The 124,055-nt window shown below is 37.7% G+C and overlaps 2 protein-coding genes and 1 long non-coding RNA gene across 5 annotated transcripts in view; all 3 read right to left on the bottom strand.

Annotated features, from left to right (window-relative positions):
* Positions 1 to 51,373: 51,373 nt before the first annotated feature.
* LOC140135822 (NPC intracellular cholesterol transporter 1-like) lies at positions 51,374 to 100,683 on the bottom strand. 2 transcript variants are annotated; one of them, XM_072157447.1, is made up of 22 exons: positions 100,510 to 100,683; positions 80,754 to 81,144; positions 75,102 to 76,028; positions 73,771 to 74,115; positions 72,031 to 72,257; positions 70,790 to 70,896; positions 69,813 to 69,982; positions 68,540 to 68,668; positions 66,833 to 67,015; positions 65,681 to 65,795; positions 64,086 to 64,213; positions 61,891 to 62,028; positions 61,586 to 61,675; positions 60,918 to 61,108; positions 59,844 to 60,016; positions 59,316 to 59,448; positions 58,610 to 58,668; positions 57,641 to 57,794; positions 55,745 to 55,976; positions 55,278 to 55,391; positions 54,560 to 54,722; positions 51,374 to 53,997 (listed from the first exon to the last, which is right to left on the bottom strand). In XM_072157447.1, exons 2-22 carry the CDS (start codon positions 80,805 to 80,807, stop codon positions 53,690 to 53,692), a joined length of 4,140 nt encoding a protein of 1,379 aa, XP_072013548.1. In that variant the 5' UTR covers positions 80,808 to 81,144; positions 100,510 to 100,683; the 3' UTR covers positions 51,374 to 53,689. The 2 variants fall into 2 exon arrangements, with proteins under 2 accessions (XP_072013548.1, XP_072013549.1); XM_072157448.1 differs by lacking the exon at positions 100,510 to 100,683 and adding an exon at positions 81,537 to 81,790.
* Positions 100,684 to 106,637: 5,954 nt separating this feature from the next.
* On the bottom strand, positions 106,638 to 116,853 carry LOC140135821 (uncharacterized). Of its 2 annotated transcripts, none has more exons than XM_072157444.1 (6): positions 116,768 to 116,853; positions 110,447 to 111,410; positions 109,938 to 110,225; positions 108,261 to 108,362; positions 107,415 to 107,624; positions 106,638 to 107,065 (listed from the first exon to the last, which is right to left on the bottom strand). In XM_072157444.1, the coding sequence occupies exons 2-6, from the start codon at positions 111,387 to 111,389 to the stop codon at positions 106,761 to 106,763; spliced, it is 1,848 nt and encodes a 615-aa protein (XP_072013545.1). In that variant the 5' UTR covers positions 111,390 to 111,410; positions 116,768 to 116,853; the 3' UTR covers positions 106,638 to 106,760. The 2 variants fall into 2 exon arrangements, with proteins under 2 accessions (XP_072013545.1, XP_072013546.1); XM_072157445.1 differs by having other exon boundaries at positions 108,261 to 108,359.
* A 5,766-nt stretch (positions 116,854 to 122,619) lies between these two features.
* Positions 122,620 to 124,055, bottom strand: part of LOC140135820 (uncharacterized) — a 3,809-nt gene continuing 2,373 nt past the window's right edge. The window contains exon 4 of the long non-coding RNA XR_011856574.1: positions 122,620 to 123,804. This is a non-coding gene — a long non-coding RNA (uncharacterized lncRNA). The remainder of the gene's footprint in view (positions 123,805 to 124,055) is intronic.

The raw sequence follows: 124,055 nt of genomic DNA, 5'->3' as shown, positions 1-124,055 counted from the left end.
AATTTGGAGTAATGAACCTTTGGAATAGCGGTCCTTCAGAATAACCATCTGTTCCCATTTTTAAGGCCATCTGGTTATGAAATTGATAGGCATGTTGTGTAGTGTTGAGGGCCTTGCAGCAAATCCAGGAGCCTTTGTGTACATTACAGAGCACTTGATTGTCCCAAGGGCTTGCGATATTGCGAGGCCTGTGTGTCATGTAAAGGCAGGAGTTTCACAAAACAACTTTTTAAGTTGTTTAAAAAGTAGATCTTCATGCCAGTTGTGTTTTGATTGTGAAATCATCCTTGTAAGTTCTTTTGATAAATCAAAGGACCATTTTATTTATTATAATTGGGGTTAAGTTACGAGAAAATTACAATGAAATGTGTGTCATAACATTTTATAATGTATTCTTAAATGTTTTTTCTAGCGATTTCTGTACTGCTTCTTGGGAAGGTTATTTCCTATCTTTGTAAAGTACTGTCATCTATTAAGAGGGCACTCTTGTAATATATTGTATAATAAAAATACGACATTTATCTAAAAGATTGATATCACTTGTAATTATGTTCATTGCAAATAAAAATATTGGTAATGGAGAACAGTAACAACTGATTCACTGCTTTGTTTCCTTGCAGTCAAAATGAGTAATGATGATTTTCCCCATCAATTTTTGGCCCCACACATGTGATGCGATCAAGCAAAATCAGTCGGAACTCGGAAATATTGATTTTGAGATATAGCCAAACAGGAACTATTTCCTTTTGTTTCCTCTTGTTTTGGAAACTTAATTGCTCATATCTTTGGAACTGGTTGTTCAATTTCAATGGGGTTTTCTGCAAAATCCAGCTTTGTAAATGCTTTTTACTATTCTATAAGAAACTGAAAATTTAATATTTCCGAGTTCCAACTGATTTTGCTTGATCGCATCACACATGTGGGGCTTATGTTATCATCCAAATGGTTGCTGTCTGGTTGTTTGGCTCTCCAGTTCTTTCTTTGTTTGGCACTCTGGCACTTTTCAATTGAAAATTTTGACCTTTCATATTGAAGATATGGATTTTTTTTTCCCAAAACACCAAAAACAAGATATTCCTGAAAAAAATTGGTGTCAGTTCCAATTTACAATGTAATTATTATTTGAATGTAATGTTAAAGATGGAATTGCATGAGAAGTTTTGCACTGCAACACTGACAGGAACATTTAGTGGTAGTTCATTTATCATTAAATAATTATACACTTACATACATGTTTTGGTGCAGCGTCAGCCTTCTAGCTAAAAACGTTTTTTAAATAAAAAATATGCAAATGAGGTAGCTAATTTGCATATTTTTGCGACAAAAATCACATGGGATCTTAATTAAGACTGCCCCTTACCACCATCCCACCAAGTTAAATCTCTATACGCCTCACCAGTTCCAAAAAATGGCAAAAAGCCTTTTTTTAAATAAACAAATATATGCAAATGAGGTGGCTAATTTGAATATTTTGCGACAAAAATCATGTGGGATCTTAAAAGACTGCCCCTGTACCACCACCCTACCAAGTTACATCTATATACCCACTACCAGTTCCGAAAAATGACAAAAAGCGTTTTTAAAAATAGAAAAAAGGAAATGAGGTGGCTGATTTGCATATTTTGTGACAAAAATAGCATCTGATCTTAAGACTACTCTTAACCATCACCCCACCAAATTACATTTCTATATGCCTCACCAGTTCGAAAAAATGGCCAAAAGCATTTCGACAAATAACAAAATAGGCAAATGTGGTGACTAATTTGCATATCTTGCGACAAAAATCGCATCGGATCTTACGACTGCCGCTTACCACAACCTCATCAAGTTACATCCCTATACGCCTCACCAGTTCTTTGAAATGGCAAAAAAAAAAAAAAAAAAAAAAATTTTAAGTTAAATATGCAAATTAGCTACCTAATTTGCATATTTTCTTGTCAAAAATTGCATCAAGTCTTAGGGCAGCCACTTACCACCAGTCCACCACCCTACCAAGTTACACCCCAATACACTTCACCAGCTATGATGTGTGACGTATAAAATTTGTCTATAACACAGGGAGATATAAAAAGTGTAGGGATTTGGGTACTTTTTAGTTTAAAAACAATAGTAACATCCCTGTTGTGTACAAAAAATAACTCTATACGACAATGCAAATAAGGATCAATTCATGGACTAAGTGCACAGGGAAATGTTGATTTCTCAGCGGATGGAACAGCCATTATTTTTCAGAGGGAGTATGTAAATTAAATGGAACAGCTAAAATGCCCAAAATGCCAATGGGTATGTAATTTAACTAGAACAGCCTTAAATTGATATCGATATCAATATTGACGTCACAGATTCGATTTGTCACGTGATCGTCAAACCTGTAGTAACTGACACAAAAATTAGGCTTTTTGGGGAAAAAATCCATATCTTCAATATGAAAGGTCAAAATTTTCAATTGATCGTCGGCTTTTCCTCCCAGCTACATTAAATTTATAAAAATTTACTTCGAGGACTGTTATATCTCCAAAATGTGAAAAAATATTAAATTTTAATAATTTGTCATAAAATTTGTATTATATCGTGAATTTCATAAAATGAAAATTATTTGATATCAGAAAGACATTTTTCGTATTCAGAATGCAATTCGATAGGTCTGATGTGCTCTCATGTCCCACAAAAAATGCTGTCGAAATGGTCAAAACGCTCATTCCAGTTCCCTTAAGGTTATTTTGGCACCAATTTAAAACTGTTGCGATTTGGTAGTTCACAGCATCTTGCGAATGGTAGTGAGCTTTGGCAAAAATTGCATTGATCATTTCATAGCGAGCGTGTTGAAGAATTCAAATATCACAGGTATGCTGGTATACTTTTGTTGGTCCTGTGGTTCCTGAGTCGTGTTGTATAAACAACAACACTTTTGTAAAACGTACACAACTCATTATAAATAAAGTTTTCAAAGTATATGATTTGTAGAATGAACTTTTACAAAATAAATATCAAATTGTTTTCAATAATATATTGATTTAGATAATGAAAATTGATACCTTAAGGGTATTTTACACCCCTCGATAAATTTGTGTCTATTTTTGCATTTTTCTCAAAACTAATAACACACTGGTAACAAAAACATTATAATATAGGGCAAGAATCCAATTACTACACTGGAATTTCAGTGACCCAAGACAAGCGGTTCGTTATTTATGATAAGAAATAGGGTACCGCTAGGATGTACCTCATTTCCTATCATATATATTGAACCGCTTGTCTTAGGTCACTGAAATTCCAGTGTAGTAATTGGATTTCTTGCCCCAATAATATACATAACTTTTGTTACCAGGGTGTTATTAGTTTTTGAGAAAATGCAAAAATAGCCACAAATTTACCACAGGGGTGTAGTACCCCCTTAAGTCTACCCTTAAATGAAAGTAAATAGATCAATCATGAACAACTTCAGGTATACAATGTGTACGGTGGCGTTAGATCATCTTGTGCTAAAGCAGAATCAACCCATCGTGGGATATTTTTCCAACAAATCCAGGCTGCCGGTCAATCATCTGGTAGATGATCAATCATCTACCAGTGGTAGATGATTGACTGACAGCCTAGATTTGTTGGAAAAACACCCCCGATAAACCAGTCATACATAGCGTGAAATGCATGATTGCCCGGTAGCCTGAATTTGTTTGAAAAATGTCCTATGATGGCTTGAATCTGATTTAGTAAATTTAGAAAATTAAGGTGAAATACTGAAATTGGCTTTCCTAAAATGTAGTGAAAACATTATTTTGACCTGCTTGTACGGTTACTTTAGTGACAGCGGTTGTGGAAGCAAAGCAAGGCCAAATGAGTTCATTTTTTTTTCCTCAGTTGTATGGGAAAGGGGATTATATTGCATACAATCGATACTGTTGTGTTCCTTTGGTCTCCTTCGAAGATGTAATGCAAATCTAAATTGACTTTTTCTCTTTACAAATAATAATTGTTGTACACACACAAATATTAAATTGAAATTTATCAAACTTGGGGACAGTTATATTTATTACATTTTGATGAACTTATAACAACTTACAAGTCACATACAATTTGATATATTTGTTAACGTTTATTTTGTCACATGATTGCGGCCATGATTTCTTTATTATTTTTGGTGGGGGTATAAATTAACTAAACTTTGGTGAAAGATACCAAACAAATGGACTTTTCCATGTGACTACAGGGTCAGAAATATGACGAAAATCAATTCTCGCAAAAATTCTTGTCAACAAAATTGCAAGAAGCTAAATGGATTCTCGTAAAATATAGAAATTTATATGGCGAGAATCCATGGATTCTTGCAAAATTCCACAGGGAGAATCCTAAAGCTCGCACTTGGTTGGACTACACTGGAGATGTGGACTTCCTCCATCCAAGAAAATTGGGGCCATTTTGATCAAAAGTGCACAGGTTAGGTAGACCTAGATATAATTCTTGGCTTTTTGTGTTATTGTGGATATGGATATGATGCTGAAAATAATTTTATCACAATAATAATTTGTAATAAATGAATTTTAAAATTCAAACCTCAATTTGACAGGGACGTAGCGAGAGCCATGCGGCCATTCGACATACAAGGAGCAGTGCGGGCCCTTTCAACATCTCCTTTATCAGCTCTACCGCCTTATTTCATTTTCAATTTTGCTCAGGGCCCCTGAACCATCAGGGCCCATGGACTTTGTCCACCCTGTCCATCCGCTTGCTACGCCCTTGCAATTTGATCATTTGAAATGCACAATGACAGAGGCAGACTGGGCCTAGCCATTTTTGTCTTTTGCACTTTGTGGAATGACTGACCTCAAAAGAAGAACTCTGCCAACTTGTGATTTTACTGATTTCTTAAATTGTAATATTTTAAAGTCAACATTATTTGGTGTGTATCAGGAATGTTTCTGTCCATAAATTTAAGGTGCCATATTCTCCAATCAGACGTTGAACTTCTCACTTTTGATTCCCATCTCTGCAACAAGTACATTCTTGTAGACTTGCAATGTGAATCCATCAAATCAAACGGTACTAAAAATTGCTAGCAGGGCCAAGGGCAGTTCCAATGTTTATTTACATATGTGTATATACATTTGTGCAGCAAATCAGTTATGACCAGTTGGGTCAAGATATCACATTGTCATCCATATTGATGAATGTCCGTCCCACAAATCTCACTACCGCTACAGGTAATGTTGTGCTTTGGAATGTTGACCTCTTGTGTTCGTTGACATCGAATCATGATTAGTACTGTGGTTTGGGCTGTTGTGTAGGAAGTAGACCAAATCGTTTCTTGATGGTGACTCTCTGCCTTGAGTATTTGTCGTCTGGTGAAAATCTCGCTGCAACAAAACAGAAAACAATTCATTTAAATCTAGATAGTTAATAAAAGTTCTTTGTCAAGACCAAAGGAAAAACTTACATTTTTCTGCTGACAGTTTCGCCAGAAACCTTCTGGCTTTCTCAAAGCGATTGATGTTGTAATTGATCCATCTGCTTGGAGCGGGAATCCCGGCTGGATGTTTTACCGGAAGTACTCCTGTCTCCAACATTGGTCTTCAACAACAACATCAATAGCTTTGAGAAAGCCAGAAGGTTTTTGGCGAAACTGTCTGCAGAAAAACATAAGTTTTTCCTTTGGTCTTGACAAAGATCTTTTATTAGCTGTTTAATCAACAGACCTGATGAACCTCTTCAGTCATTTAAATCTAGACAGAACAGACCCAAATCAAGGTGTGTGCTCCACAAAAAATATCCTACAGCCAGTGGCGGTGCCACGGTGGGGGGCAATGCCCCAGTCAGAACTGTTTCCCCAGAAAAACTCAAAATTACAGTGCGATAATGCCCCTGAAATTTAATTTTCCCCTGAAATTTAATTTTCCCCTAATACACCCCCAAAAAAAATAATAATCCGGCGCCGCCACTGCCAAAAAGCATGTCATTTTGAATTCCCCTTTTTAATGACTAATCATTATTATTACAAATTAGTTAATTAGTTAATTAATATGTGACCATGCATCCACCACAAATGGGCTGTAATGTTGGCATATTGTTTCGAGATCTGGTCAACTGAACCTCTCAAAAAACAATTTAGTAAAAGGGTTTCCAAACTATTTTACTGATTTTTAATACCTTGCAAACTATTATTATTTGCATGGATGTAATATTTCATTCAACATGAAGCTTATTTTGAGTAAAAGTTGCCTGTCTATTTTTCAATATCATATAAAAGTGAAAATGCCAACATTCTAGCCAATTTGTTGTGGTAAATTATCTACCTGGATGAGCTGACATTGTAGGTTTGCCTTGTGGATCCACTTTCTGTAAATCAAAAAATAAAATATTTCAAAAAATGTTAAACAAAATTACAGTTTTCATAACAAATTAGAAACACACGGTTGCATTGAAATATAACATTAATTAATATTTATTAGTTCACAATTGATTCCGAGTTTACTGTTCAAGATTTTAAAAATAGGACGAGGTGACTTTTAATTATTAATTACCGGTATCTATTATTTTCTTTATTTAGTATTAGTTATCACAACTAATTATCGACCCGTTTTGACTGGAGCCGGCATTTAATTATTTTATTACTATGCTTACTTTTACACATATAGTACATTATAAGGTGCAGTTATGCTGTTTGTTTATTCATCATTATTGTTGATGATTCATGTTTAGAAAGTAGCAAGTAAAAGTCATTAAAAGCAATTTTAAAGGACAAAATGCAAAATATAAATAAAATAATCAAATATTTTGCAATTTTCAATTTTGGACCCGGGCGGTTAACAGTAAACTAAGAATTGATTGTGAAGAGCCTGAAACTGAAAATGTAAACAATGTCTCTTTAGAAGTCTAAAACGTGATTAACACACGAAATGCATTGTTAGCAAAAGATTGTAGTGGTCCCCATTCCCCAGTGACTTTTTCCCGCACAGCATGCTCAAGACAGGTATGCAAGTGGCCTGAAGTGATTTTGCAGGAAAAGCCTAAAAAAGTACGTAAATTAGGGCTATAATGCCACAAAACGGGCTGAAAATAAATAAAAGTGCGTAAATTTTGAGTAACAAAGAGCAGGAATTCCTGCAAAAGCAGGAAAACTTGCATCCCTGTCAAGAGATTGGGGCCGACCCCCCCCCCCCCCCCCCCCATGACTGAAACGTAGGCTTCGGAAAGTTGATCTTGAGTTTACCGTCACATCATTTTTGAAAACAAGTGAGGCAACCGTTTCATTTTCATTTTTCAATTTCATTATTCTTTTTTTTATCATTTGCCACAAAAATGTGTATTATATCAGCAGGGACAGGGTTCGAATTCGGCCATGCGTTTTGAGTTGGGCCGGTAATGCGTTACATGTTTTCGCGAGATGAAAATCGCATGTTTTTTAGTTTAGATATGAATATCTTTCACATATTATACCCAACATATATAAAAGTATACATTTTCTGGCTGCAAATGAAACCAAGGAATCAAAAAATGCACTTTAAAATGACACAGGGTGTAACACTAAGGAGTTATGAAACTGAAAATACCAAATATTTTGGGGAAAAAATGTAAAATTTGACAAATTTAAAAAAAAAGTTAGCTTCACCCCACATATTTAAAAGTTCCATATTTGAATTCCTCTCATTCAGAGCTTTAAATACATATATAACATCATAGGGTTCAATAAAATTAAAATGATTTTCGCCAGCCTCTTTCAAGGCATATTTTCCCATTGACTTCAATGTGTAACCAGAACGGAAAATAAAATATGCAAAATTGCTTCTCAAAGCAAATTAAATTACCTGGAATATGATTGTATGGTGTTATAGTATGCAGTTTAAAGTGAATTGTAAAAATGTGAAAAAAGAAATGGACCTCTTGCATCCTATGACCCCTGGGGTCACTTTTATTAAATTTGCTCCTCCTGATCCTCCTCCTCCTGATCCTCCTCCACCCCGCACATTATGCTAATTAGATGCAAATTATTCAAATGTTAATAACTTTTTACAACTTTTTTAAGGTTTACTGTAATGGTCTCATCACAAGCTTTAATTTGACACCAAATTTAACTACATAGGCTGCATATTAACTGAGAAAATTAAAAAGATGAACCCTAAAATGTCGCGCGCATGTAACATCTCCACCTATTTACTGGCCCAACTCAAAACGCATGGCCATTCGTTAAAAAAAATTTGCGTAGCAGTTTTTGGCTAATTCATCATAATCAGGATACTTCTATATACTAAAGCACTATAAAAATTGCTATACAAATGCAAAATTGGGTAGCAGTTGCTTCAAAATAAGGAGCAAACTGCTATGCGATACAGCCGAATTCGAACCCTGTATACATGTATCAGGAATTTTAAAAAATCAAATATCCCAGGATCAAAATTATTTGATATCAGAAGGGCATTCCTCATTTTTGATATGTCCGACATGCTCCCAGGTCCCACAAAAAATATGTGAAAACATAGAGCTATCCAAGTTCCAAGCTCTTAAGGGGGTACTACACCCCTGTGGTAAATTTGTGACTATTTTTGCATTTTTCTCAAAAAATAATATAAGGTCGCATGTCATAAGTTGGGTATGCAAAAAGGGTGGAGGGATTACACTTTTCTGAAAATTGTGATACAAATTTGATTGGTTTTCCGTAACCCCATATCCTACAGCAGTGGTTGATACCTCATTTTAAGCCTAATTTTATACTCTTTCAGTCTACCAAAGCATATAATTATATATTATTCAGTAAAAAAATCACATCAGTTGAAATGAAAAATGCCAGGGGTGGAGGAGCAGGCGGATGTGGAGCAGGCGGATGCGGGAGTGTGCAATAGGGCCTATGTGAAAATTCACATGTCAGCATGTCAAAACTACTGGTTACTTTTTCAAATCTAGTGAGAGTATGATGTATTGAAAGCTTTGAATGTTGAATTTGTACACCTAAAACAATTACTAACTATTTAAGGTGGTACTACACCCTGTGATAAATTTTGTGACTAATTTTGCATTTTTCTCAAATAAGTAACTACACACTGGTAACAAAAGTTATATGTATTATAGGGGCACAGAATCAATTACTTCACTGAAATTTCAGTGATTCAAGACAAGGGTTCATTATTATGTTAAGAAATGAGGTACATTCTAGCGGTACCTCTTTTCTTATCATAAATAACGTACCGCTTGTCTTGAGTCACTGACATTCCAGTGTAGTAACTGGATTCCTTACCCCTATAATATACATAAACTTTTGTTACCAGTGTGATATTATTTTTTGAGAAAAATGCAAAAATTTTCACAAATTTATCAAGGGGTGTAGTACCACCTTAAAGGGTTATATGTTCCTTTTTTTTCATTTTTAATGAAACCCTAGTTGAATTTCAGTATTTTTAGCAATATGCTAATTAATGTACATTTCTCTTCTTGATATTCATTTCCTCAACAATAGAATAACCATCTCGCGAATTACTCGTAAAAAGGTCATTGACCTCCACAATGTAATTAACATACATACAATTATTTTAAATAGTTCATTTCAAGCATTAATGTATTGAGAACATATCCTCCAAATCTGATGACATTCTTGCATAAAATAAAATTTTACAGTCATTTTTGTAATTGAGGTCCGATTTGAGAAAAATGCATTTGAAAATTGAGATTTACATAGACGCCTGTGTATTAATTAATTAGTAATTAAGCATTATCTCAAAAATTAAGCATGTGCTAAGGTTAAAAGTGGTGTTAATTGTTAGAGGTTGTCAATATATACAACATATCCAACTTATGACATGCGACCATAAGGCACTTGACACTTGATTCTGAGTTTAGCGTCCACCGCCCGCATTATGAATTTTGTGCCGCGTTTGAGATGTAAAATCTGAAAATAATTCATTATTTTGCAAATTACTACTAGTACTAAACCAGAGAGAAAATTTTTAAACCCCTTTTTTGTATTTGAACCCTTCAAAAACTATAGAAAGGCTTGAGAACTATTAGATGAATCCATCTAAATATTTTAGCATTAAAAATATACAGGTTTTTGAGTTTGACCCTTGCTCTATCCAATTATTTCAATTATACCTTTGGGATACCAGGGTTGAAGAGAAACCAACCTAGCCAAAATGTTTTTACCAGATTGTTGATGTTGTAAATAATTTAACTAGGAAAGACATAGTTTTGACAAATTGGTGCCAAAAAATTATTTCATAATGTTCTGCATGATTGTTATTTTTGCTGAACCATGAAATGGTATCAGCCTATAACTGTGTATGTTACTAGCTTACTAGCTTACTAGGTCCCTAACTAACCATTTGGTCTGAAATGGACATATCTCTAAATGCCACGAAGGTATGACACCATGAGTGGTGTCATATGAAGAGAAAAACATAAAGAATATAATTAAAATATTTCCAAACGTCAGAGGTCATCCAGGGGTCACAGGGGTCAAAAAAGGTCATTTTAACCACAAATGCTCCGATTGGGCTTAAATTTAAATGCAATGATCCAAGTTTATGACATTCTAACATGTTTAAAACATTTTAAAATTCATTTAAGGTCATTAAGGGGCAATAAAGGGGTCAAAGGTCAAGTTTTCAAAATGCTTCAATTGTCGGTATAGGCCTACCACAATATACTGCCGAAGTCACATGGTTCAGCTATGGTGCGGTTATCGCTCTAGTTGTATTTAATGAGTCAATCCCCCCCCCCATCCTCAAATGTATAAGAAGAGGTTACTGTCTGTTCAATTAGCTTAGATTCTTGTATTTTTAAGATATTTGAAAATATAAAACATTGTGGTCAAAGTCATCAAAGAAAGGTGTTAGCACAGCCTTAGACCCAACGTGATTTATACTTTTCAAATTGCAAAGTTCAATTTGAAACCCCATTTCTTTTCAATTTTGGTCTTTTCCCGCGATATTTTTATAAAAAGCCGTAGAACATCGGGTACCATAAACTTTTTTGAATCAATCCATTTAGTGCAATGGGGACGAATGTCATAATAATTAGATCGCTGAGATAGTATTTATTCGACCATCCGCATCAGGAAGTATTGTCCAGCTAAATAGCTATATTTGCCAGTAGGCCTAATTTGTGTTGAAACCCCACTGTTGAAACATTACGTTATTATAAAATTGTGAAGAGGCCCAGCTTATATAAATAAATTCCTTACGTATTTATATAGGCCTACATGTTTATTTATTTATATTTATTTATTTATTTATTTATTTATTTATTTATTTATTTATTTATTTATTTATTTATTTATTTATTTATTTATTTATTTATTTATTTATTGTGTGAATGGGTCTGTGAAGGTGTAGGCCTAGGCCTTTTATAAAACTACACATTATTTTCAATTTGTTATTTCGTTTTTTTTGTTGAATGCAAACTATGTATAATTGAAAATATTATTTAAAACAATGAGGTTACGGAAAACAACTTTAAAAGTCACCCTGAAAATGTCAAGCGAATGCTGACATTCTTGGAAAGGAATGATGGTATAAACATGTTAAATAAAACTCAATTCACATTGTAAACCAGTTGAAATAAGAACGAAATCCATAATTTTAATGCCATTGTTTAGGAAATAATTAAGGCTCAGCATAATGTTATGCATAAAACGTAATCGCGCAACAAAAACCGGTGGATCATCATCACCTATAGAGCCTATCCAGTAACCGGAACGGTATTACAATTGAAATTGCAAGACAGATTAATGGACAGATTGTTTTGCTAAATTGTATAGGGTCTATGCCCTAAGTTGAGAATGGACCGTCCCACTCGATTTGTGAAAAGGTCGCGAACCCTTTTGGTGAACCCAAGTAACTGCCTAAAATGAGGCAAAATTGAAAAGAAATGGGGTTTTAAATTGAATTTTGGAACTTGAAAAGTTCAAATCACATTGGGTCTAAGGCTGTGCTAACACTTTTCTTTGATGACTTTGACCAAATTTTTTTATTTTTTCAAATATCTTAAAAATACAACAATCTAAGCTAATTGAACAGACAGTAGTACAAATTGGAGTGAAGAAGACTAGCATGGTATACTTCGGAATACATTTAGTTTGTTTTAAAACTTGAAAAACAAAAAGCAAGATAATTATACTTTTATAAATGTTTATGTGTGTTTGTGACATTATATTGCGACTGGCGATACCCAATTAGAATGAACAAAAGCGCATATAAGCATTGGTAAAAGGCCGCTGATAATGAAACCTTGAAAATAATGAATAATGAATAATGAAATAGTTGCCTCATTATGAGCTGAAAAAAATGGGACGCTAAACTCAACATCAAGTTTCAATAGCCTAAACACACTGTCACTGGTAACAAAAGTTTTGTATATTATTGGGGCAAGGGATCCAATTACTACACTGAAATTTCAGTAACTCAAGACAAGCGGTTCAGTATATATGATAGGAAATGAGGTACTGTACATCCTAGCGGCACCTTGTTTCTTATGGCCACGTGTTTTGAACTCGCCACCCTCAGCGTTACATCACAAATATTATGAATTTTTACACCAATCAAGTTTCAAATTAGAATATCTCCACAACTATCAACCCTAAACTAGCAAAAGTATACATTTTTGGAAAGCTGAAGGCATAAGCAATTTAAATATACACATTTCAACTCATTGTACAGGGTGACCTTGAAGTTATACAGGGTGGAATAAAAAAATCCAAATAAAAAATGGGTCACTTAATGCATTGCTTATTACTAACTTGCAGTTATAAACTGAAAGTAAACAACATTGATTTGGTTAGAGGTTAGGGGGAGCCCACTGATTTTGGAAGAAAAAAAATCACAGCTGTTTGGTAATCACGGAATACAGGGTGTCCCAAAATATGTTCAAATTTTTTACAATTCAACATATTTTGAACTGAAACATGTTACCCCTAGCCCATACAAAAAAAGTAAGTCCATATTTAGATTCCTCATCAAATTTCCTCTCAGAAAATGTAAACTTTGACTATGATAGGATAAGTAATTAAAAATTTAGGGCAACTTTTAGATTTTGAAGACATCCGCATTGCTTACTACAGTGTTTAATATGAAAACAGGTAGTTTTGCACATAAAAAGTTTGCATTTCATAGGCTAAACCAATCATAAAGAGTTCAAAATGATTAAAAACAATTAGCAGAATAAATAATCTTTCAAAAGAGCTCTTAACCATGTCTGTAGCCCATATGGATGCAAAGATATGATCAGTTGATTCAACGCGCACACACAAAATCTTTATTTCCCATAGACTTTGCACATACCGCCACCGCCTCATCCGCCACCGCCTCATCCCCCACCTCGGTCATTCTGAACTCAAACAACTCTAACTCCACTATCTTAGCTGATAAACAATTCTCCTTTGGAGGTCTTTTAGGGCACACATTTAGCTACAACATGACACCAAACACACTTCAATACCTTTTGTTTAAGCAGAGATATAACAATTTGAACGAGTCTCGATTTGGAAAAGCGTAACAACACCACCATTTTTGGGTGGCGAGTTCAAAACGCGTGGCCTTATCATAAATAACGAACCGCTTGTTTTGGGTCACTGAAATTCCAGTGTAGTAATCAGTGCTGTACGGTGCAAAAACTGATTACTTTATAAATTTAGGCGCCCAAATTTTGCTCCCAGGTAAAACAAGAGCACCAATGGCGCTGTGGCTCTACGCTTTTTTTGTGGGAAAGCAATTGTTCTTGGAGTCGAATGCGCAACAGGTTGGTAGCTGTATGGAAAGGTTGGGTAGGTCGGCCAATTTTTTAAACCTTCAGTTTGAAAAAATTCCCCACAAATATTCAATACGGTCCTTGAAACTCGATGCGGGGGTCAATCTTCCTCCGCCGCATTAGTATTTTTTGCCGCATTACTATTAGTTGCAAAATCTGAAAATATAATTCATTATTGTGCAAATTACTACTGAACCAGCAAGAATAATTTGTTCTGCAAAATTTTAAAATCCCCTTTTTTTAGTATTTTTAGTTTTCAACAACTATAGAAAGCCTTGGCAACTATTATAATTCATCTAAATTGACCTCAGACGACCCCAAAATGACCTCCCAAAAATTTGGCTCTAAATGGTGACCTCAGATGACCCCGAAATGACCTTCCAAAAATTTGACTTCAAATGTTGACTGTACCCACCAAGTTTCATGCCCATCGACAGTTTTAGTAATTTGACCTCAGGTGACCCCTGGCTGACTCGAAATGAGCTTCCAAAATTTGACTCTAAATGTTGACTGTACGCACCAAGTTTCATGCACATACAACAGTTTTAGTAATTTGACCTCAGATGACCCCTGGATGACCCCAAAATACCCTCCCAAAAATTTGGTTCTAAATGTTGACTGTAGTGTACCCACCAAGTTTCATGCCCATACGACAGTTTTTGCTAATTTGACTTCAGACGACCCCTGGATGACCTCTGGTGACCGTGACCCACTAACCAATACAATCTTGTTCTGTACGACCCCACAAAATTAGGCTCCAAATGTTGGCCGTACCCACCAATACCCATACGACATTTTTAGCAATTTTACCTCAGATGAACCCTGGGTGACTGTACCCACCAAGTTTCATGCCCATATGACAGTTTTTGCTAATTTTACCTCAGATGACCCTGGATGACCTCAGGTGTCCTTGACCCACTAACCAATACAAACTTGTTCTGCCTGGGGTCAAGATGCACCCATCAAGTTCGAGGAACATGCGACCCCACAAAATTTGGCTCCAAATGTTGACTGTATCCAGTTTCATGTTCATACAACAGTTTTTAGTAATATGACCTCAGATGACCCCTGGGTGACCCCAAAATGACCTTCCCAAAATGTTGATTCCAAATGTTGACTGTACCCACCAAGTTTCATGTCCATACGACAGTTTTAGTAATTTGACCTCAGATGACCCCTGATGACCCCAAAATGACCTTCCCAAAATTTGACTCCAAATGTTGACTGTACCCACCAAGTTTCATGCCCATACGACAGTGTTTAGTAATTTGACCTCAGATGACCCCTAGGTGACCCCGGATGACCTCAAAATGACCTTCCCAAAATTTGACTCCAAAGGTTGACTGTACCCACCTAGTTTCATGCCCATACGACAATTTTTATTATCTTCCCAAAATTTGACTTTAAATGTTGACTGTACCCACCAAGTTTCATGCCCATACAAGTTTTTAGTAATTTGACCTCAGATGACCCCTGGGTGACCCCGGATGACCTTCCCAAAATTTGACTCCAAATGTTGACTGTAACCAGTTTCATGCCCCTACAACAGTTTTTGCAAATTTGACCTCAGATGACCCCTGGATGACCTCAGGTGACCTTGACCCGCTAACCAATACAAACTTATGCTGGGGTCAAGATGCACCTAGTACCAGGGATCTATACGCCCGTCTATACGATGATTTTGTTTTTTGGGTGGATCACCGCATTTTACACATAAAATACACGTAACCCACACACAACGCAATTGAATAACAGACCGGTAAGTACTGCACAGTGCCGCTGGTTACCAATTGTTCTCATTTATGTAATCAGCAATTGGAGCCTACAAAATCTGGTGCATTTATAGTGTACGGTACTAACATGTGATATCGGGAATTGACACAAATTTTACGGTAACAAAATCAGTCATAGGCCTACCCAGAAAGGATAAAATTCGAATTGAGAAAATATTGTATGTGACATGGTGTACTAAAGATGCATCCACCCACCAAGTTTGAGGAACATGCTTCCCCTACTATAACTATGCTACTATTGCTAGTCTGAGGTGCTCTGCGAAAACACTCCGATCGCCATGCAATCTAAGTTTTGTAGGCCAGTGGGACAACGGAATCACTACGTGAACGAGCTACTACTACAATAGTCTCTGAGAAAAGAGGCAGACACAGACAAACAAACAGATAGTGAATTAAATAGTGATGATCAGTTGAGTTGTAGCAACTACAAATTTGAGCGTTTGTCAGGGGTCAAACCCCACCATTTATATTTCCCCACACTTTTTTTATCAAAATTGATCCCCCACCTTTATGCAGTGTTTGTGACCAAAGCTTACAGCATTACTTATCAAATTCGGAAGACTGAACATCGTCGGCGCTATCGCCGTTTCATACAGTCACTTCCGGGTCCATTTTAGCACTATCTTCGCCATCAATCCATTTCAGAATCCGAATTGATGCAGAATTTATCCTCATCTATCAAACACTCATGATTTTCTTATTCATCTGAAACATCTTTCGAAAAGATACGACTTTAGATTGTTTACAGCATTACTTTATCAAATTCGGAAGACTGAACGTCGGCGCGCCATTTCATACAGTCACTTCCGGGTCCATTTTTATCATTATCTGCGCCATCAATCCATTTCAGAATCCGAATTGATGCAGAATTTATCCTCATCTATCAAACACTCGTGATTTTCTTATTCATCTGAAACATTTGCGACATATTAAATGTTGGCAAAACTGCATCACTGCAACTGCATCGAAAAGATACGACTTTAGATTGTTTATCATAAACACATGGGCAAATTGTAAAGGGCTGAGATCCTGAATTCATGAAAACGTCAGTCTATACTCTCTACACGGCCGCTATGGTTCGGATCGCTCCACTTCTAGTGTGAGCGAGCGGGCCAAAGCGGCTGATGTAGAGACTGAAAATTATATTCATTCATAAAACTCACGGCGCGTCGATTCTTCTACGGGTGACGTCGTATGAATTGAAAACATCAGCAAATTAATTTTTGACATTTTCTTTCCAGATTTATGAAGAAAATATGAATGTTTTTCAACAGATCATCAAATTACTTTATTATATTTTTTTTCAATTGGTAGCGTTACCCACACGCTTTATAATTATATATTGCGCTTTTTTTAAACCCATCCTTTATTCAGCAAAATTGTAATTTTTACAGATTTTCAGAATTCCCAACCCACGCTGTAGAAAGCGGTGCCAGACAAACAATGATAATGAATAGCCAGATGTGACCTTCGCCGAGGCGTTGTTTTCAGGGTTGTCAAACCAGCGATTTGGTAACCCAATTAGGTGACTTTTGAAGATTTTCCCCGGGACAATTTCCTGCCCCATAGAATGCAAAGGGTAAAGAAAAAAATTGGGCGACTTTTCGATTATTTGACCTGCGATTCGGGCTGAATTTTTTTGGCAACCCTGGTTATTTAGCGTTAATTTAACTAAATTACTACGCCGCTGGTCTCTAAATATTTTGAAGTGTTGTCCCATGGTAACAAAACTCCGAGAACTCAATAAACAATCTGGACAAAGGAATCATCCAATCACGTTTCTGTCCATGTGAGATCACCGCAAAAATTCATGATAAAAGGTCACTTTCCCAAAGAAAAATAGTGCAATCCGTCAATTCCCGCCACGATCTCACAACTTAAATTACTCAGACCAAAATAATCTCTAAGCGCATACAGGAAACCAAGCAAAAGCGATAGAAATGACTTGTTTCTCATGACGACTTTTGACTTTTCTCACTTCAAAATAAGTACTTTCCCCACCCCAAATTCACTTCTAAAGGAGTGCAATCGATTGCTAAATAACTAAGCAAACCTTGGAGCGTAATTTCAAAGCCAAATATCATAAACAAAAGAAACCTTAGCATAAAAAGCAAGAACGCAAGTGGCCAAAATATGTAGCAAAAATACAGTCCTCACTGACTGCAATGACTCAGGCTCACCTAGCTACGCTAAGAGCCAAAAATCTGAGGTGCCAACGTAAACTGAACAGCCACGTGTGTTGAATGTTCATAGCTGCTGTACTCTGATCTGGCTCAAAATATGCTAAGGTGTCATATTATAGCCATATATTTTGACATCTTTTTTTAAAAATAATAATTATAGAAATGGAATATTTGCTAGTTTAGTGGCAAGTTTAGGTAGTAAAGACATAGCATACACAATTTAAGTAAAATCCTTTCACTCTAAATAATAAAAAAAATAAAAAATAGCTGTAAAAATGCCTATTTTTACACTTTTATTTGTAACATGCCAAGAGACGCCTTTTTTCAACAGCTTTTAATTTTTTTATGGATCCTTATAGAAATTCATGTGACCTGTTTCCCAAAATGGTGCAGTAAACCAATCAAAAAAAAAACAGAAAGAGGCATTATGAATTATAAGTTAACAGATCAAAAAAAGGATTTAAAAGTTTGCTTTATGTATGTTACTATTGTCTGTCAAACTTTTGATTGATTTTGAAGTCCCTCAGTTTTTTATAAACAAAGACTTGAAGCATAAACTAAAGGGTAAATCTATTGTAAATAACTTCATTTCTCCATATTATAATCAATTTGTAAGTGGCTGCCATCTTTTTTGAACATATAACAATTTTAAAATTTTTCTTGAAATGTCTGTCAAATAGTAACATACGCAAGGCGGTGCTGTAATTCCTGCTAAACTAGGGTGATACAGCTAATTATGCTACATGACATAGCATTTAGCTCCACCTAGCTTTGTGGCACTATCACTTTGTGAGGAGAAGCTTTTTTGATGACACAATCCATTGTTAAGTGTTGTCTGTCAAACATTTGTACGCATAAGTAACATACGCTAGATTTGTATGTGTCTGTCAAAAGTAACATACATAATACGTTTAAAAAATTAAAAATCACTTGATGTTCACATTATGATGATAGTTTAGAGTTTATAAAAGTGTTTTAAAACATGTGATTTATAAACTGCATGTGATCTTTATTCAATTTCCCATCTTAAACTACTGTTTTTGCCAAATTATTATTCTGTATGTTACATTTGACAGACATCTTGCGTATGTTATGGCTTGACAGACACACATATTTTATTTATAACAATTTATCCTCCTAATTGTAATATTTGGACACATTTTTTTCCACAATCAGTTGCTGTAGGTCCTACACCTAAATAACCACAAAATACCTTATGTAATACTTTATAAATTTTTATTTGATTGCAGAAAATCATCAAAATTGTGTCTGTCAAATATAACGTCACGCAAGGGCTAGAAAATTAAATTTGTGAAGTAAATGGTCTATAACTTATCTTTCTTTTAGTGTATTATGAACGATATATGTGCATACTATAATTTAAACCTGGTTGGAGACCAAAAGAAAAGAGCTGGAAAAATAATTGTGTGTTACACTTTTATGACACCTTAGCTTATTTTGAGCCATCTACATATTCCCATTGAACGCCAGCGTGGTAAATAAGGCGGGCCTGGGGGCCAATAGCCCGTGAAAATCAATGCGGGCCCGACGAAAATGTGCCATGAGGGCCTGACTGGCCCATGAAAAAAAAAAAAGTAAATAAATAAATAAAGCTTACTGAAAAACGGGACTGAAAATACAAAAAATCTTCCAAGACATCGTCCATACGACACTAATTCATAATGGAGATTCATTTTAAATGCTGATTTTTTCAAAAAATGTGTTTATTTTCCACTCTCAATTTATTCCGGCCCACAAAAGTTTATGAGGGCCCCTAAAGATTCAAGAACAAGGGCCCAAATGGCCCGTGGTCATTTTTGCTTATTTACCACACTGTTGAACGCTACATACTCCAGACAGCATGTAGCCTACAGTGTAGGCCTATATGTTTTCCAGGAAGTCCCCATAGAGACATGATAATGCATATCATAGCATACATTCGTACTCTTGAAGTTGAATGCTACATTACATGTTTTGTTTTTGGCGATTAAAAGCTTCAGCAGTTGGTCGCCATTGGCGCCAGGGTTTGAATATTTAGTCGCCATCAGCAAAAATCTAGTCGCCAATGCGCCTAAAATGGTCGCACCGTACAGCACTGGTAGTAATTGGATTTCTTGCCCCTATAATACACATAACTTTTGTTACCAGTGTGTTATTAGTTTTTGAGAAAAATGCAAAAATAGACACAAATTTATCGAGGGGTGTAGTACCCCCTTAACTCATGAATTGCGCCTTCATCATGAATGTTCATGTCAAAACTGCGGTACCCCCGCAGTAGTATTTTTAACGATTTCGCTTGCTCGAGAACTCTAGCTTCGAATTTGCACACGATAGTTACGCATTCGATGCTAGAGTACTTTACTATGGTTTTTCGGTCGGACAGCGGTTCAATTTTTTACACCGGAGGTTATTTATTCTGTTCATGTTGAAATTTGAATGAAAGTTATTTCGATGAGTCAACGTATCTTTTGAGCAAGATTTGCATATTTTGGACAGTCTAAAATTTTGCTGAAGTGTAATTTTAGCAACATTTTTGATGCAATCGCCTGTCGTGATCGGCTGCCTGTGTTTACTTCTGACCTTCCATTGCTTTACACGACCCCTGTCATGCTTCAGCGAATCCGACTAGATTTTGAATGCAAAGGTCTCTAGCCTAGTCTAGAATGTGAAGCTATCGGTGAGCAAATTCTTGGCTAGAGTTAGCTCGAGATACTCTAGCTAAAATACAGGTTTACATTTACTATCTTACATTATCTTGCTGTATTTCAGCTAGAGCTCCAAACGACAAGCTTCCGGGTTTTTTGGAGAACAATACTGTTACGTAAGATGAAGAAGAAACCCGCCTCGGAGCCCACCCTACTCATTATTTCATTGTACTTATTGCAATTTGCCTCCACACATTACGTAATCAACACAAAGCTTTTGTGAGGATTAGTGAGTGGATAAGAAATTGACAGTGCAGGATACGAAGGACACGCCGATTGTTAGTTGTCAATCATGAATTGCCGCATCGTATTAATATTTTACTGCATGGCTTTCCGCAAACACCAAGACAAATTATGCCGTATATTTCCAAAGATCATCTCATATGAAGTAAGCTGAATGCGATCTGCTCTTTTGTAACATTCCGATCGCTTTTGATCACCTATCGGCGAATTTGCTTAAAAACATGCGAGTTCATGTTGTGTAAACATAATTAGCATAGACACAAATGAAATTACGATGCAATACAATGCAATTTGAATGCGCAGCAGATCTATAGAAATAACGTTGCCCGGTTTTATGCAGAATTAGACCCTGTCTGGCTAGAGTTCTCGAGCAAGATTTCGCTAATTGTGACGTGTGCCCTTTTTTGCCAAAACACGACGAACGACATTTCTAATACGGTATATACCCCTTTCTGACGGAAACGTGTAGGGTAAGTAGTAAGTACTATAGTACCGTAGAATGGGGTGAATAGGGACGCAGGGGTGAATAGGGACAAAAATGAGAAAAGTTTTTGAAATCTCATTTTTTCACATTTGGTTAACACTTTTTTTTTAAATTTCCACAGATTGAAAGAGCAATCAAAGAGTGTTTAGAAAATGGTTCAGCAGATGTAAAAGAATAAATTTAGGATACAGGGTGTCCAAAATAAAATTATCTAAAAAAAGTTCTAAAATACGGGGTGGTCAAAACTTTCCTGCTCCCACGGCCACTATTTTAGAAAATGAGCTGGAAATTCACCAGGACCTAGCCTGTTAGGTCCTACAACTTTCTCTAAAAGATTATTTAGTAATTCTGACAGGAATTTGTATAACAATTTTTTAAATATTTTTCAGGTAAATGTCACTTTATACGGGGTGAATAGGGACACCCTTGCCACAACCACCCTTACCCCACCACACCCTACCCTACCACCTAACCTGTTCCACCCTTACCCCACCACCCTCATGAACCTACCCCACCACCTTACCCCTACCACCACCACCCTTAAATAACTATACCATACCCTGACCCCACTAGCCTCACTAAACCCACCATCCCCACCACCCGACCCCACTACCACACCACCCTACCCAGGCTACCACCCTCATCCACCCCTAATACTATTGTGCCACTGCCAGAACTCACTATCACACACCCTACCCAAGCACTCCACCATCCTACCCCACCCATCTACCCCACCACCCTATCCCATATGCCCAGCGAGGTCACGTCACACTCGGTGTGACGTGCCCTGAACTCCCAATAACTTTCGTAAGCGACAGACAAATTGCAGGAAAGCGTGCCAATTTAAGCTTCCTGTAATATCTATTGCACATAACGTACGAAGTCACAAACTTACAAACTTCAATATGCACTTCAAATACTGCAGACCAGCTGTTAATTATTACCGATCCTGTACAATAACTTACATAATCTTCAATTTCATGGAATCCTGTTGCTCAGAATTGCAAATGTCATTTTTATCTGTCAAATCCGCTGTGTATGTGCTCAGAGATTTTATGATATGCTCCATAAATCACAGCTGTGAAACTGACTTTATACCACTCGCCGCTTTTAAAGCTAGCAGAAAAGCGAAAGCCTCCGGCTACCTCGTGGCATGACGTCACACAAAATTTCCGATGGGCGCCTTATTTATTTGTAACCCGTTTTGTGATTGGTTGCAAACACCATTCATCGCAATCGTTAGCCAATCAATGAAGGCGACGGCGTGTGACGGTATGAATTAATGTGACCCGCCAGTAAAGTACGTCTAACCTGATTGGTTTACAAAAATAATTGGATATTTGCTAAGCCAGTCAGCGTGCTCGATGCTTAACAACCTGGTCGTAGAGTTTTTTTGTTTTTTTTAATAAGCGAATTCACATGGTGATCCAGCGATCGAGTATAAATTCAGCATGACTTCTGCTGTAACAGGTGCAATAACAATACGTCGACACAATCAGTGACATTTACACAATACAATAATGAATTATTTATGACATGCATGGGCTGGATTTTACGATCGAGGTAAGGTTTTCGGCCTGTCCCTGCGTGAATATCGTGACTTTTCAGCATCAAAGATACTTGCGATGACCAGTTTTTGTGGACACTTTGATAACAGGTAGCTTTTATAGGTCATAGGGTAGAAAGCGATAGTTGTACAATTATGCGAAAATACACATTTTGTTATAGGCCTAAAATGTTTACAAAAATATATTGGTCCGTACGTTGTGCATGTATTCAGTTGTTCGACGTATACCTATCCCGTACCCCACCACCCTATCCACTGCTCCACCAGCATCACCCTATCCACTACCTCTACCACCATGATACCTTTTCTTATATCCCACCACCCTGATCCCACTACCCCAACACCCTACCCTACCCACCTACTGCCCTGCCACCCAGAACCCTACCCCAACCACTCTTACCCCACCACATCCTACCCTACCTCTTCTTGTACTGACGAGCCTGATCAACGTTGTCAAGAAATCAGATTTTAATCAGTTTAATATGTTGGTATGAATTACCCTGACCTGTTTCTATTGTTTTTTTAAACTCACTTGGTGTCCCTTTTCCCTCCATGCAGGGGTAAAAATGCATGTACACTCCTTCAAAGTTGTACTTTCCTCTTCAAGACTAGTGCTGTCCCTATTGACCCCGAAGTCGGGGTCAATAGGGACACCAAACTTTTATTAAAACACGCATGCGCAAATCACACGCATGCGCAAATTCCTGCTTGCCTTATTCCACTTGGGACGTTAAGCAGTATCCGAGAAGAAGAAGAAGAAGAAAAAAATATATACCCCCCACATATATATAATTTTTATAATGGTGGATTAAGGGGGTACTACACCCCTGGCCAATTGTGTGCCTATTTTTGCATTTTCTCAAAAATTATAGCGCATTGGTGACAAGTAAGATATGTATATTATAGGGGCAAGGACTACAACTGCTGCACTGAAAATTCAGCAACTCAAGTCAAGTAGTTATTGATTTATTGATCAAATATTGGTTTTCCCTCATTTTTGACTGTAACTCCACAAGTGGCACAACTGCTGTCTGTGCTGAAATAAAATTTCCAGTGCAGTAGTTGTAGTCCTTGCCCCTATAATATACATATCTTACTTGTCACCAATACGCTTATAATTTTTGAGAAAATGCAAAAACAGGCACAAAATTTGGCAGGGTGTAGTACCCCCTTAAAGGCATAAAGGGTGGACATAATATGCCCTCAAAAGTTTGGCTCATGGGGCTACAGGAAAAAAACTACAATCTAGAGAGTGCCAAAACCGTCCCTATTCACCCCATTCTACGGTATATAATTCATGAGCATGGCACCCGGCCCCGCAGTTGTATCATGATACATTTTGTATAATAATGTGATGTGTGCCAAATGGACATGACGAAAATGTTCAAATGAAGAATACAAGAATATGAAACATGAATATGAAAGTTGAAACTACAATGATTTGCGATACGTAAATTGTAGAGCACCCTTTTTTCCCATTTCGCGACCAAGTGGTATGAAAAATTACCCTTTTGTGCATGTGTGTTTTCTTATTAATTTTCATTTTGTACCTGAAAATACCTCTTGCAAAATGTTTGATGATTTATCATTGAGCATGAGGCGAGCACCCACAAATACAGGAGTGCTGTAACCGGGAGTACGCTCTCATTTGTTTACGGCAATTCATTTAATCAAATTTTTGCTACTGCTACCTTAGATCATTACCCTTTAAAATAGCATACATGTGCAGCTCAAAATGTCATGGCTGTTGAATTCGACTACTTTCCACACATATAAATTTAAAAAATGAATTTACCTGAAACGTATACACTCTGTCTCCTACATCACTTAAATAGTACATTAAATACATGATGCGCTATACTGTTACACTATTTGCAGAACCAAAAAGAGATTTATTTGTAGGCAAATTTCTCCTTTTCTTGTTCCAATTTCACGCGATATACAACAACACATTCACATGTGCTTATAGGGTAAGTACTAATTTCAGATTTCGTACGCAATGTATAAGTAAAGACTGCAGCTATAGTGTCGCAAATTGAGGATATGCAACTTAGGCTATAAAAATGATGAATGTCAATTTGGGGTACTGGACACGACGAGTTTTCCCTACTCAATTTATGGAAATAGACTTTAACAAAATTGGGGAACAAATTTTTCCTGTACAAATGAATGCCGACCCCCGGTGCCGACCCAAATTTCAATAATCTCAAATTAAAATTTAAAAAAAATTGAAAGGTCCGCCCGCCCTTAAGTCGCCTAGAGGTAGGCCCGGGTCAAACGCATTACATAATTAGCCTTTAATATAGGCTAATACAAATAACATCATTCCAGTCACCAGTGACGAGACCAAGAAACTCATCTCTTCTTTCAAAAATGGGAAAGCCCAGGATCCCCACAACCTCAGCGCTGAACATCTGAAATATGCTGGTGAAAACACTCTGCATCTGCTGACTGATATCGTCAACTACATGATGGCTACCTCATACATTCCGGATGCACTGATGAAGGGAATCCTTAGGGTAAATTCCCGGGGGGTTCACTCCCATTGTGGCCTGTACACCATCCGCGATAATGAAAACGCGTAAAAAGGGTAGTTTTTCGTGGGTAAGCACGATACGCGCGTAACGCGTTTAGGGTGTCAAAAACATGAAATATTGGAAAAAAGGGTAGCAAAATTGCAATTGCTAATACGCGGAAATGAAATTTAGGGTATGAAATTTGATGCAAGGAATAAAATCCCTGTTTAGGGTGTGAAAACACCTGTTTAGGGTATTGTTTTAGCCAAGGGTTAAATCCTTGTTTAGGGTGCTTTTCAAAAGTTGATTATCGCGGATGGTGTACAGGCCACAATGGGAGTGATCCCCCCGGGGGTAAATTGGGGTAAATGGAACGGTGGGGTAAATGGAACGCTGAGAATACAATTCCCTCAATCAAGAAAAAAAATTGGCAACATCATACCGACTGTTCCATTTACCCCAACGCCATACGTTCTGCTTTCGTTTCATACCCCAAGCGTGGGTTTTATACTCGGTATTTGAGTGGAAGAAAATCTCAAATGTTGTCACTGACCTTGAAGTGGTGCTACGGTTCAGTGAACATTACTAATTTAAGGGTATTGATTCCTAAATATTTGAATGTTGTGCTGAGAGTTGTCTTACAATATTGGCAATATGTTTGTTTTCTAGAATAACATAAATGTTTTAAACAATAAAATAGCAGATTTTAATGACGAAATTATGCAAATTAATATGCTAATTAGCTAATTAATTAGTTTGGTGTTCCATTTACCCCACAACAGATCCACTTGGGGTAAATGGAACACGGTTGACTGACTTCAAATATATATAACATGTTAATATTTTTTTTACTAATTGGTTTAATTATTATGAAATTATATACTACAAATAACTAATTCATGGTAGATTAGGCCTCCTATTGATTTTTTTTAAAAATCTGAAAACCATTTTTTTCTGTTATGTACCGAGAGAACGTATTTTTTTACGTGGTATTTTACCATGTTTATAAAAAAAACATGAAAACAAAATTATTTTTGTTAATCTTTTGTTTAGTCACAAAATATATGTTAAATAAAATATTCTGATGTCTTTTCAATGTAAATATAGCTATGAATGTAGGCTCCTTGCAAGTAATGCCCCTTGTTCCAATTACCCGACCCACTGTTCCATTTACCCCAATTTGTTGGGGTAACTGGAACACCATGACCATGCATCTATTTGGACCGATAAGAAACAGAGCCATAAAATGGGAGTTTATCTGTTAAAACAAGTTGTAAAAACATATTATCTACTTATTGAAACAAACAAAAATCATGTATGGATACCCTCCTGACCACAGAAAGTGATGTATTGCTTAAGCGTTCCATTTACCCCAATTTACCCTACTCCAATCCTTAAAAAGAAGAAAGACAAGACCTGTCCTGACAACTACAGAGGTATAACTGTGACCTCCGTGCTAGGAAAGCTTCTTGAGAAAGCCTGGCTCCTGAAAGCAGACATAATTTTATCTAATATGCAGAATCCAATGCAAAGAGGATTTACGAAATGTACCTCACCTTCCAATGCAGCCTTACTTGTCACAGAATCTATCAATAAAGCTTCTGAAAATTAACAAGAAGCCCATCTATGTAACCTTGCTTGACGTCAGCAAAGCCTTTGATGTAGTGAATCACGCCATCCTGTTTGACGAACTATATCGAGCTGGCATAGAGGGTGACCTCTGGCTTGTCTTCAAACAGCTGTATCACAACCCGAGTAGGCCTACTGCTATCAAATGGAATGGCTTCCTCTCTGAAGAATTCACAGTAAAGCAAGGAGTCCGACAAGGTGGAGTTACTTCAGCACCCATCTACAAAGTGTACACAAATAGACTTCTTGATCAACTTAGTGGCCACCACACCGGTCATCGCATTGGTACAATTAATGTCCCAGCTCCAACATGCGCTGACGACATGGCTATCTTATCAAACACCCAAGTGGAAACCCAACTAGCTCTCAATATAGTTGAGAACTATTCCATCGACCACAAATATAAAATCAACGCTTCAAAAAGTGCCACAATTCCGTACCAGTCTTCTGTTCACACAGCATTGACTATAGCAAATGAAGAAATGCCATATTGTGAGGAAGCTGTCCACCTGGGTATATCTATGAAAGCCAACAACTCTCTCGATACTGATGAACGAATACAACGTGCGAGAAGAGCTGCATATGCGCTAATAATGGGTGCAGGTCTACATGGGAGAAATGGCCTCCCACCTCCCGGGCCCACCTCACATTGATTTTCACATTTGGACCACCTATGTACTGCCTAGAATGCTTTATGGCATTGAAGCAACCACATTCAAGCGTGCCGACATTGATAAGATGGAGAAGTTTCAAAGGAAAATTCTCCGTCAACTTCAATTTCTTCCTTCATCGCCTGCACCAGCCAATGCTGCAGTTTATGGTCTCCTTGGTGCCAAGCCTGTTGAAGCCCAGATTGATTCTGCAATCATATCTCTCTTTGGTAGTATCTCACGTGATACGGATAGTGCCGAACACCGAATAGCAATCAGACAGCTGGCTGTTAAGCCAATTCCTGGTTTATGCCCGGGGTTTATGAAAGTCAGAGAAGTCCTCAACAAGTAGGGGGCCTACAACCTTCCTTCCATCTTTGATGTTATCAGCAACCCTAATTGTATTTTGTATCTGAAGTGGCACAATTTGTATTTTAGCCACCTTATGTATTTGTGCTAGTTGCAAGGTCTAAGCCAGTGTTAAATACCTGCTATTGCCAGAACCTAATATATTTGTGCATCACCTACATGCATGCATTACATTTTAAAACTCATAACTTCTCAACATCAGCTCAAATGCTATTTTGAACTCACACCATAATCTAGTACCTGAGCATGTAGCCTACATAATACATATAGCTTGGCTTGCTTTGAGTGTTTTATATTCTATTGGGCTATTCCAGAAAATAAGTGCACACCCCCTATAGAGGAGTAACTTTTCAATCAAAGAAATGTCTGGATTTCCAGGTCTGCTTTCTGAAAACGACTGGAATTCCAGTTGCAAATATCACTTGAAAAAGCCTGGAAATCCAATAAAATGAAGGAAAAATTACGGAAATGTCCGAAATGAGCTCTCAAATTGAGGATTTCTGATTCTAAACTATTTTTCTGCTGGATTTTTTCGCCTTTGGACACTTAAAAGTCTGGATTTCCAACAGTCACGACTGGACAAAAAGTCCGGATATCCGAACTCCTCTATAGGGGGTGTGCATTTATTTTCTGGAATAGCCCATTGTGACAGTGTGGTGTTTTCGTCTGAGGAGTTACCAGTGACATTCACGCATAAAGCGGTGCACCTGAAACAAGAGGTGGGAAGTCCAGAATTGATTGATTGATTGATATAGCCTATGATTAAAATTATGCTGCGACAATAGCCGAGACTTACACAAAGACTAATTTCAAGTTATGCATTTTAAATTTTAGAAAAAACATTTTTTAATCTTTTTCATACCCAATTAGGCCTATCAAAAATTAGGCCTACATCAATTTTAAGGGAAACTATTCAGATTTCTCTTCAATGATCGGATATTCTAATCAAAATGACAAGAAACTCACCCGGAAACTCATCAAATTTGAAGATTGCCTCGTCACTTAAAAAAAAAAAATGAATAGGTTCTTAAGGGTAAACGAGGTATTGTTGGCCGAAGTAGCCAAAAAAAATCGATTTTCATTATCTGAATCAATATAATTATTATTGAAAAATAACACTTTGGTGTTTTGTAAAAGTTCATCATATAGGCCTACTTTGAAAACTTGCTTAATTTATTGTTGTTAATGGAGTTATGTACGTTTTACAAAAGTGTTGTTGTTTCAGCCCTCTTTACAACATAACTCAAGAACCACAGGACCTACAAAAGTAGGCCTAGGGTAGGTGCAGGTAATATGGGACAGCAGGTAATATGGGACACCTGTTTTCATTTTAACAAAAAGTAGCTTAGAGAAGGTAAACACTTTAAGTTGATTTGTTAAGTGTTTAGAGACATCAATTGTACTTCTAGAAATGCAGTTTTGGAGTCTGTGTATCAAACTCTTGGAAATCAATGCCAAAAAGAGTGAAATTGCCCAAAAAATTATGTCGTTTTTTTGGCCTGATATAAAATCAATGACGTCACATTTTATGATTGTGTATCCAAAAACTCTGGTACTGAGGGGGCATTTGTCATTTTTATGATCTTTAGGTGATGGGTTAAGCTTATCAGCAGGTAAAATTCCACTGACAAGTGGCACTTTCCTTTATAAATGATTATTTTCTCTGATTTTCAACTGAATGGGTGCAGGTAATATGGGACACATAGGAAATTGTGTGCATTGTCAATGCGAAAAGCAAAACTATTTAGAAAATTGAATTTTCTTGTAGAAATTTGCATTTAACATTCAAAATCATGTAACAAAAATGTTTTTAGAACAAAAGAGTGATTTTCTGAACATTTTGATTTTCACCATAGAGATAACACAGTGTCCCATATTACCTGCACATGCAGGTAATATGGGACACTTGACGATGACGTCACTTTGACGTCATAGCGTCCAAACAAACATAAAAACAAGGTAACATTGCCTGTTTTATTAATCTTAAAGGACAGGTTGTTCATCATAACAATCTCTTGTGGGCATATCTTCTTTAGTTTTTATGCAAATAAGCTAAACGTCCTTAATGGTCCCATATTACCTGCACCTACCTATATCTGTGGTATTTGAATTCTTCACGCTCGCTATGAATTGAGCAATACAATTTTTGCTAAAGCTCGCTACCATTCGCAAGATGCTGTGAACTACTTTCTTTTCTGCTGCTTCGACCAACAATACATCGTATACCCTTAAATTGAAAAAAAAAATGAAAAATGACCCAAAAAAATGAAATTTGAATAGTTTGTACTTGGCGGGGGACTGGATCTTATCAATTTTAAGATTAGGCCTTCTTTGCTAAAATTAAACGGTAACTAGTTTATTTTGATAATAATTATCTCATCACTTGAAACGAATACCGGTAGTTTAACGGGATCAAAAATAAATTCTATTGAAAAAAAAACAGTACAAAATTAGAGTGTGAATGCTTTAATAGATTTGTGCCAAGTCTTAGAATTTTACTCTACAAGAAAAAAAATGTACGGTAAGAGAACATTTTACATTTCTCTATCTGTTTTATGTCATTTTGGTGTTTGTCGGATTCGTGTGATTTTGCTATCAACTGCAGATATCTCAAATTTAAGTGCCCGTTGGTTGTCGTTTTTGTCTGCTGAACGAGATAAAGGGTATACCACAAAAAAGTTTTCCAGAGACTTTACGTGCTAAATAGGGGTCGCGTTTTGGCCATAAGTCGAGTTACGTCCAACTTTGAAATATTTGATCAGTATCATCTTTAATAAGGGATCTGGAATGAGCGTTTTGAGCGTTTCGACAGTATTTTTTGTGGGACATGAGAGCACATCAGACATATCGAATTACATTCTGAATACGAAGAATGTCTTTCTGATATCAAATAATTTTCATTTTTTGAAATTCACGATGTAATACAAATTTTATGACAAATTATTCAAATTTGATATTTTTCATATTTTTGATATATAACAGTCCTCGAAGATATGGATTTTTCCCCAAAAGACCTATTTTTTTTTTTGTGTGTTTTGGGAAAAAAATCCATATCTTCAATATGAAAGGTCAAAATTTTCAATTGATCGTCGACTTTTCATCCCACCTTCATACACTTTAAGTATAAATCATCAGATTTATAAAGTTTACTTCGAGTACTGTTAAATATCAAAAATATCAATTTTTAATCATTTTGCCATAAAATGTGTATTTTGAGAAAATTAGTGCTATATAAAAAGGCCACATTTTCCCGTGTTTACATCCGACTGCTAACCGCGTTCTGACCTCGTTTGTTCATGCGCACATAATCGTAAATATCACTCAAATTTTCGCATTTTCTTTTCAAATTTGTAGAGATCACATTCACAAGTTCTAGTAAAACACGATTTTCAACACTAAAATTGTTAATATTGTACCGATTTTCTAGAATTTTTATGCAAAGTTTGGGACTTATAAAGTTAAAAGCTCGCAGCGTGATAAACTTTTACCGGAAACCGCTTCACAGGCGGATTTAGTGGTATATGAACCCTAAAGCGATATTTTATAGAATCATGTTACTGGTGTGCTATCTTCTGAAGATCAAATTAAAATCGCTACATTTTGTTTTGGTTTAATTTTAATTGCATGTGGTTTTTTGTTCTACCTACTGAAATAAGATGCAGGCCTATGTTTTCATTGTCCCCTGCGCGAGATCGAATTAGGCCTACTGGTGCTAGGCCTATATCTACTGAGAATCAAATTAAAATTTCAAATGTTGCTACATTTTGTTTTGGTTAAATTTGGGAGGCGTTAATTTGGGACTATATGAGATTCTAAATGCTAGGCCTATCTTTAGTAGATATAGCCAAAAAATCCTAAAACGCGCACGGTTACTCTGCAGGAATTTTAAAAAAAATCGGCATTCGGCCTATAGGCCTATCCCGCGCTATTTAAAAAAAAAGGGGGAGAGGTAAAAATACAGAAACAGGCAGATGCGGAAAGTGATGAGTCTGTAATATCGCTTTAAACTTTCTGATCGGGACCAGGCCCGTATGCAGGATTTTTTTGGGGGGTGCTGATTTTGAAAAAGTGGACTTTTTTCCAAAGGGGGGGGGGGCGATTTTGTGAAAAGTGGACTTTTCCACCAAAATTTTGACCTTTTTGACCAAAAAAACGTAAAAACCTGATTTTTTTGCTCGCTACGCTCACAAATTCTTAAATTTTGGGACTTTTGGTATACTTTTGCAAATTTGGGGAGGTGCGGTCGCACCCCCCGCACCCCCCCTGCGTACGGGCCTGATCGGGACTGATGTATTAGAATGAAAAAACTCGCCGCAATGAAGTAAAAAATGAAGAGAGAATAATGTAAAACATTACTTCTATAGGCCTAGTAGAAATATGCAATGAATCGGGATGAGATTCTAAATGCTATCTTCAGTAGATATAGCGAAAAAATCCTAAAACACGCACGATTACTCTGCCCGAATTAAAAAATCGGCATTCGGCCTATGCCGCGCTATTAAAAAAAAAGGGGGGGAAGAAGGTAAAATAGAGAAACAGGCAGATGATAATCTCTGCTTTATAAGTGCCGTTTTAAATTTTGGTCAGCTTCGTCATTTTTACATTTCTTTATAGCTCTGCAGTCGGCCCAATGCCGATTTTTCTCTGAGCACGCAACCCCGTTCAATGCACTGCCGTTTCGCGCCGTACTGAATCATCATCTACAAGACTACAACGCGTGATAGGCAATTTTTTTTTTTCTATTTTTTTTAAATATTATTATACCCGCATGCGAAGCATGAACGGGTATATTGCCATTCTATGGTTATACCCGCATGCGAAGCATGAACGGGTATATTGCCATTCTATGGTTTCTTCTCCTTCTCCTCTTCCTCCTTCTCCATCAAACACAACATTCTGTCAAGGCTAGCGCTAAAACTACAAGGGCCACAGGGCCCATATGTGGTACACTTATGGGCCCTACCCCGTAGATTTATCCTTTGTCCATCTTGGCCCCAGAGGTCAAAGGTCACGGGCCCCAGGGGCCCAAATGTAAAAATACAAAGCATGCCGTTTCTCATCAAATGAAGCAGCCTCATGGCCCTGAGTTGGTACACTGATAGCCCCATGGGTACTCTATATATACAAGTATACCTGAGCCCCATATGTCATATATTATGGGCCCCAGGCCCCAAATGTTAAAATAAGGGGCACCAGATTGACAGAGCTAGCGCTAAAACTACAAGGGCCCCAGGGCCCATATGTGGTACACTTATGGGCCCTACCCCGTAGATTTATCCTTTGTACATCTTGGCCCCAGAGGTGAAAGGTCACGGGCCCCAGGGGCCCAAATGTAAAAATACAAAGCATGCTGTTTCTCATTAAATGAAGCAGCCTCGGGGCCCTGAGTTGGTACACTGATAGATCCAGGGGTACTCTATATATACAAGTATACATGAGCCCCACATGTCATATATTATGGGCCCCAGGGCCCCAAATACTAGAATAAGGGGCAACAGATTGACAAGGCTAGCTATAAAACTACAAGGGCACTAGAGCTCATATGTGGCACATATATGGGCCCTAAGTTGTAAATTGACTTTTACCCATTTTGGCCCTAAATGATTAAGGCTAGGGGCCCCAGAGGCCCAAATGTTAAAACAAAGGGCTGGTCGTTTCTCAGCAAATAAAGGAGCTACAGGGTTTAGATTTGATACAATAATAGGTCTTCAGCATTATATTGTTATACGTATATATGAACCCCATGTGTCACATAATATGGGCACCAGGGCCCCAAACGCTAAAACATAGGGCCGGCCGTTACTCCGTAAAGAAAGCAGCTACAATGTCCAGCTTGAGTCTGCTGATAGCACTTGAGAATTATATTTTAACATATGCAGATGAGCCCCATAAGTCAAATATTATGGGCCCGGGGCCCCAAATGTTAAAGCAACGGCCCGGCCGTTTTTCATCAAATAAAGCAACTTTAGAGCTCAGAGTTTGTACACAGATTGCACCTGAGAATTATATTGTTATATGTACATATGAGCCCTATACGTCACACCAGGGCCCAAACCCGGGGCCCAAAACGCTAAGGGGCAGCCGTTACTCAGTAAATAAAGCAGCTACAGTGCCCAGCTTGAGTCTACTGATAGCACTTGAGAATTACACTTCAACATGTGTACATGAGCCTCATAAGTCAAATATTATGGGCCAGGGCCCCAAATGTTAAAAAGGGCCGTCCGTTTATCATCAAATAAATCAACTTCAGGGCTCGGAGTTTGTACACAGATTGCACCTGCGAATTATATTGTTAATAACACCCACCCCATCCCATTCACAGACAATAGCGTAATTATAATAATATAGATGACAAAACGTTAAGGCTGTTCCACTTAAATTACATACCCATTGGCTGTTCTATTTAATTTACATACTCCCTCTGAAATGGCCACAAAAAAGGCTGTTATATTTAATTTACATACTCCTCTGAAATGGCTGTTCCATTTAATTTACATACTCCCTCTAGAATAACTTTCCCCTAATCAAAATGCATATTGTGAATTTCAATAGCGTATTAGGCCTATAATAATTATAGATGATGATAATTGGAAATACCATGTGTGAAGCGTTAAGGCTGTTCCATTCAAATTACATACTTTTGGCTGTTCCATTTAATTTACACACTCCCTCTGAAATGATCCCAAAATAGCTGTTCCATTTAATTTACATACTCCCTCCGTAATGGCTGTTCGATTTAATTTACATACTCCCTCTGGAATAGCTTTCCCCTAATCAAATTGCACAGTGAATTTCAATCTATCAAATTGCATAGCTTCACTGTGAATTAGAGAGACTGACAACAGCAACCTAAGTCCTCAGCAAATAAGGACTGTAAGTTTGTGTATACCGATAACATGCGGGTATAGCCGTATTTGTGTACAAATATATAGCCTTCTAGTTATACCCGCATGCGAAGCATGGACGGGTATATTGTTATCCTGTGGTTTCTTATCTATGCCTGTGCAACAGGGCATAGATATTCTGCTTATGCTCTTTAGTCTTCTCCTTTTCCTTATCTATGCCTGTGCAACAGGGCATAGATATTCTGCTTATGCTCTTTAGTCTTCTCCTTTTCCTTCTTCTTCTTCTCCTTCTCACCCTTCATATTGACAGGGCTATCTCCAAAACTACAAGGGCCCCAGGGCTCATATTAGGCACACTTAATGGCCCTACCCCATAGATGTGCCTTTTGCCCATTTTGGCCCCATAGGTCAAAGGTCACGGGCCCCAGGGGCCTAAATGTAAAAATACAAAGCATGCCGTTTCTCATCAAATAAAGCAGCCTCGGTGCCCTGAGTTGGTGCACTGATAGCCCCAGGGTACTCTATATTTACAGATATACATGAGCCCTGTATGTCATATATTATGGGCCCCAGGGCCCCAAATGTTAAAAGAAGGGGCAACAGATTGACAAGGTTAGCTGTAAAACTACAAAGGCACTAGGGCTCATGTGTGGCACACATATGAGCCCAAACTTGTAGCTATGCATTTTGCCCATTTTGGCCCCAGATTGTTAAGGCTAGGGGCCCCAGAGGTTCAAATGTTAAAACAAAGGGCCAGCCTTTTCTCAGCAAATAAAGTAGCTACAGGGCTCAAATTTGGTACAACAATTATAGATCTTTAGCATTATATTAAATATGAATAAATGAGCCCCATATGGCACATAATATGGGCCCCAGGGCCCCAAATGCTAAAAGATAGGGCCGGCCGTTACTCAGTAAATAAAGCAGCAACAATGTTCTAGGTTGGTATACTGATAGCCATTTCAGCATTAAACATATTACAGGGTGCCAGGGTGAGTTAAGAGTGTCATGTGGGTGGGGTGTGGGGTTGGGGGTTAGGGTGGGAATCACAGGCATAGATATTCGTGTTTGATCAAACACAACAGTGCCATCTAGTTCTTCTTCTCCTTCTTACGCTTCATATTAACAGGGCTATCTCCAAAACTACAAGGGCCCCAGGGCTCATATTTGGCACACTTAATGGCCCTACCCCATAGATGTGCCTTTTGCCCATTTTGGGCCCATAGGTCAAAGGTCACGGGCCCCAGGGGCCCAAATGTAAAAATACAAAGCATGCCGTTTCTCATCAAATAAAGCAGCCTCAGGGCCCTGAGTTGGTGCACTGATAGCCCCAGGAGTACTCTATATTTACATGTATACATGAGCCCCATATGTCATATATTATGGACCCCAGGGCCCCAAATGTTTAAAAAAGGGGCAACAGTTTGACAAGGTTAGCTGTGAAACTACAAGGGCACTAGGGCTCATATGTGGCACACGTATGGGCCTGAACTTGTAGATATGCATTTTACCAATTATGGCCCCAGATTTTTAAGGCTAGGGGCCCAGAGGCCCAAATGTTAAAACAAAGGGCCGGCCGTTTCTCAGCAAATAAAGTCGCTACAGGGCTCAGATTTGGTACACAGATAGGTTTTCAGTATAGGGTGATGGAACAGCCATTAAAGGGACACTCCGTTTTGGGATTAAAGGGGTATTCAGATTTTTGATTTTTTTTTTTTTTTTTTTTGTATGGAACATGTTTGTTGCATTATTTAAGGAGGAGCGCCCTCAAGCGTTTACACAGCAAATGCAATGAAAGGGCTATTATTTGATTTTTAATTAATTAATTTTAATTTTTTTTTTGGTATACTGATAGCCCTTTTAGAATATGGGGTGTCAGTGGGTGTTAGGGTGATGGAACAGCCATTAAAGGGACACTCCGTTTTGGGATTAAAGGGGTATTCAGATTTTTGGATTTTTTTTTTGGATTTTTTTTTTTGTATGGAACGTGTTTGTTGCATTATTTAAGGAGGAGCGCCCTCAAGCGTTTACACAGCAAATGCAATTAAAGGGCTATTATTTGATTTTTAATTAATTTATTTTAATTTTTTCCTTGGTATACTGATAGCCCTTTCAGAATATGGGGTGTCAGGGGGTGTTAGGGTGATGGAACAGCCATTAAAGGACACTCCGTTTTGGGATTAAAGGGGTATTCAGATTTTTGATTTTTTTTTTTTTTTTTTTTTTGATTTTTTTGTATGGAACATGTTTGTTGCATTATTTAAGGAGGAGCGCCCTCAAGCGTTTACACAGCAAATGCAATTAAAGGGGTATTATTTGATTTCTAATTTATTAATTTATTTTAATTTTTTTCGTTGGTATACTGATAGCCCTTTTAGAATTTGGGGTGTCATGATGGATTAAGAGTGTCATGGTGGGTTAAGGGGGTTAGGGTGGGAAACACAGGCATAGATATTCGTGTTTGGTCAAACACAACTGTGCCATCTAGTTCTCCTTCTTCTCCTCCTCCTTCTCCTTCTCCATCAAACACATCATTCTGTCAAGGCTAGCGCTAAAACTACAAAGGCCCTGGGGCCCATATGTGGTACACTTATGGGCCCTACCCCGTAGAAGTGCCTTTTGCCCATCTTGGCCCCAGAGGTCAAAGGTCACGGGCCCCAGGGGCCCAAATGTGAAAATACAAAGCACGCCGTTTCTCATCAAATGAAGCAGTCTCAGGGCCCTGAGTTGGTACACTGATAGCCCTAGGGGCACTCTATATTTACAAATATACAAGAGCCCCATATGTTATATATTATGGGCCCTGGGGCCCAAATGTTACAATATGGTGCAACAGATTGACAAGCCTAGCTCTAAAAGTACAAGATCACTAGGGCTCATACATGGCATATGTAATGGCCCTAAGCTGTAGATGTGCCTTTTGCCCGTTTTGGCCCCAGATGTACAAGGCTAGGGGCCCCAGGGGTCAAAATGTTAAAACAAAGGGCCGGCCGTTTCTCAGCAAATAAAGTAGCTACAGGGTTCAGATTTGGTACACAGATAGGTCTTTAGTATTATATTGTCATATGTATATATAATCCCTATATGTCACATAATATGGGCCCCAGGGCCACAAACGCTAAAACATAGGGCCGGTCGTGACTCAGTAAATAAAGCAGCTACAATGCCCAGCTTGAGTCTACTGATAGCACTTGAGAATCATACTTCAACATATGTACATGAGCCCCATAAGTCATATATATTGGGCCCCAGGGCCCCAAATGTTAAAACAAAGGGCCGGCCGTTTCTCATTATATAAAGCAGCTTAATGGCTCAGAGTTGGTACACAGTTTGCACCTGAGAACTACATTGAGGACTAAACAGACAGATCGTATGATATCATAATTGGAAATAGTACTACATTGTTATATGTACATATGAGCCCCATATATCACATAATATTGGCCCCAGGGCCCCAAACGCTAAAACATAGGGCCGGCCGTTACTCAGTTAATAAAGTAGCTACAGTGGCCAGCTTGAGTCTACTGATAGCACTAGGAAATTATACTTCAACATAATTATGTACATGGGCCTCATAAGTCAAATATTATGGGCCCCAGGGCCCCAAATGTTAAAACAAAGGGCCGGCCGTTTCTCATCAAATAAGGCAGCTTCCGGGCTCAGAATTTGTACACAGAGAGCACCTGAGAATTATATTGTTACTAACACCCATACACCCATCCACCCCACACACGGAGGACTAAACAGACAGATCGTATGATATCATAATTGGAAATACCAGCGTGATGCGTTAAGGCTGTTCCAGTTAAATTACATACCCATTGGCTGTTCCATTTAATTTACATACTCCCTCTGAAATGGCCCCCAAAAAGGCTGTTCCGTTTAATTTACATACTCCCTCTGACATGGCTGTTCCATTTAATTTACATACTCCCTCTGGAATAGTTTCCCCTGAATCATATTGCATAGCCTCACTGTGAGTAAGAGAGACTGACAACAGCACCCTATGGAGAATAAGAGAGACGACTCCCCTGGGACTGGGAACTTTTTACAATATATTTATTTTAAGTGCTACGACAGTGCAACCTACATTCAATTAAAGCTTGTGACTTGGACTTTCACTTTTTACACATACAATTTCTTTATTTTAAGGCCTCAGCAAATAAGGACTGTAAGTTTGGGTACACCGATAACATGCGGGTATAGCCGTATTTGTGTACAAATATATAGCCTTCTAGTTTCTTCTCCTTCTCCTTCTCCTTTTCCTCCTCCATCAAACACATCATTCTGTCAAGGCTAGCGCTAAAACTACAAGGGCCACAGGGCCCATATGTGGCACACTTATGGGCCCTACCCCGTAGATTTATCCTTTGCCCATCTTGGCCCCAGAGGTCAAAGGTCACGGGCCCCAGGGGCCCAAATGTAAAAAATACAAAGCATGCCGTTTCTCATCAAATGAAGCAGCCTCAGGGCCCTGAGTTGGTACAATGATAGCCCCAGTGGTACTCTATATATACAAGTATACATGAGCCCACATGTCTATATATTATGGGCCCCAGGGCCCCAAATGTTAAAATAAGGGGCAACAGATTCACAAGGCTAGCTATAAAACTACAAGGGCACTAGAGCTCATATGTGGCACATGTATGGGCCCTAAGTTGAAAATTGCCTTTTGCCCATTTTGGCCCCAGTTGTTTAATTAAGTATAGGGGCCCCAGAGGCCCAAATGTTAAAACAAAGGGCCGGTCGTTTCTCAGCAAATAAAGGAGCTTCAGGGTTCAGATTTGGTACACTAATAGGTCTTTAGCATTACATTGTCATATGTATATATGAGACCCCATGCGTCACATAATATGGGTCCCAGGGCCCCAAAAGCTAAAACATAGGGCCGGTCGTTATTCAATAAAGAAAGCAGCTACAAAGTCCAGCTTGAGTCTGCTGATAGCACTTGAGAATCATATTTCAACATACGCACATGAGCCCCATAAGTCAAATATTATGGGCCCCTGGGCCCCAAATGTTAAAGCAAAGGCCCGGCCGTTTTTCATCAAATAAAGCAATTTTAGAGCTCAGAGTTTGTACACAGATTACACCTGAGAATTATATTGTTATATGTACATATGAGCCCCATATGTCACACCATTGGCCCCAGGGCCCAAAACGCTAAAACATAGGGCCAGCCGTTACTCAGTAAATAAAGCAGCTACAGTGCCCAGCTTGGGTCTACTGATAGCACTTGAGAATTATACTTCAACATATGTACATGAGCCTCATAAGTCAAATATTATGGGCCCCAGGGCCCCAAATGTTAAAAAAGGGCCGTCCGTTTATCATCAAATAAAGCAGCTTCAGGGCTCAGAGTTTGTACACAGATTGCACCTGAGAATTATATTGTTAATAACGCCCATCCCATCCCACCCCATACACGTAGGACTAAACAGATTCACAGACAATAGCGTAATTATAATATAGATAACATAAACGTTCCGGCTGTTCCAGTTAAATTACATACCCATTGGCTGTTCTATTTAATTTACATACTCCCTCTGGAACGGCCACAAAATAGGCTGTTCCATTTAATTTACATACTCCCTCTGAAATGGCTGTTCCATTTAATTTACATACTCCCTCTGGAATAGCTTTCCCTAATCAAATTGCATATTGTGAATTTCAATAGCGTATTATAATAATTATATATGGTGATTGGAAATACTATGTGTGAAGTGTTAAGACTGTTCCATTTAAATTACATACCTTTGGCTGTTCCATTTAATTTAAATACTCTCTCTGAAATGGTCCCAAAATAGCTGTTCCATACTCCCTCTGGAATGGCCACAAAATAGGTTGTTCCATTTAATTTACATACTCCCTCTGAAATGGCTGTTCCATTTAATTTACATACTCCCTCTGTAATAGCTTTCCCCTAATCAAATTGCATATTGTGAATTTCAATAGCGTATTATAATAATTATATATGGTGATTGGAAATACTATGTGTGAAGCGTTAAAGACTGTTCCATTTAAATTACATACCTTTGGCTGTTCCATTTAATTTACATACTCTCTCTGAAATGGTCCCAAAATAGCTGTTCCATTTGATTTACATACTCCCTCTGAAATAGCTGTTCCATTCAATTTACACACTCCCTCTGGAATAGCTTTCCCCTAATCAAATTGCATATTGTGAATTTCAATAGCGTATTATAATAATTATATATGGTGATTGGAAATACTATGTGTGAAGCGTTAAGACTGTTCCATTTAAATTACATACCTTTGGCTGTTCCATTAAATTTACATACTCTCTCTGAAATGGTCCCAAAATAGCTGTTCCATTTGATTTACATACTCCCTCTGAAATGGCTGTTCCATTTAATTTACACACTCCCTCTGGAATAACTTTCCCATAATCAAGTTGCGTATTGTGAATTTCAATCCATCAAATTGCATAGCTTCACTGTGAATTTGAGAGACTGACAACAGCAACCTAAGTCTTCAGCAAATAAGGACTAAGTTTATGTAAACCGATAACATGCGGGTATAGCCGTATTTGTGTACAAATATATAGCCTTCTAGTTATACCCGCATGCAGCGCATGCAGGGTATCTTCTTATCCTTGGGTTTCATCTTCTTATACCCGCATGCAATAGTATGCAGGGTATCTTCCCATCCTGTGGTTTCTTCTCCTCCTCCTTCTCCTTTTCCTTCCATCAAACACATCATTCTGTCAAGGCTAGCGCTAAAACTACAAGGGCCCCAGGGCCCATATGTGGTACACTTATGGGCCCTACCCCGTAGAAGTGCCTTTTGCCCATCTCGGCCCCAGAGGTCAAAGGTCACGGGCCCCAGGGGTCGAAAGGTAAAAACACAAATCATGCCGTTTCTTATCAGATGAAGCAGCCTCAGGGCCCCGAGTTGTTACACTGATAGCCCCATGGGTACTCTATAAATACAAGTATACATGAGCCCCATATGTTATATATTATGGGCCCCAGGGCCCCAAATGTTAAAAATAAGGAGCAACATATTGACAAGGCTAGCTCTAAAGCTACAAGGGCACTAGGGCTTATATGTGGCACATGTATGAGCCCTAAATTGTAGATGTGCCTTTTGCCTATTTTGGCCCCAGATGTACAAGGCTAGGGGGCCCCAGGAGCCCAAATGTTAAAACAAAGGGCCGGCCGTTTCTCAGCAAATAAGGTAGCTACGGGGTTCAGATTTGGTACACAGATAGGTCTTTAGTATTATATTGTCATATGTATATATAACTCCAATATGTCACATAATAGAGAATTACATTGTTATATGTACATATGAGCCCCATATGTCACATAATATGGGCCCCAGGGCCCCAAACGCTAAAACATAGGGCCGGCCGTTACTCAGTAAATAAAGCAGCTACAGTACCTAGCTTGAGTCTACTGAGAGCACCAGAGAATTATACTTCAATATATGTTCATGAGCCTCATAAGTCAAATACTATGGGCCCCAGGGCCCCAAATGTTTAAACAAAGGGCCGGTCGTTTCTCATCAAATTAAGCAGCTTCAGGGCTCAGAGTTTGTACACAGATTGCACATGAGAATTAAATGAGGTACACGTAGCACCAAATTGAGGTACCTATGAATACGACCTTCATGCCCACTTTACACTGTAACTCAGAATACAATTGAGGACATTTACGGCTCATTCGTGGTGTACGGTCACATATAATAATTGGAAATACCAGCGTGAAGCATTAAGGCTGTTCCTGTTAAATTACATATCCATTGGCTGTTCCATTTAATTTACATACTCCCTCTGAAATGGCCCCAAACTAGGCTGTTCCGTTTAATTTACATACTCCCTCTGGAATGGATGTTCCATTTAATTTACATACTCCCTCTGGAATAGTTTTCCCCTAATCATATTGCATAGTCTCACTGTGAATAAGAGAGACTGACAACAGCAACCTATGGAGAGTAAGAGAGACGCCTCCCCGGGAGGGGACTTTTTACAATTTCTTTATTTTAAGTGCTACGACAGTGCAACCTACATTCAATTAAAGCTCGTGACTTGGACTTTCACTGTTTACACATTTTCTGCCCAATTGGGCGACTTTTTACAATTTCTTTATTTTAAGTCCTCAGCAAATAAGGACTGTAAGTTTGGGTACACCGATAACATGCGGGTATAGCCGTATTTGTGTACAAATATATAGCCTTCTAGTTCTCCTCCTTCTCCTCCTCCATCAAACACATCATTCTGACAAGGCTAGCGCTAAAACTACAAAGGCCCCAGGGCCCATATGTGGTACACTTATTGGGCCTACCCCGCAGATGTGCCTTTTGCCCATCTCGGCCCCAGAGGTCAAAGGTTACGGGCCCCAGGGGCCCAAATGTAAAAACACAAACCATGCCGTTTCTCATCAGATGAAGCAGCCTCAGGGCCGTGAGTTGGTACACTGATAGCCCAGGGGTACTCTATAAAAACAAGTATACTTGAGCCCATATGTTATATATTATGGGCCCCAGAGCCCCAAATGTTAAAAATAAGGGGCAACAGATTGACAAGGCTAGCTGTAAAGCTATAATGGCACTAGGGCTCATATGTGGCACATGTATAAGCCCTAAATTGTAGATGTGCCTTTTGCCCATTTTGGCCCTAGATGTTCAAGGCTAGGGCCCCAGAGGCCCAAATGTTAAAACAAAGGGCCGGCCGTTTCTCAGCAAATAAAGTAGCTACAGGGTTCAGATTTGGTACACTAATAGGTCTTAAGCATTATATTGTTATATGTATATATGAGTCCCATGTGTCACACAACATGGGCCCCAGGGCCCCAAACGCTAAAAAATAGGGCCGGCCGTTACTCGGTAAATAAAGCAGCTACAATGCCCAGCTTGAGTCTACTGATAGAACTAGAGAATTATACTTAAACATATATACATGAGCCTCATAAGTCAAAAATATGGGCCCCAAGGCCCCACATGTTAAAACAAAGGGCCGGCCGTTTCTCATCAATTAAAGCAGCTTTAGGGCTCAGAGTTTGTACACAGATTGCACCTGAGAATTACATTGTTATATGTACATATGATCCCCACATATTACATAATATGGGCCCCAGGGCCCCAAACGCTAAAACATAGGGCCGGCCATTACTCAGTAAATAAAGCAGCTACAGCGCCCAGCTTGAGTCTACTGATAACACTAGAGAATTATACTTTAACATATGTACGTGGGCCTCAGAAGTCAAATATTATGGGCCCCAGGGCCCCAAATGTTAAAACAAAGGGCCGGCCGTTTCTCATCAAATAAAGCAGCTTCCGGGCTCAGAATTTGTACACAGATAGCACCTGAGAATTATATTGTTACTAACATACACCCACCCACCCCAAACACGTAAGACAGATCCGTATTATAATATTATATGATGGTAATGGAAATACCAGCGTGAAGCGTTAAGGCTGTTCCAGTTAAATTACATACCCATTGGCTGTTCCATTTAATTTACATACTCCCTCTGAAATGGCCCCAGAATAAGCTGTTCCTTTTAATTTACATACTCCCTCTGAAATGGCTGTTCCATTTAAATGACATACTCCTTCCGGAACAGTTTCCCCTAATCATATTGCATAGCTTCACTGTGAATAAGAGAGACTGACAACAGCCACCTATGGAGAGTAAGAGAGACGACTCCCCTGCGAGGGGACTTTTTACAATTTCTTTATTGTACGTGCTACGACAGTGCAACCTACATTCAATTAAAGCTTGTGACTTGGGCTTTCACTTTTTACACATTTTCTGCCCAATTGGGCGAGTTTTTACAATTTCTTTATTTTAAGTCCTCAGCAAATAAGGACTGTAAGTTTGGGTACACCGATAACATGCGGGTATAGCCGTATTTGTGTACAAATATATAGCCTTCTAGTTATTATTATTATTATTATTATTATTATTATTATCATTATTATTATTATTATTATTATTATTATTATTATTATACCCGCATGCGAAGCATGAACGGGTATATTGCCATTCTGTGGTTTCATCTCCTCCTCCTCCTCCTCCTCCTCCTCCTCCTCCTTCTCCTATCAAACACATCATTCTGTCAAGGCTAGCGCTAAAACTACAAGGGCCCCATGGCCCATATGTGGTACACTTATGGGCCCTACCCCGTGGAAGTGCCTTTTGCCCATCTTGGCCCCAGAGGTCAAAGGTCACGGGCCCCAGGGGCCCAAATGTGAAAATACAAAGCACGCCGTTTCTCATCAAATGAAGCAGCCTCAGGGCCCTGAGTTGGTCCAGTGATAGCCCTAGGGGTACTCTATATTTACAAATATACAAGAGCCCCATATGTTATATATTATGGGCCCCAGGGGCCCAAATGTTAAAATATGGTGCAACAGATTGACAAGCCTAGCTCTAAAAGTACAAGATCACTGGGGCTCATATATGGCATATGTATGGGCCCTAAGTTGTAGATGTGCCTTTTGCCCATTTTGGCCCCAGATTTACAAGGCTAGGGGCCCCAGGGGCCCAAATGTTAAAACAAAGGGCCGGCCGTTTCTCAGCAAATAAAGTAGCTACAGGGTTCAGAATTGGTACACAGATAGGTCTTTATTATTATATTGTCATATGTATATATAACCTTCATATGTCACATAATATGGGCCCCAGGGCCCCAAACGCTAAAACATAGGGCCGGCCGTTACTCAGTGAATAAAGCAGCTACGATGCCCAGCTTGAGTTTACTGATAGCACTTGAAAATTATACTTCAACATATGTACATGAGCCCCATAAGTCAAATATTATGGGCCCCAGGGCCCAAATGTTAAAACAAAGGGCAGGCCGTTTCTCATCAAATAAAGCAGCTTCAGGGCTTAGAGTTTGTACACAGATTGCAGCTGAGAATTATATTGTTATATGTACATATGAGCCCCATATGTCACATAATATGGGCCCCAGGGCCCCAAACGCTAAAATATAGGGCCGGCCATTACTCAGTAAATAAACCAGCTACAGTGCCCAGCTTGAGTCTACTGAGAGCACCTGAGAATTATACTTCAATATATGTTCATGAGCCTCATAAATCAAATACTATGGGCCCCACCAGGGTCCCAAATGTTAAAACAAAGGGCCGGTTGTTTCTCATCAAATAAAAGCAGCTTCAGGGCTCAGAGTTTGTACACAGATTGCACCTGAGAATTATATTGTTACTAACACCCACCCCATACACGTAGGACTAAACAGATCCACAGAGAATAGTGTAATTATAATATAGATGACATCAACGTTAAGTTACATACCCATTGGCTGTTCCATTTAATTTACATACTCCCTCTGAAATGGCCACAAAATAGGCTGTTCCATTTAATTTACATACTCCCTCTGAAATGGTTGTTCCATTTAATTTACATACTCCCTCTGAAATAGCTTTCCCATAAGAAGTATATTGTTACTAACACCCACACACCCATCCACCCCATACACGTAGAACTAAACAGACATATCGTATTATATCATAATAGGAAATACCAGCGTGAAGCGTTAAGGCTGTTCCATTTAAATTACCTACCCATTGGCTGTTCCATTTAATTTACATACTCCTCTGAAATGGCCCCAAAAGGCTGTTCCGTTTAATTTACATACTCCCTCTGAAATGGCTGTTCCATTTAATTAACATACTCCCTCTGGAATAGTTTTCCCTAATCATATTGCATAGCCTCACTGTGAGTAAGAGATACTGACCGCAGCCTTCTACTAGTACGACAGTGCAACCTACTTTTAATTAAAGCTTGTGACTTGGACTTTCACTTTTTACACATTTTCTGCCCAATTGGGCGAATTTGTACACAGATAGCACCTGAGAATTATATTGTTACTAACATCCACCCAACCACCACACACACGTAGGACTAAAACAGACAGATCCGTATTATAATAGATATATGATGGTAATTGGAAATACCAGTGTGAAGCGTTAAGGCTGTTCCAGTTAAATTACATACCCATTGGCTGTTCCATTCAATTTACATACTCCCTCTGAAATGGCCCCAAAATAGGCTGTTCCGTTTAATTTACATACTCCCTCTGAAATGGCTGTTCCATTTAATTTACATACTCCCTCTGAAATAATTTTCCCCTAATCATATTGCATAGCCTCACTGTGAATAAGAGACTATTACCCATTGGCTGTTCCATTTAATTTACATACTCCCTCTGAAATGGCCCAAAAAAGGCTGTTCCGTTTAATTTACATACTTCTCTGAAATGGCTGTTCCAAGTAATTTACATACTCCCTCTGGAATAGTTTCCCCCTAATCATATTGCATAGCCTCACTGTGAGTAAGAGAGACTGACAACAGCAACCTATGGAGAGTAAGAGAGACGACTCCCCTGCGAGGGGACTTTTTACAATTTCTTTATTTTAAGTGCTACGACAGTGCAACCTACATTCAATTAAAGCTTGTGACTTTCACTTTTTACACATTTTCTGCCCAATTGGGCGACTTTTTACAATTTCTTTTTAAGTCCTCAGCAAATAAGGACTGTAAGTTTGGGTAAACCGATAACATGCGGGTATAGCCGTATTTGTGTACAAATATATAGCCTTCTAGTTATTATTATTATTATTATTATTTTGCTTGCTATCTTCTGAAGATAGCAATTTTGGCCAGCTTCGTCATTTTAACATTTCTTTGTAGCTTTGCATTCGGCCTAGTGCTGATTTTTCTAATAAAAGAAAATGTGGCGAGACATGCCGTAATTTGCTCGATTCTGGTGCCGGTGTCTATAGAGCTCCTGCATTGATTTACATGGGTAATATCAAAATTGAAATATCTCAAGAACCGAATACCGTATGACGCTGAAACAAACTTTGAAATAAAGCTTTTACAATTCTCTATCGGTTTTTTGTCATTTGGTGTTTGTTGAATTCGTGTAGTTTTGCTATCTACTGCAGATAGCTCAAATTTAAATGCCCGTTGGTTGTCGTTTTTGTCTGCTGAACGAGATATAAAGCGATATTTTATAGAATCATTTTACTGTTGTGCTATCTTCTGATGATCAAATTGAATTTCAAATGTTTCGACATTTTGTTTCAATTATGTTTTATAATTTTAAATTCATGTTTTTTTGGGGGGTTTGGGGGGTTTTTTGGGGTTTTTTGGGTTTTTTGTTGCTGTTGTTTTATCTACTGAATAGGTATAATATAGCTAAAATAAAATGCAGGTCTATGTTGTCATTTGTGTCCCCTAAGCGAGATCGAATGATATTTTGGAATCCAATTAGGCCTACTGGTGCTATATATCTACTGAGAATCAAATTAGAATTTCAAGTGTTGCGATATTTTGTTTTGGTTTAATTTAAATTTAAATTCATGTGTTTTCTTTCTTATCTACTGAAGATAGCTGAAATAAAATGCAGGCCTATGTTGTCATTTTTGTCTCCTGAACGTGAAAGATTGATATTTTAGGATTAGGCCTGCTGGTGCTAAAAGATCCAAATAAAATTTCAAGCAGTGAAGACTTGCTCAAAACATGTTTATTTAGTGCTTGCTTTTAAAATGTTTATATTTGACCACCATTCTGGAAATTTCTTTGTCTTCAGTGGATAGCACCACTTACACGGTTCTAATATAATAAGCCTTAAGAGAATTCTTTGAGAGAAAATTACAACATGCATTTAATTAATTTGAGTTGTCTTCAGTAGATAGGAAAACACGTGGATTCAACATAATTAAATAAATAAAATTAAAATAAATGTTGGTTGTTTTAACGTGCACTTCGCCTAAGCATCGGCACACTTCAACAATTATTCCACTGCCACTAGGATACATCAAGTCCGCAACTGATGCGCAGGTACTCTCAGCGACTTAGATTGTAATTACGGCCCCCAGCAGCTCCCCATTTTTTCACCTGGGTGGAGTGAAGCAATTGGGAATTAAGCTATCTTGCTCAAGGACACAGCACACTGGCCGGAGTGGGGCTCGAACCCGCCAATTTTCAATTATAAGCTCGCGCCCTAACCACTAGGCCACCGTGCTTCCCAATAATAATTATTAATTATGCTTGGCAAAAACAAATATCGCAACACTTAGAAATTTTAATTTGATCTTGAATAGTAGCGCCACTATCACAATTCTAAAAACATCAATCTATTTCGTTCAAAAGATAGGAATAACAAAATGCATCAAATTTAAGCTATCTTCGGTAGATAGCAAATGCGTATGAATTCATTATAACGGGAATACTCATTTTAAAACATGTTTCATGAGCAGAAATATTTTGATTGAAATAAACAGAATTAGTAACACTCTGACTGAGAAAAAGTCAGTTTGTGAATAAAAGTATTTCAGTATTAACTTGTTTCTCATGAACTTCGTCAACGCACGTATTATTCATCCATGGTTTTTATTTAAAATGATAGATCGAATGTCGCGCGTGATTGCGTAAAAACAACGCGCTAATTTGATTGAACAGTTACACTTATGACATTCTCGTACTCTTTTTCAAAAATAATGTCACAACACTCTGCAGACCTAACTGCTTGAATATTTTAATTTGATCTTCAGTAGATAGCACTACTGGAGACCAAAATTACTCCATCAATTTAATTTAAGCAATCGTCAGTAGTTAGTAAAAATACGGATTTACCATAACTTTATACTAAAAGAAAATGTGGCGAGACATGCCGTAATTTGCTCGATTCTGGTGCTGGTGTCTATAAAGCTCCTGCATTGATTTACATGGGTAATGTTAAAATTGAAATATCTAAAGAACCGAATACGTACCGTATGACGTTGAAATAAACTTTGAACTAAAGCTTTTACAATTCTCTATCGGTTTTATGTCATTTGGTGTTTGTTGAATTCGTGTGGTTTTGCCATCTACTGCAGATAGCTCAAATTTAAATGCCCGTTGGTTGTCGTTTTTGTCTGCTGAACGAGATAAAGCGATATTTTATAGAATCATGTTATTGGTGTGCTATCTTCTGATGATCAAATTTTGGAGGAAGAACAGATCAATGATTAATTGTGACGTGTCATGTCAAAAGGAGCCACTTTTGAGCAGGATCGTAAATGGAGAAATAGCCAAAAATCTGCCCGGGGGTGGTTTTTTTCACAATTTGGGCCCGGTTCGTTGCGAATTTGTGATATTATTAATGTTTAAAATATCGTCTGATAGTTTCAGACCGGAATGTAACTGGCATCTTGTATTTTATGAGACATTTTTCAAGGTAATTCTTACTCTCGACCTTGTCAATAATATTTTTAAAGGCCGATATCTCAATTTCCAATAATACCATAACTTACGACCTCAATATCTTCGCTTAGGAATGTCCGATTTCATTGGGGAAAACGGCATTGTGGAGCAAAATATCTCTATAAGTATGATATGTAAAAACCTCAAAATTGATAACCTGCCCAAAAGTGTCTCCTTTTGACATGACACGTCACAATTGTGTTTTCAACTGATTGAGTGTCCCAGGTTAAAGAAGAAATAAAACAAACAAACAAACAAACATCATTATATGGACGTAACGTATTTAGGTATTTACATTTATTCACATTTTGTTGACACAATGGAAACAGAGAGAACATACAAAATATATTTGTTATAATATACAACTGGGCCATACATTATCAATTTTCGTCCCGATTTCACCTGAAAAAATGTGATTACTCCTCCCCAGGAGTGTCAGATTTAACGGGTTTACTTGCATACAAAAGCGACCTTTTCTTTTTCAAAATAATAGTACTCCATCGTCACTTCCTAAACGGGTGAGGGGCAGCACTGTTTGCTCTACATATAATAATATTTTTTGAATTAATATTTATCTTTACATAAATCTTTTTAAGCAACAGGTTATTTATAACAGTTTCATGCTAGCTTGTTTGTACACTATATTTTGAAACCGATATATTGCAACTTAATTTTTTTTTAAATAGGCCTACAGCCCGCATCTATTTTTTGCTGCGACCAAAATTTGGTCACATGAGCGTTTATTTTCTCATAATTTTATAATATAAATATAAAATCAATATTGTCTGCACATAACCCGATGTCAGAAAGTTATGACGTCATGAACGTTATTTGAAAACATCATGTAACTTAATAACAAAATGTACAAATAAATATGAAATCAAATATTCAATAATGAACTTTACAAAGTCAGCATAAACCCACAATTGCAGCAAATTCGTTATTGCAAAATCTCATTAACCTATACAGATAATTAGCATATGGAATGCATATGATTGGTTCATGTAATCATCAGGATATGAATACAAGTGGCTAGTGGGTTATAGCAACTTACAGTTACAATTCACAACACAAACACTGCATGATATTTAAAATACTGTGACGGTTTTTAAATATTTTAACCAACACAAATTACACGAATCGGGAACTGCCCGCATTTCCATAAATCGCCGTTGTACCGTAATTCCGAGAAAGTAAACATCGGCATTTAATGATCTAATATATACAACGTACTGCGAGAGTTACTTGTTCCTCGTACTTGTAGCGGCGGGTAGAACGTTTACTGACGCGCGTGGGTGACATTGATATAATACTTTTTGTTCGGGTTGCCGCAGATTTGGTGGCATTCAACTATGCATGGCAAACGTTACATGTATACATGAATGTGTCCCTTAGGCTGCGATCACATAGAAGTATACATCGGATGAGTTCACATAGTATACTCCTATGTGAACTCAACCTGATCGAATGAGCGTATTTCGTATAGCGAATACCGTATACTTCTATGTGATCGCAGCCTTAGGGCATATTTGGTTCATTGTGCATTTCTTATAATTATATCCATTCGAACTTTTTTCGTGAGCTATATGGATATTCATCAAAAACAAAGACATGAAACTCACAACAAAGACTATCTACAAAATATGTGCAGTGCAGGATTTTAGGCTCCAAAGCATTATTCCTGTTGTCACCGCGTTAAAAATTAAGATCAAACATTTATCACAAATGTTCTCATATCTCTGTTCTTCAATCCCATTTAATTTTTAAAATATAATATTTCTGCTTTAAAAAAAGTAGGCAGATAAAATATAGAATTCCCTATCTGAAACACAGCTTTTGGATATTAGATGAAAAACATATTTTTAGAATTAAAAAAAGTGTTACATTCTGAATGTTATCTATACAGTAAAAATAAGAGTTAGCCTATATCCGTTGGTACAGTTGTTTTGTGAACTTGTTTCAGTATCATTGCATTAGGACGTTGTATTAAAGCAAAATGTGCACCAATTCAGCCATCCCTGTAAAATGTAGTTAACAAATAATATTGTTGGCGACTAAAAGACTTTAAAACGCAAATTGTCGACCTGTGCCCTCTCAAATGAACAGACCAATACAAATCGTCCTTTGTTGTTTTATGACATATATTTTTAATCCAATCAAATGTATCATGGGAAATGGTCACCTGAAACATTTGGAATAGCTCTTTCCTACTATATGTACAACTACGCAGTTGTGCCTGGATTTTCCAGTTGTTAGGGGGGGGGGGCAAAACAACAAAATTACCCAGTGAGCATTAGTTTGGCCCAAATTTGCAATTTGATACACAAATCAAGGTTTCCCCCTAATTTGTGCGTATTTAAACAGCATTAACAAGGAATATTTCTTTTTCTTATTTTCTTTGAGTTGGGGGAGGGAGGGACAATCACCCTATGCCACCGGTCAGGCATGCATGGTGCAACACTACCTACGCAGCTAGGATAGCCGACATGTTATGTCGCACTAAAAGCTTAAAGCTGATGAACTTTTTTGTTGACCGACTGTTACATTACATATCTTTATTACTTTGTCATATGTGGCGTGATCAAGCAAAATCAGTTTGAAGTCGGACATATTCAATTTCCAGTTTCTTATAGGAATGTAAACAACAATTTCAAAGCTACAGTTTGCAGAAAACTGCATTGAATTTTGACAATCAGTTCAAAAGATGTGAGCAGTTAAAGAGTTTCCAAAACAATAGGAAACAAAATGAAGGAAATACTTCCTTTGTTTGGCTATAATCTCAAAATCAAAATTTCCGACTTCCAACCGATTTTGCTTGATCACATATTCTATCAACGTTTTAGCTGATAAAGGGAGCAGTACCTCATTTAACTATACTCTGACAGTCTCCAACGAAATGCTTCACTAGGATCTACAACATGCTCATCTATATCAGGGCACGTTTCTTTAACCCCAATACAATTGCACATACATTGAATGACCTTTGAAAATTTGGGTAAACAAACTCATACTTCGCAACTTGAGGTCAAATTTTGCTCTATGGTTGTTTATTGAGGTTATTGAACTATGGCATTGGGATGAGGCCATTGTGGTCCATAGTGCTTCCAGCATGATACCTGTTACCAACTGTCAACATTTGACAGCTAAATAATTGCTTCAAGCCGACGAAGGTCACTTTGTGGAAGACTGTACTGAACAAGATCGATCCTTCTGATGTGACCGATTCCACATTTAGGTGATATATAGGCCTATACTTCACATGACTGTATGACAAACTAGGAAATTGGTTATATCCCATCAGAAAACTTCGCCGGCAAAGATGACCTCGGAATGTGACGTCTTGTCAATCCGAATTGTGCCGTAGGGAGCAGGGTGTAAACCAATCCCGCAGCGCCTGACGCGCCTCTGCCCTGACGTCTGACGCAACATTCCGAGTTTATCACTGCCCGCGACTACTGATAGCAAAAAGAATTGCTTAAAAACTTCTGCTAAACAGTTCAGCATGAACGTATACTCGATCGCTTTTGCAGAAATTCTTCTGAAATTGCACACTTGATTCACTCTTTTGCAAAAGCGAATGAGTATAACTTCAGCTTTAGGTGCCCGTAACGTATACATACGTATTAATGCCTAATTGGTGACCTAGTAAAACAGATCGTGTTTTTGTACCACACATAAAACACATTCAAAAATACAAATACATAAAAAAACATATTATAACCTAAGATATACATCATTATCACAAATCAGTCAATTGCTCCTCGTCGTTACTTGGGGCAAATTTTTTCAAAGGTGGTAATTTTTTCAAGTCTGCTTGGACATCTTTTTCCTCCATTGATGTTTCTATTGTAGCTGGTTCAGCATAATCATGATCATTGTTCATTCCACCGTTTTGGTATGTGTAATTATTTTCTTTAGTGCTCATTCCATGCTCGCCAGATGTATCTAGCATCTCGCTATCAGAACTCTTGCCATCTGGCATTTTACGGATTCCAGCACGACGTTCCTGTTGGACTTGGAGTAACCTTGCTTTGTTGATTGGTGGACCTGTAAAACAAAGGATATAATTACAATAATTGACTAAAGGTGAAGACAAAAAGGAGACATCGACCCCGCAGTTTTAGATAGGCATTGCTAGTGGGGCTACATGTTGTAACAAAAAAAATTATACAATTTAAAAGAAAAAAAGCAAGGTACACCAACTTGATGTGGGGAAACAAATAAAATGCAGACTAGACAGTACGCAGGGGGACAAAAACACCAAATGTAGGCATAAGAAGTAGGCAAAGCTCGATAGCCAAAAATTACCAGTTCCAAAGCAAAAGAAATCTGTTGGGCTGTGAATGTGGTCCAGGAAGGTGTTCCACGTCAGTGCATTTTGCTGTTATGTCAGTTGGACAACTGTTTGGTTACTGACCAGTGTTTAGAGTAGAGTATTGAAGTAATCCTGTGTGCAATTTTTCTTCATTTTTATGAGCAGGATTTTAAGATATGACCTTGTGAAAAATTATAGGTTTCTTTTTGAGGCCAGTTTAGAAGAGACCGAAGATAGTAAGGGAAACAGGACGCATGGGATCAGAAGTTTCTATTTCTATTTTTTGCGACTTACCTATATAACTGAGGGCAACAGGCAAGAAAATCAGACCGTGCACGGCTCCGAGCAGTGTGATTACAAGGAACATACGGAAATAAAATATCTGGAATATAAGAGACTCGGCAAAAGCTAACACGATGATTCCTGGTAGATTTGTCATTGCAACACCACTTAGTACCTGCAGGGGAAACCATCAAAAACAGGAGATAATGTCATTGTATCCAAGGTATTACGAAAACTGTTTCAACTGTTACAATTACTGTTTCAAAGGTATTTTCTGGACTATTTTATTTATCCTTTATATTAAAAGGGCATTTCGTGAACCACGGTCTCATCCCCAACTTTGCCCAAAAAAAGTTGAGATTTTTATACCACTGGAAACCTCTGGCTACATAATGTTTATGTACAAAATATTTCTAGTAGATTAAATTGGTTTAGCAAAAATATTGCCAATTTTGAATTATGTTCTGGTATACCAGAACGAAATTACAACAGTGGTCTATGGAGTAGTGTAATACACATAATCATGCAAAACTCGCAAAATTGGAATCAACTGAATTTTTTGGGATGAGCTTTTTTCGTGGACATCTATTGAAAAATGTTACAAAAAGAGGATGCTAGGATTATGAAGGCCAAGCTTCACTCTAATTGTGCTACTAGTGTGACTAAATTTACTAAAAGCATCTCATTTTTTTCATGTTCTTTACACATGTGAAATGTAATGTAAACCTACCGATGGTCCCATATAGCCGACGGTGTATTGTGCCCTTTGCACTCTTGTTTTTAGTGTGCACATCCTGAAGGTTCTGGCCATATGAGAGACAAACTCAACTGACATACCAATAGCCTGTTTGAAAGATGAAGAAACAAAATGGAAGAGATTAAAATTATAAAAGAATGTGTTTAAGCTATCATTGTTTTTAAGCTTTACATTTTATGATTTTTATCTCTGTTTGCATGGTTAAGTTCGTCACATCTACATATTTTACGAGCTTTTTCTTTGCAATATGTAAATGTAAAATCATAGTCGTATCATATTATCATCTTAGTATTCGGAGTAATCATCATCATCATCATCGTCGTCGTCATCATTCGATCATCATCATTTGCAGTGACGCTTATAGTTTCAACATTATACGGTACTAGATGCCCATATACAAATCACGATTTTCTCGAGAGATCTCGTTATTCTCTACTTACCATAACTAGATTGACGAGTGAAATAGCATTGAAATCAATACTCCATAGATACATAATACCCAGTGTGTCTACCAATACCATAATGATAGTCAGGATGATGATAACGGCTGAGAGGAAATCAAAACTCAACATGAAGAAACTGATGACAAAGATTGGAATCAGAGCTACACCAATGTTGAGCAGTGCGTCTTCTATCATGGTAATGTACTGTTCGTAATAGACGTAGAAGATACTGTGGAAAAAAACCCAGAGAGTGATTAGACATTGTAAAAAGATGTAACAAACGGAATTAATTTGGGTTGGATGCATGGATTTATTGGTGTTTATCTGTCAATCATTGGCGCTATTTTCCGAGGCTATTTTTCAAATATTGTTATAAAAATCAGAGATACAACTAAACAACTTACTCTGGCTTCAGGGAAGAAATCATAGATATAGAGGCAGGAGGGATCTGAAGTACGCGTAAAAAAACTGCGAAAGTGAGTAAACCTTTAAATTGCAAGAAGACAGAATGTGTGGTGGTATCAAAGACTGAAAGCCCAACATGCATATTGAAGGTGAAAGATCAAAGAATTAAGCAAGTTTCCTCCTTCAACTACCTTGGCAGTCTAATCACAGAAGATGCCAGATGTATTAAGGAGGTTAAGAGAAGGATTGCACTGGCTAAGTCTGCGTTCTCAAAATTAGACAAGATCCTAAAAACAGTGCCCTCAGTATAGAGACCAGAATTCGGGTACTCAACTGCTATGTCATCCCTGTATTAATGTATGGAAGTGAAGCATGGTCAATAACAACAGACATTAAAAGAAGATTGGAGAGCTGCGAGATGTGGTTCCTTAGAAGAATGATGAAGATCCCGTGGACTGATAAAGTGTCTAATGACGATGTCCTAAGTAGAGCAAATGTGAACAGGAAGCTGTTACGTGAAATCAGAGTTAAGCAGTTCAAATTCCTTGGTCATATCCTCAGAAAGGATGGTTTCGAGAACCTAGTATTGACAGGAAGAATAGAAGGAACAAGGAGCAGAGGCAGGAAGAGAGTGATGTGGTTATCAAATCTGAAAGACTGGCTAAAAGAAAGGGAGCTGAACATAAAGCGACAGAGCTTCTGGAGATGGCTTATAACAGAGAATTGTGGCATGACATGATCGCCAACGTCTTAGGATATGGCACCTAGAGAGAGAGAGAGTAAACCTATGGATGAGAAACAAAATTCACATACACATCCGCTTGGAAACGGCACGGGCTTGAACTCCGGATCTTTGTGGTGAAATGCGAGACAGAACCGCTATGCTACCCTGCTCAGTACTATCATTACTTGATTTGACTAGCGAAAATCTTGTCGCCAGGTCTTCTCCAGAAGTAAGTAATCTACTCTGGCTCTTCATTCTTATTTTGTATGTTGGTTGGTTGGATCAAATGAAATGGCTAGTGCGTGGGCTCCATAAATCACATTTTCTGATTGTAAGGTCATGTAATACTATTTTTGTTCTGCTTTTTCAGATATATGTGATATGAAGGATTCTCCACCACTTGATATGGAGGAAACTTAGACGAGATTCATCAACCAGTTATTTGGTTTTTAGAAATCATACCATATACATGGTCGATGGATCTCAAAGTTTCACGGGGAATAACTCGCTGTAATACACGAAGAGAAACAGGTAACAAGATATAACTTCACTATTATCTTTAATTCCGCGTATCAAATATAAACAAAGTCTCACACATAAATTATGATTTCCAGTATGCTAGTGCGGTGTTTCTCCTTCGATAGCTTGCCGTCGAGTACCCAGATACGTCGTCAGTCAGGATCGATGAGAGAAAGACCGCGGAGCGAAATATTTGAATAATTGATTAATCGAAAGAAAATAGCGCCATAAACATATGTTATTACCTGTATGGGAAAACTTTGAAGTCCGGTCCTGGATCATATCCATCTTTACGAATGGCGTCCTCGATATCATCAGCCAATATTCTGGCTTTGTATAAGGCATCGGTGAAATCCGCTGATGTTTTCAACACGGTATGGTAAGTATAAAACCATGATGCTACAGGGAGAAATAGTTCATATGATCAGTATTAACCTTTTTACAACAGTGTGTTACATGCCGGGTTACATGGTGTTCTAGGCATACGGTATAGGCCTATTGTAATACTCCGACCGCTTGTCCATGTCATAGGCTAAGGAACCGATGTGGGGGGGGGGCTTGAGGGACCATATGCGTATATCCCGACAGATTGTTCCATACAATCATCCCCTTTCTAATATTGACGCCTGTATGAGGGTTTCTGACCACATATTTGGCCATTTTAGCCTAAAAAGTGCCATTTTTGTGCGCTTCGCGCGGATTTATACCACTTTTGCACCATATTTCACCACTTTAGCTTCAATATAGCAAAAAATTTTCGCGCGCATTTGTCGCCATAAACTTATTCTGTCGCCAAAAGGTGTTGGATACACTACTTCAAGAATTTCTTTTACAACCCCATGCCCCCATGTCAAAAAAAATCTACGCCCAAATAATTCTAGGGAAAGTAAACAAATGTTATCACAATACTAGGCAAAATCGGTGTTTTTGACGTATTTTTGCCAGCCACCACCCCCCCATTGTGAAAATCTTCCTAAGCCACTAAATGTTCAAGTAAACCAAAACACATAATACGAATCAACAAATTTGCTAGATATCCATCATAAACGCATATGGAACAATTGTGCCAGATATATTGAACTGATCTCTTCCAAACTTTTTTATTTGAAATACAAGAAGTAATATTCTTAATTATAAAATCAGTTGCTTGCTTTAGGCCTTCTCGATAAGCCATTATTTATAGTGTTGAAAAATTATTATTTTTAAAGAATTACCTTTTAAGGCAGAGTTATCCGGTAAGAAAGACAATGCATCACCATAGGCCGCGTGACCACTGCAAATAATAACATAAAATCAAAGATTATTGTCTTGTATAATGTAGCACCGTGCCACGTACTGGTGTTAATGTGAATATATTATCTGCACCCACTGCTAGGATCAAGAATGGTACTACTTCAATAATAATGAGTGTTGTTGGGATACCGATGAAAGCGTACACACCCATTGACGCGAATACTGATAGTAAAATCACGGCGATACCGCCTAAACCTAACGTGACTTTGGAATCAACCTGTAAAATAAGAAAAGGTCAATTATAAAAAAGAGTGTGGTACACATATTGACCAGAAGTATTGCAACATCTCAAAAATATAAAGGTTTTCTATACATCTAAATTACGTAATAAATGTTATTAAGGTTCATCCCATGAAACTTAAAATTGTCCAAAATCATTAACGCAAAGATGATAAGGCTTTTAGTCCAGGTGTCCAACACAATGAAGGGCAAAATAAATAACAACAACCATAACTACTGGGTAACAATAATGTCAAATACCCTTCAGAGCCATTATTATTTTTAATCAAAAGACTTTTCAGCACCACTGTTTCTTAAAGGTTGATGCTAAGAATTCCAAAGCACCAAATGAATAAGTTTGTAATTTGAACTTTTGAGTACAATGAAATGCAGTCGAACTGATCTTACCCTTTTCCGCAGTTTTCGTTTGGATTGTCTTTCACAAAGTCAGGTAAATATTCCATAAATTGACTTTCATCTGGACGAGCACCGATCTGTGACAACGGCAGGCAGGTGCCACAGGTGCCTCTCGGTGCGTCAGCTGGACAATAAGAAAAACATTAATAACAATTTACGCAAAAGTTGATTTTGCCCGATCCCTGAAAGTCACTAAAATTCATTAAGATGACATGGCAATCTTATCAAATGTGATGAGTTTCTTATCATATTGATGAGAATATCCCATTCATATTAAAGAGATGTCTGTTATGTCCCCATCTGGCAATGTCTGAATAGTTTCCCTTGTCAAATTTGACATTCAAAAATGAGTAGATCGTTTTTTTAACAATATACAAGCTTGTTGAAAACTACACAATTTTTAGCCATGAGGCAATGACCAACGATTACAAAGCTAGTGTGATCAAAAGCATTTACATATTAAAACATATATAATGGTTTATATTTAGTTTTCATCTTGATATAAAATATGATTCTTACGTTCTGTTTGTGGCGGTAAATCTGGACTTGATGGACAGAATTCTCCAGATCGATTTCTGTCATCATTATATCTGCTTTCACTGAATTGTCTGCAACAGCTGATACCAAAGCCAGGTTGAATCCAATCAAAATAGTCATCTATCCATGAGTTAGCCGGTAAAGCTATTTTTGTACTGGAAAAATGAAAGCGACAGCATGAATAAATAGGGTAATGTTTATTTTCAAGTATACTAAAACATGCCATTGTGACTAGTCTGTAAGGTTTATTACGCTTCAGACGTCTAAACAAATTGTCATATTTTACCGACAATTTAGCTGTACAATGGAGTATTAACTCATCCAACCATACCATGGCCGAAAATGCTCCCAACATGACACCTGTTAATTTGATTGACAATCAATTGCAAAAGGTCACTTTCTGGAAAGCTGGACTGCTGAGCAAGGCCATCTGATGTAACTAAATCTCCATCTGGGTCAGATGATTACCATTGTCTTGGCTAGTATATGATCACTGGATAAAGGTAACTGGGCATTTCTTATAGGGACAGGGAATCTAAAAGGACATGTATAGCGTAATGCACATGTTATATATTCACATTTACATGCATAATTCCTCCGTTCAAATGATCATTAATTGTCTTTGTTAACAATTGACACTTTGCAAATAAAATATTCATTTCCAAAAATGAAAGCAACGAAAATAGGTGGCAGTAAAAGATATTTCTTACAGTTTGTCTACTCTGAAGTACAAAGTGACAACGCGCGCGTATATAGCGAGTAAAGAGTGCGCAGTGCTGCGTATGCTGCAGGTATGCGTGCCTTCAAAGTCGGCACAATGTGTGCGTCCGCGTCGGTACTTTATACTTCAGAGTAGACTGACTGTAGTGATGGTTCTTAAATGAACTATCAGGTTGGTACTCATGAAATACCTGTACATGTTGTTGTTGCTATTTTGATTGTGATAAGCAAAATTATAGGTACTTCATAAACTTTTATAATAGTTGTTTTGTCCTTATAGTACTGTTATATTATAATTTCCGTTTTGGTTTGGCTAAACATTAAATCTATACTTACTATTCTGATATTGACGCTGCGAAAAATATTTGTTGCGTAAGAGAATCCTCGTTACATCCAGAACCTCCACATATTTTATTTTGTGCCGTTCTATTTGTGTAATCATACCCATCTGTGGCGACGAAGTATACTGGTGGTCCAACTCGAAGGTCATTGGCTAATGCGTCAAAGTAGGCAAGTAAATAGGAATCCTACAAATATAGACGTTAAAATAGATTTTATTATAAAACTCGAATGTGGTAGTTTAATATAAGAAGCAAGTGAAAGACCACGGATAATCAAGAGAAGGCAATATATCCTTTCGAACCCGCAACCTCTCGCACCATAGTCGAACTCCTTATCGATTGAGATAACTTGACTGCCGAATAATAATAAGAATCCTATTAGGAGTTACGCTGGTTAATCGCCCCTGTCTACCAAGATTTATTTTGCACAATGGGCTCTTAAGTAGATTGTTCCTTGCTTTAGTGGTATTTTGAAGAATCGTTGGCTCTGAAAAGAGCCGTTCAATTAGACCGGCCCTTAATTTTCCATGCACTGAAATATTGAAAGGCAAGGTAGACAAGGGTAGTATTTACAACAAAAATATGAGCCTTAGGCTATTTGTATTTTTTTTGTAAAATCTCAATTCATGAATACAAGTTTAGGTCCGAAAACATGTTACATACCTCTGGGACGGAGACTTGTTGTTCCAATGCTACAGGTAGCTTAAGTGTTAGACCAATGCATGTGAAGAATCCACCGACAAATATGATCATCTGCAAATACAAAGGTAATTATTAAAATAACCTTTAAGAAAGGAATGAGGTTTGGCAGCGAGAAATGATGATCTATGGGACCATGTTTGTCATCCCAAATTTTAAACTACTTTGAAAAAAAGTAGTCCAAGCCTTTGTCCTCATACGTATTTTACTGCAAATGTTCCTCCTTATGACGTAAAAACACACTGCTATAAAAACAAAGTAATACTTACCGTACTAGCTCGTATCCATTTGAGAGTTAAAAATGGCGCGAAGTAATCTTTCATGAAAATTTGTATAAAGCCTGGCTTTCTGACCAGACGCTCTTTGCTTTTTGTTGGTAAGCACCAGAGAATGTCGAATCGACCACTCTGCAAAAATATAATAAGGATTGTTTATTACATAGTTTGTATTAATACACAAAGTTTTTCAACATGCTTCAGAAAAGAACCATGTACTGATGAAACAGTGTGATGATATAATGGTGAAACAGATTCACATACATTATGGGAAGTATACTTGTCATGATTGTTGACATTTACACAGGGGCAGTCCGTGCATATAGTCTATATACCTTCCCCGAGTCAGTAAAATATAAAGTCAAATTTTGAGATTTTCTCAAAAACTGTTAAGTTTTGCAGGAATTTGTTTTGCTAGTTAGATTCTTTTTTGAAAATGTATACTTTCATATACTTCTCATCATTACATTTAGGGATACAATAAATAAAAATTCCTTTAAAAAAGGAATGTGGCGCCCAATGTGAGCTGGACGGGATATGGTGAATTCCATGGTGATTAGATTTGGTATTATAATGATGTTCTTAGGGAAGACTAGAAGATGATCAAATACGAGAGAAATGCTTCATGGAATGAAGCTTTCGTGTCAATTTGCGATTATGTGGGGTCGGAGTTCTGTTTTGGGAGCCTATTGTAGTGAGGATATTGCTTTGGATATTGAATATTGTTGAATTTCGTTATGCAGGGCCTAGGGTATATGATGGATAACTAGAAGACACAAATAAGTAAGCTTCCCCCTAGTCATCTATACACTTATTCTTGTCACACGACGAATTTCGACAAAGTCATGTAAACGTGATTTCGTTTTTCACCCGACCTCCGTCCAGAAACAATCCTGAAATGTTGAAAACTTGGGGTCGGCGCACTCATGCCAGTTTATCCTAAGGTATACTCTGTGTCTTTTGTAGCCAACCATGTGGCTAAGAGAGGCTAGGAAATACTTAAACTAATACAAAACAATCATACCCTCCTTTCATATCAAACAATACCAAGAAATTGACAGGCCTGTTAAATCAAGGGTAAGATCGATCGTTATTCTTCATGAAACGGGCACAGCCCATTTTTATGTTATTAATTCTGCTAAAAATTAATTAATAAATAACAAAATTACGTCATAGAACTCTATTTTAAACAGACAAAATAGCCAGTGGGGTTTCTTTCACTTAACCTTACTAGGAACCCTTCCCAGCAGTTAGGCATTACAATGAATATTATTTTTGCAAATACACTTCTGACCTTCAACACAGTCATGTCTTCCGAATTTATTCCTTTCTCTGCTGATCAGAACTGATTTTCGTTAATTAATGTTTTTTATCAGAGATAGTCACCACAAAGATACTGAGCTTCTAATATCTTTGGTCACAATCAGTTAGCAGTCGATTCAAGCACATAAAGTCATAAACCAATTAGTGATTTCATGATTGGTCAGTGGTTGTGTTGGTCAACTATAATTAATTGGTGTTGGTTTAAGGATTAGGTGCACCGCGTGCAATCACTATGGACCACAATGGCCTCATCCAGTGGCATATTATCAATAACCTCAATTAAACAATCATAGTGCAAAATTTGACCTTACGTTGCAAAGTATGAGTTTTTATACTCACATTTTCAAAGGTCATTCAATGAATGCACACATGTATTGGGGTTAAAGAACTGTGCCCTGATAGATGAGCATGTTGTAGATTCTTCACACTGTAAACAACTAGTTCATGTGCAAACATGTTCAAAACATACATAATTAGAATGGTCAAATGTCACCGTCTATCGGGTTCTAAGAGGCGGTAAACTAGTTTAAACCATACAAAGGTCACGGGTTATTTGGTGTTTTTATAAGTCCATTAATTTTGTATTTTAAACAAAGAATATACACACATCATTTTATCCCGTGCATATCAGAAAACAATAATAAAATAAAATCCTAGCATATTGTGGTTTTATTTCTGAGCTGGGCATAATTTTAGCAAAACAATTAAGGAGTAAATCTAGCAAGAGTGAAATTAGAAGCTATTCACAAAGTACATGCCTATATGTGGCCCCTCCGTAGAGGGCGCCACAAAAACAATATCTAAATCACTGACTCGAGGAAGGTATAGCCTACAGATTATAGGGACAGGTCTATTCCCCAACTCACCTCTTGACGTTTCGTATCTACAGATAAGAGTGCTACAAATGCGGTGACTTGGAGAATGAAATCAAAGAGTACAGCCAGAGCAGCATATAAGGCAAATGTTTTCACGGCAGGCATCTCCGTTATTGCACCTACGCAAAAAATAACACAAGCATGTTACTAAATATCCCTTTTGAAAGAATCAAAGTTTCTATAATAAACCATTGAGTAAAATAAGTGATTGACCAGAAGCGAAATGAGGTAAAAGGAATGACTTGTTATGGCCTACTGTGCACGAGTAATACTAACAACATGTACAGTAGTAAACACCAACTTCTTAATACCAATGAGAAATAAAAATGTGTTGGAGAATCAAAATCTATATGTTACATCTTACTATAAATAGGGAAATGTTGTATGTATCTATCTATGTATCTATCTATCTATCTATCTATCTATGTATGCTATAAAGGCTCCGTCAGTTTCGATCCAAATGTCGCCAAATTCATACGGGAGATCGATGAATATACGGGAACGTGTTTAAACTTTATTTGGTTGAAAACGGTCAAGAATTGGCCTCAAAATCAGTGAAAATGTGGTACGTTGCTATGCTGGGTAAACAAAAAAGGGAGTCAGTTGTCAAGCTAGCCCGTGCGCGTCGTACGGGCGTATCTAATGCCAAGCCGCTCGCGTAGCGCAGCGATAGCGAGCGGGTGACGCAGCACTACGCCACGTCGCGCGTAAACGACGCAGAGTCGCGCAATGAATGATAATACGGGTGAACGACCGACCGTAGGCGTAATAAATACGGGGAAAAGATTGTGTGTTAAAAAGTACATACAACATGAAGAGGTAGGCCTACTGTAATTAAAAAAGAAAACAAAATGAGGACAAACAGGTAGGCCTACGAGTATGTGGGTTAGCCTATAGTTAGTCACAGTAAGAAAATGAAAACGGGAATAAAATAGGCTAAAGAAGGAAAGAATAATAAAATCTAATAAAATTAGATGATTTAAATAAAAAAAGCTATTAAACTGAGGACAAAACTAAATAAATAACATGAAAACGGGAAATCACAAGCTAAGCAGCAAATAAAAAATGAAGTCAACAGAGAAATGTAAGAAAGGACAGATTTAGAAAATAATGGGAACGGGATTGAGTAAATAAAAAACATGGTAACGGAAACTTGCAAGCTTAGCAGCAAAATGTTTTTTAAAAATGGAACAAAATTGGCCCATGTAGAAGAAACTAAAAAGAAAGAAAGAAGCTAAAATGGAAACTTAGGCTTAACGAGGGTCAGACTCAGATAAATGAAATTTACCTTTTCAATGATTCTACCTGTTCAGTAATTCCTCCGTTTTAGTGAACGCTCCCATTTACTCACCTAGCGGGGACCCGCGCGTAGCGCGGGTGTCCCGCTAGTATGTATAACATGCTAACGAAATTCAGTAGTTCACGACTTTGAAACTGACTTAGACTTGACTTATACTTTACAACATAACAAAAAGTATAAATCACTTCCAATTCAGTTGCCTTTTCACTTATTCAGAAAGCACAGTGGCAGTGTATTCTATTTCAGAGGGACCAATATTATACAATCATATAATTAATATTCTCACCTAAGAAAAAGGCGATTGATTCTGAGAATCCACACATCATCATGCTTGGTGCTACTCTGCCAAGCACACGACCAATTTGTTCCTGACGAGTTTCACCTTCACGACGAATATCACGCTATTTAGTGGAAAACAATACAATAAGGAAACATAAGTATATAAAATAATAATTAACAAATTAAGTTTGCAAGTGCATAATACAAATAGTCTTACCAAGAATATTTCACAAATTGACAACTTAGCAAATGGTCGATATTAGTGACTATTAAACTTTCCCGACTTAAAAATGGTTAGAACTTGAAAACCCGAGATTAAAAAGCTACCTTATATTTTGTTTATACACTTGACATGCTTGAGCTCTTTAAAAATATGATCAAGATAGCCTCAGGGCACCATTAATACAAATATGGCCAAGGAATGGACTCTTCGGATATTTATTGTTCCCACATTACAATAATGAATAACTTCAGAATATGTATTTTTATTAAGGGAACTGGAATGAGCGTTTTGAGCGTTTCGACAGCATTTTTTGTGGGTCATGAGAGCACATCAGACCTATCGAATTGCATTCTGAATACGAAGAATGTCTTTCTGATATCAAATAATTTTCATTTTATGAAATTCACGATATAATACAAATTTTATGACAAATTATTAAAATTTGATATTTTTCACATTTTGGAGATATAACAGTCCTCGAAGTAAATTTTATGAATTTAATGATATAGTCTTAAAGTGTATTTAGCTGGGAGGAAAAGCCGACGATCAATTGAAAATTTTGACCTTTCATATTGAAGATATGGATTTTTTTTTCCCAAAAGACCTAACTTTTTTTTTTTGGTGTTTGGGGAAAAATCCATATCTTCAATACGAAAGGTCAAAAATTTTCAATTGATCGTCGGCTTTTCATCCCACCTACATACACTTTAGGTAGAAATCATCAGATTTATAAAGTTTACTTCGAGTACTGTTAAATATCAATTTTAATGATTAGGCATAAAATGTGTATTACATTGCGAATTTCAAAAAATCAAAATTATTTGATATCAGAACGCCATTCTTCGTATTCAGAATGCAATTCGATATGTCTAGTGTGCTCTAATGTCCCACAATAAAATACTGTCCAAACGTTCATACCCCTTCCCTTAAACTAACCTGGTAATCCAATACTAAAATGAATATATTATCAGCACCAACTGCTAGGATCAAGAAAGGTACTACTTCAATAATAATGAGTGTTGTTGGGATACCGATGAAAGCGTACACACCCATTGACGCAAATACTGATAGTAAAATCACGGTGATACCACCTAAACCTAACGTGACTTTGGAATCAACCTGTAAAATAAGAAAAGTTCAATTATAAAAAGATTGTGGTACACATATTGACCATAAGTATTGTAACGTCTCCCCGAACGTCTCACAAATATAAAGGGTTTTCTATTAACCCTAGAACTACGAGGTGGGGATAAGATTTGTTATCCGTCAGAAAACACGCATGCGTTTATGCCCAAACGACCTAAGCTAATTGTAGATCCATCCTTTGCGCTCATTTTATTGATAATTTTTTTTACTCCAGCACCTTACCCGGGGGTAGGACCGGCCATCAAAGATGACCATAGAGGGGAGGTTAGTGAGGCCCCAGTGATTTCCATTTCAATCTTGTGAAATTATTCCAAGAGCTACTGACTTTTTACTTGTTATTTAGGTGAAAGTAGTCATTTCCTTTTATATTTAGGAGAAAATTTGGTGAAAATCGCATTTTTGTAGAATATTTAGCCGAAAATCAATTTTGAGTATACTTTTGTACACAGCCAGAATTTCAAAATATGCATGGGCGCCCTCACATTATGACGTCATAGTGACATTATGTGGGGAATGTTTCTACTTATTATGGTATCACTGGATAGAGGAGACCCATAGCTATACATAATAGTACCAAATATAAGTACGGTGTAATGATGTTTATAACCCTCTTCGTAGTCCGTGTTACAAAATATGGCTCAGTAGTTCTAGGGTTAATCGAATCTAAATTACGCAATAGATGCTATCAAAGTTCATTCCATGAAATGGTTACGATTAGCCTAGTCGGGGGCCCGGTCGGAGGATGGCGAAAATGCGTTCAATTTGGTGGTAATACCAGGTTTATGATCTTAAAATTGTGCAAAATCGTGTAACGCAGAGATGATAAGCCAGTTTTAGTCCAATATCCAAAAAGGCTTCATAAGTGTTTGTTCTGGATATTATCTGGAACAAAAAGATTGGTCTCCGCGTTAGGCGATATCTATTTCATGTATTATGTTGTACTTGTCATTTTAATCTCTCGTGACTTTGGTAAGTTGCCACCAAATTGAACGCCCTTTCACCTAGGCAGTGACTCGGCCAATTTTCACTGTTTCACGGGAAGAACTTTGTCATATTTCAACGTTGAATCAATAGGAATCAACTGAGTGTTGAGGTATATTCGTCTCAGTTTGCAACAGAATACCTCTATTTTGGGGATGTTGCAATACTTTTGCTAGTGTGTGTACCTAATAATTGGTAATGCATGATAGAACAGCTTAGAATCGAATTCAACTTATAATTAAGTCAGTCCGAACCGCTGTTGAAGTAACAATCCTTACTCCAAATGCCAATATATCTTTTTAATTCGAACCTCTTGGCTGGTCCAATCCTAGGCAAGGGTAGCGCTGAACTGAAGGATTTTAAACAATTATATTGTACAAATAAACAGTAAATATCGATAACATACATATACTGCTGGAGCGGTCATTTTGCGAATTAGTTATTCAGCATACACCTCTATCATCTGTAGAAGATTATTCAAAATTGTTAACGCAAAGATATTACTAGTACACTTACCATAATTCTTTCACATTTACTGAATTCGCCTAGAGCTATTGCGATGTATCCAAAGATGGCTATATAACTGATCATTATAGTGATGATATCTGCTTGACTGCTACGTGTTAATTCATCTTCTATGGATCTCTATGATAGGTGAAAGTGAAAAGTAAAAACAATGAGAATTTATAGTTTTGCCGTTTAAAACATCACCCACTTCGTGACTTCGTACCAGTATGTTATTGTCATAGTCGAGATCCAAGTAATGAACTCACGTTACAAATAAAACATTCATACTCAAATTACCAAATAACTACAATGAATAAAGTGGAAACAACAAAATACAAATGGTAAATTAGGGAAGAATCTTTCTATGACTTGACGAAAAATTATAAAACATCTTTCTTGTACAATTTTACAGAGTGAGTTACCGACGAATAAACTAAATTTTTGTTGAAAGATTGCAACTCAAAATCTGTATCTAAAACTGAATTGTCAAAAACAAAACAGAATATCAAACACCCTTAATATTCTGCACATTTTGGATACCACACAGCTTTTCGCACAACTTTTGAATAATGCATCTTGCTCAACCAAGGGTTGCCATGTCATGCATGGCTATTATAATGGCTAGCAATCAGAGACACAAATGAGGTACCCTTAATGTGCAGAACAAAATTACTATTTTATATTGACAATTTGATGCGCAAGATTTGAGTTGCGGTCTTCCAGAAACAGGTACGTATAGTTACTTTTATATAACTCAAACAAAGTTTCTTGTCGTTTGATTGGCCAACTACTGTTGATTATATCTGCTATTTTAGCGGTCATTTTAGCTGCAAAAGGACCATTGCACTCCGCGTCCGTGCAATAGTCATCTATAATTCTTTCCATTGCACAGACGCGGAGCTACCATAGCAACGCTGACAGACGCGCGAGGTTTCCACCTCGACTCGCCAATTATAGGTGCGGGTGTTGCTTCTAATATAAATAAGCATTTATATATCTTTTAATTTATTTTGTTATCCTGGTGATCTATAAAATTAAGTGGAAGCAAGGGAACTTATTTATGAGTTATACAAAACAAATTGAATGTTTTTATTCGTTCAATGGAAAGAATATTTCCATTCGGTGAAATATGAACTGTTCCATTCAACTCGGCAAAGCCTCGTTGAATGGAACACGGCAAAGCCTCGTTGAATGGAACAGTCCATATTTCACTTCATGAAAATAATCTTAGCATTGAACTCATAAACATTCAATATTTGTATATTGTAATGCACTTGCTTACTTCGGATGAATATGCAATGTCAAATTCAGGATGCTCTTCTACGTATTCTTCCATGTATTCCAGGTACTTGGCTTCCCATGCTAGAGCCCTAGGGTAAAACTCTGGGTCTTCTTTGAAGTTATTTACTGGAAACACTATGCTTACAGCAGTCGCTTCGTTGTAATTTTCCTCTGTGGAATAACAACAAAAAGTTGCAAATTTATACCTATTAATTTAACAGTCTTCTCAATTGCTACATACGGGTGCGAATTCTGGGCAATGACAAAGAATGACAGGAAGAAGATAGGTGTATTTGAGATGTGGTGCTATAGGAGGCTGTTGTGAGTATCTTGGAAAAACAAGAAGACAAACATCTGGGTCCTGAATAAGATTGGCACAGACTTAAACATAAGAAAGTCCATCATTGAGAGGAAATTGCGCTACTTTGGCCACATTGTAAGAAAGGATGGTGGAGTTGAGAATCAGATTCTTCAGGGAGCCATGGAAGGGGACGTCCATCAACATCTTGGACAAATGACGTGAAGAATGTTTCATCCACACACGGAATGTACGGCGCAACTCGTTTGGCTTTTGATAGAAGTAGATGACAGCTGCGCAAAAACTGAAATAAATCCTGCTTTAAATAAGGCTTCATTGAAGAAACTGTGTAGTCTCTTTGTTGCGCTTGTTGAAATCTGTTTGCGCCTTGTATAGGCCAATTTGTCACTTTTAAAACTGGACCTTCGTCTATTTAATTGCTTGTAACTTTACTTCTTGAGGTCACATTGGATTCAATGTGGTGTCATAATGTGTAGGATTAGATAGTGCATATATTACAAAAACAAATTTATCCAAATATGGTTCAGTTTTGAAATTGATTATTTTTCCAAGTGTAAGGATACTTTCTTGGCGCAGTATATTATTGTGATGAGCAAACATTCCGGAAAATAAAACATCCGGGGAAGGATTTTTTTCTTATGATATCCAAATTGTCTTACTTTCGAGTTCGTAGCCTCCAAGAGCAACAAAAGGGAAAGCTGGTCCGCCGAACCTGCCAATACATTGCTGTTGTAACGGAGTGGTATCCTTGATGGCAAGAGGGCTCCTACGGACAGACAAAAAATGTTGTTACAAATGAATTTGGCATATGTTTGGGAAGTTACCGTACTTATCATATTGCGTTTGGACTTGGGAGATCTGCCCAGGCAAAATAGATACGCCTAATGATTTTACTTGAGCATGCCTGGGTCCCGGCTCGGGTGACCATATTGGAATGACATGCACCGGGGACATGCACCGGGGACATGCACTAATCTATATTCGAAAGAGGTTATTCAATGACACACATCATACTCATAATCATATGCAATAATCTACGTAATATCAGTCACATCCCTCTGACCTTACCATGGATGTGTACCTGGCGAGCTATTTATTTGTTTTAATTATTTCATTAACCAGATACCAGTGTTGAATCGCTATTGTTCGTGTCTTCTTGTATCAGCACTCGTGATAATACCCATAAAACAACTACTATTTATAACCAATCTTTTATCAATTCAACTAAGCAAACATTGATAACATAAAACAAATAATACGAGTATTAAGATTATCATCATTAACTAAAGACGTTATATGCAGAATAGTGATATGCAATAAAATAAAATAAAATAAAATAAAATAAAATAAAATAAAAGAAAGTAAAATGAAATAACCCATGATATTACAAAACCTTTAATAGATGCAATTGCTTGAAGCAGTTCTTGCGACATTTTTCTTTAGTTTCAAAATTCAAAGTTAGACTCGTGTGTTAATACATTTTCACAGATTGTAACTTTAATCTGCATACAAATTATTAGGTGTGTTCTCCAGTGCTCGTCAAAAGCTTCAAAGGGCATATACATTTACCGTTTTTGCGGTATTTGGGGAGCCTGCTAAAAACACGGGATACCCTTAGGATATATTTCTTTAGTTTCAAAATTCAGAGTTATAATCTGTGAAAATGTATTATGGAACCCACGAGTCTATCTGCATACACTTATTAGGTGTGTTCTTCAATGCCTGTCAAAAGGCATATACATTTACCGTTTTTGCCTCACTCCACCAAAGGTGAATATTTGGGAAGCCTGCTAAACTCGGGATACCCTTAGGATATACAGAAATGTTTTGGGGTAACATGACAAAGACAGGTAACTTGACTCTTAAACCTATTCTTGTTTTGTTCTACCCATCTACTTACCTTACACAATAGAGGAAATGGTCGTGCCAATCCGCGGTTTTGTTATCAACTGTTACTGTGTACAAGAATCTGTCGGGATCATTCTGCCAGTATTGCATGGGGCTAGTAGTAGCACAATAAGGCACATCAGGGGCCACTGGCATATAGCATATATCTTCCAGCATGACGGTTTCTGATTTGTAAGTTCCTTGGATGTTGTACGTTATGTGATTTGAGAGTTCAAACAGCTAATATAAAGAAAAAAAAAAAAAAGCAAATTATGATAGTCTTATTTGAGTGGGTCCTATCTGTAATACCTACACTATACATATTGACAATTTCTGTATATGATATAAAATATGACACCTATGACAGCTATTGCAGATAGGGCCTTCATGAAATAACCCCGGCTCTTGGAATGCCATTATAATTTTATCAACACGAAATGGTTACTAAACAGTGTACTTCGGTTATATTTACAAATTCGCTTTTATAAATCCGCGCTGCCATAACAGCTTATAGACAGTAAGTCTCGAAATTACCTTCTACATAGCGAGTGGTCTTCCTATACATTTGAATGCAAAGGCGGAACAACATGAGACTGCCGTGCAGCAAAATTGTAAATGTTGTTAAACTTTGTGATTATATTGTAAACGTTTCCGTCGTTGGATATTTTTTCCGGATATTTTTTTCCGTCAAATACTTTCAAAACGTTGTTTTTGATAACATATTACAAATTCGGAATTGCAACATGTGTAATAAATTTGCAATTCAATTAATACGTAAATTTGATGATATTTATCTACAAAGTTCGTATCCTTTTCTGTATAGACGAATCCAACGAACGAAGTCATGGTTAGGATTTGGTCGGCCATTACTGGGTCCCCGCAACACCAAACTGGTGTTGTGACTGCCCAATTGGGTGGATTAAAGCCACTTAAAATTCGATGCTATATTCTTTTGTGTTGTAAACTGTCATCATTCTTGTGTCTACGTGTAACACGGGTGATAGAATGCAGTTTAAAATACCCTCCAAGGCCGCATCATTTCACATTTTAGGTGAGATGGAGCCGACGGGGACCCAGCTATGGCTGCCATTGAGGTGTAGGAATGAGTGAAATTGGATTCGTCTATAGTGGTCAATGCATGAGGATTTGGTCACGCTTGCTGGTCTTGGTATGTCGTGCCCAAGGGTCACGTGCGTATTTATAAAACCGCATTTATAAATATAACCGAAGTGCACTGCTAAAGGTTTTCTATTTGACAATTTACACAAATACAAAATCTGGTTCAATGTCCTCTTATATCTACATACAACTGATATTTCTTCCACCGCGACCGTAGGCGTAATAATTGTTTCAGAATGTTTAACCATTTCCCTGTATATTTATTATTACAAAATGAAGTTGAAATGACGCGAATGTCCTTATCTTGCTTATATAGGTGATAAACCCCAATAGAGGTTATCCACTTCACTCATGTGTGACTTCTAACAAAAGGCGCTGGTTCCCGTAGTATTCCTCATTTAACCAAATTCAATGCACGACCTCGCACATGCAGATACTTCTTTTGAAAGTCCTAAACAAGGTATAGCAGTCGTTGATAGGATATGCAGCTTATAGAACACGGATAACCTCTATACTAATCCGACCATCTACCATAGGGAGAGCTCTACGAGAGCCGCTTTTTTTCTTTCTCAAAAATCTGCTGCTCAGATCTTCGGCTCCCTCATCTCGATTCAATTATAATTCAAATACGTACCGTAAGAAGGCTTTCCTTATTCAGAATACCAGAGAAAGTGACCTTGCCATCACCATACGTATCCCATTCGTATGGTTCCATCGTTGGTGCACGGACAATGATCTGCTCCGTTCTATAGAATGGCACAAAGGTTTCATCGTAGTAGTCTTTCTCAATTCGAACTCTGCTAGTTGTTGCTGACCAGAGTTCCACTGGATCGGTTGTGACATTGATCATGATGAATCCACAGGATAGGCCGATACTGATCACTAAGGAGACTACGATGACGGGCCAAGGGTGGTAGGCAACCCATGTACCCCAACGAGTAAAGAAGCTCTGAAGTTGATCGTCGAAGATCTTGCCGACCTAATAAAATAAAACATTTATCATGTTTAGCGGTAATTCAGCAGTCGTTTTATGATACTAAGAGCATGTCACTTATTTCACAGGGCGTTGTCTAAAACCACGTTTGGTCATTTGTGTGATACATAACATTACTACTGCAACTATCGAGTTCATGAGTAGCAGTACTACCATTTATTTGTTTGTGCGTCAACCATTGATATGTCACTATGTTTCTTTCTGCATCAACATATTCCTCTTCTTCTTCTTCTTCTTTGATATCTATCTGCTAAGAGTTCCTCTAGACGTGAAGGAAGAACAGCTCCTTCTGTCCAAACTAGTTCTATGAACTCTCCTGGTAATTGCCTTATCCAACCATGCTCTATCGGAGGAGGGACTTCAGAAATGTTCTGTTCGGGCCCTTATGTTGAAGAAGATGGTGGGTGAAGGTGACATAATCACATGACACGAGGAAGTCAAAGGTATACCTAGCAAAGTTACCACCTTGCAAGAAGTCACTCATTCCGCATATCAAACGTGCACATTATAGAGTAGCACAGTGGAAAGTAGCTCACATCCCCATTCCTGAAGTCCCTCCTCCGATAGAACATGGCTGGATAAGGCAACCAGGAGAGTTCATAGAACCAATTTGGACAGGAGCTGTTCTTCCTTCACGCCTAGTAGAGGGAATGGAATAAGCTTACTAAAGCCATTAGGGGGTCTCCCTCAATTCCAGTTTTCAGAAAGAAACTGAAAACTCACCTTTTCAGATAGCGTCTTGTTCCTTTTGTGTTTCTTTTTTTTTTTTCATTCTTTCTCTCCTTGTTCAGCACTTTGATAAATTTTAAAGGCGCTTTATAAATATCTGTATATGTATGTATGTATCAAAAGATTGTGTGAATGGTACAACTTTTACAATAGTCTTCTGAACATATCTTGTTTGATGTTACCTGTTTTGCTCACACAATGACAATAAGACATGAGACTTCCTATACAAGTAATATGCTTACCCTCTCAAAGTTACTGACATCCTTCTCTGTAATCTCTTTTGGAGTCTTGGATTTTAGTGGCGTCTCCTCTGGGTCTCTTGGTTCTGTAGTCTCGCAGCAGATGATGAGGGTCAAGAATGAAAACATAAGAGCCAGGAAGACCACTAAAAGAATGAGATTTACTCCTTCCAATTTACCTATCATAAAGGGTTCGGCTTCTGGTGGGATTGTAGGAAAAGGAGGACACGACGCCGCGCAATCCTGACAACTGCACGATTCAGTCTCATTTCCACGGACACCTTCTGCGCAACTATATGAATTGAAATCGTGAGGCGTTAAACCACGACCTAAATCAGTACCTGCAGGATCTAACTGATACTTAATTGTGAACGGTGAGAATCCGTTGGCTGTGTTGCCGAGAAAGTTCAACCAAATATATGGTGTGCATTCGTCTCCTTTGTAGCCATCGCATAAGATGTCCATTGCTTTGACATTGGCAGCAGGGAACACAACATCTTTGCAGGAATCAAATGACGAATTTGACCACTCTTGAGACATGTAAAAATATATCTCAGTGATACCACGACCTTCCGGATTGTCCGTGTACTTAGTAGCATCTAGGTAAACGCTGGTGTTGGGATCGCACGCCAAATCACAGTACATGTTAACTACATTCTCGGAACAAGAAGGACATCTTGCAAAGGCTTGTGTGGCGAGGGCCAAATTTATCTGAAGAGTTGAGATCTGGTCATCGTCACAACACAAAGTATCGATACCTCTGTTTATAAGATCAGGACATATTTGCAGTAAGCGTTGGCGCTGGACGGTGGTCATTGGCTTGGCGGGACCATTGTAATCACAGTTGACGGTGAAACCAGTATCGGGATTCTCACCACATTCGCCGTACCAAATACATGTTCCTTCTTCGTGAACATCTGTTGCCAGCACCTAAATAAAGCAGAAGATACATAATACAGGCTGTAACAATACAATTTATACAATTGCAATTTCGCTTTTTAGAAAAAAAATAAAAGAGATCATGGCAACAATGTTATATGCAGTGGAATCAGTAACATCGTGGCTAACAGAAAAACTCTACTTGGTTTCTTTACTAGTTCTGGCTCAAAAGCTATGCTCAATTAACTAAATCGTACAGAAAACGAGTTGGGCCACTTTTGACATTTTCGCGCATATCAAGCTTGCATCGACTTTCATGATCATGGTGATTAGCAATTACATTTTTGCTTTTCAGACAAAAATTAAAAGAGCCCATGGCGTAAATGTGGTATGCAGTAGAATCAGTAATATCTTAGCTAATAGAAAAACTTTACTTGGTTTCTTTCCAATTTCAGGTTCAAATGCTGTGACCGATTATACTTAATCGCCCGAGTTGGGTCACTTTTTGCCATGTTTGCACAAGTTTGCACCGCGTAATATAAAATGAAATTCGCATTCTTTAATATCGTCAAAGATCTCAGAACAAACCAACGGTTTTTATGTTTGTCTTTCAGAAATTGACATTAGTAAATAAATATATAACATGATATTTGTTTCAAATTTATAGATTAAAATAGCACTTCAAATGCCCCATTGTTTAAAATTACCAATCTTAAGAGCACCGACTGGATGGTTCATGATTCAACCCAATTCAGTCACTTAAGACACAAAAGTGGCCCAAGCTATTTTAGGACTACTTTACACAATTGGACATATCTTCGCTTGTAGATCACCGATTTTATTGAAACAAAGCTTATGTAGTAGCTTAAGGGTACTTGCCCATTAGTTTCATTCAGGGGCGTGTTTGAAAAACGGCACAGCGCATTAGCAAAAAGAATAAAAAATACTAAAACTTTCACCGGGGTTCGAACCACTGCCAATTGCACTATGAATGCTAAAGATGCCTACTGTGCCACGGTGACTGTGGTTAACATTCGGCGATATTCAAAGATATACATATCAACACGTTTCTAGTGTATTGAAAATCAGATTTTGGTAGGAATACGGTCATAGAAAGACATATGACTCTACTTGTCTGTTTGTTTTTCATTTAATACAAATTATTTTGATGAATTGAACTGGTACGACTCTTAGCACTCGTGATAAACGACGATTAATTTAGTAATAATAAAATGAAAACGCTGGGTCATTCACGACGTCATTTGTAATTCATGTCAAAACCTGGGGAGGACCACACACATCCGTGTTGCATGTAACCGTGCGCAATCGATACTCAATGATCCAGACAATAGCGTTTGAATATACCGCCCTGCTTGACACATCTTGTCACTTGCGGGAATATATACTATAGGCCTACCCTAATAGCTTACAATAGATACCCCACCGTAAATAGCTCTCTTCATTACCTCGCTGTCCCAGTTTATACACGTAGTGTACGCACTTTTGAACCATATTTTGTTCAAAAATGATAGGAAGGGACTGTTTTCAGCTAAAATGTTGGTAATCAGCAGATGCTTAGTGATACCGGGAAGTGTTGCAGAAAGGTAAGCGTACTCTTTATTTATTCAAAATATCACATATCAATGAATTTAAATTGGAAATCCAAAAAGGGTCAAAATTCTCACCTTAGAATTATTGTGAAATAAAATCAAACCAAATTTAGACTCCGCAACCAACGTCCAATTATTCCCATTGGTGTTTGCTACACGTGCATATAATAAATTATGTTTTGGGGCTAATTTGAGAAGAGTTAATGCCTCGAATTTCAAAATACACCGATGTTTTTTGATCAAAAACATCGACAATTCAAGACTCTGTAAAAACAAATCAAGAATTTTCTGGGATAATTGCAACTAAGTATAATGAAAGTTATGATCTAAGCTACCAGATGCATCATTAATTTCCTGACTATGATATTTAGTTTTGGGAAAAGATTACTTTAATGTTTTGGGGGGATTATTTCCCGCCAAAAATTTCAACCAAAAAGAGCATGTAGCCTTAAGAAATTGAATACCTGAGTGGAAGAAGGGCCCAACTCCAATTTTTTACAAAAATGAGTTAGACCCAGCATTTTATTGCCAGCAGACTGATCTTCCTTGTGTGTGAAAGATGAGCCAAAGTCCACTCTCTAAATAGTCTTCCACGTACACTTAATCATGGTTTTCATGGAAGAAAGGCCCAACTCCATGGAGTTGGGCCCTTCTTCCACAAATATAGGGTTAAAGAGGAATTTTGTTCATCCATGAAATTTGTTTTTCACTACAATAAATTTTCTTGCTAACATATTTCACGAGTTCTACTTGTGCAATTAATGGTGATTTCCTAATTTCTGTAGCTATTTATAACACAGAACTGGCACTTGCAGTATATTAGTGGAAGAAGGGCCCAACTCCATCTCGCATTAAGACCTGTACCGTTGCCATGGAAATATCATATTTAATTTCGACTGTATGTACTATTGTATGTTCATGTATTAAAGGTCCCCTGAAGATGAAAACGTTCTGTCTATAAAACTTTTCCAAATATTAAGTTTTTTCTTAATATCTCAAAAACAGTTTTGATGGAGTTGGGCCCTTCTTCCACTCAGGTATTCAATTACATTGACGACCAAGTCAAATTCAATACAATCAATAAATGACATGTTTGCCTAATACTATTTTCTAAATTATATAAATTTATGTGTTTGGTAGGTATGTCGGCTTACGCTCGCCGTGATGGCAGATATGTGGGTAAGTGGTGGTGGGGGTGGGTGGGGAGTGTGTGTGGAGGGGTGGCATCTGTCTATATATTAAATTTAAATAAGTAGATATCTGCATAATGTATGTGTGTTTGTATATTTTATTGCCGTAATAAACGTTTTTAGATTCATCTACACAGAACAAATCACTATCATGTGAAATGTGAAGATAGAGCATAGTTATATACCTATGGATAAGCTACGCCAAGATATTTATATTAATAATACAATTAAAAGGGCATTTCGTGATCCACAGCCTCATCCCCCTCCCCCACTTTTTTCAAAAAAAGTTGAGATTTTTATACCACTGGAAACCTCTGGCTACATAATGTATATGTACCAAATATTTCTTGCAGATTAATTTGTTTAGCAAAAATATCGTCAAATTTGAATTTCGTTCTTGTATATACCAGAACGAAATTACAACAGTGGCCTATGGAGCAGCTAGTGTAATACACATAATCATGCATAACTCGCAAACGCAAAATCAGAATTAACTCAAAATTTTGGGAAGAAGCTTTTTTCGTGGATATCTACTGAAAAATGTCATAAAAAGAGGATACTAGGATCACGAAATCCTCCTTTAAGCTACATGAAGAGTACTAGCTAGTAGTACTACCTACTCGTAGTATCCATAACGTTCAATATGAATTATATTATTATAATAAATAGATATTAATTTATTTTATATAAATGAAATTCTTTCTTTAATCACATTTGTCAGATCACACGACGGACGAGTCAAGTTATCTAGCCGTTATCTAATCACATTATCATCAGGTCTATTCATCTGAGTAAACACTTGACTCGTTCATAAACAGGCAATATAAAGAGGGTGTGAGGTGTATTTGCTTTCTCATTGTTCCAGAAATTAGCTAAGTTCAATCCTCTGATATAAATTAAGAATTTTATTGACACGTTTCGTAAAGCAACTTGCTGAGGTTTCTATGGGAAATGTGACATTATGATACTTTAGCAACTTTCACACAAAAAACATTGTCAAGAGTCTTACGAATATTATATAGCACCATGACTAAGGAACATATTTACAAGGATTTTGTTAAAGAGATTTAAAATCAAGTTCTGGTAGTCAGTTTGTATTTTGTAAACATGTTTTGATGCAACTTTAAAATATTGGGGTATTTTCATTTAAATGTGCACTGCATGCGACATCAATATTACAACAAAAATGAGGTGTCAAAATGTGCAGAAACTAATTTTGCTTCCAATGCATTTCCCAAATTTGGCATACGATAAACCGTTTGTGAATAATGGTCATTCAAAGGGAGTAGTTACCTTTTTTTGATGTGTTTATCTAAACTTTATGAATATACATTATTATACCGGTTTAAACAGTTAACAGTGAAATGCATATTATACCGTAAAGATTAGCCTAATGGCGTTATGGACTCACTTGCCATAAATGAAATTTTTGGCAAAACCTTCCCATAAAATCCCCACCAGCAAATAAGGGCACGAAACCTTAATTCTTGTTGGGATTTCAGAGGAGTGAGCTCTCTATTTCACCATGAAATGTACCTCAAGGTAAAGGAGCCCAGTGTGCCATTAGGCGAATCTTTACGGTATATGGTAACCACATCCTAGCATATGATTTTACCAACTAATATAATGCCGCTCTTAAAGATACTAATCTTACAGGTGCGAGTGATCAGCATGATATGTTTCAATGCATAGGAACCGCAAGAACGTTGTAGTGCAGGGCGATATAGTCAAAAATTGTATTCATCTATTGCTATGGTAGCCTTACGAATTATGTAGTAAGCATGAACACTCCCAGTACACCCCACCCAAATACCCCAAAGTACGCCCCACAACCACGCTTACGCACCCCATATACAAACACGCACGCATACCAAAAAAATATAAAAATACAGATAAATATATTCATAATCATTGCCACACATAATTATAAAAACAAAAAAATTGAAATAAATACTGATAAATTAAGACTTTCTTACCTGCGTTAATGACAGTGACACCAAAAATATCAATGTGTGCAAATGAGACGCCATTGTGGTTCAGTAAGCCATCAACTAGGTATAAAATTCCTTATTTCCAATTAAATGCTATACAAAAACCAAATCACATACACCACTGTTACCCCGAGACCAGTTTCCACGATGATGTTTGCAAGTAGACTAATGATGAGTGCTGCTGCCGAATTACAACGAGCCAGGCGGAGTAAGTGACTTTTGCATCCGTTTGTCCGGGTGTGGATGGGCAAAGTGCAAATTGCTTCAACATCGGCTGTTTTTAGATGAGTCTTGGCTTAGTAAGTGGACTCTGTACTCAACCATTTTGCTATCTAGACTTGGCGTGGCCTGATGGAACAACCTACCAATGACTGCCCTATAAAACAATATCATTTAGATCAATGATTAACTAACAGAAATGCATAATACAAGAGATATAAATATAATTCAATTGCTTAATGCATGCATATTGTGAGTGAAGAAATCAAAACTAGCACGATATTATATGAGGTCATTTTGTGGTTCAGTTATATAGAGCAAGATAGGGAATTTTTATTGAATATTTTATCATTTTATTGTGACTACAGTTTTTGATCATGTTAACATGATGTGAGTATGTCACGCGTATGCGATAAGGATATACGAGTGTCGAGCAGACACTAGATGCGAGGCTGAGGTATCTGACATCTAGAGCATGAGGTCCCCAGTTCAATTCTTAAAACAGACTGTGTTTGGTCATGGTTTAACCCCGGGCGGCGCGTCACTTACGGTGTTATTGATTAATCAATCTGAATTGAATATTTGAATTGGTATAGCACCTGCAGATTTAATTCAAATTCCACTGTCCCAGTTAGGTATCTGCTTCTGTATATAAGAGAGCTTCGTCCTTCGGTGGGGACGTTAACTCGACGGTCACACACTATACACATATGGTTCTATACATCCCAGTTCACACAGTACACACACGTACTACGCACAACTTTACGGTGAGTATAGAAGTGTACCACAGAAGTAGTCGTTAAAAGAAGTTATCCCAGGAGGGTGAAAGTGCAGCTGGTCAGACAGTTTAATTTTATCAAGCATATGATACCTGAACAATCACCGTCATTTGATCGATTTACTACAGAATATATTGTATATTCAAAATATAATTTTAATATTGTAAACCTGTTAACTTATATATTTGTGTACTAAAGTATAAGGACACGTTAATAAAATCATGTCGAAGACAAAATGGCCGCTAATCCGCCTCTTGTCTAGACCTAGGATACATATTCCGAATGAGGGCAGCAGACTAGGATGCTTATCCCTTCTTCTAGATCCCTGGTTATCCTTGGCTGAGCCATGGCTGAGCCTCTGCATTGCAGCATAGATTATCAAAGAACAAGAATAAACACGATAAAGACAAAGACCTGATCACTCGCACCTGTAAGATTAGTGCCTTTGAAAAGAGCGGCATCGTATTCAATCAATGATTGCAGACAGGTGCACTGTAACACAGGTGATAAGTGCAGCATGCTTTTGGTGCTGGGCATTGCATTAAAAAAAGTGTAGACCGGTCGCTATGGTAATTAATCCTGTTACATCACTACTTCTACGGTGAATTGGAGTAAACAAGCAGTCTCACGGACGCGCCTGCATCCTATTCGCCGAAGAAGTAGTGATGTAACAGGATTAATTACCATAGCGATGGGTCCAAACCCGCTCCAAACAATTTTTGAATATAATGTATTGCTCCGCACTATAAACAGCCTCATCACATATGCCTGTGTATATGTGCTCATAGATTAAATACAATGCCGCCCTTTTCAAAGATACTAATCGTACAGGTGCGAATGAAACGTACATGAACGTAGAAGTGATGATGTAACAGGATTAATTACCATAGCAAATAGATGAATACAATTTTTGAATATATCGCCCTGCACTACAAGTAGGTTGCACTCATCACCTGCGTATGTCTGCAATCATTGATTGAATACAATACCGCTCTTTTCAAAGATACTAATCATTCTATAGAATTACGATCCAGGTAGACGTTCGCTTTTCGTATCTCTTTCCTTGTTGGAAAGGTATAACGTTGAGGAGATAGGAACATGTACCGTCATCCGGGACCTACTCTGCCATGTTTGGCTGAGTAACGGTACATGAACACGGTCTTTTGTGCCTATGTAAATTAGTCATTGTGTAAAGCTGTGTTTATACCCATGGGTTGCTCATCATCAGACTGAATCCTTGACCGACATAGGGTGTCAATATAGGCCTACGTGTCGCTTTTGAAAAACAGCGATTCATGCGCATGCTCAGCAGGCAAATACGACGGCGATTTAGTACACTGATCATGCGTGCGATTCAGATTTCTGCAAAAGCGATTGAGTATAAATGCGTCTTTAGAAATGACTGGCGATTGTGTGTTCTCAAGTGGGTTTTATCATGTTAATTAGTGACCTGACACACATTTGTATTGGTTCGATCAAGCATTGATTTTTTGTACTGGATCGTCCAAGCATCTCCAACAAATTTTTCAATGTAAGTGCCTCTGGCCCTAGTCAGGGATCGATATAATGGGATAGGCATCGTAGTATTACGTAACACACCGAAAGATGTAGTTTAACTCTAGACAATAGGCGCCATATTGCAGGAGGGTTAGAGTTCATAGAGGAAACGTTAAAGGTTAGTAGATTAGGTCACCCAGGCACATCACTAATTTGTTTCACGAGTTGTAATACCGACAGGTAAAAACATTGATTTTGTAAAATTCTCCCGATTTTTAAAATTACTAAATAAGGTTAGTACTTCAAACCATTCTTTGATGAATCTATGCAATATGACGGTAATTTTTGAAACATCTAAGAATCAATCTTAAACATCTTCATGATATTCATTTTTTTGCGCATGGTCAAAGCATGCTCCTAATTGCGCTATCCACAGACTATCCGGTGGAAACTTCAAAGCAACGATCATGCGTTAATATTTACAAAATGGCGAATGATGTAGTTTAAGTCGAACAATAGCGTGACCGGCGTGACGTAGTTTTTGGCATTGTTCCTATATGCACTTTCACCCTCCTGCCCTAGTGGAAGTAAAAACGGATACTATGGCCAGAGTTCTAGGGCTAGATCCAGGTGTTGATCCCTGTTCTTTGACATGTGGTTCAATGCATAGGTACCGCGTGAACGTTGCAGCGCAGGGCAATATATTCAAAAATTGTATTTTATCTATTAGTAGTTAGGCTAATCCGATTATTACATCACTTCTACGGCGAATAGGCCTTCAATCCTCATCGCTGGTGATTAATCCTGTTACATATCACTACTTCTACAGCGAATTATGATTATCATGATTATGAACATAGCAATGCCTAGACACAGACTTTAAGGTACATATTTCGAGGTGCATAACAAACACCAATTTGGTGTCATAACAAACACCAAATTGGTGTCGATGACCTGACATGCATGCATTCTTTTGTCGAGAATTCATATGGTCTTTCAATTTGTGCCGAGTGTCCTTGGCAGACTTGACTATGCTTCAGTGGTCATGAAAGGATTCAATAGATAACCTCTGCCCCACTAATCCCCAGCTATTGTCTGAAATTGCACCTCGGAAGATATATTATAACAACTCAGTCCCTCAAATGATAGTCATATAACGACCAAAAGATAAATGACTGACTATCATTGAGGACTGAGTTCCGCAGTCTAACTGACTACAGAATATTGTCCATCGTAACTAGCCCTAGAACTCTGGCCATAGTATCCGTATTTACTTCTAGGGCCAGAGGCACTTACATTGAAAAATTTGTTGGAGATGCTTGAACGATCCAGTACAAAAAATGACAGCATTTCAATGCTTGATCGAGGTCACTAATTAACATGATAAAACCCACTTGAGAACACACAATCGCCGGTCATTTCTAAAGATGCATTTATACTTAATCGCTTTTGGAGAAACCTGAATCGCACGCATGGTCAGTGTACTAAATCGCCGTCGTATTTGCCTGCTGAGCATGCGCATGATTCGCTGTTTTTCAAAAGCGACACGTAGGCCTATATTGACACCCTATGTCGGTCAACTTTCTCTAAAATTGCACACTATAACTTGTGTAGTTAGCGACAATGATTCAGTCTGATGATGAGTAACCCGTGGGTATAAACACAGCTTTACACAATGACTAATTTACATAGGCACAAAAGACCGTGTTCATGTACCGTTACTCAGCCAAACATGGCAGAGTAGGTCCCGTATCTTCTGTACATGTTCCTATCTCCTCAACGTTATACCTTTCCAACAAGGAGAGAGATACGAAAAGCGAACGTCTATATCGTAACAGATACAGGGATCGCGGGACATCATAAACGTAGACAAGGGTGTGGGTGGAGGTAGTGCGAACCGCAAATATCTCCTGTTTGGGTTGTTGTTGAGTTCCGGCGGGAAGATCATTTCAAACAAACGAGTTATTTTTGCTTGATGAGGGTTCTCTTGATGGCAGTGGGCCTCTTACATAAAAACAAAGTGATCCTACAAACAATGATGACACCATCTTCTTTACGTTGTAGTTTATCTATTATAATTTTATTTCTCGTATATCCTCTTTGTTAGAGTGTAAGGTTGAAGAATAACTAAGAAAGAGAATACAATAGATAGTTAGGTAATCGTGTTAACAAATATAAAAGGGAGAGAGAGATGAAGAGATAACTAAATAAGGCTTAAGGTAATATTATTCTCTACTGAAGGACATTAGTGACTGAAAGGGCACGGATTCAAGATATTTACATTTATACATTATATCTGATCTTATGTACAGCTTTTTACTCCTAGCATGACTATAACCAGCTGTATAACGGTCCATCAGGATCACTTTTGGCACCACTTGTACACCCCCGGGTAAGATCATGAAAACCAAGATTGATGAACCTCCTCCTGGAAGACAATTGAATACAAAACCCACCCAAGTCCATACTTTGGCCAAATTGAGTTAAGCATGGGAAAATGTTGCTTATACATAGGCCTGTCATAATGTACAAAAGTTGAACCCAAATCCACCCTCTATGTGCGTCTATCATGTCTATTTGAGCATGTGAAATCCAGCATGTAACCCAGCGTATGATACACATTTGGTAATAGTTTTCTCAAAATCACTTTTCATGGACTTGGGTGGGTTTTGTATTCAGGTATTCAATTGATGATCACGTTGATAGATGTCAGGTTAATATAAAACACCTGCGTGCAAGTACACAATTGGCTATTTAATCAAATAATATCAAATAAGACTGTCCACGTTTCCATGGTTTCCTGGAGTTGGAACAATCCAACATGTCCAAAGTGATATATGTTTCGTTATCTCACGATTTACGAATACATTGATTTGAAACATCAATGACCGATCAAAACTGTAGACTAAATTTCTCGTTGTTCGTGTTGGTACATACCTGTAAATACATTCATAAACCCCATCACGAGTTACGTATCTCTTCTCATGTAACATTTATAAACGATGCTAAAAGCACTCATCACGGACAGTTGTACGTGGACTGTGATTACACTAGATTGTGAAAGTTAAAAGCAACCATAATACAAGATAATTGAAGACTATCGGAAGTGAAATTAAACTGATTAGTTTGGTTAAGTTGAAAGGTGTTCACAGTCCAAGAGTTCACTTTCATGCTATACCAGTTCACGATGTATCAAAAACTGAATAAGGTCTGTCTTCCCATAATGCATTGCATTAGATAATTTTTGCAGGAAATGCTAACATGTCGACATTAAGACATCCTACAACAGTAATTGTTCCTACTCTTATAAAAAAATAAAGGTGATACAAAGGTTTTTCGGATGCCCTCCACGTGTCACCTTTCACCACAGACCATAGACACCAGGCACTGCTTTTTGCTATCGGAAGTTACTGAAGAAACGAAAAAGGAGAAAAGATGAACAACGAAGTCACTTGGTAAGTTGGTACCCCCAGGATTCGAACCTTAGACTCTTCACATGCCAAGCACACGATCGCCCATAGCCACATGGGTTTCGCTGGCCCGGGCATGATTCCCTGAGCATATATAGCACTTACGGTGATTGCGTCATCGCATCCCCTGGGATTCATGCACGCTAAGTGGTTATCCTCGTGGTATTTTGTGGTATTTTCGGGTGTTAGGGTTAACGATTCTTCAAAACAATTCCACTAAAGGTCCTCCAAACGGGTCTAAATGGGTCTTTATAGATGAGGTGACCTCAATGTTTATCAACAAAGGCAAGGGACTGGTATATTTTTATGCTTGAATGAACCCCATGTAACCACTACACTGTTTAAAGGCCCTTTCAGTGATTTCACAGGAACATTAAAAAAAATGAAAATTTGTCAGAGTTGCTTAGAAATAAAGAATAAGTCTACAGAATTTCATTAAACCACTTTTCCCCTGAATACATCGACAAATTAGTCAAAAAACAGAAGTTTTAGAAAGGTTTTCTACTTCAACTCAGATCGACTCGAGAAAATCGAGATTTTCGTACAGTGCGCCACCAATCGACTGGAAAAATTCCTAGTCCAGTGTTTCTAACACGGGGAAGTAGAGTCTAAATTGATTTAAAACAGACGCTTAATTTTTGTAGTAGAAAACAAAATAAGCAATTAAAGGTCACCGAGGCAAACTAACGGTCAATTTAAATATGAAAAACAGTTAAAATTGTGTATTTTGTTTAAAATAGTAGCTACTGATGTAATAAGTAGTAGAAACAATACGCAACGCGTGTTGGTACGGTGGAGAGTGAGCTTCTTTCGATCTCGAGTCGGACTTTTTGTACTGTCAGTATCAGAAGTCCAGATTCATGTAAATGCTTTATTTTGTCTCAAATACACGGCTTTCGACCGAACCACTAGCAGGCTATGTTAGCACATCTATGCCAATTACAAAGGTACCAAAATCTGAATTTTGATGATTTTTACGATCGTCCGGATGAGCAAATCACTGAATGGGCCTTTAATAGTCTTATTGTGATGTGGCGGGAGTTTTAAAAACACGAGCCCTGAACAAAATATGATGCGCGCGCATACTGTCAGGCAAAAAACAATGGAAATTGTGATGATGCGTGCGCATACTGTCAGGCATTGAACCCATTATTAGTTCTATATAGGAACTTTTTTATGTTCTTGAACATACAACGAACTCTTGGAGAACCTGTTTTCCTGAAGGTGCTCACTTTGGAACAAAAATGTTTTAATTAGAGAATAAATAATAGGATTTTGTCTTTTGCCGATCCAATATCGGGTCATAATGGATGGGCTGGCCAATATTTTGAGTAGTGGATGCCGGCGCAGCCGGTATCCACTACGATAAAATATTGGCCAGCCCATCCATTATGACACGATATTGATAGGCAAAAGACAAAATCCTATCATTTATTCTCATTCTTATTCAGTTTTAATGTAATTTTTGCGAGAAAAACTGCCTTTTTTCAGAAAAAATAAAGTTACTTTTGTGAGGACATCCCCGTTGTTTTAAATGAACGAAACCATCACGAACATCTAAGCCGCCGAAACGCGTTCTTAGTTCTCGCACGTGTAGGCCTATTACGCGAACGCATAATCGCGCGATCATTGAGAAGCAACAAGCGTGCCGCCGTTGCGTGGCGGCGCGCGCCCTGACTAATATCACTATCAACTATTGTGAGATATTATACACCTGAAAACCAATCAAATTACGTGAATTCTTTACAAGACGCACCCATTGAATAAGAAGTTGCGCTCTTTGTGAGTGATCCAATTATGCAATAGAATGAATAATATCAAACATCACCAGGCCAACATGCCTTCCTCAGGATCCATAACACAGGAGGGGATTATCAAAATGTATGATGGCTAAGACTAGACTACACTCTTGGCGATAAAGGTTGCCAAAGAACAAAGCATTGAACAACATCCTTCCCCGCTCCACTATCGCAATGATGATATGGACAATTACATCCTCATTATTTCTACATTGAAAGGGGAAGGGGGGACTGTAAGCTCAATGTGCATGTCTAAACTATTGTGCAAATAGTGTGCAGAAATACCGGCAGAAATATCACATACGAGGGTTGGTCAATAATATCCCGCAACCATTATTTATCTCCGCTCATGCATGACTTAGATGACTGTTACTTACGATCAATAAAGTTTGTACCTTTGTCTTTCAAAACGCACAACAATTAGTATCAGAGTACCTGTAATTACGTAATCTCATTTGCATAAAGTCATTGCTATATGTACACTGACAATTGTCAACATTGGCGGGAAATTTGAATTGACGTTGAGGAACGTGTAATGAAAAGAAGCAGAACTAAGGACCAAAGCATTTTACAAGCCTTATTTTTGGTATGAGGTAATCTGAGTATATTCAATTGATAATTGTGAAAGAAGAAATGTATCCGTCAGCAGATGAGGAAAGGGACCGTCTTTGAACTTTACCAAAAATAGGCCTATAACAACAAGCAAAAATGGTGTGAAAATCGCGAAAAAGAGCCCACACGGCAGAAGAAAGAATCCAAATTATCTCCAAAATAAAACAAAACCAAATATGGTTATTGGTATGGTATTAGAGATTATAGTCAGGACAATAGAACTTGTTGCAACAAAAATGGAAATATGCGCATGCGTTGATGGTATGCATGATTGAATGTACCAAAAATTTATGAAAAACGTAAAATTTCATCAAAAAAGCGCTAAAAATATGACTAATACAAGGTTTACGGAACAGTAGCTTTGTGAGTGAATCGCTATACCAAGTCTTATGCTAAAATTAGACACACCTTTCGAAATTCAAATTTCTTATTCAATCCAGAGCCTTTCTATGGTGTGCTACTTTAATTACAAAAACAAGACCTTTTGAAAACAAGGGTTCATTAAGAAAGAAATGTTTATGATTTCACCACTGGGACCTCCCTTTTTAATAATCAGTAGATCCCCAATCAAACCAGGTACCATTGGTTAAATTTTGTCATCGATTAATCTTTCTATCTCTTATTATGTAAAGAACAATGGGTGATAAAGCCTACTCAAAATTGGAGATATTCAACACGCTTTCTTTTCTTTAATAAAAATGGTATATGTCTAAAAAGAGTCCACCATCATGCCTATGTTATCGGTCTATAAAGCTGCAAAAACCGGGCCAGATTCCATACTTTTATTCTCAAGATATTTGGAATTATGTAACAATACTTCAATTTGGCGCGAGATTTTCTTGACTACTTTTCACCATAAATCAGGCAGTGCCCATACGCTATTGTGTTTATGCTAATGTCATTACGTAATCAAGCATTCAGCATCGCTAATACATATTCGTTTTGAAAGACGAAAGTGCAAACTTGAATTTAGCGTAAGTAACAGCCATCCAAGTCATGCATGAGCGGATATACACCTTAGTTGCGGGAACTTATTGACCAGCCCTCGTACTTAAAGCTACTTAACTCTTTCGAGTGTATGCTTTTACCAACATTGCAAGATTGCAGGTGTGGCAACGAATTTCCGCCAGGATTGTCTGAATCTATCACTGATGAGATGTAAAAAAATCTATATGAAATTACATGTTCTTTAGAACGGAATCTCGGATTCACATGAAATTATGAAATGAGATGTTTTAAAAGTTATGTTGCTTCAAAATAGGAAGGAGTTCCTAAGCAGTAGACAACTCGGCTCCTCAATAACAAGTTATTGCCGAGTTGCTGACTCTATCTCCACAAATTTAAGCCCAGTTGTGGTGGACATGATCTATTGCTGATTTGTGGCTACTTGATTAGTCGACATATTCCTGAATTTATCTAATGAATGCTCTTTAGACAGAAAGAGTGACTAATAACCCCCGGGGGCACTCCCATATATTGACATACGTTAGTCCTCAATTAGTCCTCAAAATTGAAATTTCAACGCGCTACGCGCGCATTTCAGCAAAATGAACGAATTTGGTCTATTTTGTACTGTAAAATTGGGTAAAAAGCTATTTTTTTTTGTCAATGATGTGAAATTTTGGGCGCTCACATACAAAATCACCCCATTTTTAACGTTGCCAACACCGAATGATCCCCTTTTTTCTGAAAATTTCTACACTGATAGACCCCTATACCATGGAGGGCACATGTACGTCACTTTCATATTCGAGTGGCCCCCGGGCTAATAACTCATTCCATTTTTGACAAGAGAGTACCCCTAACATAACTGTTATGTTTGCCATCAAATGCCTCCTGAAGGCGAAGGTCTGACAACTCCATGTCTAATTAAAATGATGCATGCTAAAAATGGGGTGAATTTGTTCAGCAACAACTGGTCCAACATGGGCAATGGGCAAATTGTTATGAAAAGGCAAGTATTATGCACCCTACGCTTCCTGGTTTAAATATGGTGTATTATTTATATTCACAGTACATGTAATAATGTCCCAGCGACAAATTGCCATACAAAGTGGACTATCAATCAGTCTACAAGTATTACGATGCCTTCTGGGTAGTTTTTCCTCTGGTACATGATAAAACTGATCGGAAGTCAACCACGATATTACATTTTACAAAATTTAACCGCCATTAATTTGACTATCACTATTCATTGTCACGGGTTCAAAGCCGGAAATGTCAAGTTATTTTCTTTAAAAGAATAATACATGTCTGATGATGATTATTTAGAATGAAGACATAATAGTGTCTGGCAGATATGAGTCTGTGTTCCTGGCCTCTATCATACCGTAATACCCTTGATTATTTATCTTCATGGTGTATCTTCTTATTTATCTGATTGTTTGTAGCCACTTCTTGATCACACGGATCCAAGATAACCAAGTTCAGGATCTTAAACGGCTTAACCAGGGTATGCGGGAGGCAGGGGGAAACTTCCCCACGGAAAAATGTTTTCAGGTGACATCGGGACGCCTTTATTATAATAGGTAACTCTTAATTATGACAAAAAGGCCTTACTTTTTATGATTGCCTTACACCATATGTATCACCTTGGCTCTGTTGTATACAAATATAATTTTGAGACTTACGTTACACAAAAGCAATAAATAACACAGCGTTACGTTGCAACCTGATTACAGTCTGCCCTTCTTGTGTTTGTCTTAATGTTATCTACTATTCACCTGATATGATTATGGCCAATGACATTATCATAGCCAATTCTCGTCAACATTACATTATACATTGTTTGTTTGTTGTTTAACCAGGTTGGTCCGTGAGGGACACATGCTAATCCATGGGAAATGCACGGACCGTTCCAATTCAGGTCATTTAGTAATACTAGAACTATACCCGTATGCGTAAATGCTCAATATGCCCGTAATGCATAACAGCAACATAGCATGACCTTTGACCTGTTTGATGACCTTTAACCTTTGTTGACATTAATTAATTATTAATTAATTAATGGATTTATTTAACTGACCATTTCTTTCTTATTTAAAGGGTTTATATAATCCAGTCACCAGCACAAAATGATAGGCCTAATCACAGGGACTTTTATTGAGCCCGATTCCTCCGATTTATTTTATCTCAACCAAATGTGACCTCCGCATTCCCCTCGCATCAAGGATTCCACCCACCGAGTTACAGCCCAATCGGACCAAGTTTATAATTTGACCTTTGACCTTCGACCGAAGGTAGCTTAGGACTAAATTACAGCCCAATCGGACCAAGTTTAAAATTTGACCTTTGACCTTCGACTTCCGATTGCGACCGAAGGTAGCTTACGACACTCTCCGTATTTTTCTGCACCCCCCGTGCGAATTTGGCGAGGCTCGGACGGAGCCTTTGACACACACGCACCCCTACACCCCCGCACGCACACAACATTAGGCAAATTTATATAGTAAGATTTCTAACCTTTACAATATACCGCCAACTATATCATACTAATATACACATATATTATTTAGGTATAATGTTACTATTTTTAACTTGTATTTTCTTTTCTTTATCATCAATTTTTCTGTGGTAATTCTTATTCTATAAATTGTATATTTGTGTGGAAACTGAGGGCACTATTTATAATATTTTTAATTTAATTTAGGCCAATAATATGAGTTATTCTTTTCATATCATGATTTTAAAAAAAGTAGTTTGATAATTCCTTGCTGCATGTGTCTCATTTTTATTGTTTTATGCCTTTATACAAGTGTCCATGCAAACAAGATTTGAGATAAAACCGCCATCAGTGTTCAACTTTCAGTTCGACATCATACGATCAAACAACCGTGTCATCAGCAATTCTAGGCAAAGCATCAATATCCCCCAGTTTTATCCATACAGGTAGATAATACAACCTCCAAAATGAACAAAATTGTCATTGTATTTGGTCCCCGGGATTTGGTCTAACGATATTTACAAATGCTTGATTATCATGTAATTTAAAGGAACTGCCATTGTTCCAGACATGTCGGTCACCGAAATATTTATGGTGGACAAATCTCCAGTCATATAAATTTGTAGCTTTTGTGACCCCCCCCTGAGTTTCCCGAGCTAATTTAACACGGGGATTCTTAGAACGCGGCATCTCATCCACACCTGAGCTGTGAACCTGTCTCCAAACCGTCCACGAGCTCTTTGTTTGGGACTATACTTCCACCTAAGAAAATTACAGGCCCATTTATTATCGTGTTTACAATTATGAACATTTGGAAGAACACATACAATCGTCACTATTCTTTGTAAATATCTTATAAATGGCGCAAAATGCAGGGAAACAGTATAGTAGTCCAAAATTGCGTAATTATAATATAATAATTCGGAGACAAGATTATCAGGCTAGTAATACAATTATGAAAGATAACTCAAACCTTGTCTAAACACTTCACTGTCGATATTTGCACATTGATCTAGAAAGAACAATATCAAAATGGTCAGAAGTTCAATTTCATGTAGATTGCTTCTAATAATAGCGATTTATCGTGTCAAGTGGATCAAAAATATAATTTAGTATGCCTGAAATAGACTAGCCACGCCTAATAATAATTTAGCAGACTATTTTTAACAGCTTGTGAATATGGACTAAGAACCATAAAAGACTTGGGTAGATAACAATATGATAACAAAAAGGTTGATAGATATGATTAACCAGATTGCAAGTCAGCAGAGTATGATGGGAACCACACGCAACTCGAGCTACCTGGCCAACCAAGGATTTTTGTAAGAAAGGCAAAGCGCGAGCGCAGGCCAGGTACAGTTGTTGATAATAATAAAAATTCCCTTTAAAGGGAAAGCCAGCTTCAATGCAGAAGATGCCTTGTAATTAGTTTGGGTGGTGGCATTTTAGGATCACTCTTTTTATGATCCATCATGTTTCATGACAGTCCACCAAACCATCAATGATGAGAACATGCACACAGAAACAGCAAACCAAACAACTCCTATAACTTCCTGTCAATTAATTACTCCAAATTGTTCTGTCTTTTTGTCTTTTCTGCCTTTTAGGCTACCCTTAGCTCATTATTAATATAAAGAAATGCAGTTTTTAGTTAATTGGCTAAAACTGCCATCCTACTTGCCTTATACATGCACATTAATTTTATATTAATTCGCAATTTATACTTAATATAGCACATTATAAAATGTATAAAGACTGATATTGTTCAATTATAATAGGCCTACATGTATATAAATTATACCCATATCAAAAATAGGCCCTGAAATTGCATCGAATTTTTCCCGTTGAAAAGACAAAACTGATGTTTAAGATATAAATTATTTCATAAATGACATTTTGAGTCATTTTTATCCATAAAACGATACAGATTATAAGATATTTTTACTTTGACTTTTACGTCCATAAAGGTTTTAATCATGTTATCAATACACTCACATCTCATGCTGTGCTGATCTCCAGGAGGTCTGCGAATGTAAATCTAAGAACGCCTGATAACAAGGATTCTATAATTTTCTTTCGTTGATATGCTGTGGAAACTATTATAGGCCTGGCATGAACTTTTAATGTCATATTTCCTTCAAACCATAACTTTTGAAATTCTCACTCGTTTTCATTCGTTGAAACGGCAAAACATACTTTCTTTTTCTTACAAATCCAATAACAGGTCTATTATATATTTTCACCATAAAAGTTCCGCAAAGTAATTCAAACCAATGCTAGTACCCCGTAATCTCTTTAGCAAACAAAGACGATCTCCGAATTAGATCATAGCCAGCTAACGCTGGCGAAAAAAGCTACTCGAAGATCTGGTCTTCACTGAGGCAGGATGCAGGGGCGAGAGGCTTTACTGCATCTAAACCATTTCCCTTAAAGAGGACACGTCGTTGGCCATGCCAACTAGCCAGGGAGATGGCAGTAATAAATGTTTATACTAGGATTTGGGTCGGCGACCTTGTCCTTATACATCACAACGTTCTTTTACACTATTCAGAAGTTTGGCGAGTTGGACACTTCAATTGTCATAGATTATGTTTTGTCATTAAAAATGTTGAGCTTGTTTTTACAATATGATTAAATCCAGATATGTTCTTTCCTCTTTAAAGCCACAGTACGTTGTCATTCTGATATAATAGAGAGCTTGCGATTTCCAAAGGTACGTGTCATGTCATACGCCCGTGCATCTATTCAAAACTTTGTGACGGGATTTTGTAAAGATGCACGCGCACGTTTGGAAATGGAAATCGCAAGCTCTATATTTTGCACTAACTGCTCTTTTGCCGAACAGCTCCATGAAATAAGTAAATACAAAATAGTATCAACTATGATACTAAAACCGAAATAACTGGAGCTTGCGATTTCCAAACATAGTCAAACACCCGTGCATCTATTCAAAATCTCATAGATCTCCATACTGCAGTTACTGTCCGTTTTCCTCGACGCGTAACCTCTACAAATAGTGTATGATAGAAGTATGGGTAATTGCCTAGTTAACGTCGCTGTGTGAAAAATAACCGGCCAATATTAAAAGTACTCTTCTAAAATTCTAGAAAATATAGTTTTGTAACATGTCCTAAATTTTTAGCTAATTTAGATGTTTGGAAATATTCGCACTTTGGTGTTTTAGTGTATGTTATAGGTAATAGTACATTGCCTAGTTAACGTCGCTGTGTGAAAAATAACCGGCCAATATTAAAAGTACTCTTCTGAAATTCTAGAAAATATAGTTTTGTAACATGTCCTAAATTTTTAGCTAATTTAGGTGTTTGGAAATATTTGCACTTTGGTGTGTTTGGATGGATATGTAAACGACAGATAACACCAAAAAATATGAAGAAATTATTTCCAAACCGTGTTACGGCCCACAGCCATTATGTTTCTCATTTTCAAGAATGTGGTTAACAATATGCACAGTATTGTCTCATTTCGTGAACAAAGGCCACACAGTAATTGTTACCTTGCGTTTGCTTTATAATCGTTCACCCAACTGAAACTATAATACCAGCTCATTGCTCATCACACAGGTAAAACAGACACATGTGTGTGTGGATTTAACCAGAGAAGATCTGATGTAACATAGTTGAGCTGTTTTCAATGAGTGTTATCTGGCTTAATAGCTTTTAATGGGGTTTAAGTCCTGCAAAGGTCTAGACATTGACTGCACCATGCTTGAATAGATGCACTGCCGTACGATACGTACGTTTGGAAATCGCAACCTCTCTAGGTCAGATATAATGACGTGCCAATATATCGCCGTCAGTTACCGTATTGAGCATGGCTTCCGCGAATTTGCCCCCGATTTCGACGGTCTTCCTTACTCTCGTAGTACGGTATGAGTTCCTGGAAATACGAAAATCTGAAAGTTTCGGACTTTTTCATTTTTGGGTGCTTCATTAGTAAACGTTGTAGGCTTAAGCGTGCAAAAAAACTGTTCTTTATTAAGTGTGGGTGCTCTTGTTAATTCCAAGCAAGACTGTTAGGAGAAATCATCAATGCGGATATTGGAGAAAAAGAGCGAGAACATACGGATGCATTTCTTCGAGCTTCTTCGTAATTACACTTTTTACCTTACACTTAAGTGTTCGCTGATCTGGTGCTTTCGAACACATCTCTGATCCTACTTGTATTTTATGTATTTGGCGAACATGTCTCTGACCCACACCGACATCGCCCGGTTAATAATTACATTATACAGCAGAGACACTGAAATGAATACCCGGGAAGGCCGGGATCGATACACGTGAATGTGCTATATGCACGATTTGATATTCAGACGATAAATCTTTGGATACCGGGGTAGAAAATGATGAATATCTCCCGTAATTTATTTAGTCTAAAGAAGCCATATTTTGTTCCTTGCACTTGAATATTATGTGTTGAACGGATATGATAGTCGTTAGCTTGCGTCTTGAGAAAGAACCGTGCGTCTTGAACTCAAAAACTGACAACAATTCTGATTTTATATGTGCCGAACTATAGCGCAGCGTAGGTCAATTCAATTACCAGGCTATTGTCAGTAGCCTTAGTCGGATGTCCCTCGGCTCATTATGCGTCTCAAAGGTCGGAACAAAATGGCCATGCGTGGCTGTGGATTCAACCTACCATGACGATTTCTGCCATGAAGATATCGGGGCGATGACACTGTTTGACCCTACTTGCTTTTTACCTGTAAATTCATGATAGACCATTCTTGGTCTATCAATTTAGTGTGTTGGTGAATTATAAAACTAGATTTTGTTTAATTGTTGGTATTGAATCTAATAATACTCGTAAAGATCTTGTAGATATCCCTTATCAAACTATTATCAAAAATTAAACTAACTTTGACCATGCTTTGACTCGAGGACATCTGCAATCCTGAAAAGTCCAATTGCAACACGGAACACGCGTTCTATAATGTTTGTGACCTAATTCGCTGTAGAAGTAGTGAAGTAACCGGATTAATTACCATAGCGATAGGTGAAAACAATATTTGAATGTATTGCCCTGCACTAGACGCACGCTGTTGAGTACCAAAGAATGGGCCACACACAGAACGCTTCTGACCATATTATTTTCTCAATCTGTCGAAACAGGTGACACTAATATAGTTCGCTGAAGAAAGATTTTTCCAACTCTATAAGGCACATACGTAGTATATTATAGTTTTGTCAGAATTTCCGTTTTGATTTCACCATTTTTCCGTGGCACTTGGGACTGCCCAAAAGAACTTGCAATGGTTATGATGACAGAAGCACACGTGGTTGAAAGGAGATTCAGCGATCACCATAGGCGTAGATCCCGGGGGGATGGGGGGATTTATCCCCCCCAATATTTTGCCAGGGGGGGATGGTCCATACAATCATCCCCCCCCCCAATGTTGACGCCTGATAATGGGTTTCTGACCAAATTAACCTCATATTTACCCATTTTAGCCCCAAAAGTGCAAATTTTCGCGCGCTTCGCGCGCATTTAATCTAGGGTACCTGCAGGGAATATGGGACCATTAAGGACGTTTAACTTATTTGCATAAAAACTAAAGAAGATATGCCCACAAGAGATTGTCATGATGAACAACCTGTCCTTTAAGATTAATAAAACTGGCAATATTACCTTGTTTTTATGTTTGTTTGGACGCTATGACGTCAAAATGACGTCATCGTCAAGTGTCCCATATTACCTGCATGTTTTTGGACATCGGAATATTTTGGCCAAAATATTCAAAATTTTGGATCTTCGTTATTTGGCCAAATTTCGACCTAAAATCAAACTCTTATGTATAGTTTAAGTCTTCTACAATCTTTTGACACCATTTTTGGACATCCGAAAAATTTGGCCAAAAATGTCAAAATTTTGTTATTCGTTATTTGGCCAAATTTCGACCTAAAAACAACTCTTATTTATAGTTCAAGTCTTTTAAGTCTTTTGACACCATTTTTGGACATCCGAAAATTTTGGCCAAAATAGTCAAAATCTTCGTTATCTGGCCAAATTTCGACTTAAAAACAACTGCTATGTATAGTTTAAGTCTTCTTAAGTCTTTTGACACCATTTTGGAGCATTAAAAAAATTTGGCCAAACATTTCAAAATTTTGTATCTTCGTTATTTGGCCAAATTTCTACCTAAAACAACTCTTGTGTATAGTTCAAGTCTTCTACATTTTTGACACCATTTTTAGACATCCGAAAATTTTGGCCAAAATACTCAAAATTTTGGATCTTCGTTATCTGGCCAAGTTTCGACTTAAAAACAACTGTTATGTATAGTTTAAGTCTTCTTAAGTCGTTTGACACCATTTTGGAGCATTCAAAAAATTGGGCCAAAAATTTCAAAATTTTGTATCTTCGTTATTTGGCCAAATTTCTACCTGAAAACAACTCTTGTGTATAATTCAAATTTTTGAATGTACAAAAATGGTGTAAAAATACTCGAGAACACTTGACCGATGCATAAAAGTGGGTTTTAGGTCGAAAAAAAGTTCAAAAATTTTGAAATTTTTGGGCCAAAATTTTTGAAAGTCCCAAAACGGTCTCAAATGACTCCAGTACCCTTGATCGATGCAGAAAAAAGTTTAAAAGTGTAATATTCAACGTAATAACGAATGTCTAATCTCTAATCTCTAATCTCGAGCCAACTTCACCGTGCTTTATTTTGGGCACCGTTTCTATATTACGCCCTAAAAAGGCGTAGGAAAACGTTACGAACACGTTCAAATATGCAAAATTTCCTGCTCGCTGCGCTCGCATTATATGTTAAGACAATTTAAGGTTATAAATTCGGGTTCCCCAAAATCTTGCATGTGTAAGGGGGGGCAAAGATTTTTGGCACGTCAAAAGGGGGGGCAAAGGTTTTTTGGCACGTCGAAAGGGGGGGCAAAGGGTTTTTGGCACGGCCAAAGGGGGGCAAGCGATTTTTGGCAGACCATTTTGAGAATTCACCCCCCCCGGGGGTACACATAATTATTGCACCACCCCTTACACCCTCTAGATGGAGGTCATGACGTCAATCTTGCACACAGGAGTGTAGATATCAAATGTAGTCACCCATTCAGGCCCAACAGTTCTTCTTTTGTAGGATTTCAATTTTTAGGCCCCATGTAACATGGGGGAAAATGGTAAATCACACATATTTAGCAGCGTTTCTCCTCATTTTTCACAATTTTGCAGAATTCAGCAGCCTCCTAGCATCCTCTTTTTATGACATTTTTCAATAGATATCCACGAACGAAAGCTGATTCCCAAATTTTTAGTGGATTCCGATTTTGCATTTGCGAGTTATGCATGATTATGTGTACTACCCTGCTGACTGCTCCATAGGCCACTGTTGTAATTTCGTTCTGGTATACCAGAACGAAATTCAAATTTGACGATATTTTTGCTAAACGAATTTTAAATCTGCAAGAAATTTTTGGTACATAAACATTATGTAGCCAGAGGTTTCCAGTGGTATAAAAATCTCAACTTTTTTTGAGAAAAGTGGGGGGATGAGGGTGAGGCTGTAGATCACGAAATGCCCTTTTAACAGATTTTGTCGTTATTTTAGGAAATCTGGCTGTTTTTGTGTGATCTCCCATTTTTTTCCCCATGCGACATGGGGCCTTGTAAACTACATTTTTAAACTTAAAAGTAATGATGTAACAGAATTAATTACCATAGCAATAGATGAATCATGAATTCAATGTTTGAATATATCGCTCTTCATTCACTACAAGCAGGTTACACTCATAGCTACATTTGTATACTCCTCACCTGGTACAAAATCATTGGTTGAATACAATACCGCTCTTTTCAAAGATTGCTATGGTAGTTAATCCGATTATTACATCACTTCTACGGCGAAAAGTAATGCACCGAAAGTTGTAAAAATGAACATAGGAACTTGCCTACCTGTTCCTAAATGTGTTGAATTTTCTCCGGTCTTTCACAAAATCCTGAACTATCCGTAGTGTGTGTACCCGGTGAATGGAAGCCTCAGCTGAACATGGGTAAATAACCGGAATACAATATCTTTCGATGCTCACGCCATGCTGCATATGACCTTAGACATCGCATGAATGCACAGCATGCCTTGTTTGTTACTAAAAATAAACCACTCTCAATACATGCAATACTTTATTCCCGGAGTTCCCTTTCACTACTTTCCTAGCCATTCCCCGGGAGCCTTTCTGGATTTCCGAAAAGCATTCGACACGACCTGGATGGCCTTTTAAAGCGGTTGCTTGGAAGCTAGGGATTCGTGCTAAATTGTGGAAAATTATATGTAGTATGTACGAAAATGTTAAATTTGGTGATATTTACACCGATTTCTTTGATAGCTTTTGATGTTGAAAATGGCGTGAAACAGGGCTGTGTGTTATGACCAATTTTGTTTGGCATTATATTAAATGATTGAATTCGCCAAAATCGCTAAATTAATCAGGAACGCGGATGTAGGGGTCCGCATTTGTGGTATTCAATTAGGGACGCACCATTAGACTTCAAGGGGGGTTAGGAAGTTGGGGTCAGGGGAAATTGTTTTTTTCGCTCATGTAGTGGGGAAAGTTTTTTTTGTTTCAAAACTTCCTAACCCCACCCTTGAAGTCTAATGGTGCGTCCCTTAGGCTGCTTATGCTGGGCGGGTGGCGTAGTTCTTTAGGGCTGACAATGCGTGACCTTCAAAAGATGTTGAACATTGCGAATTCCTTGATTTTAATCATGAAAAATCAAAAGTGTTAGTGGTTGGGAAAAGGGTAGATAAGGAAAAGTTGTGGTATTTATTTAAGTAATGAATGTTGGCCTATTTCTGAATGTGATAACTACAAATATCTTGGGTTTACATTTCTAGGAATTTGTCTGATCATTTTCATTTCAATGAAATAATTAAAAAAAGGTAACAAATTAAATACATATGTTAGATCAATTATTGATCGTCACGATGATTTCAACAGGGTTTATTATGGCTTCATTTTATGGAAGAGGGTTGGATCTAAAATATATTTCTCAACCATTAAATATTACAGAATTAGCGGTGTTACACAACCCAATTTGTTGAGTGGTGGTCCTGCTGCTGGCGACCAAAAAGGTACAGTTACGTTAGTTTTCCATAATTTTCCGCCCTTTTTCATTACATAATTCTTCTTGCCACCCCTTCTTTTTTTATCATAATTATGATTGACAGGATGACTCGTACATCAAAATCAGTTTTGCACATTCGTTTAAGGTGGGGATAACTATTTGGCTAGTTAGCATTTGGCTAGTTAAATTCAAAATCAATAGAGGGCGTCCTATTTTGGCTAGTTAAATGTTGGTCACCCAGGCTAGTTAAAATTTTGTCCCTTAGGCTAGTTAAATATTTGTCTCTCAGGCTAGTTAAAATTTTGTCATTGAGGCTAGTTAAAATTTTGTCGCTCAGGCTAGTTACAGTAGTTAAATTTTTGTCGCTCAGGCTAGTTAAATTTTGTCCCTTAGGCTAGTTAAAATTTTGTCCCTCAGGCTAGTTAAATTTTGTCCCTTAGGCTAGTTAAAATTTTGTTGCTCAGGCTAGTTAAATTTTTGTCCATCAAGCTAGTTAAAGTTTGGTCTCTCAAGCTAGTTAAATTTTGGTCTCTCAAGCTAGTTAAATTTTGGCCCCCAGGCTAGTTAAAACTGCATAAACCTGCATAAACCAACATACCAAAATGCCAAAATGAGTAAATTATGTAGAGCTCCCAAGATTGAGGAGTTGCACTGCATTTTTATGCTAGTATACTTCCAATGTCATGGTGTAGACTTGTTTTCTTCGATAAGCGCTAGACTTGTTTCAAGTCTTTGGAAGCAAATCAGCCTCATTTTTATTGGCATAGTTCAATAGCCTCATACAACAGTACTTGCTTAAAATGCAAACTCAAGTTGTGGAGTATGAATTTTCTGTATACACAAGGACGCTCCGTGCTCAAAGTGTCTATTAATATTAACACTAAAAATAAACCCAAAATAGTTTGATAACCTGCATGTAACAAGCATAACTCACAATTTGACCTCAAGTTTTATTAGTTTTTACACCTAACACATTAAAAGGTCAAGAACTTACAAACATTGCAAATAGAGACATGTGTTCTATAGATGAGCATGTTTGAAATTGTGCAAGGTCTTATCACCCCACTATAGAAGTAGTACCTCACAGGATTTGTGTTGTTTCAAATTGGTTTTTTGTGGATTATTATTTCAATTTCTTTTGTTTTAGTGGACATATAAAGAAAACATATATAATCTTACTCTGTTTCTTCTTCATCATCTCCCTCCTCCACCTTTATTAGGCCTAAAGTGATATTGTTATTGGCCTACCAAATTATATAATGCAAATTTAATGAAATTATGCATTTCAGTTTATTACTATAGTATTCGGAGGAGGGGTCTCTGAAAAAGTTCCTACTCCATTTTTCTTTTGAAAACTCAGACAAGAATGTTTTTTTTTTTTTTTTTCTTAGCCCAAGCGTGTCTGTACTGTTTTCATGGGGAATGGTTAGTTGGCGAGTTATGTGGCGGTAAGTTAAGGGCGAGTTACTGTTAGACCATTGGGCGAGTTACTGTTGGACCACTGGGCGAGTTACTGTTAGACCAATGGGCGAGTTACTGTACTGTTAGACCAATGGGCGAGTTACTGTTAGACCATTGGGCGAGTTACTGTTAGACCATTGGACGAGTTACTGTTAGACCAATGGGCGAGTTACTGTTAGACCATTGGGCGAGTTACTGTTAGACCAATTGGCGAGTTACGGTTAGACCATTTGACGAGTTAAAAAATAACTTGCATTAAATTAAATTTGCAAATTTAAACATACATGTTAAAATTGTAGCTTCAATACAGTAATACATGGGTGGGAACATTGTGTGACACACTTTAAAGCCATAATGTGTGATTTGCTCCACAGCGACGGCCTTAATATTTGTTGAATTTCTACTTTTTGCATGATTGTAATACCCAATGGTGTACGGCATGTGAACTTTAGACTAACCTGGAAGAGCTTTAATTACAGTAAAATTTAAGTTTTTGTAATAAAACTGGAGATTTCCCGGTTTCTTCAAAGTTCACTGATTGAGTGGTGGCTAAACACATCGCGTGCATTAATGAATCATTGAATCAGTGATGTATAAACTGTGTACATATTGCTATAGTCTTACGTCTTGTTTGTTCGTGATAATAAGACGATCGGCAAGCTAACACACGCATTGTAGGCGCTTGAATGAAATAGCAATTTTCTTCGTTTTGCCTTATTTGTTTGGCTCGAAATTAAGAGGACAATCATCCGCCAATGTGATCATAATGTCATTGAAAATTAACATTTTTAAAAATAGGAATCTATTCTGTATGCAAATCACACATTATGGCTTTAGAGGGACAGGCCACGATCCAAATTTTCAACCTTTACTTTTTTCCAAACTTACAAACTCAACAACATCTTTTAAAACCAACTCATCATGCCCTCTATGGCGACTGCTGATATAATTGAAGACCAAATTAAAAAGACTAGTTTGCGTCTGATGTCAGGGCAAAGGCGTGACGTGATTGGTTGCTGACCTGCGCAGTACAGCATTTTTGGTCTGGTTGAAAGGACGTCATATGAAGACTAGTCTTTTTTCTTGGTCTTCAATAATAAAAGCAAGCTAAAAAGCATGATCTGTACCATGAAAACACAAGAAACTATTTGGGTTGAGTGAATCTTGCCCCCCCAACACCCACATACAAAAACCACTTTGATTTTTGGTCTGGTTGACAGGACGTCATATGAAGAGTAGTCTTTTTTTTCGGTCTTCAATAATAAAAGCAAGCTAAAAAGCATGATCTGTACCATGAAAACACAAGAAACTATTTGGGTTGAGTGAATCTTGCCCCCCCAACACCCACATACAAAAACCACTTTGATTTATTTAGGATGGCGTTCTGATGCTTTATAGTCGTAATGATCCCAAAATGACCTTGCCATTTCTTGTCTTCGTTCTGTAATCATTCCCACCAAATTTGATGAACATACAACTATCTATGGCGATTTGACCTTGGATGGTCCCAAAATGACCTTGACATTTTTTGTCTCGCTTCAGTATTCGTTCCCACCAAATTTCATAAACCTGCGACAATCTATAGTGATTTGACCGCAGATGACCCTGAATGACCCCAAAATTACCTTAACCCACCTCCCATGCTCTACCCTACCCAGTACCCACAGAGTTTTAAATAAGTTATATTTTGGGTTTTGGTTTAGGTAAAAACATTTTAATAACATTAAAATGTCGGGTTATATAAAGGTCATGAAATCGTTTTGTATGAAAACACACTACAACTATATTTTTTTAATGTTTTCGAAATGTCATTGTAAACTATTTTTGCAAACATTCTTGGCCAAATATTTTGTAAACACTTAAATAACATTATGTTATAATATTTGCACCCAGCAAACACAGAAATGTTCTCAAAATGTTTTTTACAAAACGTTTTAATAACATTTAAATGTCGGGTTATAAAGGTCGTGAAAACATTTTAAAAATGTTATTGTAAATATTTTGGGCAAACATTTTTTGCAAAATATTTTTTAAACCCCAAAATAACATTCTGTTTAGAATGATTTGTACCAAGTTTTCAAAAATGTTTTTGGAATGTTATTAAAACGTTTTTATACCCTTTATATAACCCGACATTTAAATGTTTTCTGTAAAACATTTGTGTTTGCTGTGCAGTAATTATTGTTATTTAATGTTATTTAATGTTATGAAAACATTTTATACCATTAATGTACCCTTTATATAACCCGACATTTAAACGTTTTCTGACAACCTTTTATAACCTTTTTGTGTGCACCCCCTGATAAATTTTGTGACCAATTTTGCACGTTTCTCAAAAAATAACTACACACTGATATTAACAAAAGTTCATGTATTTTATAGGGGCAAGGAGTCCAATTAAACAGGCATTTCGTGATCCACAGCCTCATCCCCCCACTTTTCTCAAAAAACAGTTGAGATTTTTATACCACTGGAAACCTCTGGCTACATAATGTTTATATACCAAATATTTCTTGCAAATTAATTCGTTTCGCAAAAATATCGTGAAATTTGAATTTCGTTCTGGTATACCAGAACGAAATCACAACATATTGTCTATGGAGCAGTGTAATCAACTGAAATTTTGGGAATAAGATTTTTTCATGGATATCTACTGAAAAATATCATAAAAAGAGGCTGCTAGGATCACGAAATACTCCTTTAACTCTCTGAAATTTCAGTGATTCAAGACAAGTGGGTCATTATATACAGGTATGTTAAGAAATGAAGTACATTCTAGCGGTACCTCTTTTCTTATCATAAAAATTCCAGTGTAGTAAGGGGCTGTGCAATAATTATGAGCCCTAGGGGATGGTAAAATGGGGGGTGGGGGCTAGAAATGTTTTGGCGAGCCGAAAGGGGGGGGGGCAAGCAATTTTGGCAAGCTGAGAGGGGGCAGCGATTTTTGGCGCCTTTTAAATAAAACGCTCTAAAAAAGACTTATGAAAACAGTAAGGAAACGCCCCGGGAAACGCTTTAATATGCAAATTTTCCTGCTCGCAACATGTATCTAGATCATTTAAAAATAGGGTTTTTGTACTCAGAATCTGAAAATCCATAAATGAAACTTTGGGGGTGTTAACATGCACTTCGAAAAATGTGCAACAAACAAAAAATGACGTCACTAATCCCCACGATAAGACGCCTTTCAAAATACCAATTATCACTATTAGGCCTATATACTCCTACAAGTAGGTAGGAAAGAGAAAAGGTTCTGTTTATTATTTATAACATTGCCATGATGGTATCTGATTCCAATGTTTGGAGTCATGTTGTCATGGTTATCATGTTATAGCCTTTTATTTCTTGGTTTTCAAATTCTGTATCAGTTAAGGGATCGGACAGCAACGTTTGCACAGTATTTTTTTGATACTCGAGAGCACAACAGACACATCAAATTGTGAGAAATGTCCTTCTGATATCAATTTATATTTAAGCGATATAATGTACATTTTTTGCCCCTATAATATACATATCTTAACTTGTCACCAATGCGCTATAATTTTTGAGAAAAATGCAAAAATAGGCACAAAATTAGCCAGGGGTGTAGTACCACCTTAAATGCAATGTAACTTGTCATTGCATTAATCTTTGAATGCATCTTGCAGTGTTACAATAAATTCAGTACATAAAACGGGATCCAAGTTATACTTTGCCAGCAGTTCTTCTTCAAACTTCTCATCGTCTTTACAGCATTTGGCGTACATTCTCTGCAGATGCCTTCCGTCAAATCGCTTGAACTTCTCACACAGTTCGGTAAGCTCTTTATCCTTGAGCCATCTTTGTACTTCTTCTCTACTCCAGGCTCCGGCAGTTGTATCTCCTGGTTTGATCGATGCTGCGTTTGGAGAGTCAATGGGTAATTCTGGTCTCGATAGCTTAATTGGTCCTATGAACAAAATGATTGTAGGAACTATAACTTTTGAGCAAGAGCATTGAAAGGAACACGAACATTTACGTGTTTTTGTTAGTCTATCAAACATCAATGTTGGACATTATAATCCATTGTGCTTTTTTTTTATTTTTCCCTTACAAATTAAAATGCAATTGCATTTTGTTCTGTTGCAGTTTAAAATATTGCACCACAATAGGTCAATTAATTTACATCGTGACTCTTAGAGATGAAATCAAAACTCGACCGGCGGTTGACCGCCAGTTCCGCACAGTTCTATCCGGTTACCATTGTTTAGCACAATAGCAACCGGGCGGAACCGACAGTCAAATCACACCGTTCTTACCTTCGATTTCGTCTCCAGTAGTTGCTTTCGGGTAATCTCCTGCAATGGCTTTCAGAAGTTGCCCCATGTTCTTGCTGATCTGATCGTCAGAATCAAACGCATAGTAAAGGTCCATACCTTGTAGAAGTCCCAACCATCCGTCCGGTTTGTAGTCCTTTTGAAACATTAAAGGGATGACTTTCTTATCCAATTTGTAGGCATACCTTGCTTCTGAAATTGAAATACAAAAGACAAGATAATCATGATAATGTTACTAAGCATGCTAAGCATGCTAAGTAAAAGTCAATATTCTTCTAATAATGCGGATTGACAATGCATTTGTGTTTCCAGCTTTCATGTCTGTAAAAAATCAAATCAAATATATTTCGGATTTATATAGCACTTTTTTTCCAGATCTTGGAGGATTCAAAGTGCTGTAATTTTGCTGCCATGGTGAATCATCACAATCAGATCGCACCAACTAGGCCAGTTGCAGCCGAACCTGGCGCAAACCTTGCTATCCGCACTTAGATTGTAACATCCACCAATTATCTGTGCAGCTCCCCCAAATTCCATTGGGTAAAGGAGGTTTTGATAGCCAAAAAACTTATCACCGATTTTTGAAAGCAGGAGGAAACCGGAAGCTATACCGGAGATCCCGGAGAAAACCTGCGAGAGCGAGCATGGAACCGGCATAAACCAAGTGCACATACAGTCCTTGGGCACGCGGCCGGGGCTTGAACCCGGGATCTCAGTGGTGCAAGGTGAGGGAAAAACCGCTGCGCCCACTCGCTGTACCCAAACTTGACAAAATTCTGGGTAATTAAGCTAATTTAGAAAAAACGAGAAGACCTCAATATTCCTCACCTGATCTACAGTTCTTGCTATCCTTGTACCTCTCCGTCATGCACATAAGAACCACATCTGATGTCTGCACTGCTTCTGCCATGCCATCAAGAATGTCTCCTTCTGCGATTAAGATAATAATGTTAATACCTGTCCATGTCCAAGTTTAGCGGAAATAAAATAATTTGTTCTGTTCAAAATATCCATTTAAAAAACCTAAACCTTTTGGGCTGACTTGGAGGTATAAGATATACAGTGTGTGTCACAAAAGACGATACATTCGCATTCAGAAATAAAAATGACGCCATATCTTGTAGGCCCTACTGTCACTGCACATCATTGGAAAGCATGCTTGAAAAGAGTGTATCGCACGAGTATACCGTGCGGACTAAATGTAATGATCACTGACACTGATGATGATACAAAGTTTTGTGACTACACAATAAAATCAATTATAATCAAATCTCAAATAACGCCACTTATTTCGCGAAAATCGATACTACAACTATATATTCGAAATGCACCCACGCCTTAACACACCAAACCTTGAATTTTAATCCCTATTATGATTACCGGTAAATCGTTAGATATAGGTCTGTATTTTTGATCAAATTACTCTTAGAAATGGGTTAAGGGTATGGAAGCTCGAGCCAAACATCTCCGTCGAAAAGCAATCCAAGTACTCCTACCCCCTCCCCTCGGGTATTATTCTCGTGGTGTGGCAATGTAAACTTGCTGTCCAGGTTGAAAAACAATTTATACAGTTTAGAAAATAGTATTAGGCCAACATATCACTTATTGATTGTACATTAAAATTTACTTGGTCGTCAAGGTCATTTTTCAAGCTACTACATAAGCTTTGTTTCAATAAAGTTGGTCGTCTAAAAGCGAAGATATGGCCAATTGTGTAAAGTCCTAAAACAGCTTGGGCCACTTTCGTGTCTTTGTGTAGCAAAGGTGATTGAATGGAATAGAATCTTGAACCATCTGGCTCTTAAACAAGGGGGCATGTGAGGTGGTATTTTAATTTATGATTGTGAAATAAACATCATAAAATTATTATCTATTTACTAATTATGTCAATTAAGTGAAAGAAAGCATGAAAACCTTTGCTTTTGTTGTGAGATCTTTGACGATAAGCATGAGAGGTCATTTTACACGGTCAAACTTAATGTGCGAAATTGGCAAAAAGTAGCCCAACTCGGGGGATATTAAAGTACAATCGGGCATAGCGTTTGAACCTGAACTATGAAAGACACCAAGTAAAGTTTTTCTGTTAGCCAAGATATAACTGATTCTACTGCCTATAACATTTACACCATGGTCCCTCTTTTTTCCTAAAAAGTCGATTTTACGCAATGCAAGCTTGATATGCGCGGAAATGTCAAAGTGGCCCAGCTCGTTTTCTAGACCATTTAGTTAACTGAGCCAAACTAGTAAAGAAACCAAGTAAAGTTTTCTTGTTAGCCAAGATATTACTAATTCCACTGCGTGTAACATTGTTGCCATGATCTCTTTTAGTTTTTTCTAAAAAGCGAAATTGCAATTGTATAATGTTTGTTACAGTCTGTATGCAAAAACATCGTGGTCTACATCGATATAGCTCGGTGTATCTGCGCGACAAACTCGGAATGTAGTCACACGATGTCATTGTAAACTCGAGAATGCATTGTATAGTTTTTATCTTCGCAAACTTACGCATGTTTGTCAAATCCATCCAAACTTTGTATCCAGCTGTCACCAGTCGATCTCTAATCCGTATGACGCGATCTTGGGAATCCCATTGGTAGCTTATCATGATCTGAGCAGATCGTCGGACGCTGGATGGGTCTGGATCAGAAATTGCTTCTTGGTATGGCGGCGGCGGTGTGTTCCTCGATGGCGAGGAATTGGGATCGATGCTGACGCTACCTTGAAAAACAAAAAGAGCTGATACACAGGACCCTCTCAGTTCTTTGTTACTCGATTTCGTTAATTTCTTCAATGCTGTACGAAAGTTTTGTCAAAAAATAGTTCCTCAATCAATGATTGTTATTATTATTATTACAATTATTATTATCATTATTATTATAGTGTTAGTATTAGTATTAGTATTATTATTAGCAATTTATTAATTTTTTAATTAATTTGTGTTGATCCATTTTCTCCGTTACTAATCAAAACCCGGGCTAATACCTTACCCTGGTAAATAATTGTTTCTAACTTACTTTGAACAGTGCCTTGCAAAAGGTCGGACTGTCGTAGTGAGTCAATAAATGCCAAGTTCCAAAGAGCGTTAGCCGCGACTTTCTGTTCCTCTGGAGAGAATTCATCCTGTAACATTCTGATGATAAAGGGAATTGCTTCTTCATCGGCAATAACGCCTTTGACGTCATCATTAATGGCTAGTTTATTGATGGCATCTAGTACTTCACACGCAGAAAAACCTGTGCCGGTACTAGATGCATAATGATCATCCAAGCCAGAGAATACACCTTCTTTGTTCGAGCCAACAGCTTCCTTTAAGATTTTGATCAGGACTTTGACTCCTATCTCTGTTGATGCTAGTTCTTTTTTCTCCGAATCAGTCGCGACATACGCCAAAATTAATAGTGAAAAAACTTGCCATATGGTGTCAAGCTCAAGGAATCCTTTCAAGATATGTACAGCATTGCTCTTTCTATAAAACGAGAGGTTCGAGGGGCACAAACGGATTGCGTTAATGAGCAGTGTCAAAATCAATCTCATCATATAATGTGCTTCTTTTTTGCTTTTCATCTGTTTTAAAGCAACAAATAATAGAGATATGCCGCCACATTTTCCCAATGCGACACCAAGTTCTGGGCTGTCATTTGCTATATTCCCAAACCCTAGCAACATTTCTTCCAAGTTCCTGAAGCCTTGGGACTCCCATTTACCCTTATCCAGGTAAATCGACAGCGCTTTCCACATTTTGGGGAATAATGAACCAATGTCTGAGCTACCAAAATATTTGGCCAATGCCTCCAAATCATCACAGGGGCTTGCTTCAGGTACTGTATTAATCCGAGAAATGTGTCTAAATGCCTTCTCAGTAGAATAATCCTTACATGTTTTCAGATACTTGATGGATTCATTGATATCTGGTATCAGCTCCTGCAAAGACCTTTTTTGTTTTGATACGGCCATCATTCGGTTTCCGTAGCTCCTTACCTGCACCAAGATATAAATCAAATATAAATATTAATTAACCAAAATACACTGTTCTTGTAAGGCTGTAAAGACGCTCGCAGGGGCCCGCACCGAACGAGGGGGTTCGAACTGGCGAAGGTACGAGGGCGAAGCTCGAACAATAGAGGTTATCCGTGTTTTATAAGCTGCATATCCTATCAGCGACTGCTATACCTTGTTTAGGATTTTCAAAAGAAGTACCTGTATAATATGCAGTGCATATGCAACCATGACTGTTTCAAAATAGCCCGCCGAGCCGTGCGTTGAATTGGTTGAATGAGGAATACTACGGGAACCAGCGCCTTTTGTTAGAAGTCACACATGAGTGACGTGGATAACCTCTATTACTATACATTCTCCTATACAATTAGGTAGCTCGCGAGTAGTAATCAGTTTCCCAGTCTAACCTCTATTACTATACATTCTCCTATACAATTAGGTAGCTCGCGAGTACTAACAGAGCCCTGACACTGAATAATTTGCATGGCAAAATGACCCGTCTCCTCCGCAGCCAATTTGGTTTCGCTCCATCGAAATCAAGCTGGCCACGGAGGAGACTACCTCCTTGTGTTTGTTCATTTGTGTATGGAGAGCCTTTCTTGGAGTCCATGACTTAGGCTACTACGCTCTCAGCTAGAGTCCGACGCTGCATTGTACTAGAAATACCTTTTCTGTGAAATCGCTATAGAGCCAATCGGGAACACGTATTCAATTTATAAATATAGCATTAAATTAGTATCACCCTTGTGGCCCCCGTGCAGTGGAAAACCTTAATTCTTTCATTAAAAAGAAATGAAAATTAAAAAAAACACGGAGCCACCTGTGCACCTATAAAATTGGCACAGCAAGTTGTCTCAAATATGAATGAATTTTACGAAACATACGGGATATGATGAACCATTGACCTGACGCCATGATAGTAGGATCTATTATTCGTTTTATATACAATGTAATGTATATACCGTATTGTCATAATACCAATATTTGTCATAATATATAATGAGTAATATTTAGCATCGTATATGTGCAGTCCATATGCACAAACGAATACTGATCTTTATGATATTCAGGTTTTTATACATCTCATATAACATGTCACGCAGGAGGTCATACGTGCTGACCTTCATCTATTGTATTTGTTCATCTGTGTATGGAGAGGATTAACGCCATTAAACGCCATTAAAACTCCATCAGTATTAGGGCGTAGTTCAGTGAACTCACCGTATTGCTATTCCAAGTACTTTGATAATACAGATAATATGTAGGCCTTAATGGGTCGAGGCGATTGCATTGAAAAACCTAATAAATTATTCATAACAGTTACGTAATCAATCGATAGTGCGGACACTTTTCACTTGCAAACCACCAAAATTCGTGATATTTTAGCGTTGGAAAAGAAACCACGTGAATAGAGTGCCCTCTCAAGAATAGGTTCTCTGTGGTAGTAATTAGTATCCCAGTCTGTAACACAGACTATTATAGTAGCAAATAAAATAATTGTAGAGTTTAACTTCAATACACTGGTTTTTTTTCGTTCACCCGGAACGTTTTCACTATAAGGTCGACTAACGTCTTCACCAAATGGTAATGATAGACTAATGATGTAATGATATCCTTCCTACAAATTGTAATTGGATAGTCAAAAACAAAAAGGTATAAAAGGACTATCCCGATTATCGGGATAGTCCTTTTATACCTTTTTGTTTTTTACTATCCCAATTGTAGACAAGATAATTATCATCACAACATTACCATCTGCTGAAGACGCTAGTCGACCTATTATAGAGGCCTTGCATGTGACGTATCATCCCGTAAATATGGCGGACTACTCAAATGCATTCAACAAAAGCATGATTGCAATCTACCGTGACAGTTCGTCTCGCTCATATAACCCTGCACTACGATCGAATAGGTTGATGACAACATTTGATTGAATGGACTGCACTCCGCCATAACTACGGTGAAGGACACCGGTTCAAATCCTTTGTTTGGAGCCAATCGATAAAAGAATGCAAGGCCTCTATAGCGATTACGTTCCATCCAGGTGAGCGAAAAATAAAGTATGAATATAAGGATAATAGAAATCGGCTTTAGTCAAGATAATGGCACGCGCGAGTTTCTTGTCATTTTGATGAGAAAATCGGATTCATTTTGAAGAGAAATCTGTTAATTCGGAGAAATGTTCCCTCTGAATGGTCATACTTGTCAAATTTGAATAGATTATCCTCATTTGTGCATGAGGAGTTAATTTTTTGAGTGTTATAGTCATGTCATAATGATTCAGAAAATCTATAGGGTGTACCGTTCTTTAGTTATTTTCAAAAGGTCAACGTTTTGGCTCTGCGGGGTTCAAAAATGTAAAAATATTCCGATTTTGAAGAGGGGTCAAAATTTTCGTGTAGCTAAAAATGTCAGATGTATATTATTTGGTATGATTGGTGAAATATCATTTTAAAATATCACAACTTGTTGAGACCCGGCTTTACAGGACACACTGTATCTGTTAGCTAACTAGAAATTACGTTGTCATGGTTGTTACGTTAAAATTGGCAGACGGTTTATGTGGATAACGCCCGGGGGGCACTTCAATTTGAAATGGATATAGGTGTAGGGCTGGCACTTTCGCACCCAGGGGCATTCGGTGAGAGCAAAATGTAAAAAATATGGGGGTCATTGGGTGAGAGCATGATTTTTGGCATTCGGTGAGAGCAAAATGTAAAAAATATGGGGTCATTGGGTGAGAACATGACCTTTTTTTAAATGGATCTTTGGGTGAGAGCCGAAAAAGTTCTGCAGAAACCTTGAAAATCGAATTTCTAGTTCTAAATGGCTTCAAATTTCTATGTTTTTTCAACATAAGTAACAAAATCAGTGATAAATGAAAGTTGCTGTTCAAATTGAACTTGTAAGGGTCTTTGGGTGACAGATCAAATGGAAAAATAAGGGGTCTTCGGGTGACAGAGCATGTGTTCGTAAAAAAATATGGGGTCTTTGGGTGACAGCGATGCTGAAAAAGGGGGTCTTAACAGCCCTACATACGCGTCACCTCCAAAGTTGGAGTGCCCCCCCCCCCGGGGGGATAACGAACGAAATCAAAAGCTATTATATTAAACACAATTAAAAAATCATCATATTATTGTTTTGTGGGTGGGTGTGTGTGTGTGTGTTTAGCTCAATAACTTTAACCCTTAACACCATAAATTAAAACTGTCTATTGGTTTCTAACGGCATAGGCCCACAGCTGGTATGTTTTTGGAGAAAAGGAAGCGCTAACGTGTGTAGCCACTTCCTCCTGCAGTGCTTTTCTCATATTGCATATCCTGTATTACCATAAGGCTATGCACCCAGACCATGCAATTCATGATGTAGCACACATGTCTGTAAACTGGCAAATGTGTACATTGTTGTTGTAGTTTTTTGGTGTTTTTTTTTACAAAGTGCGTTTCAATTATAGAAAATATGGCAGATTTGTGTCACTTCCACTGTCCACAGAATTAAAGACATGTTTTAATTCTGTGGTATATTCGCGCTACCATTATGGTTTACATCTTCGCATTTTTCACGCGTTTTGGTGTTGATAAATATGAACTAGGTATATAAAGTGTTCGCTAAAAAATTATAAGAATGAACATTAGAAAATACAATAGGTAGGCCTGTAGAACAAATGATATTGAGAACATAATCGCCAACAAACCTTTAAATTTAGCAAATAGGCGAGGTCTGCTTGTCTTGTGTTGAAAGGCAGTCTTCAGTGAACGGCTCTTTTCAGAGCCACCAAACCTTTAAATTTAGCAGGCGAGATCTGCTTGTTATCTGTTGACAAGGGGCAGACTTCAGTAAACGGCTCTTTTAGGGCCAGCAAACCTTTAAATTTAGCAAATGAGAGGCGAGGTCTGCTTGTTTTCTGTATAGGCAACGGCTCTTTTCAGAGCCACCAAACCTTTAAAATTAGCAGATAGGCGAAGTATGCTTGTTCTCTGTTGACAAGGGGCAGTCTTCAGTGAACGGCTCTTTTCAGAGCCATCAGTAGACAAGGGGCGGCCTACACTGATGTCTCATTCGTAGGTAAGTTTAGCTACTCCTGACGAAAGCTTGACAGTTCTAAACTTGTCCGACGGCGAAGGCTAAAAACCCACAAATTGTTATGAATTCCCGTCGTAAAAGCCTATCCCACATTGTAAGAAGATTATTTGTGTATTGAACTTCCAGTCTGTGTATTGAAAACAAAAACTGACAAAAATGGAATTAACTTAACTTGGAAATGTTGAAAATGCATAATTAGCTTGCGCAGATCGTAAAAATGATTTCAGCTGATGAATGACAACGCGCATTCCTAGTGAGAAAGGGGGTGGAGTTTTAAGGGGGATCTGAATTTGTTGGGGGTCTTGCAGGCCCATAACCAGGATTTATTTGGGGCTGATTTTGAAGGTGGACTTTTTTCCAAAATTTGGAACTTTTTGACCAAAAAGCATAAAAAACCCTTTTGGGGGGTCAAAAAGGGACTTTTGGGGCATTTGGGGATGGGGCGGCCACCCCCCCCCCCCCTTGGTTACGGGCCTGGGGCTTGAGGGGGAATCTGAATGTTTTACTTGAAGCATGAGGGGAAAATGTTAAGTTTTTTATGGAGAAAAAGGGGGAAACTTAGGGAAATACGAACATTTTGAGCAGACACGAGGAGGGGCGAAATTTTTGTCAGTTTTTTTATCCAAACTCCCACTCCCCACTGGCGTAAATATTGAATGGCTCCTTCCTTATACAGGGTGTCCACAAATAATATCACGCTATAGGCCTAACGTTTAAATTCTAATTTGGCAAGTGATGGCATAGAAACTGTGACATCCTCGCCTGATAGAAAAATTGAACCATAAAAATATAATATGACAATCCAAATTGTCAGTCCCTCCCCCAGAATATTTTGAGGATAAAGTGGGGACGGTAAAGAGTAAAATGTCCCCAAATGACTAAAATTGTCAAACGGGGACGAATATTTGGCCAGATGAATATTATTACCAAGTTTGTTTCTTTTCAAAAGCATGCATACTTGCATTTTACATAGGAAGTGCCAACACACGCGGAAGCGAAATGGTGAACTTGAAAAGGATGATTTCAAGCATTGTAGGCCTACCACATCTACTTCCGTCCAGGACTTCCGTATAGCTTATTTTGACTATTATATAGATTTACCATGCAAATCTGTAAGTCTAGTATTAAACTAAATTGTATACTCACCATGCCGAGGAAAACACAATTATTATCACTCAAAATTAGCATTAATCTATATCTCTTCACCAAGAACCTCTTTTCAGCTATATATTTCCAAATTATAATGAAAAACTTACCTTTTATTGTAGGCCTAAACCTATCAAAAAATCAAGTGACTTTGATTTTTAAAATAGAGTTTGGCGTTCATAACTCTTAGCTCCTGAAACTAACTGCTTACTGCTACAACCAAGGCTGCAACATCCGTATGGCATCAGAGTGTGGCACCCAATATGGCACAGAGTTAAAAAGCGCCATCTTCACGAGATGAAACTTTCATTTAAATGTTCAAATTTTGTATGAATATTCAAAATTTGTATAATATTCAAATTTATGTGAATATTCACATTTTAAATATTACTTTTTTATGAATATTTAATTCAATTTATATGAATAGCCCTATTCAAACTTTATATGAATATTCCAATTTTGTCAGTATGATATTCACGTGCACATTTTGTAGGCCTAGGCTATATTCACATCTTAACGAATATTGTTTTTTATGGATATTCAAATTTTTTCATGATATTCAAATTGTGTATGAATATCAGAGGTATAGGCTTATATTAACTGCCCGCCATAGGTATAGATCCCGGGGGATGGGGGGGGGGATAAAAAAAATATTGCTAGGGGGATGGTCCATAGACCTACAACCACCCCCACCCGCAATGTTGACGCCTAGCTGTATGTGGGTTTCTGACGAAATTAACCTCATAGGGGCCTAATTTGTTCATTTTAACCTTATTCCGCTTTTATTCCACTTTTACCATATTTCACCAGTTATGCCAACATTGTTCGTGCGCTTCGCGCGCATTTGTACCATGAACTTCTTTTGACGTCAAAAGTGCTGAATTCACCAGGCCCTATATAATAATTATGCCTACTTCAAGTCTCAAGACAAATTTCCACCCCCCCCCCCTCCCATGTCAAAAAGAAATCTAGGGTACCTGCAGGTAATATGGGACCATTAAGGACGTTTAGCTTATTTGCATAAAAACTAAAGAAGATATGCCCACAAGAGATTGTTATGATGAACAACCTGTCCTTTAAGATTAATAAAACAGGCAATGTTACCTTGTTTTTATGTTTGTTTGGACGCTATGACGTCAAAATGACGTCATCGTCAAGTGTCCCATATTACCTGCATGTGCAGGTAATATGGGACACTGTGTTATCTCTATGGTGAAAATCAAAAAGTTCAGAAAATCACTCTTTTGTTCTAAAAACATTTTTGTTACATGATTTTGAATGTTAAATGCAAATTTCTACAAGAAAATTCAATTTTCTAAATAGTTTTGCTTTTCGCATTGACAATGCACACTATTTCCTATGTGTCCCATATTACCTGCACCCATTCAGTTGAAAATCAGAGAAAATAATCATTTATAAAAGGAAAGTGCCACTTGTCAGTGGAATTTTACCTGCTGATAAGCTTAACCCATCACCTAAAGATCATAAAAATGAGAAATGCCCCTCAGTACCAGAGTTTTGGATACACAATCATAAAATGTGACGTCATTGATTTTATATCAGGCCAAAAAAACGACATAATTTTTTGGGCAATTTCACTCTTTTTGGCATTGATTTCCAAGAGTTTGATACACAGACTCCAAAACTGCATTTCTAGAAGCACAATTGATGTCTCTAAACACTTAACAAATCAACTTAAAGTGTTTACCTTCTCTAAGCTACTTTTTGTTTAAATGAAAACAGGTGTCCCATATTACCTGCTGTCCCATATTACCTGCACCTACCCTAGGCCTACGCCACTGCGGCCGGGGTACAGGTACTGACTAGGCCTATACCTGGATTCTGGTCGGTAGGCCTATAATACCCAAACTGATTCCAATCATAAATAAATGGGTTGCATAAACACTGGCATAAACAGTCGGGAAGCCAGTTGCCGTTTGACCCGTGACCTTACGATTTTGTCACGTGACATACTCGCCAGAAATGGCGGCAAATTCAAGTGAAAGTGACCTCTTCAATAATGCATCGAATGCTTCAATTACTAGATAATTCTCTGAAATTCAGTGAAATTATTGTGTAAGGGACATTTGAATGATGATATTTCAAGAATTAGATTGAAGGAATTCAATGGCGTTTTGGTAAAATGCGCGATTTACTATGCCAAAATCGGCCGTTTTCGGCAGTGAGTGACGCCAAAAACACAGGAAAATCCTTGTAATAAGTTGTCGGTTAACACGTCCATCACTAATTTGTTCATCAAAATGTAGTTTTATACAGTACTTAACTTGTGTGTGAAGGGGAATGCGCAAAAACACGCTATACGACCTGTGGCAGATTTAATATCCGACAAAATATCGCCGTCGTCTGCAGCCGCGTAAACAAAATTGCGGAACGGCGAAGCATGTTGTTTTCGTACATTACGGGCGCACAGCACCAAATATAAACGGCCTCTCTGACGCACGTAAAAGTACGTTGAAAACTCGATTTTAGCCCCCGACGCGACGTGTATGAGTTGGAGTAGGTTGTATGAATTTCATAAATTTACTTTTTACTAAGATACGACCACGTAGGTTGGTCTATAGGCCTACTGGGCTATTCAAGGTAGGCTTAGGGCTAACTGTTTTCACGGCCGCTATAGCCTAATAATAGTATAGGGCCTACAACTTTCAAGTAAACGGCACCGGGAGGGGTTAATATTAGTAGGCCTGTATTTTTGATTTGTTCATGTCACTTTGACTATACAAATGTAGGCCTACCCTAAAAGTGAGAATATTAGGTCAACTGTTTATAGGCTATAGGCCTATTACCCCTCATAGTATGTTTGTCTTTGTCAAAAATATATATGAAATAATACTACTAAATTTGCTGTCAGGAAAATATTCTGATCCTTTTAAACAGAAATAGTTGTGACCACGGGAAGGCCCCATTTGCTGTTTTTTTTTGTCTTCTTTCTCTCTCACTCTAGACGTAAAACCCAGTGGGATGGGCCATACAATTACCCCCCCCCCCCCAGGTAGGTGCTGGATTCACACTTAAGAAGAAATTAATTCAACCCCCCATCCACTACCCGGTAATATCTAGTAAAAAAGAAAATGAAGCCACTGCTCTCTCCCGACTTCTTCAAATTTGTAAATGGTTAAGCAGACTCATAACCAGGACATTTTTTTTTTTTTTTTTTGGTGATTTTGAAAAAGTTGACCGGGGGAGAATTTTGAAAAGGTGGACTTTTTGTTCAAAATTTTGACCTTTTTGACCAAAAAGGCACAAAGAAACCTATTTTTTACCTCGCAAATCAACTGTGTGGGTAAATATAGGCCTATGCGACGTTTTTTGGCATTTGCACTTTGGGAGGGTTAGGCTAGGCCTACGGGCGTGTGGTGCAAATGGACTGTTTGGGTAAAATATAGTCCTATGCGACGTTTTTGGCATTTGCACTTTGGGAGGGTTAGGCTAGGCCTACGGGCGTGTGGTGCAAATGGACTGTTTGGGTAAAATATAGGCGTTGCAACGTTTCTGAAATTTGCACTTTGGGAGGGTTAGGCTAGGCCTACGCGCGTGTGGTGCAAATGGACTGTTTGGGTAAAATATAGGCCTATGCAACGTTTTTGGCATTTGCAATTTGGGAGGGCTAGGCTAGGCCTGCGGTGCAAATGGACTGTTTGGGTAAAATATAGGCCTATGCGACGTTTTTGGCATTTGCACTTTGGGAGGGCTAGGCTAAGCCTACGGGCCTGTGGTTAAGCTAGGTTCAAGGTCCACCCTTGTTTCTTTGACAGATTTATGAATTATACGTTAGGGGGGGGGCACAATAATTTTTTGGGGCAACCCAAAAGAGGCAAACAAATTTTGGCAGGTCAAAAGGAGCTCAAACGGGAAGTGCAAGCAATTTTTGGCACACATTTGGCACCTTTAGGATACTCTAAAACCACATTTGACCACAGATTCTGAAAACATAATAATAAAATTGTATGTTTTTTCACCCAATACAAAATTTACTGGATTTGCCAAGTTTTAAAATATTAGACTAGATGTCTCATCCAATATTTTAAAAAGACCAATAAATTTGTGTATTCGGCTCAAACCAATCCAATTTTATATCAAAATAGGATCATTTACTCATTTCCCCATATCATGTTATTCCTTTACCCTTTGACTTCATTGTAGTCAGCAGTAAATCTGACTGCTTGCAAATGAAATGTACATTTTAATGAAACACAATGACTACAGTTTAGTAATACAACTTACAAGGCATTTATTTGTAGGGCATTTTTATTTTTATACAATATTGCACTGAGGTCAATTCAGTCCAACAGCTTTAACAGAGTTAATTTACAATATTTTACTTTTTAGGACACTGTTCATTTATGAAAATTATAGTATTGGGATTAATTCTGTGACACCCATTTGCAACCTGGTTAGGATTACGTTTGGGGTGCTGATTTTGAAAAAGTGGACTTTTTTCAATGGGGGGTGCGATTTTGTGAAAAGTGGACTTTCTTCCTAAAATTTGGACCTTTTTTGTAAAAAGTAAAAATCCTTATATTTTTTTTGCTTGCTGCGCTCTCAAATTCTGAAATTTTGGGACTTTTGGTATATTTTTCCAAAATTAGGGGGACGCACCCCCACCGTGCGTACGGGCTTGCCTGGTGGACACAATTGCCTGCACAGATGTCCATCTGTTTATTTTGTAGTACCGGTATAATCATGTAATATAGTTCTGTTAATTAGAACATGCAATGTGTACTGCAATTATAAAATTGTATTTTATAATTGGAAATTGCATTTATTATAATTCCGACATTTTATTGTTTAGAAGAGGCAATTTATCAAAATACGAACACACAACTATATTTTTACACCTTACGCGTGATACACAAAGATATTGGTCAAGCTGTGAGTTTTAAAAGATATTGTGTGAGGCGATAGCCGCGCATGATATCTTTTAAACCAGGCATGGGACTACGCATTTATGAAAAAAGTCTGGAAAAGCGCGTAAAATTGGACAAGAACACCTGAAAATGGGCTGAAAATAAATAAAACTGGGAATTTTTACATCAAAAAAGACTGGTTCCAGTATTTCCACTGGAAAATCCCATGCCTGTAAACTCACAGCGAGACCAATATCTTTGTATATCGTGTGAAAGGATCCATACAATTTTATCATTATTATGCTTTGAGAATCAGATTTTTATAAACAAAAATTAATTTTTGGTCAAAAACATGATTTTTGGTCAAAAATGTGATTTTTTTGTCACAAATGTGATTTTTGATCAAAAATTCAATTTTTCTTCAAAAGTGTTATTTTTGGTCAAAAATATGATTTTTGGTCAAAAATGTGATTTTTTGGTCACAAATGTTATTTTTGATCAAAACTATAATTTTTCTTAAAAAATGTGATTTTAGGTCAAAATGTTAATTTTCTCAATTACATTCTGTAACCGCTTAAAAGTGGGGTCGCTAAATGGTATTTCAATATCTATACGCTACATGTATGGTGATCGTGGACTGCAAGCTGATGCAGAGACCTCCATGTTCAGGTGTAATTGGTCGCCAATTTCAGTTTGAGGGCAGATATCCAGAATAATTGGTTTTTAAAAATGTGTATTTTTTAAGTATAGGATGGAAGATTCTAAAAGCATAATAATGATTGCAATAAGATAATCATAGGATTTGAACTGTTCATACATGTACGAGACCAAATTGTTGACGTACACACAATTGCTGACGGACACACACGACTTGTGATGCCATAAGACCTAATACCAGATCCAGAAACACGAGGGAGTTTTTTTTTCACAGAAATCCCATAAATTTCTGTGATTTTATGCTTCCGTCAATTGCAAGCCCGGCTACCAGGGACCCGGGCACTGTAGACACAATACCCGGGACTGTCACCCTGAAATTACCAGAAAGTACATCCCGGTACCGGGACTGTACCCGGATGTACAATCAGTCGCCCCGGTAGCGGGGCCATGAAAATACTTAAATTTTGGATTTGCTGATTAAAAACATTGAAAATTAATACAGCACTTTGAAACCCGGCTGGCATGGGCGGGGACAGTACCAGGGGTTTCACACACAATTTGTGCCCCGGTACCCAGGACAATACTCGGGGCATAGCGGGGATTATTACAATTGCCTTTGGTAATCTCCCCGCTACGTCCTCGCTGTGCCCGGGTCCCTGGTAGCCGGGCTTGCAATTGACGGAAGCATTACAGTTTTTGTACAGTGAGATTACAGGTTCTACCTATGACAAAATCTGTAAAATGATGGTGAGGTAACTCCATCTGAAATTAACACTCCCTGTGTGGGAGATTACGGTCATTTCTTCCAAAGGGGGTGTATGGATTTCAACTGGAATAGCTCAATAAAGGATCTGGTCAAGGGTGAAAATAAGAAATAATGAACCAGTGGCTAATTTTTACATAAAATGGCCCCTGGTTCACTTCATTCAACATGGAACCAGGGGCCACTTCTAATCAACAAGGGGCCAATATTTGTTCTGAATAAGTTCATCATGCATTAATGGCTATGGAATTGAATTTTTGGGTATAGTGACCAGGGACCAGTTCCTGAAGAAAAGTGTCCCCTGGTCAGCTGAAATTTAGATGGGACCAGGGGCCATTTCAGGGTTTCTGGGGGCTAACCGGCTCCCATCTCCCACTTATTGGCTCCACATCTTAAAATCAACATTTGACCTTGTATCTCATGTGTGGAAATTCTCAAGCTTCTACTAAAAAGTGCACAATCCTTCAGGTTAGCAACTGTACAAGTACACAGAAAGTGCTATCTGATTTTTTATAACATGGTATCAGATTTGTATTTTTCTAATACAGAATATTTATAGTCCCTTCACCAGCTACATTAACTGCAATATTTAGGTTTGTTTTTTCTTTGTGCGTATTGAAATAAAAAACTTTCTGTATGAATTCCCATGTGGTAAAACATGTGGCAACCTCTTGGTCTAGCACGTGAAAAACCTGAAAACACACGTCCAATGCCCTCTGCAATCTCTCCTGGTTTAGGGCACAGCCGGCCCCTCCACCCCCTTCAACAATGGCGACGGTAGATCCTGTGGGCCGAGTATGAGAACAAATGGCAGTCGTCTCTTCCGCGAGAGAGCATCCAAGTATTGTGGTACGTTTGCCTGTAAAAAATGATAAATATACCCCAGTAAATAAAATGATGCAGTATTTGAGACCCGAAAAGGGGTAGGGGTAGTATCATTACTGGGACTAATCACTAACACTGAGTGGGAGGGAGTAGGCAGGGAGCACAACAAGCACTGTACACAACACAAATAGTTTGCACAGCAAGCCAATTGTTTTTCACTTTATCACTCTTAATCTTGGCTTAAGTTACCATCACTCCCTTGCCCCTCCCCCTCTTTACCATGCT

Source organism: Amphiura filiformis, chromosome 16, assembly GCF_039555335.1.
Source record: "Amphiura filiformis chromosome 16, Afil_fr2py, whole genome shotgun sequence".
Taxonomy (NCBI): domain Eukaryota; kingdom Metazoa; phylum Echinodermata; class Ophiuroidea; order Amphilepidida; family Amphiuridae; genus Amphiura; species Amphiura filiformis.
Note: the sequence above shows the minus strand (reverse complement) of the source record. Positions and strands in the feature narration are given on the sequence as shown.

Coding starts and splice junctions, on each gene's coding strand:
- LOC140135822 (XM_072157447.1), bottom strand. CDS start 80,807: ATGGCGTCTCATTTGCACACATTGATATTTTTGGTGTCACTGTCATTA. Junction 65,796..66,832: donor TTTTAGTATTGGATTACCAG/GTTAGTTTAAGG, acceptor TCCACTAAATAG/CGTGATATTCGTCGTGAAGG. Junction 59,449..59,843: donor TTTACCGCCACAAACAGAAC/GTAAGAATCATA, acceptor CTTATTGTCCAG/CTGACGCACCGAGAGGCACC.
- LOC140135821 (XM_072157444.1), bottom strand. CDS start 111,389: ATGATGGCCGTATCAAAACAAAAAAGGTCTTTGCAGGAGCTGATACCA. Junction 108,363..109,937: donor GATGGATTTGACAAACATGC/GTAAGTTTGCGA, acceptor TCTTAATCGCAG/AAGGAGACATTCTTGATGGC. Junction 107,625..108,260: donor TAGCAAGAACTGTAGATCAG/GTGAGGAATATT, acceptor TTTCAATTTCAG/AAGCAAGGTATGCCTACAAA.